Source organism: Gallinula chloropus (assembly GCF_964237585.1).
Source record: "Gallinula chloropus genome assembly, chromosome: 1".
Classification (NCBI taxonomy): domain Eukaryota; kingdom Metazoa; phylum Chordata; class Aves; order Gruiformes; family Rallidae; genus Gallinula; species Gallinula chloropus.
Window position 1 is genome coordinate 29,494,130 of NC_140085.1, and position 144,179 is coordinate 29,638,308.

At 41.6% G+C, this 144,179-nt stretch overlaps 3 protein-coding genes across 3 annotated transcripts; all 3 read right to left on the reverse strand.

Annotated features, from left to right (window-relative positions):
• Positions 1-20,351: 20,351 nt before the first annotated feature.
• SLC35E3 (solute carrier family 35 member E3) lies at positions 20,352-24,341 on the reverse strand. The gene is made up of 5 exons (XM_084275689.1): positions 23,915-24,341; positions 23,615-23,725; positions 22,110-22,268; positions 21,085-21,167; positions 20,352-20,616 (listed from the first exon to the last, which is right to left on the reverse strand). The coding sequence occupies exons 1-5, from the start codon at positions 24,302-24,304 to the stop codon at positions 20,430-20,432; spliced, it is 930 nt and encodes a 309-aa protein (XP_084131815.1). The 5' UTR covers positions 24,305-24,341; the 3' UTR covers positions 20,352-20,429.
• Positions 24,342-25,152: 811 nt separating this feature from the next.
• On the reverse strand, positions 25,153-55,046 carry NUP107 (nucleoporin 107). Its single transcript, XM_084262948.1, has 28 exons — positions 54,990-55,046; positions 54,088-54,173; positions 52,564-52,653; positions 50,536-50,651; positions 48,091-48,226; positions 47,500-47,603; positions 45,069-45,196; positions 44,696-44,744; positions 43,415-43,486; positions 42,831-42,919; positions 41,857-41,935; positions 40,769-40,882; positions 38,533-38,623; positions 37,097-37,173; positions 36,495-36,554; positions 34,463-34,608; positions 34,313-34,361; positions 33,045-33,114; positions 32,478-32,596; positions 30,819-30,857; positions 30,304-30,454; positions 29,334-29,440; positions 28,335-28,437; positions 27,996-28,156; positions 27,700-27,825; positions 26,866-26,979; positions 26,406-26,573; positions 25,153-25,462 (listed from the first exon to the last, which is right to left on the reverse strand). Exons 1-28 carry the CDS (start codon positions 54,995-54,997, stop codon positions 25,355-25,357), a joined length of 2,760 nt encoding a protein of 919 aa, XP_084119074.1. The 5' UTR covers positions 54,998-55,046; the 3' UTR covers positions 25,153-25,354.
• A 6,904-nt stretch (positions 55,047-61,950) lies between these two features.
• RAP1B (RAP1B, member of RAS oncogene family) lies at positions 61,951-93,285 on the reverse strand. Its single transcript, XM_084269593.1, has 8 exons — positions 93,168-93,285; positions 74,351-74,435; positions 72,869-72,937; positions 70,056-70,112; positions 68,521-68,661; positions 66,555-66,698; positions 64,544-64,659; positions 61,951-63,142 (listed from the first exon to the last, which is right to left on the reverse strand). The coding sequence occupies exons 2-7, from the start codon at positions 74,405-74,407 to the stop codon at positions 64,573-64,575; spliced, it is 555 nt and encodes a 184-aa protein (XP_084125719.1). The 5' UTR covers positions 74,408-74,435; positions 93,168-93,285; the 3' UTR covers positions 61,951-63,142; positions 64,544-64,572.
• Positions 93,286-144,179: the final 50,894 nt, after the last annotated feature.

Below are 144,179 nucleotides of genomic sequence, written 5' to 3' on the forward strand. Positions count from 1 at the left end.
TCCTGCCAGTCGTCCCTTCTATCCCCTCCCGGCTGCGTTCACGGCCACTCGGCCAAAACCATACAGTTGTGGTTAAACAAAACATCGTGGCTTGTGCTTGTGAAGCTGGAAGAGAGGGCTTGATGGTAACCACAGGTTAAAGAGTATGAACGTTCCCCACAGATCTTTGCTTCTGCTAAAAAAAATTAACAATGCTGGTTTGCAGACTGATGTCAGACGTGCCTCTGACACACTAGGCAGTTTTGAGGTGCAGCCGTGCCCGTGCAGGGTGAGGCCCGTGGCAGCCCTCGGGACCCCAGCTTCGTGAGCTCTGGTTCGGAAACGCGAGGCCTTGTCTGGGGGTGAACAGCTGCAGGACTTAGAATGGTAACCTTGTACTGCCATAAAGCCAGCATATGTTAGGGATAGATGTCAGTTTATTTCACGGTTAATAAAGGCTCTTGCTTACAGTCCACATCAATTCAGGGATCCAGTAATGAAAGTGTTGGTTGCCTGGCTAGCAACCTTTGGATGCTTGTTTGATTTGCAATGCTCATTTGTGCTTTTAAAGTAATTTTTTCACTGATATTTAGGAGAGGAAACTAGGAGAAAACTGTGTCCAGTTCTGGGCTCCCTGGTATAAAAAAGGCGGGGACCTCCTTAGAGTACAGAGAAGGGCTACGAAGATGATTAAGGGCCTGGAGCATCTCCCCTATAAGGAAAGGCTGAGTGAGCTGGGGCTGTCCAGCCTGGAGAAAAGAAGACTGAGGGGGGACCTAATCAATTTTTATAAATATCTTAAGTATGGGATGCAGGGGGAATCAGCCAGCCCCTTTTTGGTGGTCTGTGGGGACAGGACAAGGGGCAATGGCTGCAAGTTGGAGCACAGGAAGTTCCGCACCAACATGCAGAAGAACTTTCTCACAGTGAGGGTGACAGAGCCCTGGGACAGGCAGCCCATGGGGTTGTGGAGTCTCCATTTCTGGAGACATTCTGGACCCGTCTGGACGCCTATCTGAGTGATATGTCCTAGGGAGCTGCTTTGGCAGGGGGGTTGGACCCGATGATCTCTCGAGGTCCCTTCCAACCCCTACGATTCTGTGATTCTGTGACTTGTATGCTGTTATATTGTCCTATGTTCCTGTCATGCCCATTCTATAATTTTGAGTGCCTTTTAAGTGTAGGGTATTTGGAAGTACATTATTTTGATACTATTAATTGCTACACTTCAAATAGAACTGGGTAGGTTTTAGTCTGACTCCCTTTTCTAATTTTTAGGGCTTTGTCTTTGCCCATGGTAACATTCTAAAATTGAATAGTGAAAAGATTTGTTAGAGAACATTAATGCTGCAGATAGTGTTTAAAGATACACTAGAGCTGAGTGAGCATAATGCTAATTTTCCATGACAACTAACTTGTCCAAACAAGCAGTGGATAACTGCCTGGACTTGTCCGTTGGCCAAATACAGACTCTTACAACTGTGTCACCTTGTAAAAATGCCAGCAGTGTTTATTTGTGTGATGACGGATTTTCAAGACGAGCTTGTTGTCCCTCTAGAGCATAAAGCTCAAGGACTGGTGAGGGACAGCCGAGAAGCTGCCAGAATTTTGCAAACATGCTCACCTCCAGTCCGCATGTGGGTTTTAAGGCAAACAGAAATCTGATTTAAGTGGAAGGTCCTGCCACAGGCACAGTCAGACACGCCCATTCCCACCCAGCACCCCAGTTACTGACATCCTTACTTGTCTAGGTCCATCATTAGGAGAAAATTCTGTCTACACAAAAATGTGAGAGGATGGAACCGAACAGCTACATTCAGTTGATGTCACGCTGAGCAGCAGTATTACCAGTGCTCAGTCTTGTCCTGCTGTGGCATGAAAACTGTTTCATACCTGTTCAAAATGCATTTTACTGAACTGAGGCAAAACAAAACATGAGTGTTTGTGTAGTTCTCCCAAAACTATATCACATCACTGAGTCTTGTCTTAAGCACAATGTAATTTTGCTAAGGCTGTGTGGAAATTAAGGTGCATTTTAAATTAGCAATAAATTTTCTATCATCCCAGACTTATCAAACTGATAACTATGACTCCTTTTTTTCACTTCTCAACCAATAAATGTCTTGTGACCAATGACTTTGAGATTAAATTTGGATTCTTTAAATCATAACTTCTCTTACCGATTCATGAACTGCTAAGGATAAAAAAGGAAAAAAAAACCCAACCAGTTTCTGCCTGGAATTTTTATCAGTCTTCAAGGACAATCTTATCTCTCTTTTCTCAGACAGACTAATCTCAAGTAAGGGGAGGCTGCAAGTAGATAAAATATGCTGTCTGTGCTTGCTTAGGGAGATAGGGGGATATTTTTTGACATGTAGCACGCCATCCCTTCTGTTTGTCACTAATACAGCACATTCCGTGTCACCAACATATACAGTTATTTTCTTATGTTTGACAATTCTGGACAATTATAATTCAAAAGTTTTACTTGAAGGGTGAGTAATAAGCTGGTGTGGTTATGAGAGCTGACTTCCCCACAGTTGCAAGGGAAGGAAAAGGAGACATCGCTATGGCCAGCCCCCGCCCGTGTATTTTATTCATACTGCTACAGAAAATAATCTGGAGCAGACGTGGCTCAACTGGAGACACCCACTCTACCTTGAGGTTAGCTAACATGGAGTGAGACATGTTTTAATATTTAATGTCTGTTTAGAAATGTGTTCATGTATTTATAAAGAATATGTTTATAAATATAAATATTGATACCTGATTCAAAGTATATTTAATAATTTGGATCATAACTGTACCCATTTCACTGTTTAAAGCTTGCAAGCTAAATTCTTTTCAGGACCTGGTCTAGCTATAGCACATCTGCCTCAGGAAAGATGGGTTGCTGTGCTGCCAGGGGTGCCCAACTCAAGCAAACAGATGGACTATTAAAGACTTCAGTTTCAGATCTTTGTTCCTCACCATAATTCTGTTTGTTTTGGGTTTTTTTCTCAACATGTCTTAACTTCTCCTGACTGCTGCCGAGTCAGCATCCAGCACATACAAGTTCCCAGGTTCAGAGGTCTGGGTGGCCAGGGTTTGTCAGGTCTCATCTGCAACCCATTTGCTGTTTCTTAGCTCTCAGTTAAGTGGAGCTCATGTGCTGTCTATCAACTACTCCCAGACAAAAAGAAAAAAAATCAAAAAAAGCCTCTGGGACCTTACATTGTGCTGATTTATCCTTTCCAAAGCCTCAGACTGCGTCTCTATTAGTGTGACACAAAGCTGCAATCAGTCATGCTGCAGATTGTCAGGCACTGCAAGATGAAAGAGCAGGGGGAAGAGGATTCTGAAATGCAGCTGGGGCATGTGTGGCTTAACTGGGCTTTCTGCCAGTCCTGTCCCCTGCAGCCATGACCCCCCATGCCAGTCAGTGGGTACAAGTACAAGAGAAAGAATTTTCTTGTTTACTTAACATTCATTCCTGTTGTGTAAGAAAAAGCCCATTGATAAGAAACCCCAGAGCCATTAATAGTGTATTTGGGTCAGAGAACTTGCAGTCATAAGCTATGACCTGTCCCGATGGAGAGCTCTGTCAGTACCACCCCTGGAAACTGCTTACTATAAACGACACCCAAATTCTACTAAACGAAAAGGGGGCACAGCCTTCCTGAGGGCAGTTCAGAACAGACAGTAATGACAAGCAGGGGTCAAGAGCAGGGCTCGTAGCAGCAGTGAGAACCCGAAGACTACACATGATGCTCTTGCAGCTGTTTAGCAGGGAACACTAAGCCATGCTTTGCTCTTAAACTTGTGTTTTTCTAGTGCGTGGGAGCTGTGTCTTTGAGCTGCCTGGGGCCGCACTGCCCTTCCAACAACCCGAGCTGCTCTGTGGGCTGGGTGACAGGCATTCTGCAGCTTCATCTCATGTGTGTCCTGAGCAAAATGACCTGCAGTATTTTATGGGTGCTTTGGACTCGAGATCTGCAGTTTCTTACATTTCCATAACTCCAGATTCAACCTTGTTCATTTTGAAAAATGTAGAATTACTTCAGGTGAACTGGCAAAGGTGGTCTCAAGTGAAAATGTTTTTCTAGCAGCTGTTCATGAGCTTTTACCTCCCTCTTGCAGGCATTCAGTTCAGGTATGCCCTGATCTTGTGACCATTAAGTAGAAGCTGCTTCAAAACCACCTGGAGCTAGAACGATCCCACATCAGAAGAGAGCAGTTCTGGGTTTGTTTAGTTGGCATCCACATTCCTTCGTTCATCTGGGAGACACTGGTAGTCTGTCTGCCCAAATCTGATTCCTATTTGGTAGCAGCTCAATAAGCCACAAGCAAAACTAAACAATAGCATATGCCTTCTGAAGGGAAGCCAGCTGGCAAAAATATAAAGCAAGTATCTTGAGCTTTTGCTTGAAAGTGCTCAGTATCTAACACAGAATGAAAGGTTTGGGTGAGTTTTTTCCTCCCTCTATTTTTTTGATTAGTCCTCTCTTTTGGAGCTCATGTAGTGATTCTGAAGTATTGAAAGGGAAAATTCTCAGGAAAAGGCTCTTCTAACTCTCAGTAGTTAAGAACATCACTGAGTGAATAAACACCTTTTTTTTTAACTCTTGTTAAGCAGGGATGAAGTATGCAGCTAGATTGTGAACCTTTCCGCCTTTGCTTATCTGTAGCTGTGAAAATGAAACAATCCAGTGATATCTCCTGAGGCAGTACTTGATTGCATGTTATTAGCTCAGAGAAAGCCTTAGTTAAACAATGGTCATCTGCCTTGTTTAGGCAAACTAGGATGACCCCGTTCAGTTTAGAACTAACAGTTCTTTTAATTCAGTGTTCATTTGTCATTCAAATGTACTGTTCAGTCTGGCACAAAACTGGTTTCTGTTCCAAGGAGTGGCCCAGAGGGGTGTGTGGACTGTGCACAGCTCAACAGAACTGCCCTGAAACACCAAGATGTCTTTCAGAAGCTCTTGAGGAAACACTCTGAAGTGCTGGGAGACAACCTAGATCCTGGGGAGGCCCAGAGCAAACGCAGCATGCCATCCAAATCAAGCCTCTTTGGGGTGCCATGTGGGAGCAGAACTGCAATTGATGTTGAGGTCTGGCCTGAACGCATTGTTACAGTCAGGCTGCAGTTTGGGTTAGAGGAGGGGAAAGACAAAACATTGATTTTATTTGTCTGGCTGTTACTTGAACTGTTTGTTACCAACAACAAACCCCAGCAGGGCGTTGTATTACACAGGCAGCTTCTTAACTCAGACTCACTCCATGCATCTGTTCATGTATCTCCTGGAACTGTCCCAGCCTTGCTAACCCTGTTGTGCACATTCCCCCACATGCTTCCATGCTTGCTTTCTAGCTGACCACAACCTCTCTGTAACACCCTCCCTTGCAGCCCGTTTTGTGGTCTGCCTCACAATTTAATGCTTGGTTGATGCAGCCTTACTGACTGGTGTCTGATTTTACTTCATGCAGAATGAGCTATCAGTTCCTGAGAAAAGCCTCAGCACTCTTTCTTCTGCTAATACAATTGATTTTGTTAATGAATTACAAAGTCACCTTTCTGCTTGTATCAAATGTCTCTACTTTTGAGACCGTAGCTCTGCCAGTATGGGTTTTCACATACAGCTTGCAGTGTGTGCAACCATGCTGGGAGCTAGACAACTAGTTTGGAGTATTTACTAGAGACATTACCAGTGTCTGGGGTAGCCTTGACTGGAAACCTTGAAGGTTGAGTTGTTTCCCTCTAAGAGTTCCTTGCCATCACAGCCAGGGGTGTTACTGATCTTAGATGTGTATTCCAAAACCCACTTTGGGAATAGATTGGCTGAGTAGAGATGTTTCCTTGGGATTAAATCTCCCCTAAATGAAGCACAGCTCCATATACCTTCTGAAGTAAACTGATGTGCCTGACTAAATCATCCTTCTGAAGAGCAACCGTGATTTCCTGGTTACCCAATCTGTTTTTCTCTTGACTCAGGTGGATCCTGACCAAGTCACCTCACCACCTCATAGCTGGCATGCAACTATTTGTTGCCAAGCCAGAAAAGCTTTTAACAGTGTCCCGTTGCCTGTCTTTTAATTAGTACTTGTTTAAATACAAACATGAAACAGCATCTCAGAACAGAAAGGTTCTCTCCATGGGTCAAGGAAATAGTAACATCAGCACAATGTATGGGAGGGAACTGGTGCAGTTTTACTGGGAGGGCAGCTGTATCCGTGTTAGTCCTGTCATCTTTAAGTGACTGTAGTGGTGAGGACTTCTTCTGATTGATATACAAAACTTACATCTTGTTCATCTGGTGAAACCCATAAACTCCAACATTCACAGCAAGCCTGGAGCATCCTGAGTCACAGCAAATTGAACCAAACTCCACCTTGAGACCCATGCCAAGAACAGGATTGATTCCATGGGCTCCTAACAGCGAGTGCATATGCACTGCATTACTTTGTAAAGGAGCAAACCCAAATCACTGCATGACTTTATGTCCAGACAGTGGTTATTCAATCCTCTTGCACTTTCCACTGGAAAACAGTGGCTCTGTTGGGCCTGGCTGAATGACTCTTATGGGAAAGACATGGAAAAAAAGGCAGGATTTCTAGACCAAGAGCCGGTGCAAGGATGACAGGCTAGCTGAGTAGAAAATAAGTTCGCCAGAGAATCCCTGACAGCTACAGACAAACTTGTACCAGCTTTACCTTTTATCTAGCTGGCAAAGTAGTCTGTGAGACAGCGCTTTGCATGCCAAGCAGACTGAGCTTTACACAGAAAGCTGGCTATACTGGAGGGACAGTCTTCTCAAAGCTTGTGATCTTCTGATCTTTTAAATTTACATAGCATGATGAATATGCACTAAAAGGTTTGTGGTTTGTTTTTTTAAAAATATTATTTGCTATGTGTTCAGTTTCCAGTGGTATATAAGTATTCTGATTTTAAAGAGATCCAGAGAGAAGGGGACTTACATATGACATGTACAGAGGTTCTTTAATTGCCAGACAGCCTAATTGTGAAACAATTGTATGGGCCACACATTATGCTTTCATCTTCAGTCATCTTTTCTCCGATTTCTTCTTCTAGCAGTAGCTGGAATTGGAGGGTGTAGATATCTGAAACCTCTCAGAACTTGCATCCCTCATATTTATTTATGGCTGATTTCCTTCAGTCCTCATGCATAGCTCTTTTCTGTACTTGCATCTCCACAAAGAACATAACGAGCCATCTTGCTCTCCATTGGTAATACATGCCAGGTATTATCCAAGTACCTTACCAATATGACAAAATTATATTAATGAACACAAAAGATGTGATAAATGCTGTTTATTCACTGATGTTCCTAATGGCTCTGTTTGACCTGTTCCTCCCATCAATCCTCAAGATTTGTCTCTCTGCCACAGGCCATCTAAAATATGGGAAGCAGCTACTTAGCCTCAGCATTTAGGCTCCATCTGTGCATCAACTGTATCAATTTCCCATTCTTCAGCTACTCACAGCTCACTTTTCCTATTCAAATGTTTGGTAAGAAAGGGCTGGGACAGTAGGGACTAAACCTCATCTCCTGTAATTAATGTATTACTACTGCAAAGGGAGACCAAAGCAGGAAATGTTTCTGTGCTGTAAAAGAACAGGCAAATGTCCCCCAAGATCTTTGAGATCTAAAGATCCCTGCAAAAATTGTCTTTCAGGGGCAGTCTACCATAGAGAAAACACTTCTTCTGTGGAAGATTGTAAGACCAGGTGCCAGGGTTAAGCATAGGCACCCAGACTCTTCCAAAGCCCTGGGCAACTTCAGGGAACTGAGCTGACTAAGACAGCTGAGTGTTACCGAGTTCTGTGACCCACAGTGAAGGAACGGGAAGTTCTGCTGCAATAGCCTCGATGATTAATTTCCTCGTGCCAGGCTCAGGCTCTGGACATGTCCCATACTCTGCCTTTCTTCTTTACAACTTACTGTAAAGTTTGAGTTCTTCAGAGCTTCCACCTGGAAGCCACCTGGTACTAGTTTGCAGTACATCTGTGGAGTGTCGTAGCCTGAGGAGTCTGATGGCTCCAGCTGCACTCGAGAAACTTGAACAAGACAAGAACAAGTCAAGTCCCTCAGAATATACTTTTTTAAGCTAAACATGGAACAGGAAATGCAAGGGGAATCCCCCACCCCAGCTGCCCACAAAATGAAACCTCTTTCTAAGTACCAGCAGGCAATACGTATCAGGATAACCTCGCAGTCTTTACCAGGAAGGCAACGTTTGATCCCAACGTTACAGGACCTTGTGAAGGATGCGTGTACCGTGAAGCCTGTTCTTCTGCCCCCCTTCCCGGCTCCGTTGGCGGGTGTGACAGACGTTGCCGCCTCCCTCGGGCCGCGCTGGCCCTGGCAGCAGGCCCGGCAGCAGGCCCGGCAGGGGAGGCTTGGTGGCGGTTGTGCCATCTGGTGGAGAAACGGCGTTTTCCACCTACAGCTCGGAGATAAACGGGGAAAACTCCCGCAAACCCGCTGATGCCACTGGGAAAGCAGGACACAGGCGAAACTCTGCCTGCCAGTGAGGAAGCCGTGACAGTACTGCGCTTCGGTTGCACCGCAGTATTAATCTCTCAGTTATCTCTTTCCTCCAGAGCAAGCGAGTGCATGGACTTCTTGGCGTTCCTTCATTCACAGGGTCCATCTTAGACTGAGTCTGGATCACCCCTGTCGTTTAAAAATAATCCTGTGGTAGCTTTGATTTTGTGCCTTTTTCTTGGCAGTTTCTTCTGCCTTTCTTTGTGTACCTGGAGAGATATGCAGGCACCGGACTCTGACTTCTGACCCACCTTCCTTATCTTAACACCGTGCCGTTTAGATAGGAGCCAAGGCCAGCGGGGGACAGCACGGTAGAACACAGACAAGTTTTGGGCACAGATTAGAACATAGGAAGTTCTGTTTGAACATGAGAAAAAACTTCTTCACTGGGAATGTGTCAGAGCACTGGGACAGGCTGCCCAGAGTTTGTGGCGTCTCCTTCTCTGGAGATATTTAAAACCCACCTGCACACGATCCTGTGCAACCTGCTGTAGGTGACCCTGCTTTAGCAGGCGGTTGGACTAGGTATCTCCAGAGGTCCCTTCCAGCCCCTACCAGTCTGTGAATCTGTGAATCTGTAAATACACCTCGGTAGCATTGCTTGCAAGGGAAAAATCTTAAATCCACCATTGTGGGTCTGTAAGATATTGCTGCATTGTGGCTTGGCTGTTAGGAGACAGGCTGCAGTTTTCTCACATAAGTAAAACAAGCCTTATGCAATATATCCAGAAATGCAGTGCAGTGAAGATATTTGAGAGCACAGGTCTTCTGGCTTTCAGTGCCAAAAAAACAGTTTCAAGAAGATTCATGAGAACACTTGTTTTCCCCAAAATCTACTGAAGAAAGTCTGGTACAATATAGAACGTTCCTTTTGGCTGATAGTTGCCTATCCTGATCTTTACCTTATTCAGTGTAGGAGATACCTCAATGTCTTGTTTCCTATTTCTTACCAGACAGGATATAGGCAACACTGAATTCTTTTACTTGGGGCTGTCTTACCCTCTTTCTGATCCCTCATCAATTCCATTATCTACTATACATGCTCTGCTTAAAGAAACTCATCAGTTCTGGGGCATGCTCAGCTGCACAGCCACACAAAAGCAGTTGTGTTTAATGGTGAGATGCTGAAGATTCAGCATGTCTGTCTTTGGTCAACATGCTACTTTACAGACATCTGTTCCCATCCACCTCTTCTATCCTCTTGCTGCCCTTCTGTTATACTGGCACAGATACTTGTGCATCTGTGGCACAGAGTGATACGGGACACCTAAGAAATAACACCTTTTTTTCTGCAGAACAGTTCCCTGAGGCAGTCCTGAGCAGCTGCAAAGCATCTGGGCCTGGACATCACTGGAATGGCAGCAGACAGGTAGGCAGGGGAAAAGGCGGTATCTGCTCCAGCCAGCTTAGGCAGCAGCACAACTGAAGGATAGCTACCCTAAATTTTGGAAGAGCTAACTTTGATCTCCTCCGAAATCTAATAGGAGCTGTCCCATGGGCTACACTGTTTGAAGGAATGGGAGCCTGTGAGAGCTGGGTAGCATTCAAACAGCGCTTCTTCCAGCACAGGAACGATGCATCCCTTTGAGTAAGAAATCGGGAAAGAGAGGCAAAAGACCTGCGTGGATGAGCAAGGAGCTAATGAGTAAACTCAAAGGGAAGCAGAAGGTCTATGAGCTGTGGAAAAAGGGTCTGAGCACCTGGGAAGAATACAGGAAAGTTGTCAGGGCCTGTAGGGACGGAACTAGGAAAGCTAAAGCCCACTTGGAAGTGAAGCTGGCAAGGGACATAAAAGATAATAAAAAGGGTTTTTTTAGATATGTGAATAGTAAGAAGATGACCAGGGATAATGTAGGTCCCCTGCTGAACAAGGTGGGTGTCCTGGTAATGGGGGATGATGAGAAGGTGGAGATACTGAATGCCACCTTCGCTTTGGTCTTCACTTCAAAGGCCCCCCGGGACCCACAGACACTGGATGAAAGAAGTAATGTTTGGGAAATGAAGAGCTTCCCTCTGGTTGAGGTGGGGGTGGTCCAGGAGTGTCTCAAAGCGATTAAAGTACACAAATCCATGGGCCCAGATGGGATGCATCCATGTGTCCTGAGGGAGCTGGTGGAAGTGATTGCTGAGCTGCGCTCTATCATCTTCAATAGGTCTTGGAGAACTGAAGTGCCTGAGGACTGGAGGATAGCCAATGAGGTGGTGGAGTCTCCTTCTCTGGAGATATTCAAGACCCGTCTGGACACCTATCTGTGCAATATGTGCTAGGGAGCTGCTCTGGCAGGGGGGTTGGACCCGATGATCTCTCGAGGTCCCATCCAACCCCTGTGATTCTGTGATTCTGAAGGTGAAGCTTACAGAAAGTTTGGCTTGTCTTGGAGCACATCACTGTGGAAGAGGTGTCCCATTCTCCTCCTTGTCTCCTCAGTGCTGGCTGCAAGCTCTGATGGGGAGACCTTTTTTGGAAACAGTGTTGGAGTGACTTTGCATGGTTAGGTGATGCAGCTAAGCCCATCAAGTATCTCACTGAAACAGTGTCCTGAGCCCATCTAACGCCCTATGGAAATACTGGCCTTGCCAGGAGCTCTCCATTCCCAGCCATGTATTTCTTTGAGCTGACTTTGGCATGTTTGCCCATAGATGTAGCTGATCCAGTAGCAGGACATCTACTTTTATTTGCTGCTAGCTTGCTTTATCATGTAGTCACACCAGACATCACAAGGAAAGCAGCAGGAACACACAACTGGAAGCAGAGAATTGGAGATGGAAATGAGGAAATAACCCATTCTGAAGGCAGGGAGCTAGCTATTCAGTGGTTTTCCCCTTATCATCTAACCGCACCTTGAATGTTTTGCCATTACTTGCTGTATCAATTACCTGGGCTGATAAACCCCTGCAGTATCTCCTGTGAAAGAACTGGCTCCAAATTCCCAGAAGTTTCCCTGAGGTGCTACTTAGGGAGAAGTAAGGAGCAGTTGTTACCACTGCTAATGACTTCAGCTAGTCCTAGCCAGCTTTTCTTGTGTTGCAAAGGAGCTGAAAGCTTTCTTTGTAAGATGACTTGGCTTGATTGTATCATTGAAGAAGCTTCTGATGTAATTTACAGGCTTTCCTATAGTTTATTTGCTCTGTTCTTCAAGCTGAACCAGTTTTCTTTTGTAAAAGTTTCTTTGGAAATGTAGATCTTGACATCAGTAGGAAGTACAGCTCAGCTGTGTATTTTGCATTCCACTTGTGCAGATAGCAAGGGAATTTCCTTTGTGAGAGCACATTTACAGACACACATTTTACTGGGGCAGCTTTTTGATAAAGGACCAGGAAGACCTCTTTCATTGTGTTGGCTAATCTTTCAAATACTTTCAAAGCTTTCTGCCCCCCACAGTTCCATAATTATGATCTTGGTGTTTCTTTGCCTGCTAGCAGGCATGACTTACTGTCGTTACTACTCATCAAGCAGCTCTAGCAAAGAAAATTGCTTCAGCTCAAGAGACATCACTTCCCTCCACTGTTGAGAGACCTTTCTTAGCACAAATTACTGCCCTTGCAGCACAGCAATCCGGTGGGATCACATCTCAGTGGGTTCAGGTCACAGCCTGGCATGTTAAACTGTTACTCAGATGATTGCATCCAAGGGAGAGCATGGCATGGGTGTTCCTCTTTGCTGACACAGGTGGGAAAGGACTGCTGTCTCTGGGAGAAGCTGCAGGTAGCAGTACTGTCTCCCATCACTCTCAGTGTGCACACATGGAATAAGAGGTGTCATTTTTGGTCCATGCAGCCATACAATTATTCTACACAAGACCAAAATGATGACTGCAGTACAACTAAGGAAGCTTTCTGGTTTTATCTGTACTTTATACATCCGTATCAACTCCACATTTTCCCTAAGCTTCCAGTTTCCAATGCAATGCCTCTTTAGAGCTGTCTGTAGCTGGTTCTGTCACAACCCAATCCCACTAAGCCACTTTCTGTAAAAGTTTGCTTCATTTCATTAATAATCCTAAAATAATTTCTTTAGGTATCTTTAGATGCATTGACTTATATCAGATTTTAAAAGGAAACTCTGGAGATCAGGGGACTGCTTATCTTACTTTTACACTCAGTGAAAACACTGAGAATACTCAGCCACAAGATATTTAAATCCTGCTTGCTTAGGGACAAGTAACAGTTATTTGAAAATTAACTGGCCTTTAAAAATAATAACCCAGTGATTTCTGATTTGTGTGACACCCTGTGAATTATTACAGGCTCTCAAATGAGTAAAGCTGTCTTCAGAGAAGCAGAAACAGCTGATGTACCACGGACTGGTTCATTTAAGTGGAACACACTGAAAAACAGAGCCAATATACAAATCTTCCAAAGATCTCTCATTTTTGCAGGGGACAAGGAAGAAGAGCTGCCAGTCCAAGAGAGGCTGCAGAGACAAGCAATAAGCTGCTGAGCCAGTCTCCCAAAGACTTCAAGATCACTTACACGTACATAAAATGTTGTAGAGTGCTTGAGAAACTCTTTGTGGGCTTCTGGCTGAGAGGTTGGTAGCTGTGCATGAAAATAGGGCTTTCTCACCCTTTGTGTGTGAAACCACCTTCTTCAAAACCTGCCTTGTGAGGCTGGGCACAGGGATGTTACCTCTGCACTGCTGCAAGAGGTGCCTCCTACTCTCCCTCGTCCCTCAATCCTGGTTCTAGCCATGTGGCATCATGCTTCTCCCTTGTCCTAGCACAGGAAGCCGCCTGCTGTCACAGTAAGGCAGCTGGCTGGCTGAACCACTCATGGCTATTCTTCCTACCAGAGGGCCAGATGAATGCCCCAGTTCAGATCAAGGGGCAGAAGCAAGTTCCCAATGTGAGTTCATGGGGAGGACACACACCTTTAAGCACTAAGGTGCTATTCCACCGACTCTGCCATCTCATGGGCTAAGAGTACAGCTTTCACTAAGTCTGCTGGTTTCCCAAAGGTTCTGATTTTCAAGTTACCTGTCTTTTAATTTCTCTCTTGGGCACCTAAGATGACATTTGAATGACACCCAAGTACAGCCGGTTCTGTAATCTCTCACCTAGTGCTGCAAAACCAACTTACTGTGGGTGCTGAGCAGCCCCAGCTCAGTGCCATCCTCCCACGTATCCATCCAACTCTGCTCTTGGCTGGACCTCACTGAGACTGTACATTTTGGGGCACAAAATTAAGGTTTATTCATCCATGCCTGACAAAGGCAAAGTACACCCGAAAAAAAGCTGAACAAGTGGGTTTCTGGGGAAGGACTACAGCTAAAAAATAATGGGACATTGTTAATCCTGATCAGAAGCATCATTTTACCACTCAGAAAAGTGAGATCATGTTTTCAGAAGTGTATCATAATTGCCTGAAGGACATGTGACACCAGAGTGGGTTTCTCCTCTCAGCTGGATTAACCAATAGGAAACCAATTTTTGACTAAGCACCATAAGAAATGCATTTAACGAGTAAAGCACTTTGGATCCCAGAAGACCTTAACGTTGCCTTTCCACTCCTTGGAGAGAAACACTTTATTTCACAACAGCTGATGCTGTATAATACAACAGCAGCTTTTTCCATTCCGCTCCAAGACAGAAAACTAAGTGGAATCGACATGCTCCCATGTAGATAAATTACAAGATCTTAATCAAAGTGTTTAATATGCAACAACCAACATACTGTAAAACAAAATGTATTAGGTCACTGCAGTTAATTTTGCAACAGAAAATAGAAGTGTGCCTTACTTAGAAAACATTTCAGGCAGAGTAAAGCAGCAGCACAAGGACTGTTTCTTTGTTAAATGGCACACTTGATTTAGTTGGAGACCAAAAAAAATGTCAAACTTGTCAACTATGCAGCTTCATTTCTGGAAACGCTGAGCACATACTGTTCTCCATGGAGTACAATCAAAAGGAAGAGGTTCAGTTGACACATCTGGCCCCGCTATTCAAATGCCTAATCCTGCCGTTAAGCATCTAAACTTAGACCTCATATTTAAAACCCCGCCTAGATGTATCCATGCTGTATGCTCCCCTCAGTTGCCTCTTAATCCACTCTTTTTTTTTTTTAAATACACCTCTACCTCTGTTCTGTGGTCCCAGTAGCTGTGGATTACTCCTTGTACTCCTTACACCCGCCCAAATGACCACTTTGCTTCTCAGCCTCTGCTCTGCAAAGAAGTAAAAAAAATCCCAGAACATCACAAAAACAACCGTTTTCTGTGCCAAGGTCATAAAAAAACTACATTCTTATGCTGTGCTTCAACCAGACATCTCCTCCCTGCACTTCCTGGATGTGACACAGCCGTCTATGGCTCTAAAAATAATCCTGCTTTCTGACACACTGCTAGCCTGCATGAGCATCCTGCATGCACTAGCTGGCGTGGTCATGCTGGACTTCTTGGAGTTCCTTAAATATAGCCATGTGCAGTCAAATGAAAGGCTCGTACTCATATTCCTGTGAATCCACTACCAAATAAGAGGGTATCTTTGCAATGCTAATCCTCAAGCAACCTTTGGATCATCCCCACTACTTGCTTCCAAACACATAATTCACTCTCATTAGCTTTAATCTGTCCATGTCTGTTCCTGCCCTTCCATTTTCCAGGCAGGATATAGTGCCTATTAGGTACTGAGCTTCTGCAGCTGGGAAGGCACGTGTGACTCCCCAGCTTGCAGATTGCCTCTTAATTCAGGTTAACCTGACTCATCCTGTATTTAAGCAAGTATTTTTCTTCTAGATTGGAAGGCAGTAGTCAGTGGCCCCTAGGTAAAAGAGGAAAACAGGCAATGCTGGCTGAGGTCAACAGATGTGAGCAGTGAATACAGCTTCTGTCTCAATGCCAGAACTCCTAGAATATGGCATAATTACACTTCGTACAGAAAGAGCAGTCTGAGACAGGAAAGGGAGCTTTCTTATGCACCTACTGAAGGGAAATGACAACAACTAACATTTGAAAGGATTAGTAACTGCCTTACAACTGAAACAATGCAAAAGGATCCCGTTTCCTCTTTCTTTAGTTCTTCTTGTACTGAGGATTGTAACTATGACCCTTTGGGCTGGGTTGGATCTACAGCAACATGAGGCATCGGGATTACACTCTGCTCCCCAAGGTCTGTTGGACCTTCCAGCTACTGGAGGAAGACAGGAGCGTGATCCAAGGTGAAAGCAGGAACAGCAACTTCAGCGAGACAAGCTCTGCAGGGAGAGGTGGTATGTTTTCATTGGACCAACAGATACAGTTGAAAGAAAGCAGACCAGTTTTCAGGAACACAAACCCTCCTTCACTGAGCCCAGCATTACTGGGCAGAGGGGAGGCGGAACAATAGCTCCCTTCTCTCAGGAAGGTTATCCATCGCTGTGGGACAACTCTGGCAGCAAAGTCTTGATACTGTCTGAATCTTGCTATTGGGGTTTTTCTTTTGCACAACATTTATACTTTTCAATTTTTTATATTATTAAAGTAATTTAACTAAACTATTTAAACTAGATTTGTCAACTACTGCAGCACAGCAGGAATTCATAGAATTCAGCTCTTGTGCTCTTTGCAATACCTACCTGGAGATAACCCTACACCTCTCCTCTGCTTTAGGATTTCTCATTACCCAAGACTGTATCAGCTCCTGCTGATCGTTTTTCACTTCATGTTCTTAACCTTCCATAGCTGACATCCCGATTACCTTTGCAGCAACCAAGTTGTCAAATGGAAGGCTGAGACCATGATCAGAGTGCACATACCTGCAGGAAGAGGGTGATTTTGTAAGGAGCAGAAAGTTTTTGTGCATCTACCTGATCGTAACAGTAGAGAAACAATCAGAAAGCTGAATCTTTACAGTGGAGTGAAATTCCTGTGCAAAACACGACATATCTTCACTATATATCCAGTCTACCTTTCATGTCTTCATCATTTCTTTCTCATTTTCTCACTAAACAGGGAAGTTGGGCTGTGAATGGCTAACATACAATTTTAAGAGGAAGAAACACAAGCAAACAAGCAAACATCTGTGAGGCTGCAATCCAAACTCTGCTTCTTTTAAAATCCTGGTAAGACACCAGCTATGTATGTGGTAGCAAACCAGACATACTGGGAGAAAAATCGTATTATGAAAGGTGATTGGAGTGACACTAAGGCCTAGCTCTCCAGATTCCCTTTAGCTGCAAGCCTCACGTTTGTTGCTAAAAACAAGAAGATAAGAAGTGCTCTCACCTATCAGAGCAAGCTTTCTTTTTCCTTTCCTGAGCATGCCAATGAATTTCAGATATAGATGGTTCTCCATCACCACTAAATACACGAGCAGTACATCAGTGTTGAGTGGCACAGTATTGCTCAAGAGCTAGCCCAACTGTACATACAGCCAGTTACAAAATCTGTCATTAACTTTTGATAGGTTTTTGCAGATGTGACAAACTAGACATGTCTTAGACATTGCCTGTACTCTAAATGGCTGTAAAACACTCTTCTGAAGCTCCCGTTATAGACGACATCGTAAAAATGGTATTTTTACCTTAACACCTAAGCAGCACTGACAGCCACGAACATAAACCCGTGTAACGGTCATTTTCAGGAAAGCAGACAGAAAGAGGATACATTCTTGCTGAATTGCAGCTCTGTCTCAGAGGTAGGCTTCCTGCAAGACAAACCTCCTTTTCATAGGTCTAGCAGCAGCAAGCCGCCCTCCTCCAACCACAAGCCTAAGAGTAGCTATTCACCCATCAGCAGGACCCCCTGCCCAGGGCCTGCAAGAACTTAACAAGTCACACAAAACCAGATGTAGAATCTGTCAAACAAGAGTTGAGTTACTAAAGTTAAAGGTAACACAAAGCTTTGAACTGAGTATCCTGAAGTGAAAGCCCATTTCCTGCTTTTTAGAGGGAAACAAGAAAACCTCTGGTATGTTGTTCTAAAGTGTTTTCAGGGACAAGGCTAGCAAAGATAAGTTGCCACCAGTCACTCATACTTTAATCAGAATCACCTGGATCTGCCCCTGTTTTTAAATGCCACCCCAGCATCTTACACTAGCTTTTCCACTGGAACTACACCAGTGGTAGCTCTTTAATGTAAAGAATGACAGTGCAAAGCCCTCGATGGCAGAGGAGGACCAAGGTCTTCACTGTCACCACAGTTCAGTCACATGGAGAATATGAAGTAAAATGAAAAGCAGAAAATAAACACCTAGGTTTGTACAGTGCTGCTCCAACTGTGATGGCACATACAGGGTGACAACTGCATGTTGTTAAAGATGCCAAGCCTCAGCTTCCTCTTCCAGGAAAGCCAAAACAAGGAAATACACTTAATTAGCAAGAAAGCATATCAAAGTGATATAGCAAAAACTAGAATAAGCAAGGTTCCCACCAGGGACACATCAGTAATTTTATACAGGACTCCAATTTTACCTCAGGGTTTAAAAATTCCCTTGTTTGTGTCATAAGTTCAGCCCCAAAACAACCAAACTTCTTGGAGTATTTATATAGACAGAAATCCCAGGGGTACCATTTTGTCTCATACACACACCTAGACACCTGCAGTGGAAGCAATTCAAGCAGAAGTTGGGAAATAAAAAAGGTAAAAACAACTGTTCTCCCCTGCAATAAGCAGGTATCAGTCAAGTGATTAAAAATTTATTCCCACCCTACACATGGTGTCCAAAAAACAACACATACAAAGATCTATTTATCCCACAATTACACGAGTCTCCTGGATTTAATACTTTGAACCATATGACAAAGTTCAAGATAACTTTATTTGTTAGGTACAACAGGTAATTCTCAAAGGAGAGGTCTTCAACATATGAAAAAAAAACATGTCACTTAAGTGACCTCCACAACTTACACATCCCAGCAACAGACTGTATTTATAATGGTTTATTTTAATGACAGTGTTAACTTTCTCTTGCAGACCTGCTCCTCGCCTCAAGGAGTCTTTTGTATTTTCAGACATGGCTGTTTTGTTCATTCTACCACTTTAGATATATTTACATCAAACTCATCCCAAATACTGTTGCTGTACAGGCTTCTAATTGAGTTGTTTCCTATCTGGAAGAGTCTTTGTGGTCTATCTACATTTTAGAAGAACTTGTGCACAGCACAAATCAATGCAAATGGCTTTCTCGGTATATGTACTGAAGGATATGCATCCAGAGATTGACTGTCTGAACACATTTTTCAGTAGTCCAGGCTATATTTTTAAGCTAATTATATAGATTTATAAAAACATATACAAAAAAATATCCTTGGACCAGTAAAATGTCTAAGACACTGTTGGTAAAGATGTAAAATTACTCAGGTAATTCTGACTCTGAAATGATATAGAGCATTATGGTGTAAACTTAGGTTACTCAGAGAAATAACTTTTTCTTAAATCAAGAACTCTGTAGCAGAATAAATAACTTACAAGCTCGAGAAGATCTGCATTGTTTCTCACAGACTCGTTACCTATATTGTAAAAAGCTCAGAGGAACTAAATTTCGGTTCTGTTGGTGGTCACAAAACTTGAATGCCTGTTTTGATTCACGTAACTGCCCTCTTCAAATCTGCTAGAGGTAGATGATGATGAAACGAACCCCAGAACGAAAGGATTAGGATACTGCAACTAATTTCTAACCCTGCAAATCTAGTGAACATATGTTCTCACCAGATTTACTGAAAGCAGTTATTTTTTCTTTCTTTTTTTAAACAGAACAGCACTCTACTTATTCCTTCCACGTTGTCAAAAGTCAGTGCTGGATACTGTCATCAAATAATTTCCAAAGCATTCCTGAATTAGAGCAGAAGCAGGTCCCACCTCACACCCTTCAGTCACTCGGAGGGACTGTCTGTTGGTGAAACACTGCCTGCCCAGTGCTGCCCAGACAGCCCCTGGGGCTCCCCCCGAAAGGACGACAGACAAATCTGCAGATCCCACCTAAGGTAGCTCTTGGGCAAGGGTGGGGGAGCAAGGGAGGAGGAGCTGAAGGCTGGAAGAGAGAACCAGGCAACCTTCGTGTCCATTACAGATGGTGACTTTCCCAAGATTTCTCAAAAAAATGTTTCTAGCATGGGTGTCTGCATGCCAGGCTTGCAAAAGAGTTGGTTGTCATCACAAAGCCAGAGATTTTATTAGGCTCACAAGTCATTCACAAGATCTCATGTAAAGCCTTGGTTTTGGCATCAAGAAAATTATAAAGCAGTAACAGAATTTTCTAAAAAACGTGATTCATTAATGTCCTGATGGACCAAAAGAAAACTTTGAGATGAATAGTTTAAATCCAACTTCCTACTCTTCTACAGCTTGCCCTGTGGCTTCAAGTGTCCCAGTATCTCCTCCAGTCTCCCTCCACCTGTAATTTTCCTTACTTTCTTCAGGCAAAATCTATCAGCGTGTTGAAGCCAAACACACATAGTAAGAAAGCATACAAGAAATAGGAATGAGCTTGGCGGCCCTTTTTTTGAAACTACTGAAGAAGGTATGTTTCCTCTTCATGGTTCACCAGACAAAAAGGAGGAAGCATCACCACATACCAGAACATCTGCATAAAAGCGCCTCCAAGTTTCTTCACAACAGCAATACTGGCACGATCACAGACAGGATTCCTTTTCTTCCTCTGTATTATAACTGCAGCCATCATGATCTCATTTGGTATGCAAAAAGATATAATTACTTCAGTACAATTTCCACAGTGATTTAAAGTGTGCCTTTCTTACATTGTGCCATTGAAATGTAATGAAAACCATAGGACAGACTGGGATGGCAGAACCCCAGGGTTTTACATAATTCAGTTTGTTTGGTGTAGTTACAGCACAACGATCCTGGCAGTTGAACTAAAACCGGAGATCTACACGAACGAGGCAATTTTGTGCATTCTAGAATCAATGCATATTTAAATACTTGTCTTCCTTCACAATACTATGAAACCTCCAGAACCCCATGCTTCACGGACGCTGAGCCAACTTGCTGTTGCTGTTTTCCTGCTCGCTAAGCTTGAAGTGGGTGTAAGCTAAAATGCCCAACAGCGTGCACAGAATCCCAAGGCCTTGATTAACAGACAGTGGATCCTTAAATAAGAGGCACCCTCCCAGGAGGGTGATGCAGAACTTGAAATGTCCAAACATGTTATACCTAGACTTCTGTTAAGGATAACAGCAAATAGCAGCATTGCTTTTTTTGCAGGAAGAAACACTTGGGAACTTCATCAGTCACATCCAAAGCATGCAATGGTGTGCCCAACGGACTTCAACTCATGCAAATTCCCCACATCTCTGTGGCTGTGAGAACTGACCTCCACCTAAAGGCTCTCACCCATGGTGCACCACAAGCAGATACGCCAACACCTCCTCAAGGTAGCCAAAGAATGGGTAGCCATTTTTGTAAGCATGAAGGAAACACCAGTAAGTTAACTGCCATTACCCGTACAAACCCCGAAGAAAGAAACAAAACGTGCTAAAACACGAACATGCTTTCCCAGCTTCACCATTTAAGATAAAGCAGGCAGGTTACCAAACAGTTTTCCCACAGTAGATCAGCCCAAATGAATGCTAATATAATTCATCTGGAAAGGGGGGAAACAACTCGTGTTGCAAAGGATACGTGACAGGTGACGTATTTCCAATGATCCAGTAAATGGACAAGTTTACCATGAAGGCTATTACTCCCGACAGCAGTACCATTATCTGTGGGTTAACGGACAGTCAGAGATCTGAAACGCTCCTGGCCATTCCTAGATACATTTCAGGTTCTTTTGCTTCTTTTACTTTCAGATTTCATATGCAAGACAATCAGGCAAGAACATACGGAGAACAAAAATAGAAACCGCTTCAGATCAGCGCAGAGGTTCGTGATGTGTGTGAGCAGCTCAGGGTGCGACGCCCATAAATACACACCCACACACCAGCCCTTTCTCCTGTACTCCCAGTGAACTTTTAGGGAGTGATTTGGAAAACCTGGCTACTCATACACACAGAGGGTGTATTCTTTACCTTTGGGACAAAGTCTTATTTATGGTCACATCAAAATCTATGTTGGGGAAAAAAAATAATCTGATTTTATAATCCCAGATGCTCGCGAGGCCGTTCACATACTCCAGCACTACAAGAAATGACCCATCACTGAGCAGCACGATGAGCCGCACTAGGAATATACCACTGGCTCTTTTAGGGACAGAAAGATAAAGAGAGAAATTAGAGCCTTCTTGGTGAAAATCAACCAGCAGTTCTGGAGGACAACCAATGCTGGTATCCTTCCACAGGAGAGGAGTTTAGAGTGTCGAAAGTAAGCATGCTTATCTCTTTTCTGAGTGGACAGTAAGAGCTGGAACTAGGGCACTTACATATTTTTAATTTAATACACTAGGGGAAGCTTCTGGATTTTGTCAGATTTTCCTGTTGTTCAGATGCCCTCTAAACAGAAACAAGAATAAGGAGGTAAATCAATTGACAGACAGACTCCTCTGGTAGGAAGTGGGGCAGACAACACAAGTGTTTGTTTCTCTTGCACATGCCCATCATAGTCAATGACTGCACAAAAATCAGCTTCATAAAAAAACAGATCTTAATATCAAATTTAACTGCATCAATAACCATTATTTATTTTTGAAAAGTCAATAAAAGCCTTACCACAGCGGAAAGTGTCCAGGGCCCAAATATTCCCCCTTCTCCAAAGACTGGCTCGAAGAAGGGTATGATGAACAACAACATAGCTGAGGACATTGGTGCCTGATAGTACAGCAACTGCATTGAGTTTACCTGCAACTCATGCTGCTTAGCTCCTACCCACTAAAACCAAAAGAGAAAGCTGTTAAACATGAGGAAAAAAACCCAATAAACGGAATATTTGAGCAAAAGGAAACTGGCTGCTAACACAGAGGGAGCCTCGTGGACAATGCTACATAAATTTGGTTTTAAACATCTTCCCCCTTTGCCTAATCAGTCCTGTCTATGATGGAGCTGAGCACCTTTGCCTAAGGAAACATCTGCTTTTTCCTTTCTCATTTTCCTCCACACAGAAGCTAACAAAACCAGTAAATGATTGGGTTGCTTTTGCCCATTAGATTTACTGCATTTCATTTCAATATTGACTGCAATTGACTATAACTTGGATTTAACTTGTTCTTTAAGACACAACATTGATTATCTAGGGACACAAAGACAGAAGCAACAGGCAAAAGGATGCGCCTTTGTATCATACTGAAGACTGATGTTTGCATTAATACTTCATAAATCACAATTATTGGCAATATGTATTCCAGTATATAGCATATAAACTTGCCAAGTCTTTTTTTAAAAGCCACAGGGTAATTTCACTCAGGTACTGTCACTTCTCTGGTACGCAGACCTCAAGTTACTAAGCAGCATCACTCATCTCCTCCCGCCCCAAAATGGGACAAGAGGCTGGTAGTTATCTCACACAGGCCAAAGACAGTAGCTTCTTTTGGAGGCACAGTACATCTATCACAAAGAAATTCATGTTTAAGTGTGTGCTGCCTGTCACATCAACATGACAGTGGACTAATTTGGGAGGCTTTTACAATCATGGCCGATAATGAGCTATTAGTGCAACATTACAGCAGGAAGAGCTAAGGCAGCCCTTGAATATACCTATTTTTTCAACCATAATCAGCCAGAAAGGTCATACTGTGCCTACATTTGGCAGCACGCCTTCTACAAAAGCACCTTAGGCTGTGTACAAGGAAAACTGAAGAAAGATGCTGATAAAATGTGAGCAGTTTATGGATAAGCCACTGGATTAACTGCAGGAGTGGAAAATGTCCTTTCAAGGGAAAGGCCCAAATGCAAGGCACTTGATTGAGCAAGGGGAGAATCCATCCACGCTCTAAAAGCCAGAGTTTTACCCATGAAGCGATCTTTATCCCTTCAAAATACACGTGTGACCACATCAAAGGTGACAGTCAATTGTTAGCAGCAAGGATGATCAATTTCCTCAACAATTTACCAGGGGTTGTGGCGGATTATCACAATTATTATTAGTATTTTTAATATACAATGGGGTACAGGGAGTTTCCTGGAAGGCTGGGTGCTGTTTAAAGCTGATCTGAACGGGGGACTGCTGCTCTTCAGACCAACCACCACAACGCTCCCGCCCGCCCCCCGCCATTACCCACCACTTGGTAGATGGAGGTCACCAGGACGCCCAAGGTGGCAAACACTATCCCGAGGACGCTGAACTTCACGTCATAGTAGGAGTTGAGGAAGACGCCCAGAGTGATGGGGACCTGTGGGAATGGAGGGAAGGGTTTTAAAACAGACCGCCGGCCTCAGCGTCGCCTCAGGCCGGGCGGGTGGAAGGGCGGAGGGGGGGCGCGGGGGGTTTCCCGCGCCCCCCCTCCGCCCTTCCACCCGCCCGGCCTGAGGCGACGCCCGGCCGCCCCTCCCTGCTCCCCTCGGCCCCACCGCCTTCTCACCAGGGTAAGCTTGATACGGAGAGGGAAGGTCTTTCCGTAAGCCAGGCTCTGGATGACCACGATGACCGGCGTGGTCATGGCTTTAGCCAGCTGGTAGGTACCGATGGTGTTGCTCTGCAGGGAGAGGTTGGTGAAGACGACGAAACCGCAGAAGCTGAGGGCCAGCGGCAGCACCTGGGAGGGCTGGAGGCTCTTCGGGGAGAAGGCGCCGAGCGCCTGGCAGAGGTAGAGGCCGAGCCAGGTGATGGCGAAGTGGACCAGCGTGAGGCTGAGGTTGGGGAAGCCCAGCCGCACGTACAGCCACTTGTTCAGGAAAACGATGCATATGGACGCGGCCAGGTTCACCAACAACCCCGCCGCCAGCCGACCCTGTTCCGGCATCCAGCCCATGGCGCCCCGCGGCGCCGGGCAGCAGCGGCTCAGGCAGCCCGCCGGCCGCCCGCGAACCGGCCGGGCCGCCGCCGCCTGCCCCCGCCTCCGCCGGGACACGTGAGCTCGCGCCTTCCGGTGGCCCCGCCCGCCCCAGCACAGCCCCGCGGGCGGAGCCGCGGCTCCCCGCCCGCCGCCGCGTGGCTCCGCCCGCCCTCGGGGCTACCGGACAAAGAGAGCGGGCAAACTGCGGCCGCCCGTACTGGGGCCGGGAGCAGGAGACGTGGGGAAAGCCCACCGGAGGCCGCGCCCTGCGGCCCTAAGGACAGCCGCGCGGAAGAGCACCGGCGCCCGGGCAGGCACAGCCCCACCTCCCGCCCCCCCGGGCAGCAACAGGCTTTCTCTCTGCAGCTGGGCTACGTAACAATACACACACAGGGTATAGCCCTCTTCGCTTTCTTTTCCGAGGGCAGGCATCTCCCCCTCATCCTCCCGTTAGGGGAAAATCCGCTACACCCGTGGTTACTCACAGAAACAGGGACAGAACAAGGTTTCTAAATCCATTACAAAGTCTCAAACTTGGGAGGTTGGAGGTGGGATCACCCTTCTCTGCTGAAAGGCTGGCAGTAGCCCTTTGCTTTCTCTCTTCTGTTAACGTTTCTTTCCTCCAGCCCTCTGCATCTGCTTTCTTCTGCTTTCCACATCCATCCTCCTGCCATCTCTCTCTCTCTCTCTCCACTGCACCCTCACTTACTCTTCCGCTGAGTGATGTTTCCAGGCAGCTCTTTGCTTTATGCCAAAGTGAGTAAGAGGGGTCATACATTCACCACACAAGGACAGTCCCTATTACAATAAACTAAACATTTTCTGTTTGTGAAGCACTTTTATTAGAAAAAAAAATCCATTACAAAAAAGGCTGTATAACAAATATCCTCTCTGAAGTCTGCCAGAATTTTTCAAGTTGAAACTGAAATCCTGAAGCTTGAGTTTTCCCATGAACAGATCAGAACAGTTTGAGCCATGATTTTGTTCTTTTTTATAACCAGAATGTCCATGTTCATACATAAAATCCTATGACTGAGTTTCATATCCCAAAGGATCAAGATCCTGGTCCAGAAGCATCAGAGAAGATTCCCTCAGCTTCTGTAGAAGCTTTCGGAGCTCCTCTTTTGAAAATACCTAAAGAATAAATTAAAAAACCACAACATAACGAAGTTATATTTACTTGCATGAATAGCACTTATATAAAAGTAAATGGTTGCTAATTAAGTTACTGGTTTGTTTTTTCTTTCTTTCTAAAACAGTGTGAGCATCTGACCTTTCAGAATGGCATTTACAGGAGGACTGGAAGGTCATAGCAGAATCTCAAACCTGAAGGTTGTCTCAAGATACCTCTGGCTTGTACCTACTACAGAGATTATCAGTAAAGCCAAGTTTAATTTTCCTGTTATTGCTGGCACAGAGCTTAAGCCAACCCAGGTGAATGCATCACAGTATTTTTCTGAGCCTTGATGTTTGTTTTCAGATTTCTAATACTTGGGGGGGTTTAGAGCCGTGTGTTATGGTTTAGGTTTTGGGTGGGGGGTTTTATGGGGTTTGGGGATTTTTGTTGGATTTTGAGGGGGGGGTTAAGCAATGAAAGATTTGGGGTTGAGTTTCACGCTTTTGAAAGGAAAGGTTAGGTAAACCCAGTGCTCCAAAACAAAACCTGCTTATACAATGGTCTGAAATGTAACAAACTAAAAAAAAAAAAAAAAATCAGTGACAATTCTATAGTTCAATTTATAATCATGGAATCCATTTAGGTTGAAAAAGACCTTTAAGAACATCGAGTCCACAGCAGTTAAACTTATTTCAGTTCGGTAGCCCCCATCCAAAGATCAGAAACTGCCTGACTTGGAAGCACCACTTGTCAAAACACTGGCATCATCTCCAGTGTTTCAAAGTTAACTCTTTGATTCCTTAAGCCTGCATACAAGGAAACCCTTAACTACTGCTGCGAACGGGAAGAGATAAAGACATAAGGAACATATGGCATCTTCCTCTCTATATAGAAGCTTTTTCCGCAGACAACCCACGGAGCTTTTAAATGGAAGCTCGTCTGCCCGCAGCTCTAACTCACCGTGTAAAGCTTGTGTCGCTCAGAAGCGACCATGTCCGCCAGTCGCAGGCACTCCTGATACTGCCCAGTGCTGTGTAACACCGTGTGCAGTAAGAAGCACATCATTGGCAGACACAGCTTCCGCAGGAACAGCATCTGGTGCGTTCGTTCAGGGTCATCCTCGGCATCCTTGACATAGCAAAGAAACATATTCGTGTAATGAGTGTCTACATTTAAAAGGCAACCTTTAAAAGCATAACCACATCATTAGCAGAGTCAGAGGCAATAAACTGGACTAACCAGCCTAGACCAGGCTGTCAGATCCGACTTAGACAGTAACTGAAGGGGAAGCAGTCTGTAACTGGTCACAGCGAGGCCAGAGCCAGTTAAACAGAAGCGCATTGAGCTAAAGGTGGTGCAGGGACAACCGGACACAATCTGTGCTTTGCGGTCTGCACCGCGATACAAGAAGTAGTTTTACCTCTCTAACATCAACCATCCATCCTCCATCCACAAAAAGCAACACGTTGTACATCTTCTCTTTCACATCGGCTGTAAGGGCATCCAAGAGGCCTTTCCAAATACCATAGTCCATCTGGCAAAGACAGAAAAACCAAACTGCTGCAGAACAGGATAATTTCCAATATTTTAACACAGACTCTTCAACCTAGCACGCAGCAGCCAGCACAGCTCCAATCCAATTTAAAATCTTCAGCCATAGCTAAAACTTACAAGCCTGCTGCTAACAGCTAGTTCCGTCCTTGCTTCGTTCCCTGGCCAGAGTCAGACAGATTGGTCAGAAGCAAAGCCACTAGAGGAAGGTAATTTTAAACAACTTATTCTGCCATGTTTGTAAAACAAACACTTGTATTAGCCAGATACAGTATATCCTGGCTAATAATAGTATATCTAGTCATACTGGCTAGACACACAAAAGAATTTCTGGCAAAACAAACGAAACAGCAGCACCTTTTAGAAAAGCCAACGTGACTAATTCAAGAATAAAAAAGAATTAATAGCAAAATCAAGTACTCAAATTTATTAATAACACTGACAACCAGCATGCTGTAATAACTATTTACTATTACATTACAATATTATATGTAAAGCTGAGTCATATAAAGAAATTAGTACTGTGCAGTGGCATTACTATTCCACTGTCTCACACTCCCTCAACATGAAAAAAAGAGAATAATTGATAATAGAGCCTTAAGCAACACGAATTAGCAGTTTTCTACTCTGTCTCACTGAACTAAGACTGCCTCCTAAGAGAGAATGTAAATGTTTCCAGTAAATAACTTGAACTTTTACTTACCTCATACTTCCTTTCTTTATGTTCATGGGCCACTTTTTCAGTGAAACTTGCTTGTGGTAACAAAGAAGGCTTCTGTGGAGCCGAGTTCATGTGTTTGAACCATTCATTAAAGGTTTCGTGGGCTTCCTGGATTGCATTGGAAACAGCGTTTGGAGATCAGTGACTTACATACATTAACAAAAATGTTATTAAATGCACAGCATTAATTAGTGCATTCAGGAATTAGAAGTTTCACCAAGGCAGCACCACCACCATTTCTAAGTAACAATGTGGAACACAGCTTATTTGAAACTCACCAAATATGCCCGAATACATAGATGTTCCCGTATAGCATTGTCATCTTCAGCTGGGAGCGAAGTGTCCATTCCCTGTTCTTCCCACTGGTTGTATATTTCTGCTATAGAGTCCTGGGGAATCTTCACAAAGACATCTTTTGCAGCTTCATGTTTCTTGGATGCTATGAGAATGAGAACTGAGTATCAACAGCTTTGCAGTTGCCACACTTTACTGTTATATACTGGCAAACCCATGCTTTTTAATAGACCAGATTCTAAGCTACACCAAACGTAGCGCCGGGAGCCAGTGAGCACAAAAACAACATTTTAAAATTCTAAAATATTTGTGAAGTTTAGTACCCAAGAACTTCCTCATGATTGCATTGCTCTGCTTAAGTGCTTCTGCCCTCTGTGCAGGATCAAACACGAGCCAGTCAATCACATCGATTTTCAGCCGATCCACCTGTAAAAGCCAACATACAGACTCAATAACTCTTCAAACACACAGCTGATGTCAGACACATTAAATCTGGTCAACACAAGTTCCTGGAGCCCTCTGGATAGCGTCAGGGCATACCAACAAGAATCACTTTATTCACAACTTTAGTATCAAAAGCTCAGAAAACAATCTTTGCAACCTAGAATAATTAAAAAATTGCATTTCTAAGCATTCCCAAGATATTCAGACCAATGTCCAAGCATCAGTTCTCAAAACTTTTTATGGTTTATGGAGCCCCTGCTATAATCTTCAGGGGCACAATCAGCTTGCAACCACAGCTCTTCGACCCTTGTGTTAGATAGACTTCCCATTTGGCACAGCAAGGTTAAACTTTGCACTGAACAGCAAAAAAATCGCCACAAGTTTGCAAACTATCAGTTGCATCCTACACAGTACTTTGAATGACAGCTATTAGCAGTACCCCACTGTCATTGAAGGGTGATTTTACGGGCAGTAAAAGCAATGTCTGTCATAGCTAGGCTGAGTCACTTGTGATAAGGTACATCTGAGACCCAAAGTATGAATCCTCAATCCTTAGAGGCTACAGTAGTATCTTCCCCTCAGGTACAATGTATTTGTTATACTCATTTTGTGGGCTTTATCTTCACTTATTGTTTGCATTTAGACATGCTGCTGAGGAACAGACACCCCAGCTCAGAAGACCAAGGAGATGCAGAAAAAAGATGGTTACAAATTTGAGCAATGCAGCTCCTTGCTTGGTCACACAGAAAGTGCATTTCCCTCACAGGCTTCTTCTAGGAAACTGACACCATCGTTGGAAGAGAAACAGGGATCATATATGATAAAATACTTTGTAGTTGATTGCAAAGAGAATTATCTGCCTTAGGCAGCACACTCACCTCCGTTGTGCCTGTCTCTAACATATGGTCATGGTGACTGAATTCACTAGCATCCTTCTTGCGGATGTTTTCAACAACAGTTTTTGTTATGGTGGCAACATCCAGACCTGGGTTAAGAGAGAGCTACGTAAGAGCCATCACAGACCCAAACTTGCCACAAAATGCATTTCAGACTCCAGTAGTTGATCTTATTCCTTACTACTAGGAATTTTTATTCTTATTCACACATTGTGAGAGTAAATTATAAGCTTTTGAGATATGCAATTTACTGGGGGTATTTCAGAAGAACGATGTTTGAGGTAACTGAGACCATTGAGCAAGGAAACGAAGAGGTTTTTCAGCCTGTGCTGGGGACCAGCACACAGACATATTTGCTAAGATCACCGATTCTTACAGTTGGGATGGCAATACTGTGATTTGACAGGAGTGTACCAGGAAAAGCTCAGAATAGCTCTTCCACGGATGTTGAAGCAGGATGTTTTATTTTTGAAACCTTAGCCAAGTTTTTAAAAGAAAACCATAAAAAAAAGTGATTGAGGTTAGACACTGAAGTCTGCAGTCAATCTTTCTTTGTGAATTCTGAGTGAAGATACTCATAACCTTCCTAAAGCCACAAACAGGGATGTATTTTTATAATTATTCTTCTGGAATAATACGATTATGTCAAGCTTCAGAGCATGTATTTGAGACAGGCAGCTAGCATTTACTTCCTGCTGTCTTTGGACATAAGCCAGAAGCAAAAGCGACACTTAGTTTAATTCAGAAAAAGAATTGCAATTCCAGGTGAGTTAAAAACCACATTATAGCTACTTGAATTAGTAATTAGGAAATTCATTTTATTTAATTGAAATATGAAGAGAGACAGGAAGGAAATAATATCCTCATAGCTAGGTCTTGCATTAAAAACTACAGAAAAAGGACAAAATGTCCCAGGATGTGAAAGGATAATTGGAGTATCAGCGTATCTCACCTGCATCTTTTGCTAATTCAAGGCAGTGGTGGCGTTGATCGCTTTCTGTGACATCTTCCAGAAATAAGGCGTACTGAGCAACAGCCAGCTCTGGGGGCAAGTGGCTGACATAGAACGCTATTAGATCTGTGTGCTTCTCAGAAACCATCCGCTGCAGAAGAGGCAGCAAATATTTAGGAAAACATACTACATTCCTCTTTGTAAACACAGAAACGTGTTGTTCACCCCTCTGTAAAAACATGCTTTATGTAAAAGCTTAAGTGTCTAAGAAACACTTCTGATACTTTCCTGAGAGGAAGATTCCACTTTTCAGCTTCTAAACAAGAATCAATAAAACTGTCTCTTATTTAAACCCTGCTGATAGAAACCCCAAACATTAGGCAAGCTTCCATGCATCTCTCAAGAAGAGAGCATTAACTGCGTCACAGCTCTTTCCACCCTGTAACCCAAAGTCTCCTTCCTCCTTCAAGTCTAAACTACATCAGAGAAAGCAAACTGCATTTTTGAAAGCTTACCTGAATGTAGGTCTTTAGGACTTCAACAGAAACTTCCTCCTTATTATAAACAAATATAAGTTAAATTTTAAATCAGATAATATGACAAGAAGAAAAAGCAGGCAGACATTTTTACAGTAGGCTGCTGCAGGTATGAGGTTATTTGCTTATCCCTGCTTTGGTAATCTACACATTCAAGTAGGCTCAGCTGGAAGAACTGTTTCTAGAACTGTTTCTCTCCAAGAATGATTGAAAAAAGAAAATGTCTTCTGATTCAAATATTTAGTGTGCCAACAATTTTCTTTCTCAGCAAGTGGGTAATGTAGGTTTTGTTCTAACTCTAAAGTTACTTTTAAACCTGTTTTTCAAATATTTCCATTTTATCACATTTATTTATTAATCAATAAAGCGTCAGGTGAGCAGATGACTATTGCAGTGTGGTACGTGCACCGTTGTACTAGAGACAGGTACAGAACATAGGTATCACCCAGCTCTTCTGTAACAGTCCATACTAAGCAACCAAAGTACAGTCCAGGCACCTGAGACTACTTTAGCTAAGACTCAAGTGTTTTGTTACTGTGAACAAGTATCATTTTAGTTTTATACATAAAAATGAATTTAGAGATTCTTCATCTAAGCGTATACCTATAGGAACTGTACTCAAACATTACATAAGGAACATCATACAAGCTTGCACAACTGCCTCTTTCCTCTGAGGTCTACTGAGGGTTGATGGAGTAATCTTCCAGTAAATTCACCCACTCCAAGACGGTAGAGGCAATAGTCTACAGTTACTCACAATCCTACAATGGAATTTATGTAGGAAACTGCACCCTTCTGTTAAACATATGCTAACAACTAGTTCTACTATACCTTGGCTTAAAGGCCTAATCAAACTTTGAGTCTGGCTAAAAAATGTGCCTGTACAGACACACACAAAGTTCCCCTTGATTAGCTAAATGTTAACTGTCCTCAAAATAAATTTCAACAAGGGAATGAAGCAATGATTAGAGGCAGAAAAAAACACAACTCAGAGCTGTATTTAAATCATCTCATGAAAGCATACATTTGTCTTTTTCTAAAACAGGTCACATTCAGAAACTTATATAAGCCCTTCTCAATTTTAAATTAGTAGAAAAGGAAAGCTTCTAATTACTTGTGACTGCCTCAGAAAAGACTGATTGCAGCTATGTGACCCATCTGGATATTTACCATAAATAGGCTAGGTAGCGAGTAGGCTAGACTTAGTACAGATTTTGAGAAAAATGTGAGTTTCAGCTAGTACCAATGAAAAGGCAAAAACATTTATGAGCTTACAGCTATAGGTGCAATTCCAATGTATACGTGTAAGGTCAGGTTACATTCAAAGCACTCTGGCTTCAATGTAGAAGCCTAACGTTGAAGTGTGAGTAAGGTTCTTCTCAGCAAAAGGCTTATGAGTAAATTCCATCATCCTCAAAAAAATAATTTCAGCTGAACTGGAAGGGAGGAGGATGCTCTTTTCCAATGCTGGCTGTTGTCTGCTCCAAGATCAACAAACTTCTACTTAAGCATGCAGCTCCTCATCAACCTGATAGTAATTTACCACCATTGTATCTACTTCATATAATTGCACACAAACATTTCTACTTCAAAGTCTAGCTACTGCTATGGCAACAGATCAAATAGGAGTGAACTTACCTTAGTCTGCAGCCCCAAAGTGCGGAAAAACAGAATAAGATGGGTCATGAAACGGAGGAGGTGTCCTGGGAGCACAATTCTGTCTTTGGAGAGCCATCTGCTGAATTCTTCCATCAAACCTATGGCCACCAAAGAAATGTTGATATTAGCCATATCACAGGGAAAAAAAAAAACACCTAAGAAACATTTCAAAGTTATACATTTATTCAACAAATGTAATTTAGCCTCCAAAGCCCAACAGAGCAGAGTAGCAAGTGTCTTGGAAAGATTTAGTTGTTTAGTTTAAATATCCACTGTTACGTAGTTTGTCATTTCTCAGAAAAAGTTATAGCAATAGCTGTCTTGCCTCTATTCTGACACATTTACCTGATTGCCTGATTTCCTTGAGATCTACTTTGTCAAACTGCAGAAAGTCCCTACAGTTCTTGATTAAAGCAACAGCTTAGCATTTAGGTGGAGTTCACCTACTGTGTGCTCCTAAAACCCATTCACGCACAAGTTTCTGGAAAGGTCACTAGAAATAATGTAGTCAGTTGACATTTAAAAATCACTTAGAGAAAAGCTCACCATCCACATCTCCCAGGATAATGAATTTCTGAATCACATGATAGTGTTCTTGATTCTCCTCTATAACCCTCTGGGGAGGCAAAAAAAAGAAAGTTCAAACTCTGAATAAAGTCTTGTAACATAAAGTATAAAGAAAGGAAACTTATAAATAAAGCAAATGTTCCTTAGGGGAAAAAAAAAGCTCTCCAGTTTCAAAGGGTATCTGCATAAAGAGCAGGAGAAAATGCACTTGCTATCTCAATGTCAAACTGCAAGAATATTGACAAACTAAAAGAACCAGAATATAGATCTGTGGAGTTAATACTCTCATGGAAGAGATCCAAGACTAAGGGCTTCTTGCTCTGAAGAGGAGAATAAATAACATGTTACAAAGAATAGATTCTACAAATCACAGAAGCAGCAACAATGTCTATAAATCCTTAAAGAAAAGGTCTGTCAAAATTACTTGAGGAAAAATCTATTTTTTTTTAAATAGAGAAATTAATGTATGAAATGCAATAAAAATGCACGTGTGATGTTACTATAAGGTAAGGACTGTGCTAGAAAGGCAAATACAGCTGAGTTTGTCTGTGGCTAACTGCATCAATCTGTAAGCTGTCTTTCAACGTCATAGCAATATAAAGACTCTGTGTCTATTCAGTCAAATAAAAGTGTATTTTCAACTTAACCTTTACAAAATTAACATATATCTCCCATCTTAAATTACATAAGTATCCTGGGTGTTATAAGTAATAAACACACACAGCATGTTGTTTGTGGGGCTGATTGATAGGGCTTGAAACTAGATGCAAATGGGGAGGGGGCTAATAATATCAGGACTGTCTGTGACAAGCAGTAGGATGATGTGCCAGGGTTGGAGGGATGGCATGATAGAAAGGGCCCCCAACCTGTTGCCTTGAGGCATGTAGCAGGCACTGTGTCATAGGCCAAGTTTTACAGAGACAAGCCAGAGGCTTTTATAAATGTGTTAAATAGATGATTTAATCAGTCTGCTTTGTACATCTGGCAACACTGGAGAGTCAGCTACTTCTTTAATTAGTTTGGCAGATACAGGGCTAGAAAAAACCTGTATCTTTTTCATCATTAAAAGGTGGCAGCACACAGAAATATCTAATTGAATTGAGAAATTACACACTACGGAGGTAGAAAGCCCACAATAAATCAGTCACCATGCACATTTAAGCATTTAAACAGTTTCTGAGCAGTTAAAGCACAACTTAGTGAATAAATTGTAAACAATGAGGTGAAACGCTGTAATTAATAGCTACCTTTTTGTCTGTGGCCTGAAGTTCTTCAAAAACTTTTTCTGAAGTCCAGCTTCAAAGAAAAAAAGGTGAGAAAAGTTATCTTGGGTATTCCAAACAGATCATACAGGATCTTTTGGTGACCGTAAAAGGAATATTTTATTTAAAACTTACTTTGTTTCTAAATAATCTCTAGGGAGGTCTTCCATCTCCTCTGCCGTTATCACTGAGGTTCGTATTTCCTGCTCAACCAGGGTGTCCACCATGACCCTGAAATAGGCCCAAACTGTATCTTCCCACGTGTCACAAACTGGAAGAAGCTACATTTTAAAAAACACACAAAACAAAACAACAATTATCAAAAGACGGAGAACTTTTGGAATCCAAACAGAGCAACTGTAAATTAGGGTCAGATTTCTGGGCACCAAAACAGACTAATAATCATCTTGAAGGATAGCCTTTTTTTCATCAAAGCAGGATACAATATACCCATTCACTTGTTCCTTGAGTGTTTGATATCAAAGGTACTCAGCAGCAATCATCCTAACTGCCTCCCAGAGGCAGCATCATGCTGACAGTTTCCCCTCTTGTGTGCCACCAGCTCAAAAAAATCAATCCAGACGAAGACTATGCACTTTTCTGCCTGCTTATTTTTCAGCTGGGTCACTTTGCCTCACTGATTTATGTCACAGCTGCATGAGCCTCAGTGCAGTAGTGAGTGGTGAAGGGCAGAGGAAGGAAGTACCACAGGTGTGGTGATACAAAGATTTTTATGTTCAGTTCTTCTCTGAATCTTGCTAGGCTCTTTCAGCAGCGAAACCCTGGGAGGAGTTCCAGAGGAAACACCGCATCTCATGCAACACTTCTGTCTCACAGTAATTTCAGAATGACTGAATCTTGCTGAAATTACGGAAATTTAATTTTATTAACTGTATCTTTACTCTGTCACAAAAGGTAAGTATCTTCTGTTCTAGAAGTCTGTACATTTTTACAGAAAAAAAAAGGCATTGTAAAAGAACTAATTTAAAATTTCAATTAATAAAACCTGAGCACATTCCCTGTTCCCCCTCTTTCTAATTTCTGAGTCATCTTTATTTATACAACATTATACATACTAAAGATGGGAAGCTTGGAAATCAAGATCCTCAGTTAGGAGCTTACTATAATAGCAAAGAAACTTTCACAACAGTCTGTTATGTTTCTCATTTTAAAAAAAATAACAATAATTAAAAATTTCAGTAGTTAGGAGTAGGAGAGCACAAAAACATCCAGAGGATTAATGCTAATAAAGAGAAAGAACCACTTAGAGATAAAAGTGAGCTTCATACACAGCAGAAAACCTATTGATAATGAAAACTGAGTACAGAATGCTCTTCAAATACACCAACTTGTCTGTAAGAATACTAGGTGTGAAGAGGAAGGTGGCTATATAAGCTCTGAAGTAATACTAAAGGAGAGAAGAACTAAAACAACTTCAGAACTGTTTGCACTGAAACTTGTCAGGAATAATATCAAGAAAACTCTATCAAGTGGTCCTGGTTCTGGCCAGGTCAGAGTTACCCTCCCCAAGCAGCCAGCACTGGTGAGCTGGGTCAGCCCGGGCTGTTTTCCACACCACCTGACACCACTTCCCCCTAAAAGTGGTCGGTCAGGGAGGGCTGTGCCTGGGTGCCCCCAGGGCAGTCTAAATGTCTTGTTATCTCGGGTTGGTAAAGTACTCTGTGTTATCACTGGGTGTGAGTGTAATTTGCCATGGGCTGTTACTGTTCCTCTTTCACAGTGATTTTGTCAGTAAACTGTCCTTATCCCAACCCATGCAGACTGTGTTCTTCTCTTCTGGAGAGTGAGCGAGTGGCATGTAGTGCCCAACCAGTCTGGGGCTGAAACACATTCTTGGTACCAAACGTGGGGCTTGACCCTGAGATTATGAGTCTCATGCTCTACCAACTGAGCTTGCCAGGCCAGAACCACGACACAAGTATAGGAGTATATTTAATTAAGGCATGTCAACACTCCAAATAACAGCATGTCTGCTACAGCAGCAATGTTTGCTATCATCCAGCTTCCTAAATCTTTGAAAGTACAACAGACAGTCATTGCAGTACTTTTGATGATATATATGAGAAGGAATACATATTCTCATGTTATATAAGAGAAAGAAAATGCACAAGTACCAAACACCACTTAACCAGGAGGCTTGACATACCTGTTTGAGGTTTCCACTCAGCGCTGCATAGATTGCTCTCTCATATCTATTAAACTGTTCCTAAAATAAACAGTAAAAGAAACCACCTAAATTTTTAATTACAAAGCCTATATTTTCTCTAGCCACTTTACATTTTATTAGAGATTAATCCATTACTAAGTGTTCCATCTCATTATTTCCAAGAAAAGCTGGAAAAAACACAAGACACATCAGGAGTCAAAATAAGGATAGCGAGTGACTTCCCTTTCACTGGCTCCCCTTGTAATTTATCTGAAAAATTTATATTGACTCAGCAAGAAAGCAGTGTTTTTCATTTCCCATTCAATTAAGTCACGGTGAAAGTCACAGTTAAAATTAGCAGTTTAACTTTCAAACAAATTTAAAAAGCCAGATATTTCCTAAGACTGAAAAGTTAGTGCTGATTAGGTAGATTTCTCACTACAAGACATAAATACATTATTTCAGAAGCCCCCTTAGAAACATTAATTGCAAACCCTGTAAGCAGCAAACAGAGGGGGTAAGGGTTTACTTAAAATCATGTTAGAGAGTTCTGAAAAGTTCAGATTTATGTATTAACATCAACCAAACCAGCATCATCTTACCTCTTCAGCCATGCGCCAACAACTTATTTTCCAAATGCATCGGTATGGATTCCCTTGAACAGGCTCCAGCTCTTTTCCTACATGCAAAGGATGATAGTAATTAAAAAAGGTGCTATTAAAAAAAGTAAAAAAAAAGGAGGAAGAAAAAAAGGAGGAAAAAAACCCCAGAAACCAGTAACAAGGCAAAGCCTGTTCTCTGTTACTAACCCAATTCCAATCCTGTTGCAACTCTTTCTAAAGCATTTAGATGCTTTCAACTGGACAGCAAGGTGGCTTTTCTGGGAAATTTCTCTCAGTAAATGCTCATCTTAAAGTTTCAGTGTTTTGAAAGCTTAGCTGTTATCTACCTTTGAAGAAAAAATTGGTTTTGACCATATCTGTGATGTTTACATTTGGAAAACACAAAGTTAAGAAAAGCAATTTTTATATCTTAAGGAATACAGACTTCTAAAAAAGTCACTCTTACTCATTCCACATGCATCTGCATGAGGGCACACACATAACAGCAGGCAGGGACACTCAAAACAAGGCTAGGACACTGGTGAAGCACGCCATTTTAAAAAACCAAAAAGGCTATCAGGATTTGAAAAGGTAGGAAAGCATTCTATTTCCCAGCCCTGGCTGTGCAGAGCACTTAAGACACATGCTTAAACTCTCTGCAATGTCCTGAGTGTAAAGAGAAGCAGGGTACTGTGTTATAAACAGGATGATGTGTAAGGAGCTTCAGATCAGATGTTAGGAAAAAAGGTTTCACTGAAAGAGTTGTCAGGGCCTGGAACAGGCTTCCCAAGGAGGTGGTTGAGTCACCAACCCTGGATGCGTTTAAAAGATGGGTAGATGAGGTACTTAGGGATATGGTTTAGCATAGCACAGGAACAGTTGGACTTGATGATCTTAAAGGTCTTTTCCAACCTTGTAATTCTGTGATTCTGAGCTCCATAACCAAGGAGAAACATGATTTAACATTTTCTGAAATGTTTTAAAGCATATCTTTCTCTTCCAGTGTAATTTGTTGAACTCTAGACCTGCTATACCCTTCGTGAAGCTGGATGTAGAGTCCAACTTGAGTCCATAAGCAACAAAATGTTTGCTAAGTGGCACAAGTCAGATGTTGAGAAAATACAGACTGAAACTTTATATGGAGGTGGAGAAGATCTGTCTGGAACTCTTAAGACACCTATTTCCCAGTGATTATGCTTGATTTTAAAAAAGAAAGTGACTATAACATCTTAATTGGATTCAGTGAACTTTGTACCTTCATCTAAAATAATTTCATATTTGTTTTTACATGTCCAGATATGGCAAAATACTTTAGATGCAAAAAAAGGCTCTTAAGGTGAAAAGAAAAGAGCTATTTCTCTTTAAAACAGGCAGATATTAAGAGAAAGCCTTCTGCCCTATTTTTACAGGTCTCAAATGCACTTTGAAGTAGATACCTCCATTTATGTTAGGGTCATGATACAATTTCCATCCTTCCAAAGTTGCAGCCCTCCAGGCCTGACCACATCGTTTGCATAAGCGCTGTGCCTGAAAAACAAAGGATTTTCTCAGCAACACACTTCAAGGTAGGAAAACCAACAGCTTCTCTTTTAAAAGTCTGAAGATTGTTAAAACAGTTCATTTGTGCTGAGACTCTACTATGCACAAAACATACCCAGAGAACTCAAAACGACTGAAAGATTTTAAAGTAAATAAACTGTCATCAGTTGTTTTTTCACTGAACATTTTAGTTTTTCAGTCAGCATTTATAGCAATGTGAGCAACATGCTACAGTCTCATCTTTGCTTAAACAGGTGTTAATACATCCTTCTGGTAAGTTTAGTTTCAGGTGTGTAATCCATCTGTGCACGCACAACTAGTTTCTTCAGTGGACTTGGCATTCTAAACCCCTCATGCAGTTCTAAAAATAGCAATCCCACCTTTACCATAATGATATTCAATATTCCATGCACTAGCACAAACAGGTATAATTCAAGGCTATTTTGAATAGCATCAAAAGTAGAATAGAAAGTGTGCAAAGAAAAGCTTGCCTACAATTCTTCCAATCCTACGCCTGGGAGGAAAAAACCCCAAAGAAAACAAAACAAAAACCCCAAACCAACAGAAAAACCTCAGCTCGAGATTACTCAAGTAGCCTGACTGGTACTGTTCCAGCACTTACAGAACAGTATGAACAGTGAGAAAAATCAGAATATTCAGTCTTGGTTTGTTTAGCCAAATTCTGTTATTTTCACACCAGAAGGCTGCAGACATTGAGCTGTTTGGGGAATGATGACAAACAGCACATTTAAGGGACAAGCACGTTGTTCTAACTTGCTGCTGTGTATTACCTATCGTACAGTAAAGAAAGTACAGTGCATTCTTAATTCAGAGCAAACTCAAGGTATTTTAACTTACTCTTTCAGTAGCGAGCATCTCGCCGCTGATCAGACAGCAGGGACATCACAGGAGTGACTGCAGAACAACTAGTGCTGCTAATTCTTATTCATATTGCCCTAGAGCAGCATGCTCGTGTGCTTGTACTATCCAAAAATGAATAGATGTGCACCACAGTGGAACAGAATACTAGCAAGTAACCATATTCCTAAGTCTAATGGCTTGGGCACAAGAATTGAGTCCCTTTCTCCCCACCTCATTACTCACGATATCTTTATATATCCACAGAGCCTAGTGTAAGGGGATCAGTTTCCAGCTGAGGCTCTTAGACAGCACCACAATACAAGTATTTACATGATTAAATCATGAAAGCCATTTCACAACTGGGAATTGTTATTCAGAACAGCTTTAGGAACAAAACTGCCTGCTTGCTACTCAGCTAAGGATTAATGCAAAGTATACACATTGTATATTCTCTGAGGTGGGGGAACAAGCAGGCTTATAATAAAAGAGTTAATGGAGGATAATGACATGCTTTCTAGAATACTCAGATAAAGTCTATCAGAGTTTTCACTGCTGAAGACACTGAAAACAATAAAGGTAAGAAAACAAATGGTAGGAAAAAAAGAAAAAGCTATTTTAACTGGTAAGAGTAATCCCTGTAAATAACTATGTTTCTTCTGACAGCAGTACTAGCCCATGGAGCTTCTGCACCAGTCCCCAGTTCTCAGTCCTGGGACACACCTCCAAAGGTGCCATTGCAACTCTTTTTACAACAAGGTGTTAAAAGTAGCCCTGACTCTCCCTCAACCCAGCTAAGATCACATAAACAAAGGAACGTCAGAGGAGCAGAGCAAGTGAAGTTTGCCGAACTTAGAAATAACGTTAAGAAAAGCATACAGCAAACCTCTCTTTCCAGGTAAAGTTGCAAGCATGTTCCACTCTAATGTATCTAGCAGGAAGCCTGTAGGATTATTTACTGATTATTAAGAGATTCAGTTGGGAAGTTCTTCAAAACATTCTGTGTGTTTGTCTGGCAGTATTTAATATCAAGTCTTACAGTAAGAAAAAAAAAGTCAAATAACCAAAAAATCCAAGGTACAGCATTTTTTCCATAACATCTATTCTACACCCAAAATTACTAAATGCAAGATTTTATTAAGATACTAATTTAGCAGTCCATTGCTGTCAGTATTGATAATTAATTTCAAATTTAAGTGGACATTTTGGTACACAGCTTTTCATTAGCTTTAAAGTAAGTTAACCAAGAAGATACTGTAACTTCCTGCAACTTGCCTCATCTGTCATTCCTGCCCTGATGAGGGTGAAGAGGTACTTCAACAGCCTCGCATCATCTTCTCGGTCCAAATCATCGAGTGGCAGTTTCTGTCTTATAGGAGCATCTGGATCCTGCAAGGAGATAAAGTCATCATCCATCACATGTTGACTAAATGGCCCTTCTGATGACTGCCTCCCGTTTTGTAACTTGGAGTCACTTCTTCCACATTTGCACAACAATCTACAATCCATATAAAATCTACCATGATGCTTCCCTGTCTTTCCTCTCTCTTTTTTATTATTCCTCTTCTATCACTGTTCCTATCAGAAGGAACCATTGCAATTTTTAATATTTACTCCATCACTTTGCTTTTTGCCCCAAAATTTTTCATCTTCCAGTTCTTTTCACCTTAAAACATCTTTCCCCTTCTGCCTCTCTGTTTCTCCTCCTTCTAACTAAGAAAGCTTATCCCAAGAGCTGTACTTTCTTCTATTTATTCCAAACTGATTTTTACAAGCCAATTAATACCTCAGATCACTCCTCAATTGAATTAATCTACTCCTGCTTGGCTGTCACCAAGACAGTTCATTACCTCCTTCTATTGTACAGTCCTTGCTTATCTTGACTACTCTCCTATTAGCTTTTACTATATAGTAGCTCTCAAGTAATCCCACCAGGACTTAGTTTTGTTGTACTAGTTCCTTTGTTGTACAAAGACAGCATGCCCTCACCTGCAAGGGCTTCCAAACAGTTTTATAAGCTTTTCTGGTTAGGAACACGAGTTTATTTTGGACAGAAAAAGTACTAATAAAGCCATTTCCTTCACCAAGTAGACCACAGATACTTGTAATGGGGGGAGGGGAGGCGTTGGGGGGCATGGAAGTGACTGCTGAAAGTAAACAGAAGTCCACATAACCCAAAAGGAGCTCCAGAGGTGTCCTGTCTACTAATTTTCATCTTTTCCAACTTAAATGTTTTGCCATCCTTTGATAGTACAACTACTTTTGGATAGCACAGCTATCAATAAATCGGTGGAAGGCTTTGAAAATAGCATATATGCTCTCTCTAACCCACTTAGAAAATATTACTTTTAAATAACACTTACCAACTCTGTTACCAGAGCTCGAGAACTGCCAATGTACGTACTTAACTGTCGCTGCTTCAGGCTATGTAGTGTGTTCTCCCTGAAAGGAGTGAAATGTTTGAGAAAAATGTTTGGTGTTTTTTTAGTAAGCATCTTTTGATAAATCACAAATATTGAAAGAGTATTTTTTGTTACACAGAATACAGTTACAGAAGAGCCACACTTGGTTTGGCTGGTTTATCAATGGACTGTGTTACTGCGGTTAAAATACAACATTTCACAAGCAGTGTGATATTAGAATCCATTTACATATCTTTGGTTTCGTTCAAAAGCACCCACTGTTTCAATTATTCACGCATTTAACTCTGCATGTATTTCTACAGAGCAGAATGTCCTATTAATGTTCACTATAAAGTCAGCCTAAGGCAGAGACTCAGCTTAGGATGGACACATGATTCCAAAAGCCCGTACTCATTGGCCACTGAAGCAGGCTGATTCTAGACATCTAGGTAGTCTTTGTTCTCTTCTGCTGTAACACCCATCATCACTGATATTAAAGATGACAATAGTGGCTTCTGGTGAAGCATTGATGACATGAAATGATGACAAGAACAGGCAAAAATTAAAGCTAAACAAAGAAGTTACCACTGGAGAAACACAAAGTAAAAACGGTTTTACCCAGTATAACTAACAGGCTGACCAGAAGGTGAACATCTCTTCTCGTGCCTTATTGTGAAAAATCAAATCTGCATCCAGGCTAAGGTAAAATTAAGTTGCTTTGATAGTTTTCTTTCCATCCTTGCCTCTCAAAAGCAGTAACTGACTTTTGAGAAGATACACTTCAGCGGGTGGGTAGGTAATATCAACTTTTACATCTAAGTGAATGAACGGAACAATCTTTAAAAATCCACTTCTAAAAAGTGATTCTATGGCTGTGTCTGTGCATCTTATACTTTATGGGACCATACATATAATCAAAGAGAGTCTGAACTCACCAATATACAGATTTTGCATAAAACTCAATATTATCAGAGAAGTCCCCAATTTCATCCTTGGCAATACTCTCCAGCCAATCTACCACCAGCTGGAATAAAATTTAAAAAGCATTTTAGAAACAAACATACAGCAAATAATATTTTAACTCCCTTCTCTTCATCTCTGGATCTACTCATTATCGACACGGTAACCAAAGGCAGAGACATCTTGAAGACTATTCTGCTTTAATTTTAAGTATCCAATATGAAGGATGTTTAGGCACTTAATCTCCATTTCTCACTAGATGCTGTAGTTACTACAGTGGTACTTAATAGTTTGTTAATCACCACCAATAGTAAACAGGTTCTCTAAATGGAAATAGCTCTCAGCCTTCCACCCTCTCTAGGCTAGCCTGCAAAACATTTCTGATCTTTAGAAACTGAAGAACACTACTTTTACACGTCCCAAGAATAACACACTTCTGTGAATATAAAGAAATAACTATTGGGAACAGGTTAATGAAGTGCACTTGGCATTAGAGCTACAAACATTTAAGTGGCTACTGATTGATTCCCATTCTCCTCTTAGAAACTTTCAGTCCTACCTGGCTTTGTCGCACAAGTGAATCCTTCTGAAACAAGTTGTCTACATTTCTCTTTTCACTCGCAGTTAAAACCTATTGAAGAAAGAGCTGGTTATTACTTCATGGAAAAGAAATTTGGCCACAAAACCATGAATACCAAACTGAACACATACTAACCCATAAACTTTCTACAAGGTCAGTATTTTTGCCTCTCCCTCATCCCTCTAAGAACAAGTGACACTATACAAGTTTTATTTCAATGCTCTTTTGCACTTTTTACACTAAAACCTGTATAAATGAGATTCAGAATACTATTAACAAATGCATGACCACAGAAAGACTCTACATAATAGATCCACTGATTCCACTGATATATCTTAAATTCTTTTAGTGTATGTGTAAAAATATGACATTTTCTAAGACCATATATAGGCTTCACCTGAACAAAAGAAAAAACTCCAACTGAAAAATCCCAACTCAGCCCCAGAACCCTACTCTACTTCTATTTGCTCTCCTGCACTAATTGAGCTTTCATTACATTTGCAACAAAAAGAGATCAGAAGATGCATTTTCCTTAAAACAAACAAACAAACAAAATCCTACCTCACAGGTAAAAGGAGATTTTTTTTTGGCACAATAGTGTTTAATTTAATAATGACAACTTAACGGTGGGAATCCTAGAGGAAGCTATTTTATGACTGAGAAAAAAGCAACTACAATCATAAATTTTGCAAAGGCAGAGTCACTTTACTTATTGTTTTGTCTTCCTAAGCATATTCTGGCAGCAAAGGCTGGAAGCACTGTATTGACACAGACAAGATGACTACGGCTGAAACCAGAACGCTAAAAAACTTGGATTTATCTTGAGATAAATTGGAATCAGGATTGCAAATGCTAGACAGCTTGAGACCACATGTTCTTTTAGACAAAGCAAAATTATCTCTAACCTATGGGAACATTACTGCTACTGATTCAACTTTTAGTAAGAAACAAAAGATTACTTCTAGTGGCTTTTCCAAGTGTATGTAGAAAACTTAAGGAAATGAAACATAAAGTATGATTTATAATATTTTTACCATAGCATTTTCTCTTTAGAACTGAATATTTAAATCAACTTTCTACAATATAAGAAATAATGTAATACCTATCTTGACAAAAAACAAAACAGTCTATTTTTTATTTACATTCTTTCATGTTTGACTTCTGAGCAGCTGGAATATTTGGACTGTAAGAATAAAACATTTTCGCTGGTAGTTAGCTTATTATATTACTTAAAAATGCCCCAGTAAAGTCCAAGCTTACTGTTATATCAAATGTAGTTTCATCTTCCAGTGCAGACTGTATTCTGTCTCTAAAAATAAAAATTCAAAATGCTAATGATTAAAATAAAGCTAAGAAAATTCAACAGAATGCATAACTGAAAGCAATAAATAATAAATAAGGTTTTAACAATACCTTTTAAAAAATGTTCTTTAAAATATTACCAGAAGTTGCAAAGGTAGCAAGAATAGGCCCCTATACAACTTTCACTTTTGTAAATATATAATAGACATGTGTATTAACACCTAGTTCCATAAACTTACTATTAATAGGCACTTAAATGCTTCAATCAATATTTATAAATGAATAACAAATATATCTAAGAATGTTAGCTCAGTGCAAAAACTGTAATTACCTATAAAGTGAGGACAACAGTCTCCAAGTTACCATCTCCTGCTTGAGAAGCCACAAGACACTGGCAGTTTTTGAAAACTTTTGCTGCCCAGGAGTTGCCCGATAGACTATTTTCCCCAGGATATTCACCTGAGGGAAATGAATTTATAGTTAATATTGCCCATGATCATATTTTTTCTAGGCCGTTACAGCAATAATCTTTACATTACCTTGAACATTTTCAACAACCAAGTATGACTTCTATTCTGAATGGGTAGATTTTACTCCAGACCATAATATCCCTTAATTATTAATAAAAATAATTTTAACGTGGCCAGAGGCCATAAACCAAGAGAACAGCTTCGCTTTACAATGCACTGTACAAACCCAGGTTACCCAAATCCAGCTTCTATTGGTCAATTAAAAAGCACCAAAAGACTGAAAGGGAGAGAAGGCAACCACTGACCCACAAACACACATACCACACCCCCCACCACCAAACCAAAGCAAAAAAACAAAAAACACCAAAGCCCACAACTTTTTTCCATACACGTCAACATCAAACAAAGTCAGCCCTACTGGTACTTGCAACAGCATTTGCCAGTGCCTGACAGATACCCTCTCCTTTCTAGTTCTGTTAAATGAGGTTGGTTATAATATAATTTACAATACCATCAAGAATAAATTATATTATCTTTTCCTTTATTTATTATGAAGACTTTATTGTCTAGGTCTTCTTCATCAGTAGCTAACTCCAGAGAGCTAGCTCCTACTTCTGAGAATGTTCCCTAACTCTAACATTTTAGGAGCACTCCATTTGTCAAGCATCAATATAACCGTCGGTTTTCAAGTGGGAGGTGATCAAGAGATTTGGAGAAAAGAATAAAGTCTGCCTCCCAGAAAATATACAGAAGCATTCATGGCTGCTAGGAGCCACTGGGCTGATCTCAGGGTACAGCTGAGAGGCAGCATGAGACCTCAGGGCTGTCCCTCCACCCCACACTGGTTTTGGCAGGGATAGAGTTCATTTTCTTCCTAACAGCAGGTACAGTGTGCTTGTTTGGATTTAGGATGAGAATAATATTGATAATGCACTTGTTGTTTTTACTAAGTAGCGTTTACACCAAGTCAAGGACTTTTCAGCTTCTCATGCTGTGCCAGCGAGGAGGCTGGGGGTGCTTAATAAGTCGGGAAGGGGCATGGCCAGGACAGCTGACCCAAACTAGCCAAGGGGATATCCCGTATATCCCATATGATGTCATGCTCAGTATATACATGGGATGGGGGTAGCTGGCCAGGAGCTGGGGCACAAAGGATGATCACTGCTCAGGGACAGGTTAAGCATCGCTCAGTGGGTGGTGAGGAATTACATTGTGCAACACTTCTTTTGTATATTTTATCTTCAGCAGCAGCATCATATCTTCTCTTCCTTTTACCTTTCCCTCTTCCCAGTCCCACTGGGGTGGGGGCAGTAAGCAAGTGGATGTGTACTGTTTAGTTGCTGGCTGTGATTAAACTACAACACACCCCCATAAGCAACAACCAAGCCAATCCTTGGAGCAGTGTCCTTCAACTCCACTTTTCTAGGTCATTTGGAACATCCAGACAACTCCTCCTCAGTGCCACACAGCTTAAAACAGTCACTCAATATGCCACTATTTTGCAGATGGTGCCTGTATTATCAAACAGGAGGAATGAGAGAGACTTTCTTTTCCATTTCAGCTCAGAAGTTCACCATCTCATAAATTCATCAAGCTTACATTTATTTTCCTTCTCATTTGCTTCCCACTTGGGAACACAACAGTGGTCCACACCTCATTGAAGATCTCAGCATTTTCCAACTCAGTCCCCACAACACCTTAGCACAAAACAGGGCCAGCAACCTTCTACCAAGAACACATTTTCTTAACATAGTCCACCTCTCTGTTTTGTGGTCAACACTTACTGACAGCAGCATTGTAATTTCTTCCTTTCAAACTGCCAATCCCTGCTGATCCCAAACTATGAGTCAACAGCCAATCAGATAAAAACCCGTCTAAAAGCAGAGCCACCTTAAATATAACATTGAGCCCTCTACTGCCAGCTTGTTAGTAATGTAGCAGAAAATTTGGTCATCATACAATGATCTTGTTTATTTATACCCATGAGAAAGATGTACTTTTTAATCCAACTTATCATCATATAAAAAAAAAATCCATACATCTGCTCATGTTTATTGTCACTTGACACTTGCAGTGGAATGACAGCCAGATGACATTTTTAGTATTCAGCAACTACACAATGGGTATTCCTGTGCCAAATGCTGGTGTTCAGTGACTCATAAGGCTGCAACCAGCTGGAAGACTTAAACTATGTATGTTAAACACTGTGTCTGCTCAGTTTAAGGAAAAATAACAAAAGCTACTTGTGGAAGGGATTGTAAAGTAAAATACAGAACCAAGCGGATTACTTACCTGACTGTTACAAATACTTTCATACTCATCCACAAGATCAAAAATGGTAGTTGATGTATGCTTCAGGAAGGAATGCAGAAAATCTGAGTACATGCTCATAGTAGCTAGAACAGATTTAAGAAGAAACAGGCATACTGGTCAGACAACTACAAAAAAATCCTTCTGACAACAAGACATCTCATCTTTCATAAATCCGAATGAGGATGATGATGATATAAACTCTATCCCATGAACTCAGAAGACCTTATCATGTAAGATAAGCTAAGAGCTTAAGTCAAATAATTATAAAACTTTCCCTGTAAACTTGTCACCTGCAAAAGTTTTGTCAATAAACTCATTTGCATATTTCCACAAAACGAAACCAGTTTGCGTCTTGTGTCGTGAGAGCATCCTGTTCGTGCCACTGGGCTCTACAGAGGACACAAACTCTCTGAACACCAATCGCTGGAAGAGATGAACTTCTTAAACTTTATACTAAACTGGTTTTGACAAAGAAATATCAGCAAAATAATCGAGAAACAAACTGAGCATATTTATATCTTACAAATAAAGCCCACGGTCAATTATTAGTAAAGCCTGAGACTGTCTCACCAGCTTCCCCAGGATCGTCCTCACGCAACAGGACAGCGCTCATTGTGACATCCTCTGTCACATTGGACACGTCCAGATTCGCAAACATTCCCGACTGCTGAGGTGAGAGTGCCGTTGTCCAGTTACTGTCATCCAACTAAAAGCATAACAGGAGCATAAGGAAAGTAAATACCAATCCTATATGAATGGTATAAACAAAGCAATTCTGAAGACTGGTAGTGAAATGACCGCCTTTAGATAAGGTGCAGCCATGCCTTCAGCAAACAACTCTGAAAAGATAAATTTTAATCTGGAAAAAGGAAATTCATGTGGTTTTAATAACTAAGTAACTAAAGCAGACGCTAATCTAATACGACTGCCTACCTTAAACCACCAGGTATTGCTTTTCCTCTTTAAACAAATAAATCACCCTAAACTTTCATATTCCATTATGCCAAATGGTTACTTACTATTTTGTTGGTCAATGTAAAAAAAAAGGACAGAGCAACACTAAGTTGTAAAGCAGCTGTGACAAACTAAACAAAATAGTTAAAATTTGTATTGGAACCATTTACCAGTCTTTTCACCCTCTTGTGAACTACTCAAAACCATATGAGTAAATGAAGCAAAATGTGTTTAAAATAATATCAACTATCAAAATACAGGGAAATAAAGATACACCTATGCTTTGGGGGGGTTGTATCAGGAGCAGTATTTGATAACCTGACACCTTCCTTATGAGGAGAGGCTGAGGGAGCTGGGCCTCTTTAGCTTGGAGAAGAGGAGACTGAGGGGTGACCTTATTAATGTTAAGAGATATGTAAAGGGCAAGAGAGGGATGGAGCCAGGCTCTTCTCAGTGATGGCCAGTGATAGGACAAGGGGCAGCGGGTGCAAGCTGGAGCATAGGAAGTTCTATGTGAATGTAAGGAGGAACTTTTTCACTGTTAGGGTGATGGAGCACTGAAACAGGCTGCCCAGAGAGGTTGTGGAGTCTCTTTCTCTGGAGACATTCAAGTCCACCTGGATGTGTTCCTGTGTGATTTAGTCTAGGTGATCCTGCTCTGGCAGGGGGGTTGGACTAGATGATCTTTCAAGGTCCCTTCCAACTCCTAATGTTCTGTGATTCTGTGACATCAAAGCAATAAAACAGACAAAATAGAAGACAGACTGTACATACACTGCACTGACAGGACAGCTTCCTATAGGTGTTCCCATGACAGCAATTACTTTTTCGGCAGCAATTAATGCTATACAAAGACCCAGAGATGTGTCACTGGTTGATTTTTTTTTCCCTCACCCAAACAAGTACAAACAGGGAACCAGGTGACATTGCTGTAGCAGTCTTCTAAGCAGATCCAAAAACTGTGGGCATATACCAGCTATTCTTCTTTTTAAGCCCCAGTTTCTACCTACAGTATTCCTCTTGCCTGACTTCTCTCTGCCGTTGTTACCCTCTAGCCAAACAGAACAGAATGCTCTGACATACCGACCGTTGAACAAAAATAACAAGAAACTCAATTCCAGTAAAATCATATCACGTCTCTGTGGGGAATCCAAAAAGGGCTGATGAGTGTTCTTATCTACCAGCAAGTACATTTCCACAAGACGTAATTTTAAGTCCTTTTCCCATCAGATTCCTTTGAGGAATCTTTAGTCCAGTCCCAAGTTTCCCCCTGCTAATCTAAACTGGATTCAAGTCAGCACTAAATGCTAACCTAGAACGTATTCCACTCCCAAAACACTGCTTACTGAACAACAAGAAACTCTGAATCAGTGGAAAAGTGCCACTGCTAAGAGCTGCATACATGCTGATGAGCTAGGCCCTGCAACATGATCATTTAAAGAAAAAAATGGGCTACAATGAACTAGAGAAACAACCAAAACAGAATGAATTGAAATGCACACACAAAAAGACATCTAAACTTGTTTTGAGTTAATTTCAAAATAAACAGAGATAAAATACTTCAGACTGATACCCTACTGGTAAGTTTTTTACCAGTGTTGGGTTTTTTTCCCAAAACATTACAGTAGAAGTTAATCAATGTCATCTGAGGCGTCATCAGAACAGCTTGTTTTTTGAAGTCCAAACTTGACATGAAGCCTAATGCTGGAGAGTGCTAAAATAAGAAATATTCTGAAGGCTTAACTTGCTGACAAAGAACAATTGTCTTTGAAGGATTTCTGAACAAGCAAAGTCAAGATTTTTGTAGTCACAAGGTAACTTTATAAGGGCTAGCCTAACACACCTGGCATATTTAGCAAACTTTAAAACCCTCTGTTACTCCTCACTGTATCATCTCAAAGAACAGGGCGGTAATAATAACACTAGTAGCAAGCAGCAGTAATAGTAACAGCAAGCTTGGAACACTCGCAGTTTGCCCTTGGTGCAAAAATCCATTCAAACACTGTAAACCTGTATCTTGTTTCACAAGAACAAAAGAACAAGGTGCTCCAGCCATCTTACCATTGACAAATTGGTAAAAAATCCAGGACTTGGTATAATCAGAGGAGACTTCCCTCCAGCTCCCAGGATGGTAGACATATCTGACGGCTTCATGGAGCTTCGATTTAGTGCCATAGCTGAAAAAGAGAGAGCCTTTTCTGAAAAGAGAAAGTATTTAAGGCCACTATGAGCTATCAAGGAACTCCAAAGAAAATACCACAAAGACTGAAATATGGATGAAATCCTGCTCACACAAGAAGCACACAAACTGATCTGATTGAGAAGTAACTTGCTTCTGTCCATATTCTTCTCCTCCCACCAGAAGGCTTGTACCAAACCCACAAATGCCAAATATAAAACCAAAACAAATCTTAGGCTCAACGACACTTAGAAATACAGTTGTTAATTATGAATACTAGAACTTAATAACTGACTCATCTAGATACACTAGGGTTATACAAAACCCTTGTTAACCAAGTTTAGAGAATACTCAAGCCCTAGTTTTCCAAGTAGGGCACATACAAACATAAAGACAAAGCACAGCTATTGTCATTTCAGTTCTTTCTCACGTGCAGCAGCGTTCCAGACAGAAGTCTGAAGCCACACTGAACGTGAGCGTACACATGCACCGAACACATGACGCACCATCAGTGACTGGAGAGTTCACTGGCATGCTCACACTATGAGAATAAACAGCAATAAATCTCCAGTCACTCTTTCTTGGAAATTGGTCTCCAAACCCTTAAAGCAAAAGGCAACCACAAGCCTGCTCAAAGCACTACGTCTGCTCCAGATATTCCTGCGAACACTAGCCACTGCACTGGTGTGCAGGAATACCTGACCTATGTTAAAAACAGCGACACTGCTTTGCAAGATGACAAGTCTTGACAGACCCTATGACAAGAAGGAGCTCCATCACAACAGACCTTCATGCAGCCCCAAGACCACAAAATTTGCATCAAGACAGTAACTGCTCTGGTCCCCTTATCAAACAAAGTCTGGGAAGCCATCTAAAATCATTGGTTGTATCAAGAGAGTGACAGCTAAATCAGGAGCTGTGTCAACAGTGGTAAAGAAGGAATAACCCCCAACATGGTCCTAATATGGGTCTGTTGATGTAGAGTATATGGGTTGGGATTGAGAGGTTCTAGGGCAACCTGACCATAGCCACCACATGTGATTCTACAGCCTTTCTGTGAGGTGTGCCATCTAATTTCTTCTCGAGGTAGTAGAGAGAGAAATAGGTTGCTGATGCAACCAATAAGTACAACTGGTAGAAATATTAGCCTGCCACAAAAACAAGGATGGAAAGTGCACTTCACACTGCACAAGACAATCTTGAAGAACTGAAAGCTATTGCAAAACCAAAAGGAGGTTGCAAAAAAGGAAACACAACAAACTAGACTGCTGAGTAGCAAGGCAAGAATCAGTTTCAACCTGTTATAAATACATAACATGTGACTACATAAATTGACTGCTACTAGGTGTTTTTTCCATACTTATAAATACATTTAACTTCAGAATCATAGAATAGGCAAGTAGTTGAGGTTGGAAGGAACCTCTGTAATGATCTGCTCCAACCCCCTTGCCCAAAGCAGTGTCTACTAGAAAAGGTTGTTCAGGACCTTGTCCAGTCAGCTTTGGTTATCTCTAAACAGACCATCTGGGCAACAAGTTCCAGCATTCAAACACCCTTGCAGTAAATTTTTTTTTTCTTATATTTAAACAGAATTCCCTGTATATCCTGTTGTGCCTACTGCCTCTTGTCTTTTCGCTGGGTACCACCAAGAGGAGCCTGGCTTTTTTCTCCCTCCCACCAGCCATTTATATACACCAACAAGATTCCCCCAAGCCTGCCCATTCCCAGGCTAAACACTCACAGCTCTTGCCAGCATCTCCTCATACATCAGATACTCCAATCCTTTAATCAACTTTGCAGTCCTTCGCTGGACCTGCTACAGTGGATCCATGTCTTTCTCCTTATGATCTGTAATTGATTATGAAGTCCAATTCCTTCAAATAAATAAATACTGAGGAAAGCAGTCTTACCTGGCTGGCGAAGCAATGAACTAGGAGTTCGGGAAAGCAACGGGGCTCTGGGTGTCATGTTTCCAACAGCGTCACCCAGAGGTGTAAAAACTGATTAGTAAGTTAAGGAACACTCTCTTGAACATGCTTTTGGCTTTATTCAAAAAAATTGTGAATACCTGGAAAGGAAAAATATCTTCCTGTAGCTCAAACGTTAGAAGTTCTCACTCTTTCGGTTCCAGGGTGCTGAGGAGTTTAACAAAAGGGTCAGCAGTTGGGTTCGGAGTCCTAGGGACGGTTTACTGAGAAGGAGTTGTGTAAAAGCTTTAGTATCCTATGTTGTATCAGTGTACATGAGCATCACAATTCTTAGGGACAATATAATCAGGGCCAGTATCTCACCAGTTTTATTCTGCTTGCAAAACACAGAAGGATGAGCAAGTGTACTACATTCCTTTGCTACTGTAACCAGAAAGTTACCCCTATATTAGCTGTCAAATTACATGGTATTTATTTACTTTATTTACTGTAAATAAGTGAGGGGCAAAAAAAGTCATGTGGAATTATAAATTCCTGTCTGCATATTCCTCCTGCTATTACTATGGATGGAAAGTTAAAATACACTGAATAATCACAATACTCTGATACCACAACACAAGCAGAAGAGCATAAAATCCTAAAATCTAGATATAATGGAATTAAGAAAATTTCATTTCTTCAAAAACTCAGAGATGGAGTCAGCTATGGCTCGCATAATTCTCTCGGCTGAGTTTCTAAGCTCTTGAAAAACTGCACACCACCACACTACACAAATGCAACACCACAAGTTTAGGAGATATGCACCATTCTACAATTATTTTTAAGTGACAACCTAAATAATAAATATAAATGTAGCCCAGAATTAGCTGAACAAGCATTTTGACAATCTTTCATTTTCCCTGAAGTCTACTGAATAACCTGCTCTGAGTCACCACTACAACAGCTTTGACGTGGTTTGAGACTACAGTGAGGGGAAAAGGAGGAGAAAGAGAAAATCCCATTCGGAGAAAATACTATTCCATGAAAAGGCAAAGAATTGCATCATTTGGCTTACCCCACAGTTCTTCTGCAAAGGCCAAGTAATGCACCATGTTGCTGAAAACATGGTGTTTTTATGAATTGAATTCATTCAGATCTCCTAGTCACTCATCAGTATTCCTATCTACTAGTTTTCAGATAGCGTGATCACAGTTTTGCTTCTCAACTTCTCTCCTCTTTAATGCACAAAAATGCCACACAGAAAATAGACCACTGAGGGGGAAAATATGAGACTGTGCAACAGAAAAAAATTCACCACAAATTAACTCACAAATCAGACAACAATTTCACATTATATTCATACATTTCTCACTTTAAACAGGTAGAAAACAGAATAACTTGCTGTATATTTGAAAACCACTCTCAACATGCTCAAAATCAAAGCAATAGTAAAAATACACACTCCTTGCAAACACAGCAAGCAATGATTAAAGAAAGGATTAAAAATATTTACAGAAAAAAGGATACTAGAAACTCTTTTCTGAGAGCTTTTCTTCCACCCAGGTCTGGTCATCTCTGTATCGCAGGGTGACAACACATCTCCAAAAGCATTTCTAGAGAACAGCAACACAGATGCAAAGCAAGTGAACCCACGCAGCACATATCACAAGATTTTTGTGTTGTTTCATGTAACTCTTTAGTTGAGAAACTTAAACTGTAAGTCATCTCTAATTCTAATACTGACATCCAGTTTCCTCTATGGAACACATAGTATTGCTTATCAGCTCAGGAAAATTACCTTGTCTGAAAAGCCACACTTCATTCCTCCTACACCACAACAGATGTTGTATTATTAAAGGAAAAAAAAAAGAAAAAAGAAAAAAAAGAAAAAGAGGTGCAACCAACTGTATGATATATTAAATTGTGAACTGAAATATTCAATTGAAAGCACGATGTGATTTCACTGCGTCACGTTCTCCCTCAGATACACAAAATCACCAGACTGATGCAGGTCATGCAGGGAAGGCGAAAACCACCTCGCTGGCAGCCACTAAAACGCAGAGGAGACGGTACAGGCGGCCTGTGAAGGCCACAGCTGTGGCTGCCCAAGCAGGCCCGCCTGTAGAGCCCCCTGCAAGGGCCCGGCTCAATGACTGCCGCGTAATTAACAACTCCCGTTCCATCTATAAGGACATTCCAGGGTGAGTCTCTCAGGCGCAGAGCTGTCAGGGGACACAACAGCTTCTGGTAACACTCGGGAACCTTCCCACCCTCGCTGCGCTTTCCAGTCCGCACTACGAGTGCCCCGCTCCTCCGCGGCCGCCACAGGGCGACATCTCACACCATGTTACATATCATGCCCACGGGGGGCCCCCGCTCCTCCAGGACGCCCCGTCATCACCAGCCACCCCCCTGCCCCAGCCTCTCACCTCTCCATGGCGGCCTCCGGCCCGGCACAACCCCGGCTCCAGCGTTCCCGCCTCTGCCAGCGCCGGGCCGCGTCCCGGAAGGAGAGGGGAGCGCTTCCGCCCGAGAGGCGGGGCCGCCGCACTGCGCCTGCGCCGCTCCGGGCCCCGCCGGCAGGTCGGGCTGGATAGGGACAGGGCCCGGGTGCGGTCACGGTCGGCAGATCGGGCCGGGCGCGGATGGGGCCCGGGTCTGATCACCGCCGGCAGGTCGGGCTGTGTGCGAGCCCGCACAGGAGCGCTTGGGAGCGGCCGGTCTGAGCTGAGGGCCGCCGAAACCCGTGAGGCGGCCGGGCAGGTAGGGCCCGCCCGCCGCCGTGCTGAGACAAGCCAGGCCGCGGCGGCGGTGCGAGGGTAACGGTCTGTCCTGCCCGCCTCTGTCCCGGCGGCCGCTGCAGCCCCTCCAGGGCCGCTCTCCTCACGCAGTCCCCGGGCCGAGGGATCCCGGCTTAAGCGGCAAAGCTTAAAAACCCAAAAAGTCTCATTCCACAGAGAAGAACTAACCCAGTGCTCAAAAGGCCTTTGTACGCAGCCAGCCGGAGCAGCGCCCCTCACGCCCTTTGCGTGATCAAGATGAGGCCGTTTCTACCGGGTCACACACCTGGGGCTCTTTCTCATCCTTCCCCGTTTCTCCCGGTGTTTTAACTCGGACCAGCAGCACCGAGAGGTAAAGCAGTAACCGTCATACTGGATCACTCAGTCCTTACCTGCCCGGACAAACTCACAAGGTTAGAACGCTGCCACTCCCCTTCCTGCCCCAAACGGGTCTGTACCCTGTCAGTAGAAATGACTGTGCTACTGACATAGTTCGTTTACTTGTGATCTAATACGTACAAAACGATCAAAACTGCATTTTCAGTGTAGGCAGGCAGGATGTGAAAGACACTTGCAAGCACTTGGGTGTATTTGGGATTACCGGGGTGGGTACTTTGAGGAAATTAGGCTTTTAAAGTTCTCTTAGATACATCAGATACATCTGAAATTTGAAAACAGCTGCAAAATGCAAGACATGAAGTCCCATAGCTTGAAGCTGCTGGAGTGCCTAACCTCAAAAGGCTTCACATGAAGAGGAAAGCTGAGAAGCCCAATGAAGATTGGGTGTGCAGTAACACAAGCAAGCAGAACATCCATAGAGAATACATCAGTCCCTTGGGAACTGTAGTTTGGGAGTTAAAAAAAAAATAAACTCCTTCTGTCATGTAGATTATAATGAAAGCACAAGTGAAGGCAACAACCTTCCTAATGTCAGAGAACTAAAAGAATGTTAAAGGAACTATTATATCCTAATTCCACACTATGTATTTAATAGAATTTACCTCTCAACACACCCACACAAAAGTATAGCATTACTGTCTCTGTAGACCAATGGGAAATTCAGACAGAGCAATGCACAAATTAATACCTGGTTCAGTTCTTTGCCAACACTTCAAGTTCTTGGGCTAGCCCTTTCTCAGGGCAGAAAAGCATAAGCAAACCAGAGATGAAAGAGAGAGAGAGACAGAGAAAACACTTCCTTTGTGTGCCGCCTCAAGTTTATTCAGAGCAATGACAGAAGAGAACAAGGCTTAAGAGAAATAAGAGGGCAACATGTGTGCTTTAAAACAAACCAAAACAAAAACCAAAACAAGCCAACAAAACCAAAAATAAAACCAAAACAACCTGTAAATGAGTGTTAAGGATTTGACAGAATTTGTCTTGGGCTGGAGAAGCAGCTTAGAGGCTTTAAGTTGGCTCCAATAAGGGGGCAGTGGTAGGAGAACAAAGCAAAAACCTGCATGTGTATTTTCAAGCAGCATTTTTCACTAGTGTCCCACTTCACATTTATCTGGTGAGAGAGGGAAAGGAAGAAAGGCGGAAAGAACTGAGAGTCTCATGCAAGCACCTTACACTTCCAAGAAGCAAAAGGGAATGCAGACTTTTCCATCAGAGAAAAAGACTCTATGATTAAAAATGACAAAACCATTTCAAGTTTCACATTTTTGCATCAACACCAATCCTAAGTGTCAGAGCATCACTAGGGGTAGCAATGCTCTGTACTTGGAGGCAGGACAAGCAAGACAACCGAGCAGCTACACGACTACCACAGGAACACCGCAGGTTTAGTGCCAATGCCCACCACTCCTCTGGCCACTACTAGCTTTCTGTGAAGTCAGCAGGGTTTACAGATGTTCATGCTGAGGATATACCAGAATAAAATTAAATGAGTAAACTAACCCAAACTCCAATTACTCCATACAAAACACCTTTTAATACAGACAGCTCACAGATCATTTATTGCCCTGATGCACTGCTAAGCTGCAAACGTGACATCTGCATGTACAAAGCTGTGCTGTCAACACAGAGCTATGAAAAGCAAGAACATGACAAAGTCCTTGGGCAATGTGTGACCACAGCACAACTACGTTCAGTACTAACGAACACCCTGGGACTTACTCCACACCTTGCCTTTTCTTCCTGTTCTTGCCCATCTTCTCTTGGTTGAAACATGTTCCTGGAAGTACCTCTCCTGTGAGCACAGGCTGAGAGAGTTGGGCGTGTTCAGCTTGGAGAAGGCTCTGGGGAGACCTTACAGTGGCCTCCCAGTACCTGAAAGGTGCCTATAAGAAAGCTGGAGAAGAACTGTTCCCAAAGGCATGTAGCAATAGGGGTAATGGTTTTAAATTAGAAAAGGGGAGATTTAGGTGGGACATTAGGAAAAAATTCTTCACTATGAGGGTCACTGGAACAGGTTGCCCAGAGACACGGGGAAGGCCCCATCTCTGGAGATATTCAAGGTCAGGCTTGATGGGGCTCTGAGCAACCTGATCTAGTTAAGATGTGCCTACTTATTGCAGAGAGGTTAAACTAGACTACCTTTAACTGTCCCTTCCGACCTTACATGTTCTATGTTTCTAAGTATGTATTTTTTTACATTAATTTAAATGTAATGTTCTGTTAAACAGAAGTGTTTATGCACTTGCTTAGTATTCAAATACCCACATAAACTCTCCAAGTCATGTTTGCTGAGAGCATCTTACCAAAACCAAGTTGATTTCAATGCCTAGTCCTATTGAGGAAGCTCACCTAAATCCCCTTTTTTATTAAAAAGGAAGAAGAAAGAGACAAATTTGTAACTGTCATTTTATTTGTGTCTGAAAATCATGACAGTAGTGCCAAGGGTCTTTGTTGCACTGGGCACGTTACAAACAGTAAACCCAGCGTACGGGAGCTGGGATTTCACATGGAGGTTTTTGAACTTTAGTATGGGAGTGAAGTTACTGACTCCTCCCTGCTAGACTTAGGAGTATAAGGTAAAAAAGCCACACAGTATGAAAAGATAAAGTATACTGACCAAAGAAAGAACTATAACTTCTACTGTAATTTCACTCAGTATCCAGGATTACAGCAATGCCCCCTCCCCCCAAGCTTATGGTAGCCAAAAGACATTACAGGAATTAATTAGAAAATACAATGTCTTTCAAATGAAGTTCACCACAGTCACAACCTCAAAGAAAAAAAAAAATCCTGGTGGCCATGAACTTTCTTAAAACAGTCACAAGTTGGAGCGCTTGTTTGGCAGAACTAATGTATCTTGAGGCCGAAGTGAGTACAGCGGAATTATGAACACTCCTTTCTCCATTCATAAATCTCTTCCTAAGGAGCATCCCATTGAAAACAAGAAGCTACCTTCTGCTTGATGAGTCAAAATTCCAAAAAGAAACAGTTTTGGAAAGTATTCAAGTACAAAAAAAAAAAAATTAAAAACATCCACATGTATCTGTTGTTTGAAGCAACACTGGGAACAAAATCAAGACTGTAAAACAACTTTGCTTATAGTTCCAGACTATGAATATAAAGTTTGTGACAAGTACAGGTATCATTCAAGAATTTTACTTTCTACAACAGAGAAGTTAAATTAGGTTTTCAGAACCTTCAAGTTGCTCACATATCTTCCAAAGAAAACTGTAAGGTGCTTGAGAATCAGAAACAAGAACCTAACTGGATTAAGAGCTCTGCATCTCTAATGGTATCTTAGGGAACTACATGTATCTGCATTTTCAGAGTCATTTAGCTTGGAATAGATCCAAGACCATCAAGTCTAACTGTTGTCACATATTTGAGCAACTTTTTTATTCTTCTCTCCATACACAGGCAAAACAAGAGCTGTAAATTGAAGTAAAGCCTAATGTTGTTGTTGGGACGGCTGTTTAACATTGGACAAAAAGCTTTTTGTCTATGCTGATGCTTGGCTGCGCCTTCATATTACAATTCAGAAACTGTTGCAGACAACTGTATGAAAGCTATTTTTGACCATTCACATCTAGAAATAACTTTGTACTGTTGGTATGTCTGAAGTCTATTGAGAATTGGTACAGTATCATTAGGGAGAAATTTTCCAAGTTATTTCCAAAACTGGCAAAGATCAGAAAACTCTTAGGACAAAAATCCTCACCACTTTGTTTAGCATTTTAAAATAAGAAAATCCTCATCTTTAGTGTTTGCCCACAAGGAGACAGCAACTCCAGTTACACCAGAAAACGAGAAAAAAAAAGTGGAGTTTAATTCATATTCTAGCAGGACCTTTCTCTAGCCTCCCCTTTCTAGCATCACAGAACCAGTACACATGAAACAAACTATCTAACTGTAGTAACACTGCAGAAGTTACGTTCTGTAATGCAGAAGAGCCATTCCAGTTCCCATTTATGGTGCGTCCGTTGGGGCATCTGAAAACATCTTGCAAAGTCACAAAATACTCTTGTAAATTACACAAGGAAACATTCCTTTCACAGAACCTTCTGAGAAAGAACATCAGTAATAAGAAAAATATTGCAAGGAAAGAGCCCTAATAGGAAGAGTGCAATTCCATTAGGTAATACTTCTCTATTTCAGGACATAAACGTTAATTTTTCCATAGACAGCTCAGACAGTTCAATACTGACATAGACCAATTTCAGATTAGGGTAGAAACAATGCAGTTGCGACCTTTGTGTGCCCTGTAAGCATAAGCTACCTTTACAAGCAGTAGTACACATGTATCAACAGCAAATTTGGAAAGTTACTGCATTAGTTCTCAAAAGATGAATAATGCATGTTTTCATCCAAAGCTTTATGAGAAGTGTTCTGTGTCTGTACAAGCAGTTCAAGTGTGAACTCCTTAAGCGCCGGTACACAAAGCGGTTATCCTGAAGATATGTAAAAGTTTGTTCCAAAAATTCAGCAGACAGGATTCTTTTCTACAATTGGTAACTGCTTACATAGTTCCCATTCCTGTGGGGAACTGGATGTTCACTTCCGCAGCGGGAACAGCTTCTTATGCAGTTAATTATTTAGATATGAAGAAAATTCTTTCGTGAGGTTCTCCCCCCCCACCTTACATTTCACATCCGTCACTATCTCAGCATCATTTTGTCATGCATCTCCCCTTCACCAACCAGGACACTGCTCCCTTGAAGCCTGCCTAAGTTTTCAAGGAGAAAAATGCTGGGGTTTAGGTGATGTGTTGGTTTTACAAATCTGGTCCAAGTTCTAAATACAGCAGGGGGAAGTATATTTCACTTTTTTCAGCACAATCCCCAGATGTTAAAGCCTGGAGTTTCTGAAAATTTTACTTTCCAGGTGTTTAATCAAACTGACTACCTCCAGCAGAGTAACTGTACATTTACTATTTCACAGAGCAACTGACAATACTTCAGTCCAGAGCTTTCAGGGCAAAGTCTAACATTCCCTATAACCAGTACTCTGTCTGAACAGAGAGAATAGGCCCCCCCACCCCCTCTGATGCTATCAAAGAATTTTCCCTCCCTGCCACCCAGTGCCATCTGTACAGCTGCCTGGAAGAGAAAATAATTAAGAACACAGGCAAAAGGACAATTGAAACACAAAAGTGTTACAAGACCCGAATAAGCAGAGGTTGAAAGCAAATGGGGGAAAGATACTGATTAGCTCATCAGGGAGGAAGGTACCTACTGAAAAAAGAACTAGAGCATCTAACACTCCCCTCTCATTTACTCTGGGGACCAATCAGGATGCAGAGTACCAGAGCTACTTGCGGGGACCATCAACCACATCTTCTGGTTTCTAATGATAAACGAAAAGGAATCTCAGTCTGACTCTGCACAGTGAAAGTGTGTTACTTCCATGAAACAATGGTGATGACTGATGAAATTACCAGCAGGAAGGATCAGCTGGGCTCCTTAATTCACTTTGGGCAACATAAATGATCTCCAAGCTTATCGGTATTAGCTAACCTAATCTGATTGAATTTGCAGGAACGGATTAGAACAAGCTGCAGTAATTCTGTGCCAGAGAAGCAGGAGGTACCAAGTATTTGGGTGTGACATTAATTTTCATCAGCACAGCCAAGATCAGGAAATCATCCACAATCCACACATTCCACTTGGCAGTCCAACACTGTTAACAGATATTTAAAGTCTGGAAAACTCTACACTCAATACTACAAGAATGCTCTTCTGCAGATTTCCTTGAAACCAAACAAATACCGTTTAATCATGCAGAAAAATCATATTTTCTCCCAATGCAATTTTTTCTTTTAACTACACTAAGTCAATTTTAACAATTCTTTCTGGAAAGAATGGTAACAGGAGGCAACCTGTTTTCCCCAAACAGCTGCCAATAGTCTAACCTTTGAAGACAGATTTTTTTTTTTTTAATATTCCAAGTCCAAAACATTAAGTGAAGTGTCATTCAGTCAGAAGTTCATCCACCCTAGCACATGGGATGCTATTAGAAGAAATGCCCACAGCATGTGTTTGTCAGAAGACAAAGTCATAATGGCTGCTTTTCATCCTAAGATGTATGAATCTGCACTGTGCAAGAGATCTGAAATCAGTATTTACTAGCACTACTAAAGCACAAAACATTCGAGTAGTATATAACTGTAATGCAAGCCCTTGCATGGCAATCCAAATTTATTGAACTACTGATGCTAAGTCATACAAAATTGCACCACTTTTAATTAAGGCTTTTAGTTTACATTTGGCCACCTCAAAGCAGTTGTAACATTAGGTTGGTCAATTTAAATACTGTGGCTCCCTGTTGGATATACACACAATCTTTACACCCAAACGTTAACGCATACAAAGCAACAAGGCATTGTTAAATAAATCAGCAAAAGTTAATTACTGCAACTTAGGCCCTGTGACCAATTACACATGATTAAAATTACTTCCCACATTCACATCCACAGTACTCTTCCACCATTTAACATCTCAACCAAAACGTTACACATGTAAAACAATCACTAACAGGCAAAAGTACTAAACCTGCATATTTGGTATTGCAAATACACTTATGCATGAGCAAGCAAGGGAATTCACAGTGAGAATCTACAGCTGCAGAAGCCCGAAAATGATTTACAAAAAATTGTTAAATCATTAAAAAATCGTTTTAAAATATACACTTCTTGTTGTAGACCCCCACTGTACACACAACTATAAACATTGTTCCCTATGTAAACAAGGAAAAGGAAACATACAATAAAAGGTTGAAAAGTCTGGACATTTCCTTCCCAACAGATTTTAAAGGCCATGTCTTTAGTCAGACATTATACTGAAAGGACTCTTAAAGACTAGACCACTGTCTCCACAGGTTTTTCCTAAAATTAAAAAACTATATAGCTGTTGTGTTAATCAAAGCGCTTTTGTACAATACAATGATGATGATCCTGTATTTCTTTAAAAAAGTTTGCAATAAGCTACAAATACCGATGAAGCAAAGTTATCTGGAGTAGTCTATATAGGAGCTCTTTGGACTTTCTTTTATTATGCTAAAATAGTGGTGCTTTTAGGATTTACATTATTGTACTCTCCAATAGAAAGTGGGGATTGTTGAAGTATACAGTACACAGTTTTCATACATGTACAACATTGGTGGATGAACAATGTCTCTTATCAGTAATACTGGATGTAGGCTCTGGTTTTACCAGTTGCATACACTTAGAATATTTATAAGTAAAAATCTCTCGTGACACTGGAAAGTGATTAGAATGTGCAAACTGATGTAGTAGCTTTCATCCATTTCTTAAAGGGTACCACCACAGGAAAGTCCATTTAAGATGTTGGTAGGTTTAATAAAGTTGGAATGCTGGCACTGTTGAATTGGGCAACAGTTCTTCAGACCTGAAACAACAAAACATGAGCTTTAGTGACAGCTATTTGTCATTGGTCTCTAGTTGTAACAACTAAAGCAGGAATTAGCAAAGCTCCTAGCAAGCAGAAAATAACCTCATAATTTCTCATCTATTAATATAATTTCTCCTGTACACATACAAATAACAGACTCTCTCAATTAGTAAACCCAGATTGGGATACACATGGCAATCCATGCTGAACTGTGGAAGTAGTGTTTGAAGGGTGGGATTAGTTCTGCTTACAGTATGACAGTTCCAGTGGCTTTAAAAACAGAAGTACATTTGGAGGATCAAAGATCTGGAATCAAAACCCCTGCTAAGGAAACACAGAAGCCATTTCTGCCATCCCCAGCCAACACTTTTGGAACCCTCTTGGTTTTACTTTGAGCTGAATCAAAGTTGTTCAAATTAAGTAAGTCTTAATATTGATAACAAAACGAGTTAAACATGGTGCTACCCCAATATTAATAAAAGTCTGCAGTTTATGACAGTAATTTGTCCCACCAGGATCCTCTAAAATCTCAAACAGATCTAACAGATGACGAAAACAATGCATCATAGCACTGAAGGAACCAAAACACTGTATGCCAAGTAAAACTGAAGGGAATAGAGATTAACAAGCAACCTGCACAATGTCAGGTCAATCAAGAGAGACCTCTGTGTATATTAAGGCTCAGAGGTAGAAATGGGGAAATAACCTGCCCAAGAACAAGCTGCAGAAAGAAGTTCATGCCTGCTGACTAGCTTCTGAAGAGGCTCACTAAAGAACAAGGTGGAGCTTGCTTGAGCCTTCCTTCACAGCAGCATTCTTAAAGCATGGATTCAGTCATGTAGAACATTAGCCAACTGCCAACAAGTAAGAAATTGATCTAATAACCAGTAGCTCCAGGTCAAGTATTTGGAGCGTGACAATGATCACTTCGCTATTCTCTTCCACATGTACTAATTACAATGCTGTCAATAAAATATCTGTATAGTCCAAAGAAAGGAAGCTAAATAGCTACGACATCATGTAAATACATGCTGAGTTCAAAGCAAAGAGTGACATTTTAGCAGGCAAACCACAGTATTTTACAGCGCCTGTTCCCAACAACTCTGCTCTTGCAGTATATCCTGTCAGCCTTTCAAAAAGAAAGCCCTGTGCCCAAAAGCTGAAGATTTGTAGTATCAGAATGAACATCCTTAATTTGAGGTTTCACCAATACCTTAAAGCTCTAAAAACCCTTCACCCCAATACCGAGTTTCTCTCACGTGCACGTGTAGTTTTGACTTTAGAATAGCAAAGTAGAGACCATACAAATTTCTATGGCAGCTGCATCCACAGCTACCACAGCTGCTCAAGTGTTTTTTGTTTCAATAGCCACAACACAGAAAATTTTACCACATTTACCTGGCTCAGAGCTACAGTACAGCTATGTATTAAAGTAGCTGACATGACGACTTTTTGCGTGCTTTCCCAGGCACTGGAGTTTTTCTGTTAATTTGTCGCACAAGGTCATAAAAGATCTGAGAATATAAAAGTCAGTTGGTTACTGGAATTAAGAGGCTTCTCACATAACCTTTAGGCTTGAATCTTCACACATCACACACCCACATACTCAAGAACCCCTGTAAATATTTAATTATCACAAAGCCAGAAAGTTAAATTTTAGACTTAATTAATACCTGTTTATGTTCCATTTAAGATTAATAGTCAAGGGTTTTCTACTTTCAGTGAAGGAAACTGGAAAGGCATCTATAATCTGCAGCTGTTTAATCTCTGGGACAAATTTATTTGAACACACATGATGTGTGTCACAATGATCTACTAATACATTGCAATTTAGCACCAAGGTCAAGAAACAGGCCACAGCTTTCTTCTAACTCAAATCACTCTATAGATATTCTTTTAAATAAAGTTCTAGTAAGTTTTAACCTCACATTTTAACGGTACACTGCATATTCTGTAACAGTCTCTTGTGTTCAAATGAGATAATGAGGTTTTCCAGATACTTTTAGAAATACTGAAGTCTAGAGAATTAATTCAGCAGCTTCTCTAGGACTACAGCATGACGTAAGTGCAACATTTCCTAGAAAAGTAACTCATGTACGAGACTCTCTCACACTTTGAACCTCTCAGAATTCTAATTAGAACATGATTTTGTTGAAAGGCTAATTTAAGACAAATCTACATACTACAATTAAACAGCATCTGTTTTGTTCATAACTGACACTGTTCCAATTATTTCTGCATCTCCTAAATCAGGGAAGTCCTCATACTAAAGCCATTCTAGCAGTTTCTTAAGCACTGGCTGCAAAGCAGTAAACATTCCAACAAGGGCTTTTACTATTTGATGGAAGTTAACTTCCAGTTTATTAAACATATGACTTTTATATAGCTAAGCTGATTAATTTGTATTTAAGAAAACCAGAATACTTTCCAGAAATTTCCAGCTAATTAAACACACATTTAAAAAAAATATCAACCATGGTTCAAAACACCACACTCATTTGATTACATGCAAGTCTTACACAGAGGCCCTTTCAACTTGACTGATGCTGCTAACAATGTTTTCCAGAAGATACAATGAATTGTAGGTTTTATCATAACATTGAAGCTGTTCCAGAAACGTAAACACTAACACAGCTTCTTTTACTAAAAATTTTTGCATTATTTTATGCTGGCACCCTCACTGGGTAAGGCAGCATGTGCTACAGCAAGTGCCAAAAATGCATGCGTGTGATCAGTCACCAAGCTCCTGCTAAATAAGTAGGCTAGAGAGCAGAGAAGGTTTGTTGGGTTTTTTGGGGGGGTGCTGGGATTTTTGAGGGTGGGGTGTGTGCTTTTCTGTTTGCTTTTTTAAAAAAACCCACAAACCCACACACACACATACCACACACACCCTTCTCCCCCTTTTTTCTTTCTTTCCACAGAGTACTTATTTAGGTCTCTAATCAGCTGCTAATACAGACTAAACCCTTACGAATGTTTGTTCTTACTTTCACAAATATTCTAATACCAAATAACTTAAAACAATTAGTTTTAAGAATTTAACTCTCTTAAAGGTATTTTTTTAAAAAAAGTAGCCTAGTAGTGCATTGTCACAGTGTAGAGAGACATCAACGAGGGAATGAGACATGAAAAAAGCATTCATCCCAAATGCATATGAAGAAAATTTGAAATCTAATTATACTAAGATTACATTAATTTTTAAAAGCTGTAAGTATAAAGTTAACCATATCCCTTAAATGGGACATCACACAAATTCTCACAATAGTTACATACAGTATTGTCCATTATACCAAACGTTATTCACAACTTTGCTACTTTTTCTTGACAAGCAGTAATGTTTGGTTACCAGAACACAGCATCCCACCCTCCTCTCCCTGCCATCCCTCCCCACACAGGTAGTGGGCCTTACCTCGTTAACATTTATCTTTGATTTTGCAGAGGACTCTAAGAATGCACAGTTATTCCATTGCCTTGCTAGGTTCTGACCTTGTTCCTTTCCCACAACTCTTTCATCTTCCAAGTCACACTTATTGCCAACCAGAATCATAGGCACCTAAAAACAATGTAACACCAGCAAAGAAGTCATTAAAGTTTTGCAAAGGCACAACTTAAACACACACCTAAAACCTCATCCTAATCTTTAGGGGGTCCTGACCTCCAGAATAATCAAGCTCTGATATAACAAGACACTTTCTTACACATTCAGAAATCCTGGAGAACAGGCCTGTACTGGGCAGCATGATGAAAGACAATAAAGCTCCTTTTGCTATTTCTGTACCTCCAGTCTACCCGTTCTCCTTTCAAGAGCAGTTTACTCAGATTTTCTTAGTAAGCCAATCCACACAGAGGAAAGAAACATGCTAACTTATCACATTTACTAACTGCAGAAAACACTGCGTTGACCTTTGTGGCAAGGAAGGGCAGTCATACAAAGTGGTAGCGGTTTGGTTTTTATCCCCCCACTCCTTTTACTAATTTAAGGACACAAAACTAAGTTTCTCTCAAATTCCAGTGTTGAAAGAAGACTTAAATATTTTGATCATTCATTTTCCTCCCACTGAGAAAGCAAGTCATGCCTCAGCTTTGTCATAGGAAAACTTTGTCAATTTTGGGGAAAACTAAAGCTGCAACTTGAAGCTCATTATCCTTCTTTTGATAGTATGGAATGGCGTTTAAGACTGACACGACTGTTCTAAAGAGAAATACAATTTCCAAGGAAACACTAACAAAATACAACCAAAGAAAGCTTATGTTAATTAGTATAAATAGCAGCTAAAACAAGGTTATCTATTTTAGCATACAAAATGAATTTGATACTAAACAAGGCTGTAACAGTAGGTTCTGGATGGGAAAGGCACATGCAACTTAAATACTACCCTTCCAACATACACTTGTGATAGTGGGTACTGAATCACTTCTAGAAGGAATCTGCTGAACACAGGCAGGACCTGCAAACACTTACGCGGAGGCTCAAGGTGGTTTGTATTACAAGAGTCACCATGAACTTCCCTGAAATCAAAACATTTAATACACACTGTCTCTGCTGGCAGCAGAAGCTTATGTGGACACACGCAGTACAGAAAGAATCAGTCTCCATGAGCAGAGTTTAAATAAGATGAGCTCACTTTAACTGTCCATAACTTGCCTTTTTTATTTCTCAGGGAAGACCTTCTGATGGCGATAACGTATTAGGTGTTGCTTTTAAAAGCAAACCTTTTCAGATGTGAACAGCAGTACTACCTTCCTTTTATTAATGGAATAAACATTCACTTCCTACAAACATTCCAAGTTCTTGGGTTTTTTTTTTAAATCAATTATAAACTGGAATGGTTTTGCCTCTTCATAGCTGTAATAATGCTGAGGCACATACTGAAATTGTGTGGCAATAGCATGACTAAACTTACTTGCAAGTACACATACAAAACACAAAAGCTACGCAACATGCAAGTTTAAAGCTTACAGTACTGTCTCCTGTAAGAATGTAGAATTTTGTGCTTTTAAAATACCATGAATAGTAGGAGTCACTGAAGGGAAAACAACTGAACTGTGGGGTTCTTTTTTAAACCTTCGTTGATAGTAGCTGTGGTAAGAATAGTTGCTTTAGAAATGTTGTCTGCAGTAGTAGTGAATAAGGTTATGTACAGTGTCAAATAGAGTATTTTAAAGGAAGATATTAAAAAGAAAATTCTCCTTATATACCACATAATTTACAATTTCTCCAGTTTGCCTTAAGTCTTGTATTTTGTACTATGCACCTACTGGTTGATTTGTCTCTTAATTTGAAGTGTGAAAGCTATGCAATTGCAGTGCATACATTACAACATCCATAATGAAAAATGTAAATGTAAGTATCAAGCGTTTTTAGAGATGCTTACATCATCAGTGTCTTTGACTCGAAGAATCTGTTCTCTTAGATCCTGTAAATCATTAAATGTGGACTGTGCTGTGATGGAATATACTAATGCAAAACCTTGTCCATTTTTCATGTATAGGTCTCTCATTGCTGTAAACTGTTCCTGTAATACATAAAAAGATACAGATGTTACACTCCATTTGCACTTTGCTTACACAAATCTAAGTTATAATTGTGATCCATTTGTGACATGAAGCATATGATGCATTTGTGTCCTCCCCCCTTTTTAAACTGACCAATATTTTACTGCTTGACTATAAGGATTACTGTAAACTGAGCTACTTTTAGTTAAATCTGGTTTGAAATATAATCTGAGGTGGCTGAACAACATCTAGATATTGCAAAGGGCTACACCCTGGGAGTGGGCAACCACAAAAAACCACCACAACACAGAAACTAAAATAATTTCAAAAGAAGAGAGGTGCTGCAGAAGGTACAATGTAATCTATAGATTACAGAAGTTACTACATTCCACCCAAATCCTTCCTTATGTAGCAAACCTTTTCCCCCCCCATCTCCAACCACTTTTAAAAACACATTACAAAGTAAATGCATCCCTTTTCAGCCTCCATTTGAGGACACTGATTAGAGAATGGAGAAACTCAATGGACTTGTCACATTTCAGTGACAATATTGTGCCTACGAAGAATCACTGGTGCACTGCAGGGCAACATTAGCACTTCTCACTGTTTGAAATCTCTCACCAGTATGCCACTGGAACAGTATTTGCCTTTCTCACTTCGATGACTTGTCTATCTTGCCCCTGATGCATCACTCTTAAGTCCCTTGCTGCACGTCAGACGGGAAGCACAGTACGTTTTGAGATAAAAGTCACTCTGCCTTTCCATAGCTTTACATGGCCATACTCCAATGTGGAATTTGCATAAATTATTATTGTACCAGATTACTAGTACAGTTCAGAAAGCACATGCTACACTCCAAGGGTCTTGAGCTTGTGTTCACTGGAATCAAAGAAAGGAGTAACTGCTTTCAGTAGATTTTGGAAGACGTCAGAGAAAACTCTGACCGTATGCAGAGGGTCAGCATAAACCCTGCACTCTGAGTTCACATAAGCTGACTAAAGTGATACTATTTTTGTCCCAATGTCAGAGTACTTATCATAATGTAAGAAAAGGGAGAGAAGAAAACATATATTCTCTGCAGCAACAGAAATCTAATTCAAGTAACCATCAGACTTAAATTTTCCTCTGGGCAACATAAACTTGAAACAGCAGCACAACGCCTTTTAGAATTCCCAATCTCATGTTTCCCCTATTACAGAACATGAGCTCACAGGAAACTTGCAATTCACTTTCTGCTGCAATACTCAAGTTTTGTTTAAGTACTAGTATGTTAGAGAACGTCTTTTAATCCAACACACTGACCACAGTTACTCTTTAGAGAATGAGGAAGGAAACATGTCATCATCTACATTCCTACAGCTTTTGATGGCTTTAACACTGTACACCAATAGTGAGCAAAGCTGGTTTTACCTACCGTTCCTGCAGTGTCTAAGATTTCAAGCATACACTGTTGTGCATCTACTTCAACTTGCTGTCAAAAGAGAAAGATGTGGTTAGTTTTTCCTCTAACTCTCCCCTCCAAAGACACCAGCAATTGTGTGATTTTTATAAGCAAATTCATAATGCATGAACCAACATAATGGCTTAAGAAGTTTGTATGGATATACACTTTGAAAACAGCAGGAAGAAGCCTTTCAAAGAGCCCCAGTGACATTTTCAAAAGCGGTGTCAGCAGCCAAGTACCACTCTGCAAATTGATTAGGCATATTTGATTACTAAAAAGGAAGCTGCTAAATTTGTAATGATGGTTATCAGCAACTTAGCACCACTAATTCCTACCTGTTTCAGTGATCATTCACAGATTGAAAGAAAAGTACAGGTGAAAGATAGAAAGTTGGATCGGCATACTAATGCTCATTTAAGTAGTAATTTAGGTCAACAAGGGAGTAAATAGAACAGAGCTAACGATACACCAAGAAAACTACTAAGAGCAGTGTCTCCAACACAAGCCTTTAGTGACAGTCATTAAGAAACTAATCCTGCTTAGGATGAAAAAATGCAAAAAACAGAAACTGATCCAGCTTCTTCAAACTTCTGTCTCAGTTCTGGAGTTCCCCTATTTGGTTTCCAACTCAAAGAAAAATGGCCCTGAGGGCATTAAAGGACATGGAAATGCCCTCAAGCTGTTTCAAGAAGGCCACCCACTTTCATACTCCCCCCGCCCCCCCCCTTCCTTTCAAGCAACTGGCACTCTTCCCTTGTTTACATTTGCATGTAAAATTCTTAGTTGGCAGATGAGCACTCAGAACTTTGTGTCCCCTGTTCCCCACACATTATGCAGTATCACTAGTTTAACTCTGAGCTTTTCTTTTGTAACTAGATTTCTTTTGTAAGTAGTTTGCTGGGCAGGGAAGAGGAGTGTATTTCCACTCCTCTCACTTCCCTTATGTCCCCTCAGGAAGGGGATTCCAGGATTCCTTCAATAGCCAATATTTTAGCATGTACTGCTGAAACATTATCCAGCTAATTAGGCAGCATATATTCTCTTTACGAAGAAATATTTGGGGAGCAAACCAAGGTGTGAAGTTTCAAGACTTTATGCTCAAATCATTTAGTCCCAGACAAATATAAAATATTTCAAAAGCCACACACAATCAACTTCTAATATAATAAAATTAAATTTAACAGTGACGATGCAGAATTGCAACTGCCAAACCCAGACATTTTAAAGTCACCCAAGTCAAGCAGCAAGTTCGAACTGTAACCAGCAATGAGAAGAAGAAAATGACTGCATGAAGTGTTGCCCAGACTTAAGCAAAACTTCAACAATCTGGTGAATTTGTAAAGAATACAGAGATATTGCTAGCCATTTCAGGACTAAACCTGAATGGAACGTAAGATCTTTGCTAAAAATTACTAAGCAAAAAGCAAAATTTCTTGAGATGGTTTTACTTTTACAGGCTCCATGGAAACAGTCTTTGGAAAAATTCACCCAGCAAACATCATGAATCTAGTATGACCTGAAGAATGTAAATATATAATAAAGGAAACATTTCACTTTAGTACAGCTTGTGAATATTTTTTGAATCATTTATTGGGCCTGACCCAGCAAAGGCCTGCACCACACATTGGGATAGGATCCAAAATTCCTGCTTCTCTAACAAAAAAAAGTGGCTACATGGATTTCCCCCCCCCCCGCCTCTTTCTCTGTTGTCTCTTTAGTAATTCGCTGGAAGCCCACACGCTCAAGAAAGACTAGGATTTTTCCAGCATATAGATTCCTATGAGGTCAAAGGAAACAAGTTCTTAATTATCATTTTGCTCTCACTAATTCCTTTTCCTGTTCAGAAGAGATTCACATAACTATAGGCAGCAAAGGCTGTTCATGCAACCTCTTTATTCCAATACAAATGTAGCCCAATGCTGAAAGGAGAGATATATTATGGGTTTTGCCCATTCTCAGCCAGGCTCTGTGGATCTTTTGCTTCCCTCCTATAAGCAGTAGTATTTTTGTGGCCATATGCTGATCTACATCTGAGCACCAACGCATTTTAAAAGCAATTCAGTTAGAAAAAGAACAAAAAACAAAACACACTACAAAAATAATAAAAAAATAAGAAAAAACAACCATAACAGACACATCCAAAGCCTAATCTGCTTCACTAAATGGTTAACTCTTTTGGTAGCAGTCCAGGATGTAAACTCTTAGCCTGGAATATTAATCATGGCTTCCACTGAAACCGAAGAGTGAGCAACATGGAGATTCGATGATGCAAGCAGAGTCAGACCTTTCAGCCTGTCATGCTGAAGACAGGAAGAGAGAAACTAACAGGCCACTGTTAAGTGCTTGCTCATTTATGATAGGTTTGTGTTAACTTATTAATAAAGCAACAACCCGTGTAATGGAGGCGTATCAAGCCATCAGTTAAATTGTTAGGAATACAGGGTGATGCCTCCAGTATTCTAAAGGTGAGCATGACGTTGTCTTTAGCAGATTTTCTTAGTAGCAAAGAAGCTCAGAACCTCCATATACAAGTCCAAATTTACCTGCAGATAGATACTAAACACACACAAACCAATAATAAATATATAAATAAAAAAAAGGGCTACCCTCTCTTTATTCCTTTCAGACAGACACCAAGAGTACCTTCCCATTTCAAACTTGTTAAGTTACCTGGTATTGTGTGGCATGACCAGACATACCCTTTTTCAAGCAATGACTCACATATTTGACAGTATGTACTGGAGTTTTAAGTTTCTGTAACACTAGAGGTCTTTTGCATGTACCTTTCTGTAGGAGTCTTCTATCGTAGGATCGTATTTTTCAACAAATATTCCTTGAACAAACTGTACAGTCTGCAACACAAAAATTCTTGTGAGATTCTTCTTTACAGCAGCATTTTGTAAACACTGTACACAAATTACTGTTCTAGGTTTATACTCAGTTATCCATTACATTTCTGAAGGCAAATTAAACAACTGACATAACTATAAACCATAAGAAACAAGAAGAAGTTAGATGTATATGCCTATATAGCTAAGTACTGTTAGATAAAGCAATGCTAAACCTTCTTTTACACACTCTCACTGGAAGCATAGGAATTAAAGCATGCATTGATTTAAGGTTTGTCTAACTCTGGGAATCAATATTAGTTTTTAGTTGAATAAGGTACCGTACAGCTGCATGGCTTTTATATTTGCATTTAGAACTACTGCATCTTCTGCTACTTATCTGCCAGCACACGAATTAGTCAAAAAACAACTGCCAGCATGTACTAGTCTTAACTAGACTCAGTAGGATATTCCTGTGTACCTAGCACGTAGGACGTTTTTAGCACAAGTCAAGTGGAACTTTAAGACTCAATGGCCAAGTCAGAGCAGACAGGTTCAAATCCAGAAATGCTGCAGTAAGATAAAGAATTCAGAGGTGAAGGAAAAAGTTCTCTCACAATCTAAGTTGATTCGTCATTCAAATTTTCCTCTAGAAACAGCTTTGTAAGTTCTTACCTGACAGAGTGGAACCCTACACCTTACTCTGTGGTATGGTGCACAACTAAAACTGAAAGATGTAAAGTTCTTATGTGGAGTAAGAACATCCTATTCTGTACACTTTTTCAGTGCTAGTCTGGATCAGACTAAAACTTTCTGTAAGCCTTTAACTAAAATGTGAGAGCTCTTCAGTTTACAATCTTCTTTCTACCTACCAGAGCTATATACCTACGTGCAGAGAAAGATAGAGAAAACATGCCAAACTTCCTACAAACATACAAATACATATCTGTATTTGCATTAAAAATATTAGTGCTTTAGTGACTGCTGTGAAACATTAAGCAAACAGCTCCTGTAAGACTACAGAGACAGGAGTTACCAAGCAGAGACATAGGCAAGCTAGTTCCCTCTGTGCTTCCCCAAGCAGCCTGTTTCCCCCAGCCCCAGGGCTGGGTTACCCAGCGAAGCCAGGGACCTTCGTACCACTCTGGTTATGCACCTCACTGGGTAACACAGGCAAAGACCTGTCTAAACACCATCACCCAACCCAAAAACATTAATACCAGAGACTGCACCAATGGATGTGGACAGACCCAGTAAAGAATGTACCTATTCCAGTCAGGAACTCAGCAGCTATTACTTACATTTATGTTTACTTGTACCCACTTACATAAAAGAAATATAGGTTAGTAGAGAGTGTATTAGAGGAGAAAAAAAAGGGCACAAGAAGTCTAAAAAAAAAAAAAAAAAAGTATGTGAACTGCCTTGCAGAGTACTTACCAGAGCAGACTTTCCAACACCTCCAGAACCAAGAACCACTAGCTTGTATTCACGCATGATGCAAGTGATAAATCACCCTCAATACCTAAAAACACACACCAGTTTTGATAAACAGGACAACTACTTTAGCATTACTACAGCCACTGTAAAATTACATATAAACCAAATATTAACAGTTAATATTGGTATCAGCTGCTAAATGCAGGAGAGGTACCCCCATAGGCAGGATACCCATTTAATGGCCTTTACACAATATGTAAACTGCAGACATTTATTCAGACATTGCTGAATGATGCTTCTTTTCCATCTAGCACAAATAAAGTGCCTCCAAGGTTTCTAGTTACAAGGATTTTTAACATTTGAAGAACCACTATTATTCATGTGTTAGACTAGTTTCATAGTCAAGACAGTACAGACTTGGCAAAGTTTTTTAAATTGAGAATTTTTTATATCCCATGAAACAGTAATTTAGAGAGAAGGCAAGAACAGATTAAGGTGCCCTGTTTTAAAGACCTTGATATCATGATCTTGCTGAAGTATCACAGCTGTTTCAAAGAAAGCACACAAGCATCTGGAAGAACTGCTCACACCTCTGTGCATGCATCACTTCCTTAGAGGCCTCTGAATAGATTAATCTTCTTTATTTATATCAAAGAGGAATCTGGCACAAAAATTAACTTATTCTAGTTGATTGGCCAATTACAGTGTGTCATCAGTGAGGTGAGTTCATCTCATACATCTCCCAGAAACCTACAAAATCTTTTGTGGTCATGCAAACAAGTCTGTAGGAACTTTCATCTAGAGTCACACCAAGCACTAAGGTATTTCACAGGTTTCTCAACATCTTTTTTTCACTCATGAGTTGCTTGCACTATATACTTTACAAGAACATACCAAAACCAATATGTACCTAAGAGCCTGCAGTTTTACATTCACAGCACTGAATAGCTTTATCAGGTAAGCATCTGCTAACATTTGTTATCTATGCTACCGAACCAATAATTCTAAAAACGTGCCTTAAATTTTACAACTACTATATCCTCTCCTCATCTATCCCCTAAACTTACTTCACATGACAAGTTTTTGTAATTTCATATATAAACACACATAAATGATTTTCTTATACCAGCAGATACACATGCAGTATGTCCAGTCTCCTCTGAAGAACTGAAAGCAAGAGCACGTTTAAAAAAACAGAATGGGAAACTTTTGGGCAACAGCATTACTTTATTTGTATTGTCATTTACTTGACACAACATCCAAAGCTTGTATCTACTGACCCAAAATTTGATCTATATACAGAAACTACAACCACAACACCACACCTGACTAAGCAGGTTTTGATGAAAGGACTTTTGTTTAAAAAAAACCCAACCCATAACTGTGGTCATTTTCAAACTATCAGCTCTTCAAGCAGCTAAAATAAAATGCTGCAAACCATGAGATACAGTATTTCCTCTACCTCATTATTGTTCTCCCATAAATAAATATTGAATAAATGCTACTATAGTAAAGCTACAGTTACTATTGATAAGAAACAATTATCCGAAAGGATATAGCATGCATTTTCTCATTCTCCAACACAAATGCTAAAGAATCAGAGACTTGCATAAGAAAATGAAACCAACCTCTGCCCAGCAACCAAGCATTTCTCAAAAAGAGCAGCAGGATCCCAGAAGACAGTGTTCAAAAAAAATCCATGCATAAGCCTGGAAGTTTATTAGTTTTCCTAGATATCTAATCACAATTATAACAACTGCAGTTTCATGAATAACTGTAGGCAACAAAAATAGAGACCATTCCTCTCCTTCAAGTCAGACCTGTTCCCTGTCCCATACTAGCTGGTGTAGCTGCCTACAGCAGTCTGCAGGATCTGCTTGCTCATCTCTGTTGAAAACTGACAGAGCAAAACCAAAACAAGGTCATGGATTTTGGGATGTGCCTTTGGGTCATACTGCTCCAGAAAACACCTCTTACTGCTGCCCTGGGAGGAAGGTCTCCATTCCTTTCCTGCACTGGCTCCTGCACTTTCCAGGTTGAGTTACGTCTTTCCTTTCCTATTTGTCCCCTCGGAAGGATGGGACCCTCCCCAACTGACCAGTAATTCGGGGGCTGGGAAAGAGGGGAAGCACAGAGAATTCAACACAGGCACTTGTACAAGGTAAGAAGCAGAAGGAAAGTAAGGAAGACCCTTCTCATCAGCAGTAATGTCACAGCATCTCCAGGAGTCACACCATCTGTTAGGTGTTTAGCACACATCGCTCAGATGATTTACATAGAAATTAGAGCACCTCCATGTTAGCGTCTGTCTTCGCCATCACTGATTAACTCCACAGTGCCAGAAGACTGAGAAATCAAGAGGCCAGGTCCTATTTTTTTATTTTTCTTCTTGAAACACATAATGAGCAGTCTTTCAACTTCACTGAACAGTTCCTTGCACCTTAAGCAAGCAAAAGGAACCCAAGGAGGAAGCCCATAGGAAATAGCTGACCTGATGCCCAGCAAAGCAGGTCTCTCCACAGGCTGCTATTACCAATAAGTTTGGAGACTCCTCAATGATTTTCACACCTGGCAGAAAATCTTTTAATTCCTGACTTTAAAGTGTCCTTCTCTCCATGGATTTTTTGCAAACACAGACCACCAGAACCATTCACACCATGCACTTAAGCTATTTGGCACTGCTGTAAATGCTTAATTAGATCCACAGTACAGTAAGCTGTCCAGCCTCCCCACAAACATGAGGAAACAGCCTCTAACTGTACTTTTCAAAGCCATGACAAGTTAAGCCTGTAACTACATTACCTGTCATTTCTTTAAAACAAACATTCAGTTATGCCTTTGTTTTTTGGAAAGGTGTCACAAGAGTTACACAAATGCAGTGGGTGTAGGGGAAATCCTAGTATAGCAATTTGGGTGAACTGCAGCAATTTTACTATCTTTAATAGCTTAAGCTGAATTTTTCAGTCTTCAATCTGACGTTAACTAAATACAGAGACATCAATAATGAACACTTAGAGTAATTTAGAAGGAACAGAACTTAATCAGCAGCTAAGAAGTATCTGTTTTACCTAGTGGTTTGAGACATTTATGACTTTTTCTTACTAATTTTCTTACTTCATCAGGCTGGTGAAAGGGCTGGAGGGAAAATCATATGAGGAACAGCTGAGGGAGCTGGGGATGGTTTAGCCTGGAGAAGAGGAGGTTGAGGGGAGACCTTATCACTGCCTTCAGCTTCCTGAAAGGAGGTTGTAGAGGTGGGCGATGGTCTCTTCAGCCAGGTGACAGGAGATAGGACAAGGGGAAATGGCACAAAACTGTGCCAGGGCAGAGTCAGATTAGATGTTGGGAAAAAAAAAATTACTGAAAGAATTGTCAGGGCCTGGAACAGGCTGCCCAGGGAGGGGATTGAGTCACCATCCCTGGATGTGTTTAAAAAAAAAAAAAAAGGGTAGATGAGGTACTGAGGGATATGGTTTAGCATAGGACAGGAATGGTTGGACTTGATGATCTTAAAGGTCTTTTACAACCTTGTGATTCTGTGATTCTGTAATTTATAACTCCTTAAACAAAATTCCAAATCCTGAAATACGAAGCAAACTTGGTTTTAGTGAAACTGGAGAGTGGACATTCAATTCTGGCTCTCCAATAGGGATTTAACACAATTAAGTGTTCTTTCACCATCTAGATCTGAAAGTTCACCCCTAAATAATTGCTGTACAACACTGGAGCTGATTTCACTATGTTAGTTGGTGGCACATACCCAAAGCACATATATACACTATTACACAGCTTGATTTGTCAATTTTAATCTCTGAAGCCCACAAGCAGAAAACCAAGAACTTTGAAGACATGAGAAAGGCAGACTGCAGTACACAAGCACTTTTCTGACCTTCCTTCCAAACTCAGGCAGTGAGCAATGTAAGGACTAACTTCCTCTTTCTCTGTGACTGTTTTGTCATTTGCACAATTATCCTCAACTCACCAGGGACACACAGTAATCCTTTACAAACAGACACACCTACACAGCATAGGGGTAGCTTGGCATCTCTGCACTGGTCTGTCATCAGGTAGTCCAGCCATGACATCTTGGAATGAAATAAACCAATGTAGCTTTCTTATAGCACTTTGGAGACTATCTTGGACACCTCTAACACAGCATGTGGCAGAAGCACCAGTTTGCTGGTGCTAGCCTGCTCCCACTTAAATTTACCACTCTACTTAGCTTTGAGCTGCAGTCCTGATGTCATTTCATATTTGTCTTACTGTTTAACAGGAAAAAAACCCAAACATAAGAAAGCCTCTATTCCTAGATAAAAGAACTTTCCTAAGAGAACTGTCCTGATTATAGTTCTTCACCTCCTTCTCAACTAAAAAAAAACAACCCTACTAACCCAGGAAGCTAGGAAACGCTTTACAATGTTGCAAACTGCCACACTATCTGGTGAAGCAGAAGCCCAACATACACTTCTCCCTGGCCTGTTGTCTGTAATCGTGCCCCAGACTGAGTTAGGGCTCTGACTGGCTGCACTTGACTTTCCAGTGATTCACAACTAGCCTGACCTGACTCTGCTCCAACTCAAACCCATTTTTCCACCATGTTAGAGAGACTGCTTGCATCCTTAACCTTGATCTTGCTCTTCTTACTTTACTTTTCAGATTGAAACTAATACTGTATTCAGCTCCATCCACTGCTGACATAATTTCCTTTTGACTCATTTATGGCAAACGAAAAGGGGCAGAGGAAGAAGACTACAAAGCATAAAAGAGGAGGTGTAAGCCATAAAGTACCCTACCTCTCAGTTACCTGACATAATTAGAGAGACAGCCATTAAACTTTAAGCAAGCCATTAAAGTAAAAAGTTCAACTGCTGAAAGAGATGCAAACTATAAAACCTGAGATGGAAGCTCAAACTTCTGGTGAATTTCCTTTTCTGACTGAAAAAAAAAATCCACATTTCTCAAGCCATTGTAAAGCAGATACAGGACTTAATGCATGCAACATCTTAATATAAATGTCTGTGCCTTGCGTTTCACATTTTGCCCCCCCCCCCCCCCAAGTTACTAGAACTTTGGAAGAATATGTAATTATTAAACCACTTGTACAGTCAAAACACAGTTCAATGTAATACCTTAAGAGTAATTTTCAGCAGTCTGCACTAACCAGTCATTTCAATGCTACTTTTCAGAACTAAAGCTATCAGAAAGTATTAACTGGAAAGGAGGAAAAGGGATCATTGGATCACACAATCTAAGCCAGTTAAGTAAGGAGACAGTTAGGTTTAGGGGTTTCCTCACTTGAAACTTAGTATTCTAAAGCTATAGGTATGTCACACTACAGCAAACATTTCCAGAGTAGGATAAGATGAAGTCCAACAACATTTTTCTGTCCTCCCCAGATCAGCCAGTCTCAGGGCTGTAAAATGGATTTACTCAAAGTGGCACAACAGAAATGAAGTGACTATGATAACCGAGTAACAGATAAGCACCCCCCATATGTATCAGATATTTGATGAAAGTATCCACCAAAGCACCCACAAATTAAATATAATAATTTTAAGCTCATTCCTACCAAACAAACCAAATAACCTGTTTGAATTTCTCTTCATTTAATGGAGTCTGTTTTCCTCTGAAGGCTGGCTACCTTTAAGGTAACAGACCTGGAAGGAGCGAGAACAATGCCAAGTTCCATGGCTTTTTCTCATTTTTCTGCTCCTCCATCCTTAGACAGGAGTATACTGTCAACCATGGTCTCTTGCAGGCACTAGAGCAAGATCAGAAGCATGCAAAAAGGTCCTTCTGCCCCCGGCCCCCTTAATGGGAGCAGCTCCTGACTTTGAACAGCCGAGTGAGGTATTTATCTGCACAGTTATCTGGCACAGCTATGAACTCTGGAGATGTCTAATGCACGACTTAGCTAGAAATAATGAAAAAAACACCCTACAAAACTAGCTATGCTGTTTCTTGAAGAGCAGCTCTCTCACATGACCTGGATTCCAGTGCTGTCTCAAGCACACAATCTCTCAAAAGTAGAGCTCACTTCTAGATTGGCTCCATTAACTGCGAACAGCACTTCAGTAACTGCCTTGCATACCTCCTGAAACGTACCAGTTCATACAAGCACCATGTCTGTGCAGCCTCTCATTAGCTTATTCATATCAATTTTCTTAATAATGAATCAGTATAATATGTATCAATGCAACTTCTTAATTTACTTCTGAATGGCACGTATCTTAAAACAAAAGTACTTGATAAATTAGATGAGCAGCAGCTTTATATGCACATGGACACTTCTTCCAATAAAGACTCCCTTTGACAGATGAGCAGAATAAATACCATTTGAACAGAAGGAAGAAAGCTTAACCAAGACAACACACTAGAAATGCATTTTAAAAGCTTCACATCTGTCAAGGACCATGAACATGGAACTTGCTTTCAGCTTCTGCCCTTATCAGATAAGCCAGGAAAGCGTGCCTCCTGGACACTTTCTTGAACAATTTCTTTAAGTATGTCTCCAGGAAAAGGCAAACCAAAGCAATACTGCTAAGAAAACCGAGGAATAAGAAACCTTCCTGTAGCAGTGAATGAAGAAACCACATTACTTTCTGCTTGTAAAGCTTTCCTATAAGACAACCACGCAATGAAGAACTCATTACGTTTCCAATACTACCAGTAATTGTGGTTGATATGATAGTTATGAAAGTGGGCTGTCTGTTTTGGGTTTGTTTTTTTTGTAAAAATGTAGCTTGCTAGTTTTCTTTCAACACCTCAGCTTCAAATTCTGGTTTCTGATTCAACTTTTTCACTAGTGTGAGGAACGGGAAAGCTAATAATCCAGTATTTCCAAGTGATATTAAACCAAATTAATCTGTAACGGGAGCTGACCCCCAACTGCTTAAAGATATTGCTGAGACTTGCTCATGTGAATTAGTTGCTCAGGTCTGTAATTAATTAAATAGTCCCTCCTAGAAGCATTATAATTTTCAGAAGGGACAGTGTTTATTCATTATTTTGCAGACAACATGTTTCTCATTCAGACCCTGATATTCTGGTCGTATTTGTGAAGTTGCAGCGTATTCACTAAAATTTTAATCATGCTTCTGCCCCAGCACATTTACCTTTCTGGAAGAGATACTTTGTTAGAATCACCTTGGAAATAGCACTCCCAAACTAATACCATTTGCAAGAGGAAAGTAAAAGTTTCAAGCCTTAGAATGACAGATGAAGCAAATTGACTGGTTTACCCACTTACAGTTACCAGTGGAGAGGAAAGAAGCACCCCACTTCTCAGAGGGGATACCAGCCCTGCAATGGACAAGATTACAATGGTCAGACACTTGGAAAAATAGCTCTAGTTACAGGACCAACCCAAGCTGGAGTTCCTCTAAGTTTAGAGTCTGCTGGTTTAGAACCCCTCCTTTGGGAAGCAACTAATGAGAGAGGATGTGTGCTGTTCTTCATGTTCCCCAAACACTTGTAGTGGGAGGTCCTAAATTCTTATCCCTGAACTCCAAGGATGTTTGCGCTTGCTTGGGGTTTGGTTTGTTTTCAGAATAGTTTCAGTACCTGAGCAGCATCTTGACAACGTAACCCAAATGGAAGTCTGTTCATTTTCATCAACTTTTACATGCTTTGGGAATTAAAGCAACTCAGATAATCCTTTTTCAACAGGGTAAGCAGTATCTCTTATAAAAGAGAAATAAAAAAAAAACCTCAAGAGCTGACTTTCACACTTCTTTATAGAAAATATTATTCAGAAATCAATTCTGAAGAGAAGATACACTAAAAAGTTGATGGGTCTAATTAAAGACTTTTATAGTCAAGATTCCTGGAAGTAGAGCTGTTTCATTACTAATGCAGACTCTTTGGAAGCAAGTCAACTGTTCAGTAAACAAAGCTAGAAGCAATTTTTATTTCTAGGTTTTATCTGGGTTTGATAGCTTCTTGTCTTGACAAACAAGTATTTTGTCAGTTGGACAGCTAGTTACTCTGGGTGCTGGTAGTGTAATTTCTCTTGGACAAAAATCTTCCTTCAATTATGCTCAACTATCTTAACTGATGCCAGAGACTCCTCAGAGCACTTTCAAAGAGCTGCCTGGGTGGTTAAGCTTATGTAGTGACATGAAATCACACTAATCACCAAAGACGACGTCAGAGACCTGAGAACAAGTTACTGCAGCACAAACAGGGCACCGAGGTTTAAGCTGCTCCTCGAACTGCCCACAGGGACACTTACCCATAGAGACTGCTTAGCCACATTTTCCTCCTTTCATTGAAGGGAGCTACCTTGATAAATACTACACACAGACACAATTTCTGCATGAGCTTAAGTTGTGAGACTAGTTCCACTGTCTGTAATTAAGTATAGATTAATAAAATCTGGGGTTTTTTTCTAATCAAAGTTAACTCCCAGTTAAATCTGAACACAAACTTAATGTATGTTCTAAGGATGAAAACTGGTCTGCTTGAAGCCACTAGTAACAAGATGAAAGCCTCCAAATGTGAGAGACTAACAAACATGTGCAACTTGCAGTACTTTGACACAAAGTATAAAGTAATTTCAAAGCAAGTGTTGTAATGAACATTCTTAAGCTATGAAATATATGCTATGCTTCAAAGCTTACCAAGTTTCAACTTTGTGTGAAAAATTCAAATATGTCAATTCAAAATTTGGGGTCCCTTGTAAAACCCAAGCTATAACATCTATTTATAGCTGAAGTTTGTAACATTTGTCAGATTTATTCTTATTTTTGAAATCTTATGTTTACATGGATTTTCCTTTTCTCACTGTTTCTGTAGTCACCATCCCCCATGAATGTTGTTTATGCATGTTCTACCAGTTAAGAATTCCAGCTAAAACAATGATCTCAGAATTCCTGAAAAAACTGAATTGCAAATGTTTTTATGCTTGCACAGAAAATCTAGGCAGACAATAAATAGAAAGAACACTCAGATTTTAAAAATACTACAAGTCTATTAAATTCAGAGAATGCATAATTCCCACATTATCATATCTTGTAGGCATAAACTAGGTATTCAACCATACAGCAAGTTTTGAGAACAAAGACAGCAATTTACTGCCTTGAATTTGGCTCTACTGTCATTACAAAGAAGGATCAGTATTTAGCTCTAAAACTTTTACTAATAAATGGACTGTCACATTATATACCCAACATGCCTTACCCAATATGTATCCTCCTGATTAAAAGCATTTGTTTCTTCCCTTAATTGTGACAGTAAATTTTATCTTTCAAGCTACAAAAACAGTTAAAAACAGCAGGACTACAAGGCAGGCATGGAAATTTTCAGGGTCAAGATACTTCTCTCTTGTAAAAATGCACTCACGTGCAGTTTGAAAGTTACTTCAAGAATAAACTTGCCAGTTGGCTTAAGATACTCCTCTTTGGAAAAAGACAGCTTAACTTCTGTTGCAGGAAAAAAAAAGACCTACCCTCAAATTCCATGTGATATCTGCTTAACATCTGGCAATCCTCGCTCTACTCCAACTGTGACACTGGCTGCTGAACCAATAAAGCCTCGTATTGAGTTTCCTTCTACCAACATAAGGTAATGCTCAGTTCAACTGCAATCCCAGTCCCAGATGAATTTTGGACCCTCCTGTCTATTTTTCTCAATAACCCACACATTGCATGCAGCCCTGGCGATGCCAGAGCTTGCATACCACAGTATCATTACCTGCGCTGTCCTCAAGAGCTTGGTTTCAATTTAGGTTTGTTCATATCACTAACACATCATCAATGCACACATTATATAGATTGCCTTCATCACTATATGATGTTTTGTTACTCGCCATTTAAGATTGGCTGGTGCAGGCCCTTTTACATACAAAGTATCCTTCCACAGAACAATTTACAGTAATAGTATTACAAATCAGGCTGGTAGCCTAAGAGCAGTCTTACAAATTCCCATACGTCATTTTAATTAAGATTAGAAGTTTTATCTGTTGAAAGGACACTGATCTATGCAATCTGAGAATACCAGCTACCAATGTTCATTAACAGGAATAAAATTAGTTCTTCCATGATAAATGAACCATACCAGCAAAGTCCCAAGTAATTGTAACTCAAGTCTGTTTTGACCTCTCAATCAATACTTCCCCTAACAGAAGCATGGTATTTGAACGCGAGCAGCAAACATCACTCCAGGTCACCCAAATTCTACACAATTTCACAAACAGTTCTTCTGTTAAAGCTCAAGACATCTGTCTTGAGGTTAAGTTGAAAAAAAAAAAAAAAAACCCATGCACCAACACCCAGCAATAACCCAGCAATAACTACCACCTTCTGCCACACTGGTTGTCCTACCTCTGCACAAGGCGGGTGCAACCTTCACTGCTTCTTTTCACACTTAACTTCAGTAGCTGAATCCAGTGATAAAGGTGGGCTTGCAAAAGATCTGAAATGCTTAGCTGAAGTGGCCAAAACATTCTTCAGAACATCTTGTTCATTTTCTGGCAGCGAGACAGGAGCATCTTGAGCCTAGGAATGGTAGCTCCTCAGAGAATATCCAACTCACAAACGTACCTTGACTAGAAGATGACAACTGTAGAAGCTGACCTCCGTATCTGTGCCCATATGCAGATGCACAGACAACTTGGCTGTTTCTGAGCCAACTGCCAAACTGCCACAAGCTGATGAAGGTATTAAAAAGAAATACAAAAAAAGGAACCAAAACAACCCTCCTCAAAAAACACACCAGACCAGATACTGGCCTATATTAACATGCCAAACTGTGAGCAGTTCTGTCTCTGCTTTGTGAGCAGCTAATGCATCTTAGCCCCCCCAAAATCTAATGTAACCAGTCAGGAATTTCTGAGAGAAGGAAAAATCTGACAGTTATGAGCAGGAACCCAAAGGTAATTCGTACTTGCAAACCTGAGCTCATAAGACACAATGACACCTACACAAAAAGAAGAGTAATTTTAACCAATTGAATTTGAATCACACTCATCCCCACACCATTTTATTACATGGACTAGACCAAAATTAATGAGGGTTGAACTTGTTTTAATCAAGTCTCCACAAGAATCTATTTAAATCTTCTTAAGATCACACTAGTTCTTGTTTAGACCATACTTTTTGTTCTTCTGCACCTTCAAAACCTGCTATTTTCTGAAGAGGCCTGTCATTCCTTAAAACTCACTTTGTTGTTAAGTCAAATCAAACACATCCTGTGATAAGGTAGCAGAAGACGTCCAAAACATAACTAAATTTAAAATCCGTTCCAGAGGTTTGGATGGGGAGAGCTTTCTAAATACAAACCAGTATGCCCCCACATCATTTGAACAAGTGTTACTACTACATCCTAAATCTTTTACTGAAGACGAGTTTTATTTCCAGCAAATTAAATACATGCATCTTAAAACAAGCTGGAAAAGCCTGAGTGGAAGAAGGACTTTCAGTCCACCCTGTTCCAGTGAAGCAAGTTTATCTTTCATGAAACCAGTCTTGTATTTCCACATTGCTTTGGGTGCTCCCAGTTTACCCGGTGCGTCCTCATTTAGGTTCTTGGGACTCTCTGACTTCAAACTTCTGTAGATAAGGCTGTGAACGGTTACTTATTTTCACTTCTATGACAGCAAATCCAGCATTCAGCTTGGAAAAGGGGCTTCAGCTTTTCTCTATGAAACGACACTGAATTTCACTTAAAAAGTAGTCCACAGACAAAATTAAGTAATGGAAGAATTACATTACCTGAAACATCAACCTGAAAATATTTGTGTTATTTGTCTTTGAAAAAAGTATTTGCAAACTGTGTTGTAAGATCTTGCCTCTGGCTAGAAGCAGCATGTACTTTCAGCTAGCAAGACTTCACATTGTTCAAAATCTTGGTTATTACAGTTAAATTAAGTCCAAACTTAATGTCACTTCTCCATCAGTTTCCTGGCTAGACAGGGCCCAGGTTTCCAGCAGAAAGGGAAGATGACGAATCAGAACTTCTTTGTTCATCAAGAATAAAACTGTACAGCCTACTCTATCTTTTCTTCCTAGGCTTTGTGTGAAATACTCTTGTTTTTCTCACTCAGATTCCTACTCACATAGATACAGCACTTTTCTTCTGAGATTATTCTTTGATAGTTTGATGAAAAGCAATACACAGATCAAAAGGATGCCAAGCACCAGCACATACCTAGGTGCCTAAACCACTTATTTGTAAAACCTTGCTTTCAGGTACTCAGTTTTTGCAGAACTTCACCTCTAGCCAAACCTCAACTTAGCTTAGGACATTTCCTGAAATAAGGTTTAAGAAGATCAGGAAAAAAAAAAAAAAACCCACACAAAAAAAAACCAACAGGAAAAATGGACTTGCTCAATTATAAATGTGAAAAGGTAGCAATAATCTGTTAGAATATAGGAATAATTCAGAAATGCTTATTTCTCTCTAGTATTAAGATACAAAAAGCAAGCACAAAATTGTATACCACAAGAAAGATCATTTGAAGGCCAAGCATCTGGTTAAAAAAGAATTATGAATGTCTGTCTATTATCATATTGTCTCCTCCTGTTTATTATCATTTGGCCCCCAAACTTGCTTGACACCCAGGGTGGTCTACATCAAGTTACAGGGTGTCTCTTTGGTGAGATCCCACCTAATCTGCTACTTAAGTCAAAAAAGATATATCAAAAAATGGAAGAACGATTCTCCGACGTGACAGTCAGCTATTCTTGCCTCTTCCAGTGCTCCTTCTTGGTGCCACAGGACTACTACACAGTCTCTTACGTTCCACCAAGTGCTAAAATGACAAATTTGACACCAATTTCTAGAAGTACAACATATGCAAGTAACTAATATCAGCAGAAGTTGGATTTTTCAACACAGCATTTCATAGCACACTAACAACACAAGTCCAAGGCATCTCAAACTGTACACTTATATTCAATGAATACTGTTGATACAAAGCTATTTTGGAAATTCATTTATGGACTGGCATAGTATGTCCAATAAGTCTGAAGGTGAAGTCACACTTGCCAAGAATCTCAATTCTGATCCTGCTCATCATAAAACCCATGAACACACACACAGCATTTTCCGTGCACTTGCACCAATAAAAACAATAGACAGTACATAACAAAAGGACCACTCTCTCAATGGGGCTAAAACCTTCACACTCACAGAATGCCTATTGCCCACCAATTCCTCATTTTAAGCAAGTCAGAAGAGTCACTGAGACAGCACGACACATCCTTATACATAACTAAAAAAATGTAACTTCAGATGTTTGAGAGTCAAGACTTTACATGCAGTATTAACTCATACATTTTTCCCACCACGAGACAATCCTTTAACAATACCATATGCAAAAAGCAATCACATGAAGCCAAGGAGACTATGCTTACAGGTAATCTTGTACATCAAGCTTTCAAAACGTTCTCCTTAAGCAGCTTCACAATGAAAGATCAGAGGAGGGTTACTGACTGCATCTTACAATGTCTAACAATTCACTAACCACTTCACATTAGCAAGATTAATAAAATAGGGTCTGGCACTATATCACTGGCCTGGCCTCACACGTAACAAAATAAGCCTGGACACACTGCCATGCACACAGCTCAGTCCGGACTGTAAATGTCACATAAGCAAATACTCTAGTCCCAAATACTGTACTGCAGAGAATAAGGTTCTTAGACAACTTCCACTTAATAGATTACCTCTATTACACATTCCAACTCAGCCTTCCCCACATTCTGAAAAAACAAAACTTGTTAAAACTTTCCACTAGTCTTATAATTAATCACTTCAGGGGGAAGTATCAGACCAGATGTTACAGAAGTTTGATTAACTGCAAGTAAGGGCTGTACAACCGCACAACTTGGACTGCTTCAGACTGCAGACAATGCTGATAGTCAAGAGGTGTTCAGCATATTAGCTTTAAAAAAAAACAATGATCGTGCATGAAACCTTTAGGAAAGAAAAGCAGAAGTAGCTGGTCTGGCCCTGCAACTACTGAAAAGACTTTGATTTCAGTAGTGCTGACGTGCCACACCAAGCAACATACTGGTCCTGCTTGTTTCCTGTACCTCCCCTCTTAACTCCACACAGGTAACCTGCGTACATCTGCAGTTCATCCTGAGATGGTGCCCACTGCTTCCTCCTGATACATGATGAATGCCTGTAAGAAATTTCCCTTCACTGCAGACATACAAACCACCCCAACCAAACCAAACACAAAAGGCACAATTGGTTAAGTTGCAGAAACAGGCTGTAAGTGGAAAAAAATAGCACAACTTCAACAGCTAAGAGAACTAATACAGAGAAACAAAAAGAAACACTAGCAGCAACTACCTGTGTTCACAAATTATTTTACATTAACTGCAGGAAAGGGCTAGCCAACATACAATTATTTGGGCTACAGATAGCAAATTAATTTAGGAAAAAAAACTTCCACTATCTGATTTCACATACAGAAATGAAGTGAACCACAATAAAGGAAATATGGTTAAACTGCATTTTTTCCCTTTAATCCAGATTACCTATGATTTAAGAACAGCTATTACAATTAAAGCAAGTAAGAGTAACATTCACCTCAATGTCAACAAAATTTTGATGGAAAAAGCACATTGTCCTGAATTTCTATGAAAAAAGACAAGAATTACAACTACAGACCCTTGCTTTGTCTTCAGTTATGAAAACAAATTGTTTTCCTGTTACAGTTCTTCAGTACTATCCAGAAATTTGATGATACAAAGTTTCTCACAGCTCCAGAGTTTTACTGGAAATTATTTAATGAACCAGTAACAGTGCCATACAATATCCTTCTTGCAGAAGACCTGGTCAAGTCATTCAGATTTAGGACACCTTCCCATGTTGCAACAGCTGCAGGAATGATATACAGCGATGCGAGAAACTAGCGTCCCCTAAAGAGAATCTCAGGTTGGAGAGAAACACGAGATGCTGCTTCTCTGTCACAGGATGCAAACACCAGTCCCCCAGAAAGGCTAGGCTGTCCCACCCCTGCACTATGGTCTGGCCTTCCTCCCTTGGCCACGAATGAACTAACCATGTGTCCTGTAATTGGCAGTCTCTTTTCACAGTTGCATAGCAGGGATTTATTTCCAATAACATCAAGTCCTTGGATTAATATCTGGAAAGCTGAGTAGGACAGTGTATAAGATACTGCCGAAAGCCTCTTCTTCCTCCTGGCTCAAGTCTGGAAGGTTCCTATAACTCTCCTACACACACTCCTGTAAGGTCTTATAGTAACTTTCACTGTACTGCTTCAGTTATGAAAGTTACTATTACAATACTGTTCTTGAAAAAAAAAAAAATAGCTAGAGGGCCCCCAAATCACTTTTAGATTTCAAAAGTTGCCTAATAGGCAAATTTCTAACCTGGCATTCATAGCCTTCCTCCTTTTTCCTTGCTGCTAGAGGAAGGGAACATGCAGCACATCAGGAACTCACAACAGCACACAAACAGGCACACACATATTTCCAGTTGCAGTTGTCCAGTGTTTCTTTAGGAATTCTAAAGCTAAGAGGTAAGAGCTTTGAGTCAGAACCTACTGCTGCTTTTGAAGGTAGCCTCATTCAACCATTCCATGAAGGAACAGTTTGCACCAGCAGACAAGACCTTCGACTTCCCCCAATAGTGCTTGACTTCCACAAGCAGGCTGCCATAGCTCCATCAGAATATCACTTCTGTGCCTGCCCCACTCTGTTTGCTCATGGCTGACAGGCCCTAAGGAGAAGGTAATATTAGATGCTTTCAGTAAGACACTAAAGCTCTACTGCAGTCAACTGCTGAACAACTTTGAAAACCAGGTTCTCTATTAATGGCACTCAAGTAAAAAAAAACCCTTCCTTTTCCCCTGTTTTATGCAAAAAGAATAGAAACAGACCATCTTAGCCATGTCTGGGCAAGGAAAACAAAGTTTGCCTTCAAACACGAAGGTAGTTACTGCAGATACTCCTTCAATATCTCTGAATAAGGAGGCTGTCTAAAATATCCCTTTACCTGACCTAGATGTACGAGGACACAGCAGAAGCCTGCCCCAACTCAGCAGGGTTTCAACACCCTGACATTACACAGTGCACTTCAGTCTGCTTCTGTATTTATTCTGAGGCAAAAGAATGGCAGTGCTTGCAACCACAAGCTAAACATGAACTTCTCTTGTATAGGGTATGCTTGGTGATCTGTTACTAAGAGAGGAATTCTGATTAAAACTATCCTGAAGAGCACTCCTAAATGTCAGTTAGGTATCTGAAAGTCACCTAAGCAATGCTTAGGGGGGCCAATTCATGAAGGACCCACCTACCCTCTTACCATACACCTAAGGATAACAGAGTGCCTGTTTTTATCACTAAGATACTCTTACCCTGAAGAGCACCTCTCTACCTAGCTCCGAGCAGCTAGCAGAGCTCTGTGGATGACAGGATTGGCACTGTAACAGTAAGCATCAAGTACTTCTCTGACTCTTACACTACCCACATCCCAGATGCTAGGTGGACAACTGTTTTAGTTCCCAGTCACATTTACTATTAGAACACAACCTACAGTGTAGCCTTCAGCACGCTTCCTTCCTCAGCTATACAAGTAATTTCTTTCTCCTTTTGTAGGCCCTCACCTAGATTCCCATCTGTTTGCCTCTGCTCCAGAAAGGCTCTCAATTAAAAAGGCAGTCACTTACACTCTGCAAAACTGGAACAGCACATAGAGAACTGTCATGGCTCACTTCAGATTTATTTTTGATTAACTGTCCCGCAGCAGAGCTTCAGAAGAAAATAGCACAATTTTAATTCCACTCAGAAAATTTATCTGGTGCATGTATGTAGTAACAGAAGCAAGACACACAGCTACAGACAGTTAAAAGACCACTGGGTTGGGTTTTTTTTTCCCCTCCCCATATACAAGTTCTGTTTTTATACTTCTAGTCTTTCAACTCTGTTTTGCAGATTATTTCACCCGCAGGCAGACAGGTGCTCCAAGTATGATCACATTTGCTGCAAAAAAGATACATGACATTCATATTGTACAGTGCAACTCAAACCTTCGTTATTTAACTACAGAAAACCATAAAGCTTTACGCTATAGTTGCGAGTTGAACTTAAAGTAGTTCATACCACTACAAGAAGCATCCCTGGAAACATGAAGGTACAAAGGAATAAAATACTGCACCTAATTAGTTAGAAAGTTTATTTGCAGAGCCTTTAACATGAACAGCCAAGGTAACCTCAGCTATTCAATTCAGCATTATTTTTAGCTAGAATGAAGTCCACAGAATAGACTTTCAGCAATAGTAAGAGATGCAATGAATAAAGAAATCAAACACACTTTACTGGAGCAAGATTATTATTTTTTTTTTTTACCCCAAAGGCTTGTGATTTTAGATGCAAGTCATGCAAAAGAATCATTTGTATAATTTTTCAAGTTTCCTCAGAGGAGAAAATAGTATCTTTCCAAAAGGAAATATATTTGGGTTTGAATGGTTACTATATAAGACAATGTGATTATTTTTTGCCTTTTAATTTATGAAAGTGTTTTTTGTTCTTTTTTATAACAGTAATTTCAAAGTATGTTTTACTGTGAAAGTACTGGAAAGTCTTTGTCATAAACTGTCACACTGAGGTAAGATGTAGTGGTTTTATGCTGGAAATAACAAATTACACTAATCAAAACATCAAATTGCAAGCACACACACACCCTGTGCAATTTTCAAGCTGGGTATCTCTAAAATACTCTCTTCTGGAACTCTACTACCTTACTATCATACCCTACAACAGATGGAAACGACTTTGTTTGTTTTATCCTGAACAACACAACCCATCCTTTTAAGATAGAAATGAGAGTAAATGGACACTGATATTTTTTTTTTCCCCAGGAAACCTTGGTTTATTATCCCCTTGTTGTAATTCGAGGCCAGCGTGGAAGCACTCAGATTTGGTTTCATCCCACCCTTTACAAACTTTGCTTTCCTTCCATGGCTTCTCCACCAATACACACAGAAGGGTACGAGGTATCTCAGGGTTATTAGACGGGTTTGGTGCAGGAAGTGTCAGTCAAATTCTTCCATTTGCTTTGACACAAGGGGGGCGGTGGGTGGGTGGGTGGAAGGGTGTTTAGACGAGATGAACGTCCCTGTCATCCTCTCTTCCTTTTCATTTTGCGATAAGCAGGAAGGGAATTCGCTGGCCACGACGCCGCCTGCTTGTCCCACTCCGTGGCCACCCCTGGCACAAGCACCGGCGCTCGGCCTGTCGTCCGTCCCCCGCCCCGCCTCGCCCACGCAGACCGGCCGGAAAGATCGTGCAGCTTCGGACTAGGTGGGGCTCCGGCTCGGACTTCCCGCTGACAACGACGGCGGCAGCCAGGGACCGTCCCCTTCCCCGCCCGCGGCGGGGCCGAGCCGGGCGTCACCCGCCCCTCCCCGCACCCGGCCGGGCCCCACGTCGTGGCCCCGAGCGACAGGGTTACAACTTTCCGCTTCCGCTCCAACTTCTGCTCCGGAGACCGGCGGGAGGGGGTGGCGGCCAAGGGCTGGGCCGGGCCCTCGGCCCGGCTGGCAGCGGCTGCCCCTCAGCGCCCCGCTCTCTGCCCCCACCCCCCGCGGTGTCCCCCCGCGCCTGAGGCCGGACGAGGCGGCGGCTCCCAGTTCCTCCTCCGCCATGTTTCAGGCTCCTGCCCCTTCCCTCGCAGCGCGCCGCTCCCCGCCGTCGCTCCCCGCCACCTCCTCCCCCCCACCCAGCCGCCGCCGCCGCCCCCACCGACCCGTCCCCGCCCCGCCGCGCCACCTGTACCAGACACGCCGCTCTCCACCCCACCGACACAGCGGCCCAGCCCGCGCTCTCCCGCCGCGACCTACCGGACAGCGCCTCCGCTCCCCGCCGACCGCCGCCTCGCCGGCCGAGCCCGCTGCGCTCCGCCCGCCGCCCGCTCCGCTGCCTCTCGCTGCCTGTGCCGGGGCGCGGCTTGGGGCCGTCGCCGTGACGCCGCACGCCCAGCCTCGCTCTGGCGCGCGCGGGGGCGGTGCGAAAGGGGAGGGGTGACCTCGCCGCGCCTCTCCCCCTGCGCAGGCGCGCGGCACGGCCCCGCGGCGCCGCGAGGCGGCCCCTCCCCCCCTTCGCTCCCCGCAGCCCCCGTCACCCCCCGTCGCTCCCCGCCCGGCCGTCTGGCCCCACGCTGCTGCGCCCAGAGGCGGCCTCGCCTCCGCGGAGTAGTGGCACGTACCCCCTACCAACCCCTGCCCGGCTGCGCGTCCCCGGTGTGGAGCGGCTGGTGGCGGGGGCGGAGGAGAGGAGAGGAGAGGAGAGGGAGGGCAGGAAGGGACGGCCGCTGGTCCGGCCGCGATGTGCCCTGACTGGAAACCTCTCTGGGGCGGGGCGGGCAGGGTCGGGCCGGGCCGCCCGCTGTGCGGCTTTGCGGCTTCTACCGGGCTGCCGCCACCGCCTGTGGTGTCAGGGAGGGAAGGACGGAGGGAGGCCTCCCTTCCCCGGGCCCGGGGAGCGTGTGGGCTGGGGACAGTCGGGCGCGGGGCCTCATCCTAAACGCTCCTGGTTTCGCCTCGGGAGATTTTCGAGCAAAAAGTGCTCGGGAATCCAGCCTTGACAGACTTCGCCACCCCGGTACCGGGGGCTGGCGAAGTCTGTCAAGGCTGGATTCCCCAGCCCACAGCTGGCAGGCCTGAGATCTGTACAGTGTCCCCAGCCCTGCCAGAAGTTCCCCAAGACCCCTCGTGCTCCATAGGAGCACACCCGTCGGGACGGCGCAGCCCTTCTCTCCCCAAATTCTCTCTGGGACAACGTGGTCGTGCTCTTCCCAACTTCCTGCAAGTCCCAAGTAGGACCGGTCGGTCAGTTCCAGCTCAAGAGGTGGATCAAAAGATCCGCTGTTGCTGTGAGTTAATTTAGAAGATCAAGAGCTGGAAGCATAAATGCCAGGGCAGTATTTCTTAGATTTCTAAAAGGGTTTTGAGATCCAGTGGTGATCGGTGTTTTAGAAATGCAACATACTACTGGTTTTATGTGGATTATTACGCCTCTGGATGTGAACAGCCTATCATTAGCCCTGCTGATACAAAGCTGGATGTCCATTGCCTGAAAATAATTATGGTATTTCTTTGCCTTTCTTTATTTTAGTCCAAAATAACATAAGTCACTTTTTTTTTCTTTTTTTTCAGAGTGCCACTAATATTTTCCAGTTACAGTAACTGACAAAGATTATTGAATAAATGAGCCAGTTCCTAGGAAACACTTAGCAAGCAAATAGTTAACGTTCGTTGTTCAGATAAAACTGTTGCTCAGAGGAAGTCCACAGCAGTGTATAAAACGACCGGAAGTTGCAGAAGGCTTCTGGCAAGGAGAATGGGTGTGGAGGAAGCACAGGCTCTCTGTTTGTAGCACAGAGATAGAAAGGGATTAAAAAAAAAAGAGAGGGAGATTATATTTCCCCAAGTTGCGTGATGGAGAGTTCCTTGCTATAAATGTTTGGAGACCATACAACTTCAAATGAATGTGTGGGAGAAGCTGGAGCTCAGAGCAGAGTCAGAGAATGACCGGAGAAATGAGCTGCCTTTGGTTAGAGAAGCTTCATCTAGAGTCAAGGCATCCAGAAAGTGACACATTTAAAAAATATTTTTTCTTTAGAGTATTGCTCCCAAATCCCAAACGTCATAAAATCTCTTCCAAAGTCCAGACAAATCTCCTGGTGTTTTACAGCTTAAACCCTTGTGCAGTACTTTGATAATGAATCCCTGTAAATGAGGGATAATGCAAGAGAGCTCGGGTTGTGAGAAATCAAGTACGTAGAAGCCAGTCCTTTCTTAGCGGGGCATCCTATGCAGGGCAAAAGTCATTAATGAGAGATGTCAAAATACATAAAATTCAGTCTCAAGTAAAAACTCATAAGAGCACCTCATGTAATTATTAGCTGTTTCTATCACCAGATAGAAAAATGTTGCTGTTTCTTTCGTCTTTTCTGTCAGTAGATGTTACTATCAGCTCCCAGAAGTATTCATTGCACAGAGGAGACAAACAGACAGAAAGATAGATCCTCTGTCCTCACAACTGTCTTTCGTGAACAAGATTAATCAAAATAACAAGCTGTGTTCCAGGAACAGATGTGTGTCATTCACGTAATAATGTTTTACAGCGTGCTTTTAATTGCCCCGTGTTTTATAGGCAGCGGGGCAAATCCTGCTCTTTGCTATCCAACAAGAAAACAGGAAAGGGCCTTTGGGAGTCTGAGTGAATCTCCCTTGAGCAGATCTTGGCATTTGGAGTTTCATACAGGGGAATCTGAAACTCAGTATTTGAAAGGAAGTGTATATACACGTATATACACATATGGTTTCCTTAATTTAGACAGTCTTGGAGATTGATCACTGTAACTAGAAGAAATAGGCAATTAGGATCCATTCTGAGCAAGAGACAGTTTCCTTTTCCCAGCTCTTCTCAGCCACATACTTTGAATGTAAATTGGCCCCTTAAGTTTGGATTTTCCTGTGAATCATCTAACTAATCCTCAGCGAAATTCTTACACCAGCTTTACTCATATCAGTCAGACTGGCGAATAGAAATTGGTGTGCCTGTTAAGTGCCCTTGCCCAATGCACCACACGGCTTGTTCTGCTCAGCTTGCTTAGTGTTTCACATGTGCCTGATGGTCACTGAAGCCACTGTGCCAGTGTAGAGGTGCCTCTCTGACAGAGCAACCCCCCAGGGAATCAGGAATACAGAACAAAAGGGGGGAGATAGGGCCAAAGTGCCATTGTGTTGAGTAAGAACAACAGAGATGCATCAGCTTTCCTTAGCAGGCCTGCCTGTGCCCAGCACTGATCTGGAGTTTTTAAAAGAAGGAGGTTGAATACCCAGCCACATGCTCACCAAACGGACAAACAAGACACCTGTTTATGCCCATAAACCTTAATGACAAATAAAGCTTTCCAAAGCACAGGACCACTTGTCCTTTGGGCTGTAACTTCTGTGTCCCAATTTACCACTTTCCTGTCTGTGCTTCAAAAAAACCTCTTATTTCAATGACCAGTGCTTAGCTGGAGCTAATTCAGCCTGCTCATAGCTAACACAGTGAGCTGTCTGATAATGTGTGCTGGGGGACATGGCTTAGTAGTGGATGGCAGGTTAGGGTGATGGTTGTACTTGATGATCTAAAGAGTCCCTTCCAACCAAGACATTTCTATGACTCTGTGTTGTAAGGAACAGCTACAAGGTAACACAGATGATCCCCTCTGATGGAAGGAGGAAAGTATTGACAGATCTTGTTAAAAAGTTCAGTAGAATTACTGGGGGAAGGGGGGGTGGGGACGATAAATTGTTTGAGGAAAACAAAGGAATTTTTTTTTTAATAAAAGCTTGACAGGGTCACCTTTGTTCACCACCATATAATTTTTCTAACTTTGCCTGCATTGTTTTCACTGGGGCTGCATGGGTGTTGGAACGAAGAATGTGGCTCTGTGTATTGCAGTTTCATTACTGCTGAAATACAGCCATCTCTGGGACAGAATGCAGAGCTGGCTTGTGCCAACAAACCCTGAAGTTTAATGGGCATGCGGTGCCAGGGAATGTCGTGCTGGCTGCGTGCCAGCTAGCTGTGAACTTTTTCTAGAAATTTGTCCTGAAGGGAAAAGAAATGTCATTTGGTTAATCTAGGAGGATGCTTTGCTTGCAGAGAGAAAGCAAAGTTCTCATCTTTTCTGGTGAATGGACTGAAAAGGGTCGATTCTTAGCTCAGAGACTCAATTGTTCCAGCAAGAGAGTGTTTACTAGATCAGGATGTGCTTTGGATCCTGAGAGCAATAAGCAAACATACATCTCCAGCAGTGAGGAGAAGTGTCTGTTGTTTTTGAGACATATATGTTTTTATACTTTACCTTTTATCATTTTTTATCCTTCAGCATGATTTTCATTTGGTATTTCTCCATACTCGGAAGATTAAGTCATGTAGAGAGGGAATACCTGCCTGCCTGCATAGCTCCTTGAGACAATCCAGAGACATGTCTTCCCCTGCAAACTCGATGCAATTTCTCTGTGTCTTCGTATCTGTTGATACAGCTTCAGCCTGAGATTTTTACACTGGTAATTATCAGTTCTAACAGTTCATCGTCTTCACTTCTGACATAGGTTCCATTATGCAGTTCTACAGCTTAACCTGTCTTCATTGCCTCTTCTTGACATATTGCCATTTACTAATCAAAGTCGTTTAAGGAGGGGTTTAATACAAGCCTGATTAAAACTTAACTCCAAGATTATTTTTTCCCCAAGTTCACTTTCCATGTGTTTACATCACTGTTGAGGAAAACCCTCAGTCACTTCTCTGCTCTTCTTCCTCCTCTAAACTATCTTGCATTAATACTTTTTCCTATCTCTTAGAAATGTTCCATGACTCTTCCAGTTTGTCTGCTAATATCTTTTACTGGGCTAAGGCTTTTCCCTGCCCCAAATCCTACTGCTTATATAGTATATCCCTTCCTTTATCTTTTAATTTGTCTCTTTCCCCACCCCATGATAACTGCTTTGAGAAGCAAAATATGCCTTTGTTTTTCTTAACTGGGGAAGAACAGGCTCCTGCAATCTGAATCATAAATGTCAACATTTACTTACAGGGGTCTAATTTTTAAAGCTATTTTCTCTTGTCTTTGAGCAACTCCTTTTTATATCACTGCAGTTTCTTCAGATAAAGAAAGGAATAGCTGTTTTTACAACATGGTTGTTGTGAAAGAACAGTACTCTGAATTGCAGAGAGATTCAAGAAAATGCCCTGAGCTGTGGAATTTAAATTCTTAAAAATAAGGATTAATTTGGTAAAAGGAAAAGCCTACTTTATTTTATCCTGTGTTGAAAAGATCTTTCAAATTACATTGGCCAACTAGCTGATCAAATAAGGAACAAGACTGTGGCAGCAACAAAAGTGTTTTAAAAGAGAAAATGAAGAATAATGTGTCCAATTGGAACTAGAGAGGGGATGTAATTACCTGGAGCAGAATCTGTCCAGGATATGGGCAAAACCCTCTCTTTAAACCCCTACACGTTTTAGCAATTTCAAACTTTTACTTCCCTCCTCTTCCAAGAGAACACTTTTAGCAGCACATGATGCAGAAGGTTACTACCTTCTGAGTCACCAGTTCCTGTGATAACCTGGATAGTTCTTCAAATGCTTCCATAAAAAGACCGGGTGCAGCAGCAGCAGTTAACTGGTAATGACTGATACAGTCGCAATGTAGATAACAGTGTACATTTCTGAACTAAGCTTAGTTTCCCCCATTTATAATTCTTCCCAGGAATGTCCTTCTTCACCCTCTTCCCAGATTATTTTAGAATAGTGCATTGCGTAACAGGCTAGCCTGAGCACAGTGGTAGTCCCAAGCAATTTTATGGGAAGTGGGTACTTTTGACTCTCTTTACCAGAACATGAAAGTACAGGACTTTGACCCAGGAAAAGAGTGTTTATTATTATTATAACTGAATGTCAGTACCAACATTTTCACTATCGTGCCTTTCTTCCATTTGCTTTCACATTTTTACTCTTTTTTAGAATACTCATTTGTATCCAGATTCAGACTCTACTGAAGGCAGGGGAAAAGTTACTGTTGATTTTAATGAGCTTTATACCAGGACTTACATTCAGCCCTTGAGGGATGTGCATCATTTAGCAATACTTGCATTTAAAATATATATTCACTTCTGGTTTACGTCAATATTAAGACAGGAGCAAGTATATTTAATGATGACAGGTCTAAAAATAGTTGGTGTTTTTTGTCCCGTTTCCCCCAGCAGCAGAATTATATCCCAATTAACATAGCAATTTACACTGAAATATAGATATGATTTTTCTTTGCTTCCTTTCATTTCTGCCCACTTCAGAATCAAACCTTAATTAACACAATGGGCCAAAAGCATTCGTGGGGATCTCTTGAAATCATTAGTTACGTTAGCAGTTCATTAGGTTTGGTCACTTTGGTTAGAAGAACACAATGTACAGCACAGAGAGGAGAATTTATTTCGTAACTTCATAAGATCATTTTCTCCTTAGCTTTCTCTGTAGATATGGCCTTGTTCTGCCATATCTTTCCTCTGGCCATGGAAGCTGTTGCTGAAACTACAGTCAGGAGAGTGGTCTTAATGAGGATTGTTAAAGTTTACACCAAGGAATACACATATTCCTTGCCTTTTAAAACTAGCCAAAAAGCAAGGTAATTTTTTTTTCCCTATTAATCCTTTTTGCAAAAAGAATGCATCATAGATTTTTTTAGCTGATAAAAATGTCTTTGTTTTACTTCATTCTTAACAAGTCCATAAATAGCAAACCCCTCAAACAGCAATTTAATTAGTGTTTATCACTAGTCCAACTCTCTGTTTTAGCAAGAAGGTAGTATTTTAGCAAAACTTTGTATCCCTCAAATAACCACTGTAAACCCAGGAAAATCTAGATGAGCATGCTGATTTTGGATGAACACATATATTCAAACCATCTCCAAGCAAGTTGCTACAGCTGCCACAGGCCATGGCTTACAGTCTGGTCTGGAAAAGTTGGGATAGTTTTTTTTTGTGTCGTATGGATGCTGTGATAATCAGCAGCATCAGAGCTGTGCAGAGACATGTTGATGCCCTGTTTCACCTGCTCTCGCTCCCTCTTGCCATACTTCTTGCAGTTTGCTTGGTTCATCTCATTCAGGGTGGTTTATTGGCTACAAATAGGCCTACAACCTCCTTGCCTCTTTCTGCCTTCACTTTGGGAATGACTTGGGGGTCAAATCCCTTCTTGTTCCTTAACTGGCCTGAGGTTCTTAATACATTATTTGTGTAATAGTTTTATTTTATGAATCCTTTCCTTTTACTAAGGCTATATTGTGTAGTTCTGCCGAACTTCAAATCAAAGGTTTCTTAATATCCTATTCCCATGAGATGTCTGTGTTGTTATATTCAATTTTTATCAATAAATATAGGTATTTGAAATGTAAATGCTGTCCTCTCCAAACCTTTCTTACCAATTCAGAATTGCTCCAAGGTCCCAAGCCTTTTAACTACTTCTGCGCTATGCAGAATCTTCTATTGCAACCTCGAGCAGCATAAAATTAATTAATTCTAACTTGACCTGTAGCCAGTGTTTAACATTCGGAGGAAGCCGGGTGAAGAGAAGCCCTGTGAATCACTACCCAAGACAGGGATGGAATGGAAGCTGCATCCCTGGTGTTGCCTTTCCTCGCGTGGAGGCGATACTCCCGTTGCCCTGGTGCTGTGTTTCACAGGCGAAGGTGATACTCCACGGGCCATGCTGGTTGTGCAGCCCGCTTGTGTGCTCCGCATTTTGGCATTTCCAAATCCAGTTCAAAAATAAACCACAGGGCCGTGGTTTTAATAATGGAACATCAAATAAAACTTGTTTGTTTTTTTTTTTGGGGGGGTTTTTTTAATTGCATTGCCACTCGAGTTGCTAGGTTAGCTCCCTGCTTTTCCTAAATTTCCTACATTCTTCCTTCCATTCTTCCTTTTCCGTAGCAAATGAACGAATTATGGGAGTTTCCAGTGAGGATACAATGAATGGCAGTAACAGATTTCATGATTTCTCCAACTCATATAATTTCATCTGAGTTTTATGACACATAATTTCATTATAGAAAGAGCAATGTTCCCCCTCCCCCTTCTCCTCTTTATCTTATATCTTGGCTCCTTTTTTACTTTAACACGGCAGTTTAAAGATTGCAAGTTAGTTCTGGGGTGGGGTTATGTGATATAATCAACTTCAAGATAGTCTTTACATTTCCTTTCATCCACTATAATACTGAAATTTATGCTCAGAGATCAGCATTTACTCTTACTGTATTTCTTTATGCTCCTTCGATGATACAAAACCAGAGAGCTGTAGCTTTTTCTCTGAAAACGTTCTTGGATTAGCACCATGTTATTTAACAATTTTGGTACATAACAGTGGATTCAGAGAAAGAGCAAAGCCTCGGAGATAACAGTCATTTTATAGCCAGTGCTTGTGAATAGCTTTTTATCATTTAAGTGATTTTTTTTTTACTGTCTTTGGGCATTCAGTAATGGGGGAAAAGCCTTCAGGAGGGAATTCTTCCTTTTATAGAAGAATTTCTGAGGCACTTCAAGCTTTCCCAGGTTGGCCCATGTCCTACTCTCCTTGTATTTTCCCTGTTCCAGGCATAACATCGTATTTTAGCTCCCAGGAACATTCTGTGCATGCTTTAGGGTGTTCATGAAGGCTGCATGTGTGCGGGTTGCAGTGCATGGGCACAGGGACTCCAGAAATTGAACAGAGCTGCCCACTTTATTTAATGTACAGGGAGCATCCAGTGTCATCAATTCACTGGTCCAGTAATTTCTGAGTGTTTCCCACAGCTGGGATTTCTGCTCACATAGCTGGGGTGTGATCAGTTGGCTCAGATAGCAAGGGAGGACAGGGTCATGACTCCTCACCACATACATACATTCATGACACCTATGTTGAAAAGCTGTACATGTACCAGTCCAATTTACACTCTGGAGGTATATATTTTATATATATATTTGGAGGTGTATATTTTTTTAAAAATGCTCTGTAATAAGCTACCTGCTCACCACAGAGTCATGAAGCATTCTATCATACAGATGCCTTTCAGCTCCTTACAGCTCATTTCAAGTTTGGTAGTGTATTTTCAAGGTGGCTTTGCCCATAATTAGGTATCTTAAACACCACTAATAAATCTCAACCTTTCAGAGTACATCAGTGGTGAAATGCTCGCCAGCTGAAACTATATGGAAACTGTCATTTCCCTAAAGGACAGCTAAAAACGTATATACCCAGTGTCCTGTGATTTGGTACCAGTATCACATAAAATGAATTCCTTGTAGTTACGGAATTCTGGAAGGTGGACAAATCAACATTAGTTCTGCCCTCCTATACATGTAATCACATAATATATTAAAAAATAATAAAAAAATATTGTTAAATACACATCAAAAGTGAAACAGGTTATTTGCTTACCCACACACTTCATAAAGACATGCACCGAGGCAAATAAATAAGCAATCTTTGAGACAACAGTTTCCTAATAATTTGCCCACATTTCCAATAGGTTTTGAGTGACAGCAGTGATAATATTTGGGAAAATGCACCATACCCATAAACATGTAAGCATACAGTTCGGGTTGCTCTGGGAATCTTATTTCCACACTTCTTTGCAATGAAATGTTTGACCTTCATGATGTATTAACATACAGAATATTTTTTTTTTTTCTTTAATTTAATATACCGATGAAATTGGGGCAGAGAACACAGATGACTGCCTCTCAGCCCTCGGGCTCCTGATTATCTCAGGATAACTCTGCCTTCCTGGAGTTGCTCAACTGCTGCATTAAGAGTCTTCACTGTGAAGAAAGAAACGTTAGATAAGCATCATTCGGAAGGGTATCTCTAATTGTTTGAGCCTAGAGAAATCATTTGCCCCAAGCATCAGCAGTAGATAGGTGCAGTTTTCAGATCATCGAGGAATATCTTCAGATCTTATCAGCTCAGTGCTGTGTCATCCTCTTGTTTTAATGGACACTGAGTGGATCACTCATTCTAATCAAAAATCAAAATCTAAGATTTACAAATCTTGATTAAGTCACAGTAGTTAAATGTTAATATATTCATAGCTATTTTACAGGCCTAGGGGGTTACCTGCCTTTTTTATGTGTTTGAGTGCCTGGTGCAGAGCAGTACAGGATATCTATGTATGCCTGGGTGTTGGCTGTTGCTAGCAACAGCTGCCGGCTGCTGAAGGTAGCACCTGGAAGACACAACACTCTTGAGAGGTGTTTCAGTAGGTATCTTCACTTCACTTAATCAGAGCAGCTTTTTGAAACAAGCCACTGTCCTGGTGCTTGTAGTCGTGACAGAGAGCAGATCTAGGGAGTGAGGAGCTCCTAATCCTCACGAGGCCACCGCACAGATAACTCCACTTGTTATCTGTGAGCAGGAGACCTTGCAGTTGTCCTCACTTGTTGTGTTTTCAAGATTACTCCATTTGCCTCTCAGCTTTGTATCTTCAGTGTGTGTGTTTGCTCCCTCTTACACATCCACCGATTAGTCCCTCTGTGTTTGCCTCCCAAATCTTCGTATAAATGTCCTGCAACTTGCCCCCTGCTCAAGTGCAGAGGCAATGCACCCAGCATCACTACACCTGGAGTTCATAGCTCACACAACTGCCAGGACAGCAAATGTGTATATATGTATATATGCATATATATACACACACCATCCAGGAAGCTTGGCCAAGTAGAAATGGGGTGCTTGGAAACTCCAATTGGAAGGTCTGTTCCACAAAAGTGAGGCCACAATTACACTAACAGCATCTATTTCTGCTGCCTGGGGCCTGACCGTGTTTCCAAATTTCATCCATATGGAAGAGAAAGTGCTGATATTGTACTAGCAATGTCAGATGTTCCTGTTTCATTTCCTGAAAGGCAAGTTCTGTTATATTTCCCCATGAATGATAAGTGGCCTGACAGAAGTTCCTAGATGTTGGGATCTAACTGAATATAAAAAAGATCAAAGTCATTCTATGAGGGAAAGATTGAATATATTATTTGATTGTTGATTACTTTTTTTATGCTTCTTTTGGGGTTGTTTTTTGTTAATCTGTCTTCAAAAATAGTTCATCACTAACAATCTGGATATTAATAGAATATCTATAGCACTGACTTTCCATCAGAATCTATGTCTGGGCTGTGTTTTATGCTCTGCTCTTGTTTAGATCTTCTCTCTCATCTCCAGGTTAGTTAATTTGAAATAAAATAGCTCCCTTTTTTATTTCTCAAGTTTTTATTCATATGCAACTCAAAATATACCCTATGTCAAAATATCCATCTCTCCCTTGTGCATATATGTATAAAGGGACATACATATGCACCAATACATGACATTTATTTATACAACACACATTATTTTAACAACATAATACACATATCCTTACATGTATGTATAGTGTGCATGATTTGTTATATAGGGCTATGTAATAACAACAATTACAATTGTGTATAAATGTGTGTGATGAGAAAGATTGCAAGAGGATTGTAACAGACAACATGCTAGGTATTACTAGTGGTACTTATTCGCAGAGAGAAAATGAACCAAAATAACTGTAGTGGGTTACTTACGCCTGAAGAAATAGCTGCTCTAAAATTGTTGTCATAATTAAAATCCATACCTTACTTTAATCCAGAGAAACGTTATGAAGCACAGAAACCCCATTATTATTGCTCATAGATTGCCCACAAGTTGAGGTGCATGTTGCAAGTGTTTATCTGTAGACAGAAGTTACTGTGCTTTTACAAACAGAACCCTTTGCCACAGAAAGGCATTAAGGCTTCTGCTCCAACACTCTGGTTTGTGAGCACCGAGTCTTCTGAAGCCTCTCCTCTTTCCAGAGCAAACACTCACAAATCTGCTGTAGGAAGAGATAAAGAGCTACACTTCAATCCCAGCCCGCTTCCACTCCTCTGAATGGCTCACTCAGAAGCACTCAGCTTTACAGACATTTTATCCCGAGGCTTTTATCACTGAAAGGAAGTGGGGACACAACTTCCCTGTTCCCACTGCCGGCTCCCCAGGTTGCTCATAGACCCGCTGCCACAATAGGCTGCAGTTGTGTTTCAGCAGCAAATGCAGAGCAGGCCATAGCTACAACAAACAGAAGAAAGAGTAATAATAATAATAATAATAATAATAATAATAATAATAATAGCAACAACAACAACCTCAGCTGTTCTCAAGCTGAGATAGACCCATGAAGTGCCACTAATATTTTGGTTGGAAGATGATGATACGTGAACTTGTTTAAATAATGCAAAGCGATCCCTTATAATTATACTAATTAAAATTAGAAGAATGGTAGATCAAGCACCTTCGCATCATAGATATTGGCTGTGAGGTTTTAAGGTCTGAAGATTATTTGTTCAGTCTTTAAAAGATGTTTCTGTCAGTGCAAGGTTTAGCAGTTTAACAATACCTGCAGTCTGTGGAACACATACTCCTCCATTTAAACAAGTTGAGAGTCTGATCTCACATTCATGACCAAGTGAAAACTTTCAGAGCTCCGAGTGCACAAGGAATGCATAATCAGATTTTAAGAGTCTCAAATCTTCAGCTCACAGCTGCCTTGAATATCCCTTAACAACATCTATTCCTAAGGCTTCCTCCCAGCTCTGAGGGAGAAGAAAAGATATTAATTAAGGGTGCTACGCCAGTTCATACCAGCGAGAGATCCAACCTAATAGTTACAGTCCACAATAGAAAGAAGAGTCTTGATAGAGATCTCCAGGATACATATGCTAATTATCCTGAAGATAATTATTGGGTGCAATGGTAGGAGATGATGAGTACTCTTTTACTCACACTGGAACCTGTGGGCCAAGTGTAAAATGGTGCTGGCTCCTTTCCTACTGGCTGGTAAAGTATTAACACAAAACCCAAAGATACTCAGCAATGTGAAGGAAAAAGCCCTATATGAAAACTGCATAGGTATTAGTCAGCAGCACTTTCAAGCAGAGAAGGAATTTTCAGATTTATGACCATAGGCAAAAGGGGTGCAAGAAACTGGCTGCTGGATTCCAAGTAATGAAAACCTTATCCTTTTTTCCTGGCCTGTCACAAAAATCTAATATTTCTTCTGGGTTTCTCCAGCCCACATATGCCCATGGGGTTTCCCTACATTCAGTCTAAAATGTCGATCTCCTGAAAGGAGTCCTCTGGACCAGAGAATAACTTGGCAGTGTGGCCTGTTGTGGCCATTCTGCAAATCTTTTGTTGAAGTGGAACAGAAGCTTTCCTGAATGCCCTCAGTGCATTTATAGCATTGGACACTACAACAGATAGAGTGGGGCTATGAGCTGAAACTGAATCTTATTCTGTCATCTAATACAACACTTTGGAAAGGATTTAAGAGCACAAGCATGTAAGAAATGCCCTCTGAGGTCAGACCTACAAGGTCAGACCAACAATCCATCTGGTCCTGTATTCTGTCTTTTACACAGAGGGGAGACATTGTCCAGGTAGAAGAACAAGTGAGCCCTGACGCTTTCTGTGGTCCAGTCCTTGCATATACTCTCAGTACCCAGAACTGTTGTATTTGGGGTGTTAGAGGGTGCCTGGTCCTTTTGATAATAATTTATGGACCTGCTTGTGAATATGTTAGAAGTTGTTCAGCTGTTGTTCAGCTGAAATCTGAATACATGTCTGAAAATGCTTTAAATCTCGGAGTAAGGTTTGCCACTAATGCTAGGCACTAATTAGTCACAGTTTTATCAATATGGTGACAAATCATAGGAAAAGATGAAGAAATAAATTTATACCTGTTGAAGCTGGACCACCTCTTCTATGAAGACAGTCTCAGAGAGTTGGGCTTGTTCAGTCTGGAGAAGAGAAGGCTCCGGGGAGACCTTGTAGCACCTAAAGAGGATCTGCGGGAAAGATGGGGAGGGACTGGTTACAAGGCCATGTAGTGTCAAGACAAGGGGTGATGGCTTTATATTAAAGGAGGGGACATTTAGATTAGATATAAAGAAAACATTATTCACTGTGAGGGTAGTGAGGCCCTGCAACCTGTTGCCCAGGGAAGTTGTGGCTGCCCCCTTCCTGGCAGTGTTTGAGGCCAGGCTGGATGGGGCTTTAGGCAACCTAGTCTAGTCGAGGGTCTCCAGTAGGCAGAGGGTGCAGGGGGGGTGGTGCAGTGCTGGTGGAAATAGATGGTCTTTGAGGTCCCTTCCAACCCAAACTAATCTGTGATTCTGTGATTTCCTTCTTTCCAATTCTTGAATGTTTTTTGCATATTAGATTTTAACTATTTCTTTTTTGTTCTTTTCTAGTTCTTGTACTCATGTTTCCTTTCATACCCACATCCATCTTGTAAAGCAGTTTAGTGTCATCTACTTCATTGCATTATACTGCAAAATTGTGTGACCCTGTATGTTTAAACTGGGTATCATATGGGGCTTCCCATGTGCAAGGCATGGTGGAGGGTTTCCCAGGCTGGGTGCCCAATGCCAGGCACAAGGGCATGAACCAGCTGGGATAGGATAGCCCACCCGGATCAGAGCCAGCACCTACACAGTGTGCTGTGCTACAACATTTCCTTCTGCCTGGCCTTATGGTCACTCCTGCTCTGCTGCTGAGATATAATCTATAGTTTTAAAGCTCCTCAGAAGCTGGCTGTTAGTGACCATGAGGTGTGGGAGGGACAGCGCTCTAACTTCCCAAAAGGTTTTCCATGGAGTAGAGTCTGGCCCTATCTACAGGTTAACAGTCCTTCCTAATGAATGTGCACATAAATCAGAACCTTAATTTATTAAGTGAGCAGCAGAAAACATATCTCCTTTTCCACCACACACATTTAAAGAGTTCTGCCAGTAAATTAAAAGTCACCTCTAAAACACTTTTCATTCCCCAGGGATCATAGAGGACCTCCAAAGTCTGTCTTTCTTGACCTTAGTCCTCCAGGCATCTAAGCATATTTGTCATTTAGAAGTAGATAGAGTATAAGGTGATATCAGGACAACTGCAGGAAATTTAAAAAAAATAAATACAGAACAGAAGTGAAGCTCTTAATTGTTCAGCATTCGTCACGTGCTTGGGACAATGTAGCTTTGTGATTCATTAAAGGCTTCATTTTATTTGGAATTTTTTTCCAACTTTGTAGTTACATCAACCTTCCTTCTACACCTTTCAACACTACAGGCTGTAAGCAGCTCTGCCCTGCAGATGCAGTCTTGGGGAAGGCTACATCCTTTTATAAGGCAGATGTTATTGAAAAGTAAAGTTACAGTGGTGGGGACTGTTCTTCCTTGACTTTGCTACTGGTGGAAATATGCAGATTGCCTTAATTTATCAGCATCTCCTGCGGTGCAGGGGGAAGTTAGACCGGAGTCCTTTCTTCCTTTCCAGTGAGGGAGCAGACCTGCTGCTTCATATAGTAAAAAGAAATATGTTTGTCCCCACTCCCTATACAAGACCTTCCTTTAATTTTTTACCAGGGTATCATGAGAAGGTCAGATGAAATCTGGCCCTAGAGCATTCAATCTGACTCATTTTTTTCATTCAGATTCTTTCATGTAAACAGTACAGTAAAGCACTTTACAGAACAAAGGCATATTTGAGAAGCCTGCTAAAGATGTTGGGTTCATTAGACTCACATAAGGCCAAATTGTGTCCTTCAGGACACACCTTTCATTAGGAGTTAGATCATGCACCCGGGGAATGGAAATTATCCTTTAATGCAGATGTATCAAAGAGATTCCACTTGACGGTTTTCTCATTTCTTTCCACAATTAGAAATGCTAGGAAAAACCCTAGAACAATAGGTAGTTTTTGCTTTGATTTGTTCCATGTCTCAGGCTTGCTGCTTATTTTTTAAAATTCTATATGTCCCCAGGAGAGCCCTCTTCTCTGTTGGCAAGTTATAAATGGGTAACTTTCCTCTCCTGCCTTTGCTCTCCCACAGAAACCAGCTCTTCAGTTTCAATGTCTTTCTTGGCCTCTGCAGAGTGAGAAGGAAGTTGTCATTCCAGGATTGAACTGGCTTGATGTTGTTCATTGTCCACGGTCTGTTGCTCTGAGTTAGATGGCCCTTCCTTGTGAAGATGGGGACAGAGTGGAAAGGCTCTGTGGTGTTATACAAGTGATATGGGAGGCCGGAGAGGCAGATGTGTCAGCAGGACAAAAAGAGATGAGGGGAATTTGCAGTTAAAAAGTCAGTAAACCTGCTAACATCATTAGGCAGCAGCAGACCATCTAACATCCCTAAACCAGCAATTCTGCTTGTTGGGAGATTGTGGAGAGTGGACCACAGAAAATGACTATGCTCACATGCTCTCCATGAACAACATGTTCCATTGCCAGCATTGAAGACAGAATACTGGATGAGATGGATCTTTAGTTTGACTTGGTGGGACATTTTCGCTGCTCTTAAGGTATTTGAAATTATTACTGTTTTCTAGTGAAAATTTCATAGCACTCGGATTGTAATAGCAATCATGAATCAAGTTAAATAAGCAGAAATCATGTTTGTCCTACTTTTATTTCTATAGGATGCTTTTCTATCTCTCAGGTGGTCTTTACTGTCCAGTTGCAGCACTATTGGTGTCTAGGTCTGTATTTCTGAGGGGATGCATCTCAAGAGCACTGCCTGAAGGGAGAGAGGAAAGGAGAGTGACAGAGCTGGAAACAGGTAATGTACCAGATGTGGGCTCATTCTTTTAAAATCCAAAATTTCTCTACTAGTTTTTAACAAAAATCGAGTTTTTATTCCAGGTAAACGGGTGATCAGGTCTGACATAGTGATTTTTTTTTTTCCAGCATCATATTCAGTTATCAATCTGATTTACCTCACTTAATCCCTTTGGAAATTGCATCTGACCTAATTTTTTCAGCAGTGACTCTTCGGCAAGAACAAATAATAGGGGTGACCCTGTACATCTGCCATATCTCTTTCTCCGTAATGTGGATTTTTCTAGTTTCAGTCCACATTCATCTGCAAAGAGACAAAGTCAAAGATCAGTTCAAACCAGCCGATACATTCCTGCAAATTCACATTTGGCAGTACTGTGAGTGGGTAAATATTGCCAACATGTATTGATTGCTTCTTCTGCTTCAGCCAACAGACCCGAATTTATCTGCCAAATATCCGTTTTTTTGTAAATGACACCTCATATTGCCTGATGCTGCATGAGCTGTATCAATTTGCAGTGAACCTCACCTGCTCTGAGAGTGTTACTGGCTCTACTGGGGATTCTGCTCTTTTCAACAACAGACTTTGATTCCCCCTTTAATCCAAATTTAGCAGAGAAACAGACTGCTAATAGTGAGACTTACATATGGCCGTTCACCACGTTTTAGGGAGTTGTCTGTCTCCTCAGTTGCTGTGGCACTGCAAGGTGGAAAACTTATAAATTGCTTTCATCTCTCTTGGGCCATTATGATGCCTCTGCGTGTGCGTGTGTGTACTCGTGTGTGTTTGTGTAACCGGATAAGATGCCTTACGGTCTGTCCTGTTAATACGTCTTCAGAAGGGCTCCTGCTGCAGCCAGCAGCTGAGCTGCCCTCACCGCTCGTGGTGGGTGATGGAGAATGCTCAGAATTCAACAAGTGTCCGCTGGCTCAGCTGCTTTTTTATCCCCGACAAAGGCAGGCCTGCAGTGCGGAGGAAAGCACGCGCTGCTCCAAGCAGCAATATTCTGGGTTGCTGGTGGTCTTGAGGGAGAGGCTGTTTTGGATTCGATGACAGGTGGTGTGTGGGGGGGTGAATTTTCCCCAAAGAAGCTTTTTTCCGTCTGTCAGAAACCCTGTTTTATGAAAAGAACTATAGAGCTGGAGGTTGATGTGTCATATAGGTGTAGAAGCTGAGAAAAGGAAGTATTTTCTTGAGTGATGCTGTTTTTACAGGGATTATAAAATAATTACTCCTTCTGCCATGATGAGGTCTTAATAGGTCCAATATTAATGTCCTTGTCACTACAGGAAAGTGTCAGAGAGATATACCTTGCTTTAAGAAATACATAGGCTATCTCAAGATGTTGGAAATCCATTATTGCTGCTTTTGACGTGACATTGGTGGTTACAGTGAAGACCTGTATGAATAAACAAAATCAATAACACAAGATGAATGCTTCCCTTTAACAGCAGACGCTGCATGAAGTAGTTCGTTTAAGAATCCTTTGCTGGACTGGAAGGTACACAGTGACTTATAAATGATTTCACTATTGGTTCTTTTTCTGCCACAGTCATTAATCAACTGAAAATTTCATTTAGCCTACTGTTATGAAGAAAATCCTATCTCTTGTATCGCGTAGCTGCAGTGTGATGGGCAAAGTTCAGACCCTTCCTCCTCTCACCTAATTTTTCCTCGGTGCATTTGTGTAGTGGCAGCAAAGGAAACGAGCTTAATAGCTCCTGGCCTGGTGAGTGTTACCTCCATTAGCTGTTGGTACTGAGAATAGCCCATCTGGGAGAGCAGCTGAAGAAGTCTTGAACACCATCCCTTCCCCTCACCTTTTCTGTTCCCTGTCCCCAGAAATGGGCTTGTACTGATTTAATTCGGTGATTAGATTCATATTGGTATTTGATCAGTCCCTCAAATGGAAGAAACATCATCTTTAGTTTCAAAGTATTTGGGGTGCTAAAAGCCTCTTTTAAACTTTCTTTTTCTTTTTAAATTAAGGGAAACCGAGGCAGAAAGGAACAGTAGCAGGAGGAACAGAATCTCAAGACTTCAGTGGAGTGGTCTTCCTCTCTTTTTATGCAGAAGGACATTGAGGTCCTCCTGTGGGGTCTTTGTGTTAGGATGGATAGTGCAAGCTGCTGATTAACTGTTTTGAAAGAGCTCACAGCTCTGCAGTTGGAGGGGTAATGGGTAAGGAATTATTACCTGCTCTCAGATCTCAATTATGCAATCTCTGTCTCTGATCTTCTGTGAAGCAAGAAAATTGAAGCAGAAATGAAATTTATTAGCAAGACAAGCTGCATTATGAATGTGGTAAATGCTGATGTCTTATTGCAAATGAGGTATTTGCTAAATAGAAATGCTTTTAAAACAGTATAATCCTTCACTGTCCCTCCAGGACAAACAACTGGAGAGCAGTGATTGCAGAAATCATTTAGGTCATGCAAATCAAGCTCCAGCAGCAGCATTTCATGCAGTGAGAAGGGAAGGCTAGACTGTCCTATTAAGAAGCCTTGTAATGATAAAACATGATTAAAATGACTTAGAAGAAATTACCAAGTGAGGGTCGAGAAGGGCTAAGAAGGGCAGGCTGATCATGGCGACGTGTTTTTAAATGGACTAATTCCAAGGGAGTATGTTTATCATAGTCTCACATAAAGGGCTGAGCAATAATCACACCAAAATTATGTGAAAATTACAGCCCTTACGGGGTCTGAGGGTAGTTTTAGCTTTGTATATACAGAGCTGATTTACATCAAGTGACACGGGGGGCTAAAATTCTCACATAATGTTTTCACAAAAGCTGACAATCAGCTTTCTTCTGGACTTAAATTTAGATGTCACTTGGAGAAATATCAAGTTACCTGATATTGTACGGTGTAAGCAGAATGTAACAAAAGGTACTGCAGCTCATGCTGCTGCAGTAAGCTTTATTGTACAGGGGAGCCAGCTCTGTCATTTGCAGATCCCGGAGATGAATTTCCTTTACTGTGGTGCTGGCCTGCCAGTCCAGCTGAATGAAAACAGTGTAATTGCTTTCTTTAATAGAACTAAACAGTCTGGGATATTGTTTTGTATGTGTGGCAATACCTGGAGGAAACGTATCAAATGCACTGTTTGGTTACAACAGGCTGTGCATGTGCCCCTCACAACTTGGAGAGCATTGACTCTCCGGTGTTACTGCACAGCAGAGCTGAGAAGTACCTCTTTATAAGCTGATGGTTATAAACCAGATTGAACTGCAAGCTGTCTCCTGGCAAACACGGAGGAGTGTGTCTGCTCCTCCTCCCCCCTCCTCCTTCCCAGCCACCCCTTGCTTCAATTCTCAGAATGATTTCTATTTCCATCTTTTGGAGGTTTTGGTGTCGCGGGCCCAAGGGTGGTTCTGGCACATGCAACTCCCCAAAGTCAGTGACACCAGCCTGAAATGATGTGTTCCTCTGACTGCTGACACTCGGCTTCGGACTTGCCAGCTCCAAATTAGGCTTTGAGGAATACAGATTTTTTTGACAAGCTACCAAAGCGGGGAGCTGGCTGGCTCTGGGGGTACCTCAGCTCCAAGGGAACGGGACAATGAAGGCTGCCTTTGGCCTGGCCATGGAGTTGTAACAGGAGCACAGAGAGGCCAATTAGATCTCTACGCGACAGTAGGATGAAGAGCACAGAGCTAATTACAGACGAGGTGTTACTGTGACAACCCACAAGGCAGTGGTGCACTGAAAACAAAGTACAGAAACCTAACGCTGAAACCAGAGGAGAAAAGAAAAAAAAAAGAAGATTATAAACATGAAAGAAAATGGAAGCACAACAGAAGCAAGAGCAAAGGTCAAAATACAATTTGAAAGGATGGGGGAAAAATAAGTGCAGGTGATAGGGGGCACCAAGGCAGCTGCATGTTCAGAGATAAGTATCTGGTAACCTGAAAAATGGTTAGCAAACAGGGTGTCAGGATGTGGTGCTTTTGACACCAAAGACCCAGAGAGGGTTTGGTTGGGGTTTTTTTTCATCTGCCTATAACCATCTCAAAGTTAGGTGTTCAGCCGGAGGAGGTCTCGTGGGCTCTGTAGTCAGCAGAAAGAGACAAGTACCAGGGGAGGCTGGGTCCTTCTGCAGTCAGTGTGGATGCAGTGGCTCCACAGATGTTTCCTTTGCTGTCAGCGATGGCTTTAATTAAATTGCAGCTCTTTTGTTTCCTTGCCTTCTCACTCCTCTGCAGTGTCATATGACTGGAGCTGGCAAAGCTTGTTGTTGGGGGGACAAAGTGAATTGTGCTGAGAAATCCAAGGGGACTCCTGTTAACTTCACTTCGGTCATTTGGTGGTCACAGAGTTTTGTTGACCTGCTGAGGGAGTCTTGTGGGGGCAGAAATGAGAGGTTAAAAGAAATGTTGAGACGTGGTTAAGCTGTCACTGCCAGCGGAAAAGATGCTATGCTGGAGGATGGTGAGTGGCTTGTCCACTGAGATGTCTCTGCTGAATGCACATCAGCAGAGTTAACTTCAAGGCAGAGGGGGTCCAGGTGAGCCCGAGCGAGCTGCTCCCGAGAAGTGTTGGTTGGCTGTGGTGAACCACAGCCAAGGGGGGTGTTGCATGATCGCTGCGTGGCTCTGTGGCCTTTCACTATGCCAAATGACATTTCATATGGCAAGAATCCATTCCTGTAAGGTCCCCCATATTATCCCCACTACACTCATTTTCCCGCTGGGCTAATCGCTTTGGCAGTGGGAACATCACCAGTATCATCTACCTTTTGTGTTTAAAAACTATTTATTTCTTATATGCACATTTGCAGGAACTAATTGCAGCAAAGGAATTCTGACACAGCAGCTGTCAGAGGGCAGTGAAAATTAATAGGAACCAGCTCAGTGAAAACAGTCTTCATTTGAAACAGCTAAAATGCATGGCTGATTTAAGTATCTGGCCAGCTTGGATTAAGTACTCTACACTGGGCACAGACCTCCAGCAGTCACCACGCTGCTAATGAGTGAAACAATTCTCTTATTATAAAATCATTATCAGTCAATAAAATGAGCTCAGACCACAAAATAGGAGCAAAGTTCAGGGATCTGAGAATTTATAGTTTAGCAACATCACTGAAAATGTCAGGAAATTAAAAGAAGCTCTATGTAAGTCACTGCTTAGTGGAACCCAGTGCACAAAAACAATCCCCAAGTGCCATGGCAACACTCATGGGCTCTTCTGAAACAAAATGCTGTTTCTAAGGTGAAAGAATGAGGCCTTAATCTTTGCTCCCAACTCTCCATGCCCACCTTCATCCCCTAAGTACAGTTCCCCCAGTTGATAATTATCTAGCAAAATGCTGTCAGGGAAGACAGAGGTGAACTCCTGGCTTGAAGGCAAAAAAAGAAAAGCAATATAAACCATATCTAAATTAGGCTATTAGGATGTACAGTAAGAGAAAACCAGCAAGCTACCATTGTGCCCACCAGGCAGGCACAATGCCCTGTGAAGGGCCCATCCTGTTTCTTTACCAGACCTGGCCTTGTGCAGAGCTGTCTTAGGAGTTACAGAGGATGGATAATCAGTGATGACTAATTGACAGCTGGCTGTCGCTGAAGTTAACAGTGAAACTAACTGGTGATTTTTCTCAACAAAGGTTATTGTATCAGAGGAAGAGTTTATTACATTACACCTCATTTGGCTAGGCTCTGCTCCTTGGGTCTTGGCTTGGCTGATGTTTATTCAGCACCTTCTTTCCTTTCCAGTTGTTTAAAGAAAAGCAGTCACTTTTAGGTGGCTTCAGCAGCTCCACGCTGGGACCCAGGCTGATCCCAGCTTCCCAGCTGGTCCTTGAGCTGCCCAGTTCTGCCTCCTGCATGCAGCCTTTCTGCCCAAAGAGCTGCAGATGGGATCTCTAACATCCTTTTGTGATAATTGAAGGAGGAGTCTTTTAATCCAATTAATTTGCCCCTAGAGGGTTGAAAAAGACAGGTTCAGAGAGGTTATAGTAGGGCAGAAAAGGAGAGAACAAAGTGTTGGAGAGAAGATGTTGGAGAAGGTGAAACATTTTATGTAAAAAGCACTGTTTCCTCTTAGACAAGTTTCATACCCTACCCACAGAATCACAGTGTACTAATGGTCACCTGGATTTACTGTGCTGAATTCAGACTATTTTCAGGCACAGGAAGAGGTTGATGGTTGATGGTGCCGTGTGGTTTCAAGGTTACCTTTGTGACCACACAGGAGAGGACAAATACCATGGCAATTTAAGTTTGAGACCAGAGTCCCGCAGACAGTGAATCCTTGCAAATTCTAGAGCAAGAAATCAGAAAATATTTTAAAAAACCCCAAACCACAAAACCTATATAAACTTCTACTGAAAAGACAGTAATTCAATGACTCAACAGAATATAGATGTATCAATTTGAGACACAGCAATGAAGTTACCCAAGATAATAATATTTGGCTCTGATATATGACTCTTATTTTTAGATCTCAAAATTCTTTATGGAAATGAAGGAAACATACTTTTGTTTTGCATATTACATTTATCAAGTGGATTGAATCACAAAGAAGCCTAGTGACTAACCCATGGAGAAACACTAGGTCATTGTCCACCTGGGTCTAGCCTGGACCTTTTTGGATGCCAAAATTGATTTTAATCTGTCGGTTTTGTTGGAAACTGATGCATATCAGTCTCCTTTAAGAAACCTTTGAGTCTCTGGTATGTTGCCAAGGCTATAGTTTCAGGCCTAACATATTTAGGATACTTCACAAACAGGCTAACTTTGTAATATATGCTTACAAACTCTGTAACTAGGCAACTGAAAAAAAAACCAAAACCAAAACCTCCGTGGTGGTTATCAAATTTGTCTTAGGAAACCCTTGTCCTGCTCTGCAACTTAAACCAAGAGGTGGTGTTGCAACAGAACTGCATTTTCTCTTAAATTATATTGTCTCCTAATTCATGCAACTCTATTACCCCAGTTTTACTCTGAACCACCAGTCTGCATGGTAGCTTCTACATCAGAGAGGCAATATGCTAATTTTTGTATGATTTTACCTCTTGCCATTAAATAATTCTGTTACCTAAGTAGTAAAGCGTTCTTGTCTAAGTACAGACATTTTACTTCACTGCACCTGGCTTCTCTATTGTTAATGAGGAAAAATTAAAGGAGGGAGCATTGCTCTGGGCTTTTTCTGTTCCTTTTTATCTATTCCCATTTAGATCCCAAGAGCCCCTTGAGACTTAAAGTTTTGACTATCCATGGAAATACTCAGGACACTCGTAGTGACCGCAGCACCCGTCAGAAAGGTTCTGCAGATGAACCTTCACTTGTGTCCACCAGCCAAGCAAACCTCTAGTTACTGCTTGTTATGCTGTGTCCCAGCAAACTTCAGGGAGGTTACATGAGGCAGATGTTGCAACGCAGTGGATGAACTTTCTCAGAAAAGTCAAGACATCCAATGCAAGATTTCTTACAGGTCTTTGTAAATAGGCATGAGGTGCACAAGGTTCACCTGGGCCCACTTCTCCAGCCTGTCCAGGTCCCTCTGGATGGCATCCTGTCCCTCCAGCACATTAACTTCACCACTCAGCTTGGTGTCATCAGCAAATTTGCTGAGGGTGCACTCAATCCCGATGCCAGTATCATTAATAAAGATCCCTTGAGGAACTCCACTTGTCACCATCTTCCATCTGGACTTGGAGCCATTGATCACCACTCTCTGGATGCGACCATCCAGGCAATTTCTTATCCACTGAACAGTCCACCCATCAAATCCATCTCTCTCCAAGTTTTGGGGGAACTATGTCAAAGGCCTTGCAGAAATCCAGATAGATGACATCTCTCATGCCATCTACTCTGAACTGAGCTGAAAGTGATAAAGGCCATAAATACCACGATTATCTGACACAGTAGATTGTAAATTTTGATGTTACCTATAAAGCCTCTCTCTCAATAAAGCGCCAAATATAGGGTAAAAACATCCTTCCCAAATATTGCCAGGCATTGTGGCAGCTTTTACAAAGACTCATCTGTTTCTGCAGGGATTCAAATGCCTCCTTGGGGAACTGTGATTCCTAGGCAGAAGTGCCAGTGTGAAACACTCAGTGCGACTGGAGCCAGGAAGAAAAATCAGGCCTTTCGTTCTGGATACATCTGAAGTAATCTGTGAACAGTTCAGGAATATGTATGTCTTTCCAGAAGGAGGTTAATGACTGACCATTTCCCAGTCCTCTGTTTGTAGCAGCCAGGCTGTGTGGAACAAGTCTCCTGCCCTGCATCCTGAAAAGTTTGCAATTTGCAAAACATGTTACCATTTTCCCCTGTAGAAGTGTCTAAATTTAGTAATGGTACATAGCTCTGCCTCCCTGGGGACATCCAGTTCAAAAGTCCAGCTCTGTTTTGAGTGTAAGTTTGCTGCAAACAGCACAGCATGACACAGCAGCTGCTGAAGAACAACCTACGTTGGTTCTTCAGGGCAAAACATTTATCCACTCAACGTGAGGGTGCAGGAGCCCAGGTGGGATGCTTGATGGTGGAGCAATTGAAAGCATTTTCTCTCCTTCTTTCGGTGTGAGCTTGTCAGCAGGAGAGACATGGGAAGTTCTGGATTTCCCCCTGGCTGGCTGTGACCCCGTGGCTGTGTGCAGCTCCCACCATGCACTGCCTTGCTAAGAAGCAGTCACTTGGTTGAATGGCAGCCCCACAGTCTAGTTGCCCACCCTTTATTTTGAAAATCCTGCTTGCTGGGCCATAGCCTGCTTACCCCACTGCTGTCCCACTGGGCCTGGGGCCTTGCTGTCCTGAGGGAAACAGAAAGCAGACCTTGCCCTCCTGGAACTGCAAAAGCAGGTGTCAGGTCACCCTGGGCACACCAGCAGGGTGGAGAAGCCATTGCTGGCCAGGTTGTCCAAAGTCATCTCAGCGCTCTGGTGTTTCCCCTCTTTCTGTCTGTATTAACATCGTACAGAATTCCAAGCGCTTTAGTAACACTTCTTTATTCTTCTCAGTAGCACCAGTAACAACAATAAAACAATTTCCCTAGAAAGGAATTTTTAAGTTATGAACTCTAGATGTGAACAACAAGCATTATATTGTGTAGAAAAGAGAAGGCCTTTGTTTGAACACAACAACCAGGCGTGAAGAAAATACAGAACTATGCTTGGCTAAACTTTTCAGCTTCATTTTCTCTCAATAAGCTGGTGGTAACAGATCACAATTTTTCTTGCTGAGTTTAATGCTTGTGCTGTATTATTTTAGATATGCTCCATTACCTTATGGCACAAAGGGTCTGTTTTTTTCTCAGTATACAATAGACTTCATGCTTCTGTTGTGAATTCCTTCAAATGCTATAAAGAATTGCACAGGGATCTGTCTCCTTTGGCAAGAAAGAATGGTGGAAAACAGAAGATGCTGCTTATGAATCTTCATGGGACTGAGTCTGCCTAGCCATACCACAGCATAAATTTGATTAAATACTTATCAAAACCCAATATATCAACCCAACCTATCAAACCCCAATATATAGAGTTCCACTATGCAGCCAAGTTTAGGTTACTTCTTGAGAACTTTTCTAATACATGATGAAAGGCTTGCACCTGAAACTAGACTCAAGTACTTTTACTGTGTAAAATCATATGCTACTGTTGTACCCAGTTGTTCCTTTTTTTAGTTTGTTTAAGATAAAGGTACATTTTTCTGACCTTCTGAAGGAGAATAACATCTCCTTACTTCATTTCAAGGTCAAAGATCAACCCTAGTTTGTCAATTCTTGAAATGTTTCCTGAAGTATCTCCTTCAAATATCAAACCCAAGAACCTTAAGCAACAACATGGAGAAGGGCAGAATGCTGTAGATCATAGAATCACAGAATAGTGAAGGGACTGGAAGGGACCTTGAATGGTTAGCTAGTCCAACTCCCCCTGTAATGAGCATGGACATCTTCAACTAGACCAGGTTGCTTAGAGCTCTGACCAGCCTGACCTCGAGTGTTTCCAGCGATGGGGCATCTACCACCTCTCTGGTAGGCGAAATCTGTTCCAGTATTTCACCACCCTCATTATAAAAAAAATTCTTCCTCGTAGTCCAAATCTACCCAGTTTTAGTTTGAAACCGTTAACCCTTGTCCTATTGCAACAGGGCCTACTAAAAGGTCTGTTCCCATAGGTCTTACAAACCCCTGTAAGTATAGAACGGCTGCAATCAGGTCTCCTTGGAGCCTTCTCTTCTCCCTTGCCACAAAATGCTGTAGATGAGTAAAATTAGCAGGGGTTCCAGAGTGACCAGACAACTTGGTGAAAGATGAATCCGTTGGGGGCTTTTAAATGCAATATCATCATGTCTGGTTCAGGAATCCTCCGAACCACAAATTATGTGTGCTTGATAGATATTTTTGGGAGCAACATCATGCACTTGCTCTGTTCCTAAAATCTTTTCTAGGCATTTACTGCTGCCCACTGTTAGAGGTGGGATACTGGGCTATGCTGATGTTCCCTGGCTCGGTGTCCCTGTTTCTATGTTTTTAAAGATTTCTGTAAGTTACTTCGCATTTCTTCATAGGAAGAAGTTGGAGGAAGAGAGGAATCAAATGATAACCCAGAGGAATGTGAATAGAGGTCACCAAGATAAAAATGAAAAGAGAGGAAAGTTCCAAATATTGTAATTTCTCTATGCATTTTCCCACTCTTCTTCCATAACACATTTATGATGTGAGGAGAGGCTAAGCCACTTTTGGACACATTGTGTGTAACCTGATGTATCTTAGAAGAGTGAAGAGCTCATTGCAAATTCTAATCTGCTTCCAGTCCAAACAGTCTGCCTTGAAGTCAAAAGAAAACAGTGCGGTCAGTCTCTCTTGCTCTCTTCACATCCCTAACACTGCTAAATGTGTAATTTAAAAAAAACAAACCCAAAACACCACATACAATTCTAGTCAATCATGCCTTAGCTAATGCTATGGGTACAGGGTACCTGTCTCCTGCTTTCCAACTTCCAAATAGCTGTGTTTCCTTGATCGTTTTTGTGCTATCGCTGTGCAGTCAGGAAAGCTGAATCTTTGAGTCCCTGTTAACTCAGTTTTGTTATTTCTGCTCTCTGTCTGCTGAACGATCAGTCTTGAAGTTTCCACTTCACAAGTCAGGAGTTCCTCACCCAACTGGTCCCTGTGGTTGGGGAAGGTGAGGACGGAGACTCCAGCCTTGTTTTCAGAAAGCAGCCTGGACTAAGAGCTAAAGTTTGGGAAGCAGTTGCGATAGTTAGCAGCTGTGTTTACTGACACACAGCGAAAGTTTGAGTGAATCTCTCAGCTTTTGTGTATCTTGGATGATCTGTCTTTAAACAGCTCATTCTCAGTGATCTGTAGCTTCAGGTTAAATTATATAATGATTAGAGAGGCAGTTTGGATCTGGCCAGGCTCAGTAGTTTCAACAGCGTTGCATAGAGAGCCATACTGTCTGTATCTAGAGCAAGTTTGTCTCTGAGGAAGCTCAGCCCCTTTTCTGCACTGAACACCGAACCATTTAATCCCGCCAGACTGAAGCTTGCTCTGCACAGAGGCAACTTGGGTGTCCAAGCACCCTGTGGTTCAAGGTGGCTTTGCACGAAGCCAGCCTCAGTTTAGCAAGTCTGACACTGAGACTGAGGCCTGAAGTCCAGCTGGACCTGAGCTAAATCCCGCGGCGCCCTGAGTATAACTGCAGTGTGCTCCTCAGCCAGCTCTGAGAGGCCCTGCGATGTGGGGCGTGGACAAAAGGCCACGCTTGTGTGGTCCTGAAGGAATCGACATGTTCCAGAAGTTCGTATTAGCACTAATGTGGCACCAGCCATCCTGGCTGACTTTACAGCAAACCATTCAAACGCCTTGGCACCAAGTTGCTTGATCCCATACTGCCTGCAATTTCCCATTAGCTGGGTTATTTCAGGCCTTTATTCCTCTCCTCCTCTCCCATAGCTCTGGATAATGGCAAGTTGGCCGCAGCATGAAAGCAATGATTTTGCCATAACTGTGTGTATTATCAGACCCTGTAACTTTTATGGTTATTTAATGCAGTCTTTCAGTTTTTGTCCTCCCTTTTTTGGCTGGGCAGCCTGCATTTCAGGATCCCAGCCACGGAGCACAATGAAATTGCTGGTTAACTTGTCCCTGTAATAAGCTGCACTTAAGAGTCCTGTCTGTGGGATATGCGGAAGGGATGGGCCAGAGAGCTGGAAATAGGACTTCACTGCATGCAAAGAACCACAACTGCAAGCACAATGTCTCACAGTTAAACTCGGTGGCATGCATACAAAAGGAAAAAACAGAAGTCACTGGTCTTGATAAAGCTGGTTCCTACCAAAACATGAAGTGACTTATCTGTGTGTTATTCAAATAAGGAATACCAAGGCTAAACATGAACGTGCTTTCAGATAAAAGGCGTAATTGCAAAGTGTTACATTAAAAATAAAATCAGTGAAATGAGTAAAGAGGACTTTGAAAATTTGTCTTCCTTTGTCTGTTCTCAATCAGATTTGAAATGTTTCCAGCAATGTGTTCTCCCTTTTAGGTGGTGCAGTACCTTGGCAGCATTTCCTGAAGGCTTTTCACGACCTCCTACTGTAATTGCTTTGAAACCTACAGCAATCTCTGTAGAGTCTTCTTAAAAGAATATTACAAAAGTTAGTAATGCAACTATTTTTCCACAGACTTTAAATTTAAAGGACCACATTTTCTGATGGTTTTGAGTGTCAAAGATCTGCTTTTTTACACTTACCATCATTTTAATCTTCTCCGATTTTTTTAAATTCTTGCTTAAAATATAATAGGTGCACCAAATTGCACAACTATATCAATATTTCAAAAGCTACCAAAACTTACACATGCAAAAAAAGGAAGCTTAACAATCTTTGCTAATCTCTAATGCAAGATGTATCCATTATTTATGAAGGCAGCAGACAAAGGGGAACTGCTCTTGAATGGAATCCTAAATACTACATGAAAGAAGCCCTGGGCAGCTACACTGCACAGGGTTTCTTGTTATTAAAGCTACTGACCAGTCTCCTGGGAGATTAACTCTGAGAAGTTAGTCTACAGCAAACTTTATACTAATTGAGTATGAACCGGACTGAGCTCTGTAAAAGAAGGAAAGAATGAAGATATGATCCGGCTATGAAAGCATCATTTGGTACCGACACCGATTGAGTTACAGCAGTTCAGCACTTCTCGCTGCAGATTTTCTGCATCTCTGTTTTAGTGTGTGGAGAAGGAAAATGACCTTTCATAGTGGGATGCTGTGGTGGAGGCCCTTACACATCAGTTAGGGGAACTCCATGTGGGGATCCAACAAGACCTATAACTTCCCTTCCCTCTGGATGCGTACTCACTCACACTAGTGTGTGTGGTATTAGCCTTAATGCCTGTTAATGCTTGCAAATGATACAATGAGGCCTATTTTCAATTTCCTGAAAGCTGAGCTTAATAAACCCTTACATACTCTTTGTTTCTACTGTGTTGAAGCTTTTCCATATTGATACTTCATACTGAGCTGCAGAGGTAGGGTCTGATAAGGGTGGGGTCTTTTTCTCATCTATACAGACTCTGGTTTTGGATCTCTCACTTCAGAAGAGGAGACGATCAGAGCTCAAGAAATAATCATGAGGGCACAGACACTGAGGAAAGGCAGGAGGAACTGAGGTTATTTTGTGTGGAGAAATGAAGAGGGGGGAGTGACATGATGTTAGCCTTCAAACTTGTCATTTTCAGACACATGGAGGCCTTCCAGGGAGAGGACAGGAAACTGTCTGACCTCTACATGCATGCTGGATAACACCAGAAAAAATGTGGCAAGGGGGATAATGCAAGTGCAACAGGCAGTCTGGGTATTAGTAAAGATTCTTAATGGTAAGGATAATGAAGGACTGGAGCAAATGTCCTAGGAAGCAGAGGTACCATGCCACACCACTGAAAATGGTGGGAGAGCTTTCAAAACATTGTGAGAAGGAAGAGACTGGTGTCAGCCAAAGCAAGAACTAGTTTATGGATCTGAATAATCTCTTCCTTTCTCTCTGTGCTACATTCTGTAAAAAAACAAGAAGGAAAAGCACAAATATAATGGAAAATGCTTTTATCTCCCAAAGGTTTTGATACATTCAAAGTTTTTTAGAACTAGGGAATAGTTTTCCTTAGGGAAACTGTTTTCACCATTCCCTCCTTGTCTCATTTACTAAAAAACCCAGTGCTTTGAACATAAAAGAAATCACAGAAATGATGGTTTTATGAACATGACAAGGCAAATGGTGCCTGACTTTTTTTTTTCCCTTTAGGAGTATGTTCAGGTTTTCTCATTGTGAATTTAGGCATGCTAAATCCTCCATTCTTTGTTTCACCACACACAGAAATCACTGTCTTTATAGTTTATATCAACATAAAATGTAAGCCTGTTCTTGGTGAGCTGAGCAGAATGATTCTGTGTCAGAGCTTTACAAGGAGTTCAACTTCAGGGGAGAAAGGTCTTAAAGGTGAACTACAAAGCACAGAGAAATTATACTTTTGTCCCCTGTAGTGAGCTAAAGGGGCACGATGGGATGTAGACTGTATTCTGGGGGGCAGGTTAATTCTGTAAACTTGCTTTCTTCCTTCATCCTCTACTTTTTTCTCCTCCTCCTCCCCTATGCTTTCTCCCCACTCTGTGCCCCCCTTATGAAGGGTGTAACACCAGTTTGGTACAGGCACTGCACAGTTGGGCTGGGGTTTTTTTAGCCCCATAGAGCTGTTCACCTTCAAACAATTCTTGAAAGTGAGTTTCAAATGGCCTTGGGCGTTTTGGCTGGAAATTTAGAATAGCTTTTGAAAAAAAAAGCAAGTATATTAGTTTCATTGCTAAACTCAATTATGTTTTCAAATACACTGGACTTTCCTTCAGGGTTACTTTTGTTGTTTGCAATTTGCATATCTTTGTCCTTACCTTTAGATTAGAAGACCAAAACTGCCACAAAGTCTTAGAATCATAAAGCAACTGAAGATGTTTGGTACATCCCCTTTTCTTTCTTTTTTTTTTTTCACCTTAGGTTGACAGTGCTACAGCGACTTAGTGTCTTATTAAAGAAATCAGACAGTTGTAAATTGCTGGTATATGTAGTAGTAAATTAAAGAGCAGGCATCAACAGAAATAAAAGCCTGAAATGAATTGGAGTTCTGAAGATGCACTGGGAAACTGAAGAAAGACATCAAAGCCAACAGAAAAAAAAACATTAACAACTTAGCAAGGAAAACTGGCTTTTAAGAAAAAGGCATTGGATTCAGCAAAGTGGTGCACGGCCTATAGAGGATAGAAATAATGAAGAAGAACAGCAGGGACCGCAATAAAAATCGTTGGAAATGAATACACCATGCAAAGCAGCTAGGACAGTCTTCTCTAACAAAACATACAGCAACTGAGCAACAATAAATGCTCAAGAATCATCTGAAGATGAGATGATTTGCTGTTTAACGTTGTTATAATGTTGCTTACATGTCCTCTTAAACTAGTCAGACCAGGAGATTCATGAACCAGCTTTTAATGCTAAATCACCAGGAAACCCCCAGTAGTTTTTAATATTTAGTTATATTACAGCCTAGAGGGTCAGAAAAAACTGTGTAAAGCATTAGTAGAATTATGTCAGGGATTCTCTTGTAACCCTTACTTATGCTTTTAGTCCCATTACCATTATGGAATGCAAGTATCAAGTGTGTTTTTGAGAGACCCTCATAGATCATATGCTAAAGCAAAACCCCTTTGTCGGGCTGTAGGTCATTTTCCGTACACCCTTCCGTGTGGATTTGGACTCCTGTTCAATTCCAAGAACGTACTGTTGTCTGTCACTGTGATGGTGATGAATTAGGTGAAGGCTAATTCCAAAATACATGTATAACCAGCAGCACCTCTAACACCCTTGCACAAGTTTGGGAGCCCGATTCTGATCCCACTTAGCCTAGTTTTATTCCAGTGAACTTCAGCAGAGTGACTCCTGGTTTGCTGCCGTATAAGGGAGATCAAACCCATTATGACTCAGCCTGTCACTTGCCAGTCTATTCTAAGTAAGACTATAATAAGAACTTCCACAAAGGAAGCTTATTTTGCTAATAAGCTAAAAAGAAAAAAAGAGTAGGAAAAGTGCATCTTCATAGACATTTGTTCCACTTTATTTGGCTTTTGAGCTGGATATGTCTACACAGACTATAAATATTTGCTCCAGGCAGATTTGACATACCTATGAGCTACCTGTGTTAATTTGAATGTACTTCATGCTGGTAACAGCAGCAGTAAAGATGTGACAGCACAGGCTAGCAACAGGAGTACAAGCAGCCTGGGCACACGCAGTAGTTGCTTGTTCATCCCACTACTTTCTGTTACGCTTGCTAACAAGTCTGGATGTGCTTACTCCTTGTAAAATAATTTTGCCTGAAGTGGAACATAAGAAAAAAGAAATACACCTGAAGAGTATGTTCTGGTATGAGGGATGTAGTTGGCAGGTCTGGGAGTCACTGAAAACCAGTCATTTCTGAATGGGCACCTAATCAGGAGAAAGAATGACTTTGTGCTTGAGGAAACCACTCCCAGCACACGATTATCCTCACATTATGCCTCTGAGAAGCATTATTTTGTCACTCCAAATTCGACAGCAAATAGACAGTGTTTGTAGTATTTTATTCTTGGAAAAGCTTTTTCGTTCTCTTGAAATGACAGGACATAAACCAACTTCCATTGTGGCTGCAGCTGTGGGGCTATACCCAGCAAATGCCTCAGGCATACAGCTTTACCCATATGGGGCACTGCTCCTGTGAGTGCTGATGCTGCCTGCGTTTCACAGCAGCACGCCCTGTAACTGGATTGTGCTCGACAAGGTCATGCTCTCTGCCTTGCAGACTGCTTTTAGCACAGAACCACTCTGAATTTTAGAGGATGCTCAGCTATTCATGTAAAGAAAGTCATTCTGAAAGCAACACATCCTGCTGCAGAATATTAATCGAGTTAAATGTGTGTGTATTTTCTCTTCTGAGATTATTGCAGCTATTGCCTTAAGGAGTCACTAAGGCCACTGTTGCCTTTGCTCAAATTCCTCATTGAAACGCTCATCTTTCAGAAGGCCAGGAAGGAACCAGTCTATGCATAATAGGCAAGTAAAAGAGATTTGGGGAATACATTGAAGACCAGCCATCTACATAAATCATAAGCTTATACTTCTTTACACTTTCCTTTATTGCTTCCCTTTTTTGAGCAAAGGCACTATGAGTAAAACCTTGGATTCACTGAATAAAGAATTAAAAACAATTTTTAAAAGTTGTGGGCAGTTTCAACTGGATTTTTTTTCTGGTTGGCCAGAGGAAAAATGGCAAATGCACCACTACTTAAAGCTTGGACAGGAACACCCTTTTGGGCCCAGGGTGCCTAAACTCTGAGCCACGGGTCAAACGAAGGGTAGGGTTTTATAGTGTTGCCTTTAGAGGCCTTATTTCTGCCATGCTTCTGTGGCTTTTTAACGTGCTTTGTGGACAAGGAGAAGTTTCAGCATTTGCAGTCTCTGGTCTTGTTTTATGTTAAATTCTTCTTTTAGGTCCCAGAGTCAGATTCCTGTGGGTGAAAATGTAAAAGCTTAATCCATTCTTAACTCCTTCTCCAGGACTTCTATGTTCTTCCCTCAACAAAATGTAGGGCTGAGGGTTTTCCATGTGTGCCCTCACCAACTGGAGTGTGCTCCTCAGAGCGGCAGTGGCAATCACTGCTGTGATGACTCTGGCAGGGAGGTGATGGATGGGAGGAAGTGTGGAAAGCAGAAAAAGTGTGTGGAGTTTATAAGGAAGGGGAAGTGACCCTGAAGGTTGGTGGTGAATCTTGAGTCATCTCCGCGGAGGTGAGTCACCTTGAGTCACCTTGACTTGAGTCACCTTCCTGGACCGACAGTGAAGTTACCGAGGAGTTGAAAGCAATACACAGCATGATTAGCCAAGTTCATTGTATAACCTTGTCTGGAAAGCAGTGATCAATAGTTCACTCACAGACTGTAAAGAGGTGTGCAGCAGGTTTGGACAGGCGCTCCTCTGGGTCTGCTATTATTCAATGCATTTGTTAACACCTTGGATGACAAAACAACTTGGTAAATTTGCAGAAAACACTATTTGAGGACAGACTGTTAGTACATGGGGGAAAGGATGACAATTTAAAAATAACCTGAGATACTGGAGACATGGGAGAAAAAAAAGATATTCTTTTAAGAATGTAAGTGTAAAGTGTGACAGTTAGACAAGAAGAAACGGGCTTCAATTGCAGCAAGAAGGATGTTTTTCTTGGTCAGATATTTGAAAACACTTCTAATGATGATACCCTTTCACATACAGCCCTGCTTGCCAAAGGCCTAAAGAAACAGAGAAGTCTCAGGGAGCACCATTCAAGTGTCCAGCTTATCTGTCTAATATCTCAGGCTCTTCCTCTTTCCTCTGTACTCCTTTTGAGGATGCAGCCAGGCAGCGTCACAGCCAATGTTAGTCACCCATGCCCCAAAGAGCCCTGCCCTGATCCACCTCAGCTTTGCTACATCTTAGAGAAAGGCTCAAAGAGAGAGAGAGATGTTTATCTTTAATTCATGGAGTGAATTTGACAAACCCAGAGGTTTTGATATGGAAGTGAAATTTAAGAACTATGCTTTAAGATTTTTTCCCTTCTTGTGAGATGGGACTGAGCTACAGCTGATCATGTTCAGCAGAGACATATCTGTAAGAAAGGTCTTTGCAGGCCTCCTTGGGCTCTCTCCAAAGCCAGCTAGCTGCCCAACAAACCCAAGTCCTGTGACAGCTCTGAGACTGCTGGAGGTTGGGCACAGATTTACAGGCCATGGGAAGTGGTTCAGGCAATAGTTTCTTTTCCCTTGAGCTTTCCCATTAAAAGGTGGGTTGCCATGTATTCTACTAACTACATGTGCTGTCTGAGTAGCCTAAACAACTCACTCCTCTACAACTTGATTTTGGGGCTTATCTGATAAAAGGGAGTGGAGTTGTGTCTTATGTGATGAGGCTCCATACTGTTACAGTCTGATGAGCTTGGCATAGTGGCCAAAAAAAAGAAAAGGTAATTATTTAGAGGCTGGGGCCTGAGTGAAGAGAGAAAAACAGGAACAATAATGTTTTTGCTTTCTTCATGGCTATAACATGAGTCATGGTCCCCTGATAAAAGCCTAGCTCCCAGATTCTTCTTCATGGACATTACCAAACAAGTGCACAGTGCAAGCAAGTTCTCTCACCCTGCCTGGCTTTTTCCATGTCCTTGGGTGTCATGACCCTGTAGTTCCTAGTTTAGCCATGAGCACACACAGGAGGGAAGATGGGCAGGCTTCCATCATCTGGCTGAAGGGCTGCTGGGAGTGGTGAGGTTCCCGAGGCTGTAAGTAGACCTGGAGGTGTGAGAGCCTATGGAGTGGAAGTGGGGCTGGAGCTGATGGCAGCTGCCTTCCAGAGCGCTGCCCCGTGTCCTGTGCATTTGTCTCCAGCTATTCCTGAGCTCAATAAAAATAGTATGTGTGTCATCTAACATCCTGGTATTTATATTTCAGGAGCCAGAGCTTAATTTCTTCATTAACCTGAGTAAATAATTAAAATTGTTCCCAACACTTCAAGGGAAAAAGCCTTAAAAAATTAACTGTGTATGGGAACAAGATTAAGTCCAAACATATGAAAGTACTTATGTGCATTGCCGTTTGTTGCTGTTGCTGTTTTGTCTGCCCCTTGTTAACGGAAAGGGACACTTTCCCTTCTTTTAAGTCTACATTGTTTTATGTTTATTACATCTTGTCACCTTGTGGCACATCCAGCTAGATTTGCTAGAACTGGATGTTGATATTAATAATTACTTGTCTGAGCTAAATGAAAGTGCTAATGAAGTCAGGGCTCCTCTGGGGGTAGGGTCTGGGCTTCCATTCCTGTGAATAGCTGAATTTTGGGGAAGAAAGCTAATACTATCTCCACAAACCCACTTTTCTCAAGTGATAATACACCATATAATTTGCCTTAGCAAATAGTAACAAGTGCTACAGAGCAGTAAGCAATTTATGAAACGTTGAGGAAGAAAAATAAAATTGCTGCAAACTACCCAAAGGCTACAGAGCTTAACTCAGCGTGAGGCTGAACTGAAGGCAGAGCTATTTTAAATAATTGATAGTGGTGTAAATGTACATGGTGTGGTACGGGAAGAGGTCAGCTCCTAATGTGTAGTAAGCCCTTGCCATGAAGGCTTTATGGGCTGATAGTGCAAATGGAGGAAAGCCCTGGTACCTTACCAGAGGAAGGGGCCACAGATGGTCGTGTGGCTTTTGGAGCCTGTACGTCTCAAGGAGTGTGGGGGTGCAAATTCAGAGGGGAGGCCAGTACCTAGAAACAAGCGAGGGGGATTGGCAGAAGGTCAGATGCAGTTTGGAGGAGGCACCCAGACAATTCAGAGCTGTGCCATTTTAAGCAGGCTGACTAAGCCACGCCGGTGATTCAGCGGCGATGCTGGCGTGCCAGCAGCGCTTCGGGAGCTCGTGTGAAACAACATCAGGTCCTCTGAACCCAAGGTCTGGCGTGATAGGCGCAGACAGAGGATCCTGTGGCTGAGTCTTCTTCAGCTCAAATGTAAGGAGGTTAAGGCGGTGGGTGGAAGGCTCTGAAGATGACACTAGTTATGTGAAGTATTAGGAGTTAGGGAATATTACACACAGGAGCAAGCAGCTTTGTTGATATCTCCTACCACAGTATCCCTGGACATGGTTCAGCGCTACCTAGTCCAGAGGGAAACAGCGACACTAAGAAAGCTTCTGTAAAATAACCTCATCCTTCTGGAGCTGTGTAGATGTGGTCCCTGTTATTACCATTGCTCTACACATGGATTGCCCTTGGGCAGCACCACAGGTCTGAAGACCCACCTTCTGTACCCCGAGGGCAAGAATCTGGCCCAAAGCGTGCCAAATCTGAAACAGAGAGACATTTCTCCTCCTGATACTCTCTCCTGCCTCTGATCTCTCTTCTGCTGGCTCTCACAGCGTGGGACACTTACTGACTGTATCGAAGCCTCAGGGGGCAGGGAGATTGGTGCCAGTGAGACAGCTGGTTGCCATTACATTATTTACTCCTTACCCTGGAACACAAAAATAATAATTAAATGAATGTTACTTGAAAGATTGATAAAACAGCAAGCAAAGAAGATTTTGTTAGAGTTGACAGGTTCAGCTCTAACGTATTTGCATCTTAAACATCTGTCTCTGTAAAGAATTTTCACGCATTTGGATGCACAGAACCAAATCTTCCCTGCAGTACTCAACAACTGCCACAAGCATTTTCTCATACAACCAACTCATAGTATGTTAAGTAATTTATCAATATTTTAAGAGGTACTTTTGGTAAAAAAACACCCTTCTTTTCCTCATTTAGCAGAGATTTTTTGAGGATAGCTCTTAACACCAATTTTTAAACAGAATTCCCCATTACTCTCCATAGCATCCCAGTTCTGAAAAGTGGCATGATACCACCATATGTTAGATTCTTAAAAATGTTGTATTTAACCAAGCAACAAGAAGTCAGTTTTGTGATACAGAACAAATGTAAAGACATATGGTGAGTAGACCTGCCTGGGGAACACCAAACTTTCTGGTTTACAGAACAAAAATGTCTCAGTATTTTCACTGCCTACTCCAGACTCTGCTTCCAAGAGAGCCTGCAAAATCAAGAAGACATATGGGGCAGAATTCATCTCACCTAACTTGAGTCATCTACAATTCAAACATCTACATCTGAGCTAGGCGTCTTGAGCTATCTTTACCATCAGCAGACAGAAAGGCACTTTAAATGGGCTTGATTTATTAGGTCTATTTTAAATATCTAGTTGGGGTGAGACTGACCAACTTTTTGGAAGGGTCTGTTTCTCCCACTGGGATTGGCTCTGCAGAAAGCTTAGATGACTAAATCAGATGGAAACATCCATAATATAGACATGCATGTTAGTTCAGAAGAACCCCTAGACATGGACCTAGAAGATGCTGAGAATGTAAAAAGAGGCAGATGCACGATGTGAATCCAACAGAGAGTATGGAAGCTTCACTCTCATGGCAAAAAATTGCCACAACCGTCCAAAATATTTTCTGAAAAGATACTCTTAATTGAAGTACTTCATTGATTTTAACAGTTTTCTCTCTCATTCTAAAAAAAACAAACAAGAAAGAGGTAAAGCTGGTGCAGCTTCGCAGTGTTTGGTAGAAGTTGGTCCTCTGACAGCATGTCATCTCCTGCAGGTTTCTCTGTTTTGCAGCGTCAGGCCTCACTGTTTCAGAAACATTCATGTTACTTCTCAAGCTTTGTGAGAAACTCTAACAACAAGATGAAATATGTGTGGCATGAGCTGACTTCTGGAAAGCTTGGTAAGTACACTGGAAAATGTATTTACGAAGTATGTTATATCTTTGTCAGCGTAGCATTTTATGACATAAACGCAGCTCCTAAATTAGCAGGCCTCTTTATTCTGCCAAAATGTCACAACAATTTCTCTCCTTGCGCTTCATACTTCAGAGCAGACCCAGGCATGCACATTGTTTTGCTGCCCTTGTTCTTCTTATGATGGTGACGGAAGTCTAGCAGTCTTGGTAAAGAGGAATGAAGGACTCGTCTGGAGCCAAAAATAACTAATGAGGAAGCAAGGAGGAGGTTGATAATACTTTCCCCCTGCAGGGAACCAGCACAGGCACAACATTGGCTTAAACTGATGTCCTGTGCTTTACAAAACTGCATAGCTCTACCAGCCCCCCTTGGCCTCTCTTCTTTAAGGTCCACCAACGTAGATGTTCCTGTTTCACAGTTGAGGGGACATGAGGTACCCCGAGCCTTCCTCCCCCCCCAAGCCGTGATGTGCTCTGCCTTTCTGAAACTGTATTTCAGCAGACCAGGGAGGAAGAAGCCACAATATTGATTTGGGAAACTGCATTACATTAATGGCAGCTCCTCTCTTTGTTTTTTTTTTTTTGGTTTAATTATAAAAAGCAGTCATGAATGCAGATCTGTTCTTGTGTCTACTGAAAACTGAAACTTCACTGAAAGCACAATTAAAGCCCTGATTGCTTAGGTGGTCAATTTAATACCCACTTAAAACTACATTTCTTGTATCAAGACTAAGGATTTATATAAAATAAATGCACATGAAAATGTTACACTTTTGAATAGGGTATGTATCAATAAAAATAGTTCAATACAAAAAATGTCAGAGAGGCAAAAGCATCTGCAACTGAGTTGATGAGCTGAAGGCACAAAGGTAAGGCCCACACCTACTAGATTTGTCTGTACAGGAGTTTCCTGCTGCCTTGGCAGGGTTTTGGAAAGAGGACTGTGGGTGAGGTGTCTAGAGTGTGTGTGTGTGGGTGAGGTGTCTAGAGTGTGTGTGTGTGTGTGTGTGTGTGTGTGTGTGTGTGTGTGTGTGTGTGTGTGTGTGTTGCCTGGACTGTACTTTCTTGTAGCCAACTTTTGTATAAATTGGTGATGCAGTCATCATCCTTCTCTGCTTTCATGGGATCACTGTGAGCATCAAGAAATGCACAACATTAAGAGTAGCTTGTCTAATGATTTTTGCATTCACTTGGAGTCAGAAGCATGAAAGCCTATACTGTTCAATATCAGTAGTATCTCTTTCCCATTTAAAGTAACTTTAATATTCCCTTTTAAATTCTAGGTGAAACTCAGAGTTTTGAAGTCAGGAAAACAGCCCATAATCTATCTTCACACTGCATATAATAACATACAAACTAAACAAACATAAGGAAATGACAAAGCAGCAGCCCTTCAACATACGGGCAGAACAATTATCTAGGAGGTTATTTTTAAGTACAAAACCCCTTTATCTGTCCTGAAAGTTCCCAGTTGTTTAGAGGAACTTTTTCTGATGCTGCCGGCTTTCTTCTGATGCTGCCTGCACTTTACTCCGGATGATCCATGTGACATTCAGAAATGTATGCTCATGACTAATTAAGTTGCCTGCTGACTACTTCTGACACACATGATTCTTCAACATAACAAATTTAGCAATAAAAATATAGCAAAGCAAGTAAAAAAATCGCACAATGAACCCTTTAGACCCAAATATGAATCATTCCGATTTAGTTGGGAAAATAACCCATTTAATTGTTTCCCATAGACTCAACCACAAATAAAACACAAATGTAAATATTTATTTGAAAAACAGTGGCTCTGCTATCAGTGAAGTCAAGGGACTCCCAAATGCAGGGCAAATTTTGATCTTGGTTTGCAAGGAGTTTTACTGAAGTTAGTGAGAATACTGCAGGGGATAAAAAAGGGCCTTTTGCACTGTTAAACATATGTTGTGTGTAAGGCTGCACCTTGCTGAAGATGGAGAACTTAAAAACTAGGACTTTATACATGTGGAAAAAAAAAAGAGGATATCATCACCTACAAGAAAGGCCCACATAAAGTCAGTGTGAGCCTTTTGGAAAGTAAATATGTTTAACAGATTGAAGCAATGATAACCTTCTCCCAACCTGGCAGCAAAGGGACATAGATGGGGAGAGAAAAAAAAAGCCAGGACATGGCTTGAACAAACCCTGAGAAGAGCCTAGCACAGAGAGCTGTTCGTTCACCCACAGGCAGCAGAATGGCAACTTGTTCAGTAAATTTCTAGGCATGAAAATGTGTATTTTTAAGGTGTTCAGAAATGGAGAGAGACCTAGGGCCCTCTCCAAGCCTTCTTGTCAAATCAGCAAAGAAGACATCTAACTCTGGGTAATGGCTCAGTTCAAGAAGTCATAAGGAGAATCAATCAGATCATTGCTTAGTATTTCAATGAAGATAGCCACATGGGCCTGTAATAATGCTCTGAGCTTCTGTCATCCAAGTATCTAAATGACTTTCTTAGAAATGATGCAAGCTTCTCAGCAGATAAGCATTATTATTTAAAAAAATGGACATGACAATGTCCATATATGTTAAGAGTTATCTAATTTAACAGCCGTTTTAAAAGACAGAGCTGGGACATAACCCATCCGTCCTGACTCCTGGTTCCTAGTCGATAACAGCTGGACCATTTTCTTCCTCATCCTTCGTAACAAATAATTCAGCTGTTTGTCAATGTTGCATAGCAGCTTTCCAAAATGTACAGGCAAAATGCTGTGCTGCATGTCTGGGAGGTACAGTACAAATGCCTGGGGGCATTCTCCTAATGGTACACCATCAGTAGCAGGTACTGGACATTTCAAAGCAGCTTAAACCAAATGACCCCAGCACAACCAAGAGACACCTTTGCCCCTGGTCTCCTTCCCAGCATTGCCCTGTGGCAGTATTGGCCCGGTCGTCCAGGTTTTACTATTGCCTTGGGCAGTGCTTTAACCAAAGCAGTATTTCCTGCTGCCAGTTTTGTGGACCTCTTTTGTTGTGCTATCAGTACTGTATGTGGCATGAAGGGACTGAAACCTAGTGAAGGATCTCACTGTCATCTACTTTTGAATCCTGACTTTCCTCTTTCCGTGTTATTTGTAGGTTATGCATAAAGCATCATCAGTAGATCAAAAAACCATGAAGCGACGAACTCATTTTTAAATACTGCCCTTTGAAATGCTCTCTCTCCTATAGTTAAAGCAATACTAGCTAAATATAAGTGCCTAGACACAGACCAGTGAGAGCAGGCTCCTTTATGAGCCATTGGATGTAGAATTCCCAGTCAGTTCATAAAACCCAGGAACTATGGTTCTTTGATCTACATAATATGATTTTTAATAGAGGACAAATACACCGCTGATGTAGATGACTTACTATGAATACTCACATGGCCTGTGGTTGACCCAAATGGCACAGTTTCAGATTCTGACTGAAATGCACTAAGCTGCATGTTTCTTGCCCATCACTATAGTTTACAATTGCTAAAAATATCCATGCACTGCACAGATGGTAGAGATCAGTTAGTCCAAAAGAGTCACGAAGGAACAAATTTTAAAGTTAATTTGGGATTTTTTTTTGCTTGCATGTTCCAATAGTCTTTTAAGGTGACTATAATAGAAGAATGAAGAGAAAAAAGGGCTGGCAATCTTTGTGTGGGAGGTAACAATGCTGTACTCAGGACAGTTGTAGGCTGGGGTGTTTTTTTAGATCCATCTGTGCCTGTACTTCAATGCAACTTTCTTCAGGCTAGCATCCTGCCTGAGTCTCACCCCTATGGAGCTCCACATAGAGAGAGCAGAGACCTTGGTGGCGTCAGGGAGATTTCTTCTGTTTCTGAGAGAGAGAAATGCATACTGAATGTGGTGTCCTTGGTGTAACAAGGTGAGGTTGTCTCTTCCTTGCAGCTCTGGTTCCCTCCTACTTATGCTTATATAGGCCTGGGCTATGCTTTAAGTTAGACATCTGGCAAAGATACCCAGGCTTGCAGGGTCAAATCCAGGCATCATTTATCAGATCTGATTTAAGGGTTCTTTCTGGACTTGGAAGAATGCAGAATAGTGGTCACTCTGGCACAAGTTCTCCTTCATAAAGGACAACAGAGATAATAGAATAATTATGCAAAATTCACTAAAACTTTCAGGAATTTACAAGTAGGTCCTGGTAAATATTCAAGGAGCAATTGGTGGGATTGCAAGTGCAAGTCCTTTTTTAGTCCAAACAAAGCAGAGAACAAACACCAAGGGACCATGAGAAAAATGAGAAAAGTGGTTACACTGATACAAAAAAGTGCAGCTGCAGCAAGAAGTAGTTGCTGAATGTTAGCAAATACAAACAGTGTGGTAAGGAAGATCTATAAAAATAAGTACAAACCAGCCAAAGGATAAGTGAGGGAATGAGACTTTACTCACAAATTATATTTATTAACATCAGAAGGTACCTCCAGTATCTTGTCATTGAACAGTAACCAGAGAAAAAGCTGTTTGAAAAACACTGGAAAACACTGTGTGCATGTTAATATCACCTTTGTGAAGTCCTTTTCCTCAGCAGTTATCCATCCATCCATCCATCCATCCATCCATCCATCCATCCATCCATCCATCCATTAGTTACATTTGCCTCATGGCAGGTCAAAAAGAAAGGGGGGGCTTTCTGTTTGTTGACAGGCAATGTTTGTAATGCTGTAAGGGAGTGCCTCTGTGGGCACCTTCACTGTATGACTGACTGGGGATGGTGGGGGAGACGCATGGCTTATCCTCTTCCTACTTGCCATCTCTTTCAGGGCTTAGAAGCTTACTCCTGCCTTCATCAGCCCACCATATCAATGCTTATTGCCTCCTGCTAGCTTTTTAGAGACATGCCTTCAGTGCTCTGTCTCATGCTGCCCCCAGTACAGCCTCTGGAGAAGGTCTCTGTAAACAGAGCTGTCTCATAATCTTTCTTCAGTCCTCCCTTGGAGCTCTCCTTTTGCCACAGTGCCTCCATCAGTTTGCATGAGACCTACTAGACTGACAAATACTTCTTTCATCACTTCCTCAGGCTTGGTCTCCTCTCTGCTTTTCTACCTATCTGCTGTTGGCTTTTTTTCCTGACTTTGAACTGTAAGTTTTGGGGGACAGGACTATCTTCTCATGTGCTGTTTTAACAAGGCCTCATATAAAGACTGACATTCCTGGCATGGACACCTCTTGGCTCTCCAGCACAATACAAATCAGCATTGGCAGCCGTTAATATATGAGATTCAGGTTTTTCTAGATTTAGGTCTATCCGTAGAAGCAGACTTACGATCAGGACTGAAGTCTTAACAAGGGTCCAGAGAGAAGAGATCAACCATGGTTTGATGTACTTTTAACAGCCCAGATGATGCAGGAGGCATATCTCTCTTGCACAGAATCCTGTTCATAACCTCCATACCCAGCTTCAGGATTAATTTAGTGGCAAACCCATGCCTTGCATCCCTGTGGGCAGGCCATCACCTGAGGACAGAGAGCTAGACCCTAAATGACACTTAGTCTCCTAACTCCTATTTAAGTGACTGTTATACACAAATTGGGGAAGGGAGGCTTCTAAATATCAGTTATTTTTGTGAAAAACTGGTGTTCCCTGGTCACTCAGGTATAATACAAACAGTAGTCTGTGAATTTATATCACTTTCAATAATGGATAATATACATCTTTCCTGAAAGACCAAGATACTTCATAGTTGCATTACAGCCCTTATGCTAAAAGGGTGCTCTTCCCTTTCTTCTGAGGGGTGTATGAGAAGACATCTCTGGAAGAGCTCAAAACATAGCCTGTAACTGCCAGTCCTTCTCCAACCCAGTTTTGCATTCAGAAAGTATTTGAGTCATAAAAGTCAATTGTTATAGAAACTATGGTGCCTTGTGGGAAGGAGACAACAGTAAAATAGAATGGTGGGTGAGGGTGGGTGGGAGGTAGAAGCAGGATATGGTCCCTGGGGAACTGATTCTCTGAGTCCTCGCTAAGCACTGTGCAGGTTTTTGTGGATGGACAGCGTTTCTGTCAACACCACAGGCTCTAATCTTATTGTCCACCCTGCCTATCAGATCCTGCCCACTAATACTATATAACAGTCCTTAGATCAAATACACACAGATGGGTGACTCTGCTAAAAAGAAAAAGGACCATCTGGGGCAGTTTCCTCCTGAGTTATGGCAGCGGTGGCAAACAGCTTCACTTTCAATAAGAAAAGTTGTGAATCTCTACCCCAGCAATCCATCTATGAACAAGGACATAACCGGTCCGTGAAACTACTCAATTAAAATATATCAGCCATATTTATTGACCTGCCTGTTCAGGTCACTGGGAATCGCTTGAGAGGCGCTGCACACACTGCTACAGCTGCCAGCAGCACCCGCAGCCCAGCCCTGCCAAGTACCAGGCTGGAGGTCACATTTCCCAGGTGAAAACAAGGCCATTCCAGATTACCAGACCCCTTGCAGAGACAATATCACTTCACTTTAAGTGCACAAACTCGCCACTGAAACCTGACCCTTGAAATGTTGCTGTTTGAGGGGCTTGGTGCTATGCAAACAAAGCTAAGACAGTACCTGAGACTGCCTGGTCCCTGCTAATATTTTTCTGGATTGGGTTAAACTTGGTGAGCTTATCAACTGCTTTCCCATCAGGATAAACCTAAAAAAGCCACCAGCTCACCTGGTACAGGAGGGACTCCTGCCCTGACCAAAGTAGCTGGAGTAGAAATGCCGAAGGGGACACTGATGCAAAGTGACAGAGCAGGGGATAGCCTCAGTTGTTCCTCTGTGTGCCTGTAGGGAATGCAGCAAGAAAGATCACAGAAATCCTGGAAAGACAGGAAAGGCATGAAGACCACAGGAAAAGCCCCAGAACCTTAAAAAGAGCTGAATATGCAATTTTCTTACTGAGCATCTCAGGGTGGTGGGTGCACTGACAGCCTCACTGGCCCTGCCCAGCCTCACCAGGGACCAAACCTCTACCCAGAGACCCCATTTTGGTCCAGCCTTTAGACCTCCATCTGAGCTGTGATGTTGGGGTGACAGTCTCCAATGCCACTACAGCTGTGCCCAGCCACAGACCCCCTTGATCCTGGTCTGTGGACTGACTTTCTGGCTTGACCTTGGACCTCACCACCACAGAGGTACCTGATGATCTGGACTCCTGGTTGAACCCAGATGTTCCCAGCTGTCACACAGCCTGGGATAAAGTCCTGCCCTGTCCATCCCATTGGTGAGAGTCTGTAGTCCCCAGTCCCCAGGGAGGTGCTGGTCCAGGCAGCACCCTGGCAAAGGTCCCTGAAGCATGGGACTGCAACTCCTCTGCTTGATTGCAGCTGTGCTCAGGGAAGCATTGCTGGGTAGGCTCTGTGTACACAGGGACCTCCTGCATCTGCAGATGTCTGTTTTTGCTGGTTTGTTCTCAGACAGTGCCCAGGACCCTGAATTTTGTGTAATTCAGGGCCCAGGAAGCAATGTGGAGCACGTGGCTCTGTTTTCACCGAGGTGCTGTATGAGCATGATGACAAGAACACGCAAAGTGCCTGTTTTGATGGGAGCCCTTATTCCTTGTCTCACAATGCCCTTGCTTTGTGCAGTCTCTCTCCCCAAAGGGATTTTCTCTTTTGCAATCTGATCCTCAGCTAGTAACTTGGCACCAAACCTCTCCATCACACAACACAGGACTCCTAGGCAGCAGCACAATGAGGCTTTGTTACCGGTCTGTCCTTGCTGAAGAAATGGAGGCCCCCAGCTCTTCTGCCTAACGTGGCTAGTAGCTGGTTAACAGCTGCTGCCATAATGAAGTGGCTCCTGTTGCTTTACAGGGTATGAAACACAGGTAGTGGCTGTTCTTGAGGCGGGTCCCTCTCTGTCCCCTTTCACAATGTGGTTAAATTAGCAAGAGGTCCTACCTGCTTTTCTTCACGTGCATTCCTATGGAAGTTCATAGACATTTTGACAACCTTGGGTAATTTTAGTATTACTTTGTAGAAAAAGGTAGGGGTTTTTGACAAATCAGCTCCTCTTTTCTTTTTACCACATGGAAGGGACCTTCAGATTTTCATGTTCACTACGAAGTCCCACGGTACTGAGGGTCTTCTCTGAGGGATTTGCTGGTGCTGAAAATTATAGGTGCCAGTTGCATTGGTTCCTTGATGCCTTCCCTTACTGCTTCAGGTTTAGCAAACTACCTTTTTAAAAATCATATTATGGGTGCTTTTGAACTGGAGATAAAAGAGTGGGTCAACAGTAAGGAGAAGAGGTGGAAATGATAATGCTTGTCCACCGGATTGCCGGTTCTGAGACACAAACCAGAAGATGTTAGCAACTGTCCCCAGGATACTGGGAGCCAAAGAAGTTGAGAGGAGATGGGACAGGCAGGCCGAGGATGAAAGAGATGGTCAGCGCTGTTTGGTCAATCCATAATAGAAGAGCAAAAAGGGGGATGTTACCACTTCACTGCCGGCATCTAGAGCACTTCAGCCCCCCTGGCAGAGTGGGTACAAGCACGAGGGAGCCTGCTTGGCTCCGAGCTGCTGCTGCCATTGAGCAATTCTTGGTAAGTATTTAGTGTTAGCTGGATTAAGGCATTTGGACAGAGATTTGTATGGTGCATTGTGTGAGAAGGCTTTTTAAAAGAGTTGGTTGAAATATGTTGGTGGTAACTCTAGAGGAACTGGTTTCTGAAAATTTTGTCAAGGCAAATGGCCATAACTCTAATTGGGAATGTTCCTTACTGCCTTAGGCTGGGTTTTGAAAGGTGCTGAATAGATAGAGTTAGACTTTTACTAAGATTTTCAGAAATATTGTCTGTTTCATAAAATTTTACTTGGCACATGTCTGATTTGTTTGGCACTTAAATATCTTGGAAATCTGGCACACTGTGGGTAATAAATACAGGAAAATAATGGGAGTTCAGATTAAAAACCAGCAATGTTGTTTTTTACAATATCAGGGTTGTCATGCTGTTAAACTGTTATTACAACAAAGTCAGAATCTCTCACAAGGTGCATGGAACTAAAAAGTAGAAACAAAAACCAGTCACCTAAAAAAAGAAACGAATGAAGAAAATGCAGGAAGTCGGCTTCATAAAGCCCCATCATGCTGATTCAGATGATTTACTTTTGTTTTATCTTTTTTTTTTCTTGGTGTGTGTTACCTTTTCTCTAGAGACTGATGTAGATGAATGTGGAATTGTAAATTGAGTTTATAGATCTTTCCACATATTTGCAGAACGAGAGATCTGAAATAACGTCACCGACGTTCTTAAAACCAGTAAGGACAGTCACTTGCTCAGGAAGGTTAAATATATCCTGCAACACTGAGCAAATCAAATTGCAAAAAGAAGGGTGTCAGGAGATTGTAACATGTCCTAATCATGAGTATGAGCCTCCAGTTTTTTTCTTTTTTTTTTCTAAGGGTGAGAAATAGAATGGTTCTTGAATATGTAGATCAGTATAATTTAATTAGCTTTTATGACCAGGGCTCCTCAGAGATAACCATAAAAGTCAATTAGACTGTATTAAAATGCAGCCATTTCCCTGAAGCTTCTGTGAAACAGCCCTTACTTCTTCAGGAAAATGGTAAAAATCTAGATATCTAATCTAATAAAAAGAATACCCATGTAGAAAGAATGCTGTTGTCTTTTTCAATATAACAAATTTCTGTCTGCACTTTCCCAGGGCCTGAAATGCATTGTAATGTACAGGTCATACCTTGAGCTTACACATTTATATGCTGTACCGGCCAGCCGCTGTTACGGTGTGATCTGGCAGTCCATTTAAAATTGGATTTGAAAAAGATGGTTAACAAAGTGTAGTGCCTCAGGGCAAAAACTGATTATCTGCAGGAGTCAGGAAAGGACTGTGTCCCAGCTGTACTGCCCCTCCTAATTCCAGATGTTGCACACATACAGCTGGCTGAGCACACAGGAAGATGTGCAAATAACTAACCGTGCAGCCAGATGATCATGTCTTAATTGATGCCTTCTTTCCTCACCCTTGCCTCACTGTATTGTAATCAGATCTTCATCTGTGCTCTGTTCAAGAGCAGCTGTGAGGCAGTGCCTGGTGACCATCCAGCATTTACCTGCTCAGCCTGTCTCCACCTACTCTGCCCCATGGCCACAGTCAGTCCACACACGATGGCTCTCCACATCCAGCAGCTGCTGAAGCAGCAGCTTTTGAGGACAGGAAACCCAATTATGTTTTTAGTGTCTCTAATGAACATTACATATATATATATATGACTATATTGCAGGATATTCAACACTTAATTTTTGAGTTTGCTCTTTTTCCTTGGAACAGTATGTTCTGACCATTACAAAGAGCAGGACTCTACTTTTACCTGGCCTGATCAAGTGAGCACTCTCTTCAATATTAGCATGTCACACCTATCAATGCCAGGAATGGTTTACATTATTCCTGCAGGTATGAATTACCCAGAGCAGAGGCGGGGAGGGGTAAGAAGCCTAAAGCTGTAGCATCTTGCCCACCAGCAGTTTGATCTTGAGAGAAGCAACAGCAGAGCAGCTGGGCAGCTCCCTCGTCACCGCCACATGTGTCCATCCCTGAATTCCAGCAGAGCCTTATTTATTTCAATTAGCTCATTAGACCTTTCAAGCCTCCATGCTTATCTCAAAAATAAATATTTGCTGTACAGCACGTCATGCTGCCCGGTATTATGTTCTTTGAGTAAAGAAGGTCCTTGCAAAACACACTACAAAGAGCTTGTTGTAAATTTATTGCGAGAATCTTCACTCTGGCTTCACACAATTTTTTACAGGATCAGAGTCTCAGAGTCGATGCTGCATTCGTGTTACGTTTCTGCAGAAATTACTGCATTTCATAATAATGTACTGGAGTTCTAAAGGAGATGGGTGAGCGTGAAGCAAACAGAACTCCTGTCAAACTTGTGGCAGATAAGAATAAGCATCATCCTGAAATCTCAAGTTCTTCTTATTTTTATGGTGTAAGGAGAAATATTTGAGGGTTAGCAGCCATGGCACTGAGGTAATGTCCCTTGCTTCAACATAGTTAATCTGTCAGCAATTCCATCAGCAAACCTGTTATTCAGACCTGTTAACTGAGCTCTGAAAATCAATTCCAGACTTAATCATGGACAAAGGGGTGTATTCCACCGTTCTGCATGCTGGTGATACACATATATCATTGGAAGAATAGATTCCAAGGTCTCAGACCAGGAGAAATTTTATGCTTACAATATTTATGACAGGATATCATCATTGTGCTACAGAGTGCTGAAAACTAGACAGAACAGGTGATTCAAATGCAAAATAGTTTGATCCTCCAATGAAAATTCCTTGGCCTTTGGCCTTATCATACAATCCAAGGCATATAAAAATTGTGCTGGAATTTGCCTCTTGTCATATCTCATTGCTTAATTATTAAACATGTTTGGTATGGTACAGTTGCTCTATAATAAAGCCTGTCATTACTTAAGCAAACAAAATTCCTTGTGCTATTGTCCTTCTTGATGGCCGATACTTGATAAAGGCCAGGGCTACAGGTCCTGGTAGAAGCAAGGCCACATGGCTCTGCTGGGGAAAACAGTGTAATCTTGCATCTGTGCCGGCGCTCTGAGACCAACCACATGCTGCATTATCAACTTCTGATTTTTTTCTTCATGACGGAGAAAGTCCTGCACCTTTCTCTCTAGCTGAAGGGACCTGGGGGAGAGGACAGGACTGTGACCCTTTGGTGTTGGCAAATGCCAAAGCCTTTGGGGCAAGTGGGTGGAGAGCAGTATCAGGTCAGGACATCAAATTACAAAGATTGCTGCATTTTTCAGTACATAGACAAGAGGCTGATGGAAGAGCAGATTTTTGAGAATGTATTGCAGCAGTGGAGAAAGGACACCCTTTCTCCTCTGCCCCTGCTAGCCTAAACCCACTTTCTCGGCGTGGGCCTGAGAAAGATCTGCCCAAGGCATATGTGCAAAACACTTCTGCACTTATTTTTAGGTTTTCCACTTAAATATAACTAAGGACCCCCAAACCATTGGTCGGTGAGACCCATGATGACAAAAATTTTCATCTCCGTAACCTTCATTGCAAAGTGCTGGGATTAGCGCCTGTGCAGCCCTCAGCAGACACAGCCTCCTTCAGTTTTGCCATCACCACTGGCTTTGGATGCCACTATTTTGTTTCTCAATTTGAATTGCTTCCCTGTTTTTCCAGGTAGGGTTTGTGAGCTGCCACCATTCCACTGATGCTCATTGGAAAGGTGCCAGCTCCTGGCCTTGACTGATCAGGCACAGTTCAGCATCTCCGCTTGGGCATCTAAAACC

Bases quoted from the DNA above. Each gene is read 5' to 3' on its own strand.
- SLC35E3 (XM_084275689.1), bottom strand. From the start codon at position 24,304: ATGGGCTGGATGCCGGAACAGGGTCGGCTGGCGGCGGGGTTGTTGGTG. The intron at 23,726-23,914 runs GTGAGAAGGCGG...CCATTCCCACAG, and splicing joins TCCGTATCAAGCTTACCCTG to GTCCCCATCACTCTGGGCGT. The intron at 21,168-22,109 runs GTAAGGCTTTTA...GTTAACCCACAG, and splicing joins CCTGGACACTTTCCGCTGTG to ATAATGGTACTGCTGTCGGG.
- RAP1B (XM_084269593.1), bottom strand. From the start codon at position 74,407: ATGCGTGAATACAAGCTAGTGGTTCTTGGTTCTGGAGGTGTTGGAAAG. The intron at 72,938-74,350 runs GTAAGTACTCTG...TTTGTGTTGCAG, and splicing joins GTGTTGGAAAGTCTGCTCTG to ACTGTACAGTTTGTTCAAGG. The intron at 70,113-72,868 runs GTACATGCAAAA...CTCTTTTGACAG, and splicing joins TAGAAGACTCCTACAGAAAG to CAAGTTGAAGTAGATGCACA.
- NUP107 (XM_084262948.1), bottom strand. The intron at 33,115-34,312 runs GTAGCTATTAAT...TTGCCTCCCCAG, and splicing joins TTCAGGCCACAGACAAAAAG to AGGGTTATAGAGGAGAATCA. The intron at 29,441-30,303 runs GTGAGATACGCT...CTCTTAACCCAG, and splicing joins TGAATTAGCAAAAGATGCAG to GTCTGGATGTTGCCACCATA.